This window comes from Platalea leucorodia (genome assembly GCF_965183815.1).
Source record: "Platalea leucorodia genome assembly, chromosome: 4".
Classification (NCBI taxonomy): domain Eukaryota; kingdom Metazoa; phylum Chordata; class Aves; order Pelecaniformes; family Threskiornithidae; genus Platalea; species Platalea leucorodia.
The window spans coordinates 28,365,195-28,509,373 of record NC_138826.1 but is presented as its reverse complement, the minus strand read 5'-3'; the positions used below and the strand labels follow the sequence as shown (position 1 = coordinate 28,509,373).

Below are 144,179 nucleotides of genomic sequence, written 5' to 3'. Positions count from 1 at the left end.
TAGCGTTTTAGTTTTATCTTTTGTCCATTGCTTAGTCACAGCGATTTTCACTGTGTCAGAGTAGCTCCACTAGCAGTTGTCAAGTCTGGTAATATGAAGTTACCAGAGACTGAGTACAGACACATCCTTTCTAACGAACCCAGAGGTATTCAGGCAGCAGTTCCTGAACCAGCTGTTAAAAACTGGCATCACTATTCCTTTTCCACAAACTGTTTCACCTATGCTCAGAACAGCAGGCTGCTCCTTCACCCCATACAATTTTCTGAAAGTTCTGAGTTATTCAGAGGTCAAACGTGTCCATTGATTTACCATAACTCTGTTTCTCTGCTATATTGCAGATAAAGTAGTGTTTTCAAAGGAACTAACATCTTCAAGAGTCTTCCATTAATATGTTGTATTTTAAAAGGATCTTTTTAAAAAGAAGGCAACACCAAAAGCATGGAAATTACAAAGAGAAGTCTAAAGGAAATGACTGTCGAGAAATACAGTTTGGTTTTTTTTTTTTAATCAGTTCAAGTGGAGTTACAATTTAGACATCCATCTAAAAGGCCTGATGGTGATCTATGAAACTGGTGCAGAGGACAGGGCTATAATTTTAAGATGTTTATATCAGCCAAGTATCACAGAAATTACACCTGAAGACTTGGCATAGGTCTCACTTTTTCTAGGACTGCTGGAATCGCAGTTCAAACAGGGATGATCCATCCCTCGTGCACATTTCTATTGCTGTCTGGCCACAGAGCATCTTTGGAGCATCTTAAAGATCACAAAGAAATTGTCTGAAATTGTCAAGTTTGTCCTGGTGTGGGACATGATTTTGAAATATAGCTGTTCTCTGGACATGAAACTGAATTATAAAGCAGGACTTTTGACTAATTGATAGAATCTGATAGTCCCCCAAATTGGGATCGTTATGCGTAATTAACAAAACTCTGTCCTATGAGAAAACTCTTGCACTACGTAGGACAGAACAGCAGGAGGGGATGAAGACAGCCGTCATCTGTGGGAGCTCAGCCCCTGCAGCCAGCAGGGCGTCCCAGCCGTACAGGGACTGGGGCAAAGGCTGCTTTTCTCCCTCCCGGTGCTTTTCTGCATTATTATCGCCCCAGAGGAAGCTCTGCGTTGGAGGCGCCTGGCTCGCCTGCTCCTGCAATTGGGAAAGGAGGACACAGACAAAGCTGAGCCAGAAACAGTGCATCATCCTGCAGGACATTGCTCTCTAAACTTAATATTTGGGAAATTGATTCAAAGCAAGAATTCAAGAAAATGTATAGAAACATCATCATTTCTTTCTGGCATTTCCAAGGATCCTGGCAACAGAGTATTTCATCAGTAAGCCACCAGCTTGTATGCAGCTTCAAAGATGGACCATCTCACTTCACACACAATGAAAAACAGCTACAGGGAACAACTTGATGCCTGCCTGAATCCCTCAGTGAGCTCTGTGCAGGCAGATCCATAAACAGGGTGAGGGGCTGCTTGCATGAAATTCAGTACAGGACTGAAGCTGAATTCTCTGTTCTGACAGCTGTTTGGTAGCGTGCGAGACCCTAGCTGGTGAGCTCAGATCAATCCTCAACAGGCACATGCTCACCTCTTAAAATAGTACGTTCTGGCAATAGATTGTAAAAAGACCACAGATACACATGCTATAAAACCTAATTACCATTGCAGCCCACATCATGGCCTGCCATTGCCTATGATGCATAGTAAAGGAAGGTTTTACTCTCCAGGACTCTGACAGCTCAGCATGGTGACTTTCCACCCCTGCAGTACATTGAGGAAATATAATCAGAGGAGAGATTTTTATCTATTTTTCTATAATGAAATATTTTTACAGGAGTGACATCATAAATGCTGGAAACGGGGAAGAAATATCATTGATTCATCTAGTTGCATTCCATGCCAAAACAAGACTGATCCCAACTGTACATTTAGTCGTGCTCCAGCCAAATTACTGTTGTATCTGAAAAAGTGGTTCCACTGCCTCCGTCTTTGCAGTCTAATAGAGTTCACCATCTGCAGAGTAGAAAAGTTTCCCTTTCCTGACTATAACCTGTTAGCCTCTATTATATCACCATTTAATTATTCACTTCACTCACCAATAGTTGTGTACATCACGTATTTGCTGGCATTTACCTTGAATTCTCTGCAGGGAGACTTCAACTCTTTGAGGGTTTGAAAAAACTAAATTCCCTAATCTTGGCTCTACTAATGTACTATATGAAGTGCTAATTGGGTGCTTAATCTTTTCTCTGCATATATTTTTCTAGTCTGTCCATATTATCCAAATATAATAACTGGGTACTGAATTCGATGACCAGTTTTGATCACTACCTTCTACACCTACAACCCCAAGCTTGCATCATATGTATTTCATTGCCAGAACACTGAATAAACATATCTAAGCTATGACATTATTGAGACCCTCCTGTATTTTTTAGTTTTTAACTATCCTCCCATAAAAGAATGGCAGCATATAAACCGCAATGATCCATGGCAAATCAAATTTGTTCATTTCTTACTCAAGCATCTTATTTCCATAGTTATTTTTCAGCCCATTCTAACATTTACAGTTTACTCTCAATCTGGTATTATCTGAATATTTTACTAATATTCTGCTCCTGTTTTCTTTTACAGCAGGCTCATGATGTACTTTCAATTCATGCTTTTAAAAATCAGTAGTTCATCTATGTACACAAGATTAAAAAACAGAATAAACATTTGTTCAGTGTTATCTCCCACTATAACTTACATTTGCAATCTATTGCTTCTAACCCCGAGTTCAACTCTAAATTTATTATACTCCAGGCTTTTAAAATTTGTTTGAAGCTTATCAATTGAAACTCTACAGTCCTAGTAGTGGAAGCTCAAGAAACCATTTACTTACCATCTGTGTCAAATTAGACTCTCGCTTCTACCTATATGATCAGAAATAGAAGAGTTGAGCAACTTTATTTTTAAAACATTTTTTCCAGGATCGTGGGCGGGGGGGGAGGGGGGAGGCGTTAGTAGTGCAGCCAGATTACTAGATACAAGTTATTAACAGGAATTACTTACCTTCTTTATTGATATATAAGGAGTAAGACACTTTTTATTTTTAAAGCAATCCAGTATTCATATTAGATACTAGTGTCTAATAGGTAATAATAGATTAACATGACCAAATCACACAAAAACCAAGCTGAGTTATGTGGGTAAGAGGACTTGCTTCAGAATATTCTGCAAAACAATTCCTGATGTTTTTGAAGAAAGTTTACATTCAAAATCCACTTGGATTTCTAGTCAGGAAGGGCCCAGTGAAGTAGGGAAGATCTCCCCTCAAGATAACCCTTTAACAGCTCTCCCTTGGAAACTGGATATGCAGAGGGATACGAATAGAGTAGCAGAGAATACGTGCTTAGAACAAGAGAAAATAGCAGCTGCTACTACAACTGCAATGCATTTCTGCTTGTAAGACAGCTTGAAAGTTGCAAGGGAGTAGTAAGCACTACTAACTTAAAAAAAAAAATAATAAAACCTCTAATTCAGTGCCTAATTCAGTGTGTGTAATTTTAACCTCTGCTGAATGACCAGCTGAACACAATGAAACAAGGACAAGCTAAAGAGAAGTCACAGGAGATTTAGGTGGGATTTTGAGCGAGGTTCTAACTCCACTCCCAAAGTCAAGTGAGCTCTTACTAATCCTATCCTTAATAAATTATGGTTTAAATTGACACGGCTACTGATCCTATTACTGGTTAGGTACAAAAGCCACTTTATATGTGTAATAATTCCACAAGCATTGAGGTTTCCATTCAACAGGCCATCTAATGTCTGCAGTTCAAGACTGGGGCACAGCACTTTTATCAGGGGGGGAAAAAAATCTCAGTCAGTGTAATTGCAATAAATTGATAATTAACTGCTTAATATGGTGTGAAATGAAAGGTCGAGGGTAAAGTGAAAGAGATGATGTTCACCTCTGCTACAGTTTGATAGCAGGAAGACTCCTTTGGATCCTACAGATTTACATAGGCTGTTGGTTGAAAAGAAAACATTGTGTGGATTTCTATGAGGCTTCTGTGAGAGGCAACAAAAGTTGTCCTTTCTGAGAAATGTACCCAGAATGAGAATGTCTCCTGCTGGACAGCTTGGACAAAGAACTGGAACTGCCAAGAGCTGAGGAAAGCTGCCAAAGGAGAAGGAAGAAAATTAAGCAACAGAAAAGCACTAACATTTTATCAACAAAATCTTTAGGGTAGGGAATGGCAAACTTACAAATACCGACAGTCACCGTACACAGAACACTCTGAAACAGGAAAGAGCCAGAAATTCCAGCTGGAGAGCATGGTAAAAGACTTTGAATAGGAAATGGGGAGATCGCATTACCATCATTCAAAATGTTGATTTTCAGAGAGGGCCCAGATAGACAATAAAACAAACAGTTACAATCCTATAACCCCTCTTAATACTATGAGTAGTAAAAAGTGTAACATATTTACTGGAGTTAAGATGCTCCACAGTCTAACCTGCAAGCACCCTTATGGATTACCACCTGTAAACTGCAGGAAATAGAGTCTCAAACTTCACTTGGTAAAGTGTGATGCACACATATCAGGCTACAGACACTTTCAGGTGAGGTTTTGCTGCCAGTCACCAGTATCTGGGCTTTGTCCAATTATTTCCTGGATTAAAATAAAATTTGTATCAATTATTGCATGAAAACAACAAGACTAAGCTATTAAAACACCTATGCAGAACTTCAACTCTACAGCCACTCAATTGTTATAACTATGACTTCAAAAGTAAAACCAATTTTTTTTCCTCCATATCTGAGATAGGTAGAAAATCCTCAGAAAACCAACACCAGCATATTCCAGAAAGTTTCCAGAAAATACAGCCAATGACATGGTACTGGTGAAGCAAGAGAATATTTAAGTTCTGTCCTCAAATAAACTGTCATTTTTCTTCAATCCAAGCAAGCATTCTCACATATGCTTTCATATGAGTTTGGTAAGGAATTTCAAAGAAATATCTTTAGGTTTCTTCTACTCTCATGTAATCAGGCCTGACTTTAACAAGAAGTTACACCTGACTGTGGAAACTGAGCTGTTGCGTTACTGCCACAGAGAGATTAGATACTACTAAAATTAAGAACAGGGAGCCGCATGCCATGCTTTGCAGCATAGTTACTTCTCTCATTACAATCTTCAGCTTATGCTTCTTCAGTAGCATGCTATTCGGTGTAGTTACACAGAGTATGTGTCTATGCATTTGTATATGCATATGCATTCTATATTCCAAATAAATGTGGCAGTTATCATATATACCTGCTATTGGAGTTTTTATTTTAGCCTTAACTGCACATGACTAATAGTATCCTGTTTTATTGGTTGGAGTGTGCATATAAGAGAATAAGAAAAAACGGCATCCATTTATTTGCATGATTAGTGAAAGCAGTCCTGTGTAAGGATCTCTTGATTACCATTGACTGTATAAATTATTATAAAAAACATACAGTAGCTGGCACTGAACTCTACGTGGCAGTAATGTGCCAGCTCAGTCTGTACAGCCAAGGCTTAAAATAGGTAGGGGATTACATGATACAGGTGTAAATTAGGAAGGTATTAGGACTGGGCCCCATGAACTTTGAGGAAAAGAAACAAACCCTGAAACAAATGTAAAGAATTTATGACTTACCACGATTTAGGGAAAGCATCTCCCCATCTCTCCTACACGACTAGCAAAATTTGCCCTTCATCTTTCTGAGAACATATTCATGCTTGGTACAGTCTTAAAAATCTACTTATATTTTTGAGGTCATCCTGTCTGGCTTTGTAGGATCTTCTGGAACAGAGCTCTGCAATTTTCCACCCTAAGACATCTGATAGCTACACTAAAAATAGCTCCGTGGCAGTTCCTCTGTTGAAGATACACCTACTGGTATGTGTCATGCTGATCATAGTTCAGAATCCTCTTGGACCCTCAAACTACTGCTGATGCCCTAGGGGCTGTAACAGAATGAGTCTCAGTGTGCTCTTTAAAGGATCATTAATAAGTTATGCCCATAACAACCCACATTAGAAGTGTATCTATTTTCTGCACATCAAGTATATACAACTTAACTGTGTTCTCTGACCACATGAGGGGAGGGGGGGATGCAAATCAATGAGGAGAGGGTATGAAGAACATCTTAGCATTGTTTGCACAGCTGTGGTGTCATTTTTTTCCCCTTGCATAACATTTTCCAGTATTCCTGTCCCAATCAGTTAAATACTCAACAACAATCAACAAATTACCTCTAAATAATACAATAAACAAATTACCTCTTAATAATTTATTAAGAGCCAATAGTTAGAAGAGCTTGACAAAGTCCTGCTTCTATGAATATCCACTCAGACAGCTTAGAGAAATTCAAACTAGTCTCTCACTAGGGTTTTCCCCAAAAACCACCTCACCAGTAGGGCTGCTAGTATGTGCAGTAGTAACTCACACCCTAGTGCCTCAGAAGAGACTTCCATACTTACCCTACAGCAATTAGCAGCAGTGAATGCTGTTGCAGCAGGAAAGTTTCCAGGCAGGTTTTGCTTCATATTTTTCTTCATATACATCAAATAGTTGCGTTCTGTGTGTAAGCAGTATCAAAGATTATATCAAAAAGAATAAAAATACTTGAAAAAGATTAAGTGCATCTTGATAACTTATCTTAACTTCTCCTTAAAGGAAGCTTTATAGTATCTAGCTTGCTATTCTGACCAAAACATCTTTTTTTTTTTTTTTACCAAAATCGAGAGAGTACAGTGCTAAAGGCCTAAATTTCTGCACTGCAATACAAGCCAGCACTTTCTAGTTTGTTTACTGTTCGAAAAGATGTTCCTGCTTTTTTCAGCCGATAAAATGGAATTTCTGGAGCAAGTAAACTGATTTAAAAAAAAAAAAAAAAAAATCAGTCTTCATTATTCTATCACCTTCTTGTAGCCTGAAGATATTAAGACACTATATCACTTGATATCTCCAGTCTTGCTTTTCTTTCCATTTATGGTTTTTAGCAGTATAATTATTGCATAGATGAACTTTCCAAATGGGAACCTACAGAACAACACAGTGAGGCTTGGAAAAGTCTAGCCCATTTCCTTCTTTCAAACATAAGTTTGTAAGAACTGTCTTATTGGAGAAGCATGGAAACCGAAGCCATCTCAAAATATGAGCAAGAACCAAGCTAATCATATTGATCATAACCTAAATCGTCATGAAACGTAATATGCAGCAAATGTGAAGAGAGGAATGGAGTAGGTAGGGTGAGGGGGAGGCATCTTGAAAAGTGAGAGCATGTTTGATAGCATCTTCCCATAAGGTGTAGAATATCACTCCTCTACCCTGTGAGCCTTTCGTTATCGCTTTCCAACTGCTAGGTTCAACCCAGAGTGGAGGAAGGTTACCCATGTAAGTGCTAATTTGGTCAATTTATTCTCTCAGGGTTGCCTTGATTCAACATAAACATAACGAAGTCAAAAGTTAACAACTGCACGTACTGAGGTACATCATTCATCTTTCTATCTTTCCATGCACTTCTTGGAGGTGTGGTATGCAACACATTACCTGGCTTTAAACTGGTAACATGGAGAAGGTCTGTCCTCAGCTTTGAGACTAAGGATACAGAGAGACAGGGAAGAGGAGTATATGGAAGTCATTAAAGGATTCAGATTCTAGAGACTTTAACTTCAAGTTTTACCTTAAGATGCTTTTTTGAGAAGGCAGATGATAAACACACCCATTTCCCCCAGTCTACTTAATTACCTGTAGGGAAAAAAAAATCATTCCTGCAAGTCCAAAAAGGTATACAAAGCTTTGATATCCAAAAGCAAGGAATGCAGTTGAACTGACAAATTCCTGTTAAAAGGAATTTGGAACCAGCATGATCCTTCCATGTGATCCAGGCAATGCAATTTCTTGGATACAAAAACAAGAGTAGATGTGCTGACTTTTAGCAGGAAAGTGATTTATCTCTATATATGGTATTGGTGAGGTGAACTAGAATACCGTGTACAGCTGGCATCCACATTTTAATGAGACCAGCTGAAGTTTGGAGAGCAGGGTAGCAGAAAGGAAACACTTAAGAAATTAAAATGAAGCTTTTGAATTAGTTTTTTTACTTAGTAATAAAAGGCCTCAAACTATTTAATCTAGCAAAATGAAAAGGCAATGTGATTACAGGACATAAGAACCTCCATGGTAAGAAAGCACTGTGTAATTAAAAAGACCTCTTTACCTGGGAGGGGGGAAGAAAAAAAGAAAAAAAAAAAAAATCAAACTAACTAACTAACTAGTGGCTGAGGCCACTTTTAATGCAGAGGGTGATCAGTCACTGGAGTTGATGTCCTACCTGTTGCAGGGGCATTCTTCAGATCAAGAAGATATTTTTAGCCAAAGATATTAGAAAGATTAGACAATTCTTGGCAAAATTCAATAGCTTGCATACTAGAGTTGGTCAGAATAAACATTTCCATAGTCTCTGCCAGCTTTAAATTCTGTGAAGAGTTAGACCTTCCTCACAGCATTTTGAGGTGAAGTTTTTGATTCACTTTTCTACATAAAATCCCATTACCCACTAAGGTATCCAGTAATATCAAGTGTATCTTTAATAAGGTTGCTACTTCACAGCAGTAGAAGAGAAGAAATATGAGCGCACACAATGAAACAGTTAAACCCAGTGCTAAAACGCAAGCCCGAGGGAACTGAACCGTATTCCAGCCATGTCTGCAGGGCTGAGTGGTCAACTAATTAGGTAAGTCTTTTTGTAGACAACTGACAGAGTCATATAACAAGGATATTTTTTTTTTTTTTTATATTCCTTCCCAAGAAAAATACTGAGTACATTGAAAGGGAATAAACCCACACATCAATAAAATACACCAGAAAACACTCATGAGAAAACACACTATCAAATCCTTGATCAACAGGTCTTCTGTGCCTGCACAAAGCTACATGCTACTGCAGACATTGCGGGGGGGGAAGTATTTGAGCTTGGAAATATCCAGGATCACATCATGAAACCTCTTTACATGTTTACAAGTTCTTCTCTAAGCAACTTAAGAGCCAAATGAGCTGCAAGAAAGAGGTATATGGGTGAAGGCAACCTCCTGAACACTTACATTTGACCACCAAAAGGCAAATAGTCTGCATTTTCTTGGTACAATACATAGCATTCCCTCTTTTGATCACCATATTTTTCCAGTTGGTTATTTCTGATTTTGATTCTTCTGTTTGTTTCAGAAAGATCAGCCGGGGTAAACCCTGGCATGTTCCAGGTCAGATGCAAACTTATACTCCATGCTCTTGATAATTTGAAATGGGATGAAGAACTGATCGGTTTAGGGCTTTTGATTGGTTGGGTTTTTTTGTTTGTTTGTTTGTTTGTTTTTTTGCAAGGAGCACCTTTTACTGTTTTGTGCTCTTTACCATAGACTGTGTTTTTCAAACACCATGAAAAGACTTCAGCAACATTTGTCAAGCCAAGGAATTAATCTGAAAACGTTTAAAAGAGCAATTCATTTTTCCCTCCTATTCCTCTGCACTACAACCAACATAACAGTGAAGGAAACCTATTACCATGCATGCCACATTTTTTCCTAATCATGCTCCTGCTAGGAAATACCTACTGCATGTACTACAGATGAGAAGACCCCACAGCTAAGCTGGCTCTTTTTTAAAAGAAGTATTTGCAATCCACATAGGATAGCTAGAGCTCCCTGACAACAATTCTGACCCGAAGGGGAATACTATAAAGCCACTCTATTTCACCCCAAACCTGTCCAGTCAGACTGTTATCGGTGTACCCAATAATGCACAACAGCATGTTGCATGAGACTTTTAGGCACAGTAGATATGAAGTTGATTTAAAACTGGAATGTTCTCAGTGGCAGGTTTTACGCTTAGTCTTCCCAAACATCTAATCTTATTTGAACCCCCTGTATCCAGCCTCAAGGTAGGGAGGAAAATTTAAACTATAAAGGCTCTTCATTGTAAAGCTCATTACTCTTTATTGTAAAGGAAAGTGCAAAAGAGTGAAATAGCTACAGTTCAAGGTAAGAAGGAGAATGGTGAACCTTATATATCCTATCAACACCAAACTACATGATATGATAATTTCTGATCTTAGAAACTGACCTATAGGACTACAGTAATGGACAGAGTAGATGGATCTACATGGATGCAACTGGACTATCCAGCCAGGCCTTGTGCTGAGCTTGGCAAAAGAGAGAACAAGGGATAAAAAGGCCTTAATAAAAAGGCCAAACAATCCAACTAAGAAAACGGACAAAGGAAGTGAAAAGAAAGAAGTGAAAGGATTTTCCTAAGGCCATAGAGTAGTTCAGTGGCTGAATGAGGAATAGGAATACAGCTCTTCCCAAGTCCCATCTATTGCCCTAACCACAAGATGTGCTGCTGCATACCAGCAATTATTCTTCAAAATCAAGACTTTACTGTGTATTGATTCACTATTTAGAAGCTGAAAACAGACAAACAGTTGAGAAGTGTAGTAAGAAATCAATGGATCACTGTTAATTTCCTTCCCAGTATCCATTGTTCGTTATGAGATGCTTCAACACAGCATTTATGGGAGCTCTCTAAGCAACAATGCAGCCCTTCTTAATCCAAGTAGTAACATACTTTTCAAAGTTTCATTTCCAAGAAGATACTTCAGCAGTTAAAAGGTTTAAAATTTCTTAGTTTATGAAGCTCTTTGGGGAGAAAAAGAAAAGATTGGCAGGCACAGCAGTGAAGACAAATTCCCCAAAGAAGGGGAGAAGTTTGGGCACTGAATAGAAAATGGAAAAATGGCCAAAACACGAGTTATGAAAACTCAGACTTCTAGAGAGTGTTCCTACAAGATCTCACATTTCTTTACAGCCAATAACACATCTAGAGTTATAACAGTCTTCTGAGATAGGTAAAAGTAGCCCTTTCCCTGCAGATTAGTTATCCAAGGTGCAAAGAAGATAACATTCCCAAAGCCTGACTTTTGCTGCAAAACTAACAAAGTCAGGTCAAATATTTTCTGGTGTTCATATGAAACTCATTTGAAATAGCAGGCTTTACTAACACACAATGCTTTAAACATCCTGCAGAGCAGCAAAGGGATTTTTTTTTTCTTTTAATGCAGCAGTATAGGAACACTGTCAATCATTTATCAGAGGCCCATTGTACATAGTACTGACACCAAAATTCAGTTCTCCACATCATATAACTACTGATCTATATTCACCCTCATTTTGCTTACAAACGTAAGTAATTTGTATTTCTACAGCAAAGTAAAAAGTAAGAAAGAAATTTCTTCTTTCTTAGAGAAGGAGCACATCAGCAAGCCCTAACAGGTAATTGCAAGAGGATTACACTGCATTAGCAAATATTTTACAGAGTGTGTTTAAGAGGTGTATGGAAATAGATGCAGTATTTTTGGCCAAACTATTTAAACATAGGTATTCGTTGACTATTTGCTACTGTAGCTAAGGTTAAGAGTTGATATTTTAAGAAAAGCAGGTGGTCAGAACTCCAAAACACAAGTGCTCATGCATTCATTTGGTACAGTCATACGGCTGTACAGACGCTGTGTACCAAACACTGTTAGAATTACATGGTTTTCTCTTCACACTGGAGAAGTGTGGTCCTATAAGAGTAAGACTAAAGCTTGTGGCTTACTGATTGGAAAAAATTGCTGTGTTGCTGTCTATATAAGCTGCATTGTGGCCAATCCTTGGCCAAAGGATAAGTATATATGGTTTACTATTCTACCAATACATAGCCTCCATCGACATGTACACTCAAGAGGCTAAACTAAACTAATCCCCTTCATCTCAACAGCTATGCAATTTAGCAATATTTCAAATCTATAGCTAAAATTTCAGTAGAGCTAGACAAGCAAAAAAAGAAAAAAAAATTTGGTCATGTATAGAGTCATCTGAATAATGAATTCCTTTATGTATCCCTAGAGATCCCCAAGTTAACAGCAAATGCAAGGAGTTTTGGACAAATTCTGCAATACTATCTAGCTTGACATAAATCTCAAAAATCTAATACAACATGTCAGATATTGGACAAGACAGTCAAAGAAGAAAAATTATATGAAAGAAATTTGTCCATGGTAAAATATTCTTTTTCTGTGAAAAATTAGAAACTGATATTTTTTTGCTGGTCATATTTGTACATCATTTTTCCACAGAATCTGACCTAATCGTAAGTTACTGAAAAGATAAAAAAAACCCTACAGCCCATTACACTTATACCATGTTTTGTGTTGGGTGAAAATTGGGAGGGGATAGCTGCATTAACTGCTGATAGATCATCAAAAGCTTTCCAGGAAACTAACTTGCTGGCCATGTAGAGCAAGCAACAGAATCACTGGGTCTGGGAGGCACCATTCCAATAGCCACTTTTTAACCCTGAAAACAAAGAAATTGGCAATTGCTAATTATAATAATTGCTGCTGGATAAAGTCGGAGTGATTCTTACTTTATCTTTAAGCCAGGTGTAGCCTGAAGTAGGAGGCGGCAAATTCAGGTCTTTCAAAATATACTGCTTCAAAGCAAAGGAAAATACTTGGTAAGTTTTTAGAGAAAGGAAATAGCAATTAAAAAAAAAAAATCTATCCTAATAATGCACATTAAAATTTAGCAGCTGTTTCAAATTTTTAATTTGTAAATTGTTTTATGAAGCATCATGAAATAAATGCTAGCATGCTATACTTTTGGGTTTGTTATTTTTAGAATAACCGAGACCAGTTTTTATCTAATGGTGATTAAAATATTTTCATTTTCATTTTTTTCCCCCAAGTCTTCTTTCTCAATGTTTCTTCTAAGGCTTTCTTAATTTGTGTTGTTTAAAAAAAAAAAAAAAAGTCAGATAGATGTAGGAAGATGTCTACTTGGAGAAAGTTTGTCAGAGTATATAGCTTCAGTCAATTCAAAGATTTATAGCGTACAATACTTGAAAAACTCTAGTTAACTGTAGTCTATAATAAATCATTCCTTTATAATAATCATAAACATTTTAGTGTGAAACTAGTGAAAAGTTATTAAGGACAGCATAGTCCAATATTGAGATAAAAAGCACCAACTGCTCAGTCAAAGCAGTGTGGTTTCTTTAAAGAAAATCTGTTCCCCCCTCAACAATTTGACTATGCTAATAAATTAACAGAATACGCAAAAATAGAGTTTATGTGCTTTTTCACAAGGCATTGTAAAGAGTTGTTTCACAAATATTAATAAGCAAAATAAATAGCTGTGATCACACATGCACGTAACCAGACACATGCATATTCCTGCTAGGGGAGAAATAATATAAAACCAAAATCTATTCTTCCATAGATGAAGAAAAATCAATACCGGAATAACCAAATCTATTTATGAATTATATTACTGATACATTTATTAAAGATTGGAAAACAGCACAAGAGGGTCATGAAATGAAGGTGTTCTGAAGGAAAGGATTTCCAAAGTAAAACTCGTTAATTTACTCCAATATTAATTTCTTGTTAAGTTTTGTCATAGTTTTTTGCAGATGTATTAATTTCTCAAAAATTATTTGCCAAGTCTTTCCTACAAATAATTTTTACACTGTAGATCATATGGGAGCAGTATATTACAAGGATTGGCTACTCATTATATACATCTGGCTTTGTTGGCAATGTAAATCACTGGGTGTTTTTCCGAGTACGCGGATGTATAGGAATTCATACAAACATGCAGACTACTGACAAAAAGTGCATTTCAGTTCCATTCTCTCCCTCTCAAGGCTTCTCAGCAGAAACTGTATGCAAGCAATGACATACATCCAAACGACAGAAAAATACCAGGCATCCTACATGGCCAGTGCAGGCAGACTGGTTCACACTGCACGATTGCCCTGCGTGATCAGGCCATCGGCTAGAGCGCGTACGCTACGCAGCCAAAAGTCTCCTACAGCGATGAAGATGCTGATGACAACATAGCAGGCAGCAGTTAAATGAAAAAGAGCAAATGTGAAAATTGAACAAATTCAATGTGAAACAGCATATAAGCAACGACTTACTAAGTTTTGTCTTTTGTTTTGGTCTGTACCATTTTAAAAAAAAACAAAGCAAAACACAACAACATTTAATGGGACCAATGCCTTTGAACTTATGAGCCAGGTTATTGGGTCACATCCAGCCTGCAACTGGTGGTAACAATATGTTATATTCTCAGAGTTACTCATTATCTTTCAGAGAAGGGAATTTTGAGACAAAGTGCCTGAAACCATTTCCGATGCTTGGATGTACAGCATTATCAGAAGTCCAGTGAGTTTACCAAAAGTAAGCAGGATAAGCAGAGATGAGATGGAGAAGAGAGCAGCCTGGTCAGCAGGGACCCCTCAGGACTGCAACCAGACACTGCTGTACCTTCTTCAGCCACACAGAAATATGCTGGTTGTGGAGCCAATAAATCTAATACCTTTTGTAACTTATACATTCACATTTTTCAAACTCCTGATTTCAGACAAAAGCTGGCAGTTTTTCTCTGCTGTAAAATTATAACAAGCTTTTCAACCACACAGCACTTTTTGCCTGAGATTTCAAGGTTGCTATTGTTCTTAAAAAAAACCAACACAAAACAAAAAAATTTCAAATGCAAATCCAGAAATACTTATACCAAATCTGTCAGGGTAAATAAATACACAAAGCAACTCTCACCTAAAGAGAAGTAGAAGAACAAGAGGGATCAAGAGGAAAAGTACATTGTGTTATCTTCTGTTGAAATACACTATAAATACTTAAAATGCTATTATGCAAAAAAGACAGAGCTTAGGGTTATTAAAGAAATGATTGTAAAATATAATTTCTTTATCAAAATGTTAATGGGCCTCAAGTGTAAAGTCAAAACCAAATAACTCTGCTTTATATGCCAGTAAGAACTGTTAAGTCTTGAACTCTTATACAGGTATATTTGAGAAAGTAAACCTTTAGTATTTTTAAAAACCAAAGCTATGCACTGTGGTTTGCAGAGCAGACACTGGACTCCTTCCAGGACATGGAAGAAGTCCAGGTAGAGCCAGGATGCTAGGAGCAATTATGGCAGACCCAGAGCCTTCCTCTTGTTAGAAGAATGGGTGGCTTATTAGTTCTGGGAATCTGTCACAACCAGCCAGTGGAAAAAAGGGAGCTGGAGATATTCCAGGTAAGATGTAGCAAAAAAGGTTTGCAAACAAAGCACTCACCGCAAGCTAGGTTTTTTTGTTGTTTTTTGTTTTGTTTTAATTCTAAACAATATCCTCCAGAAATACCAATATCCCAATTCAGCCTGTACCGACATTGCTGCACAAGCAGAAGTTGGCAGTAACATTAGAACTTTAGGTGAAAAAAATGTTTAAAGTGCAAAGCCTGTAATAAATTACTAGCTTACGTTTGAAGCTTCAGGGCCTGGGCAGACACTTAAAAGCCACAAACACACATATGGCCAAACAAAGCCAGATTACTGCGACATCCAAAGCCACCACTGAAAGCCTGGGTTTTCATTGCCTTTACTTGGTGATCAGTTTAGCTTGAAGGGGTATCAGCGTTAGATGACATTGTGCAGTGAGGTGACTGTGACAGACATAGCTGGTCCTGGCAAGAACAGGAAAAGCATTATTTTTGTTTTCCACAAGTATTCCACAGGCAGTGAGTGGTCTTAAGGTTTTAAGCCTATCCCAGCCCAAATGTCTAGGTGCCAAAAGGCAGCCAGGTTTTTTAAAGTCGCTGCTTTGCAGTGGGGTTGTTTCTCACTCTTAACAGTGGTGCAACTTTACAACACTTGTCTGAGCGGTGTGAAAAGAAAGGAATAAGTGAAATGAAGGCTTTTACAGTTCCGCAGTAGTGTCTGTCACTCAAAACACAGCCGCTTTTAATCCCAGTTCCAATAAACAGTGGAAACCATTCCCCTGAAATTCATGTTGCAAAGCAGGGTAAAGGGAAGGGTTCAGATGACCGCCTTGCTCTTGGGCCCCAGGGGATGCCAGCAGCTTTAGCAGCCAAGTCAGCTCATTAGAAAGGCAGAAACTAGCTCAAAGGCAAACAAGATGATGAAATAAAGGAGAAATACTCTTTATGTGTCCAGATTTTAGTCAGCCCTTTAAAAGAGGACGAAATTCAGTGGGAAAAATAAATTTCAGAAGCAGGCTAGCTGACTAGGATTTGTTTGGTTGGTTTTTTTTAAATTATTCTTGTTTCAGAGGAAAAGGCAGGATAGGACTTTGCATCCCAAATACAGAACATTTTTTCAAGAGAGGGGATGTATTTGCGGAGTACACACTGTTAAAGCACACGCATCAAGTCCCTGCTATGTGGGTTAGTGGTTGAAGTAAGAAATTCAAGGTCACAGCTGTGGCTGGCTCTGCCTGCTGGGGGTTCACGTTTATCCACAGTCAAGTCGTTTAGTTGGTCCAAGTTTATATACCTGCAGAGTTGGCTTTGATAACACCTATCAAATGGATGCACTCATCCTTATTTAATATCAATAAAGAACTTAGTAATTCTAGAGTACCATTCAGCTGAGGGTCATGAAAGAAAAACATTATTTTTAGAGCCTGAAGAGAATGATATAAGGACATTTTCTTTTTCCCTTGCTGGTTGAAACTTGGCCCACACCACGGACAAAAACCTGACTTGATGGCTGTTTAGTGTCCTGTATCAAATAATACATAGTTTCAATTCCATTCCAAGCAAATAAGTGATCATCAGAACTGCATTGGGCCACTATTCATAGCATCAGTCCTTCTGGAAGCCTCACAGAAAGGATAAATAGGCTACATAATGGAAGAAAAATAAAAGTATGAGTGAAGACAAACTATTCAGGGTGTCACAGCATGAAAATATGTTGCAATTACTGAAATGCCAATATGGCAAGCATTCACATGATATTCTGTGCCCTTTGAAAGCACAGGAGGGGCATCTTACCATTTTGAAACTCTCGCTAACAGCAATGCTCAGTTGAGAGCCTTCTTTCATACCTCCACAGAGCAGAAAGCATAAAAAGCGATGTAACTGGGGAGGGGGAGGGAGGCAGGGGGGATCAACATACACAAGAGGGAGAGCTGCTATAATGCATCCTAAATGGAAGGGAAAGGCAGGAATTTGTCTTCGGTCCCAGGACCAGCACAGAAGAAATAGAATCATAGACTAACCTGATCTCCTCATATGACAAGGTCACCCACTTAGTGAATGAGGGAAAGGCTGTGGATGTTGTCTACCTGGACTTTAGTAAGGCCTTTGACACTGTCTCCCACAGCATTCTCCTGGAGAAACTGGCTGCTCATGGCTCGGACAGGCATACTTTTTGCTGGGTAAAAAACTGGCTGGATGGCTGGGCCCAAAGAGTTGTGGTGAATGGAGTTAAACCCAGTTGGTAGCCAGTGACAAGTCCTGTTCCCCAGGGCTCAGTACTGGGGCCAGTTCTGTTCAATATCTTTACCAATGATCTGGACGAGGGGATCGAGTGCACCCTCAGTTAGTTTGCAGATGACACCAAGTTGGGCGGGAGTGTTGATCTGCTGGAGAGTAGGAAGGCCCTGCAGAGGGACCTGGACAGGCTGGATCGATGGGCTGAGGCCAACGGTATGAGATTCAACAAGGCTGAGTGCTGGGTCCTGCACTTGGGTCACAACAACCCCATGCAATGCTACAGGCTGGGGGAAGAGTGACTGGAGAGCTGCCCAGCGGAAAAGGACCTGGGGGTGTTGGTTGACAGCGGGCTGAATATGAGCCAGCAGTGGGCCCAGGTGGCCAAGAGGGCCAATGGCATCCTGGCTTGTATCAGGAATAGTGTGGCCAGCAGGACCAGGGAGGTGATAGTGCCCCTGTACTCGGCATTTCTGAGGCTGCACCTTGAGTACTGTGTTCAGTTTTGGGCCCCTCACTACAAGAAGGACATCGAGGTGCTGGAGTGTGTCCAAAGAAGGGCAGCGAGGCTGGTGAAGGGTCTAGAGCACAAGTCTTGTGAGGAGCAGCTGGGGTTGTTTAGTCTGGAGAAGAGGAGGCTGAGGGGAGACCTTATTGCTCTCTACAACTACCTGAAAGGAGGTTGTAGCGAGGTGGGGGTCGGTCTCTTCTCCCAAGTAACAAGCGATAAGACAAGAGGAAACAGCCTCAAGCTGTGCCAGGAGAGGTTTAGGTTGGATATTAGGAAAAACTTCACCAAAAGGGTTGTCAGGCACTGGAACAGGCTGCCCAGGGAAGTGGTTGAGTCCCCATCCCTGGAGGTATTTAAAAGACGGGTAGATGAGGTGCTTAAGGACACGGTTTAGCGGTGGACTTGGCAGTGCTAGGTTAACGGTTGGACTTGATGATCTTAAAGGTCTTTTCCAACCTAAACAGTTCTATGATTCTCCCTCACCATGGTTTTATTCACATCTCAGAGCACACACCACATGCTCTAAACACAAATCTGTGCTAAAATGTGCTGTGACTGCTGAAGGGCATTTGGTCTGGATGGCAAGACTAGATCTTGTCCCAAGGAGGAAAAAACATGGAATGAGTGGAGTGCAGATGCCAGGTCCATTGATCCTCCTTGTAAAAAAAACCAAACAAACCAAAAAAACCCAAACACTGCTATCAGGCCACGGTACTCACTAATGCAGACATAATCCTATATGCTATCCACAACTTGGGTTGGACTGTTACTTCCCCAAGTAGACTTTCAAAACAATAAGCACCCAAACTGTTACAGGCCAAGAAAGGGAACAAAGAGTTTACTGATAAGGAAGAATTCAGTAAGGGAAAGCAGATGATTAGAGAAGCAGGTTGAACAGAATGAGGCCTTTTCCCCAATCTCTGGGAATTACTACAAGCCAAAAGTGTAAGTTTAAGAAACCCAGGCAGGATATATGACTCTTTCAATTTTTACTGAGTTATAACTGAATGGTTTTCAAGCTTTCAATGGAATATGCAGGTACCACGGAGCCATAATAGTCCGATTAAAAATGCATTATAGATTCCAATGAGACTAAGCTATATCTCTGGGTAACTCAGTGGAATTTATTAGTCCTTGCAGGCTGGCTGCTATTATGATCAAAAGCAATTATTCATGTTAAAAGTGTGACTGTCAGTTTAAAAATGCCCCAATGTAACCCAAGCCTCCTGCTAACATACAGTCTTCAAGCTATCCAGAAAACAGATCTTTAGGGGGTATAGCATGAATTATTTATTTATTGGCCTTCTAGAGCCATTCTTTATGAACGAATTATAATCACATAACTACAATGGTGGAGAGAACAAGAGAATCTTTGAAGTGCAGGAAGACTACAAGATAAAGGTATTTTAAAATAGCGAATGGAACCAGATCTGAACCCAGTTCAAACTATCCAACTACAGCTGAAAATGAATTATTATTTTGGAAGTACTTCTGCAAATTGCACCTCCAGCTGACACCCCTGCCGCAGTTAACCACAAATCAAAGCCAAACAACAACATTTTGCTGCGGATATTAGTTGTCACTGTCAGTTCTTCTCAAAAGATTTTTAAGAGAATCATAATTTTGGCAATATTTGCAGCATAGTCATATTTTCAGTTCATCAAAGGGAAAAGTTTAAAAGAAGTTAAACAAAGGATATTATTTCTAACATATTGTTATATTCTTTACTAAATATAGGTAAGTTTAAGACAAGTGAAACTTTTTGGTAGCACTCAGTTTGCCAAGGGATGTCTGATATTCTTCTGCTGACACACAAAAAACACAATACAGATAAGTGTTTTTTTTTCTAGCTGCATGAATCCTCTTATCTCACCTCAAGACATCTGGCAAGATAGGAAAACAGATGCAGTATACTGACATCTTCATTCAAGTCACTCATGACCTAGAAAGGATCTGACTGAAAAGCATGATCCCTTCTTGTGCTATGCCTTAGTGTGAATATTGCGATTTGTCATCCCCACTTTGCTATATTTTGATATAAATATAGTCAAAATACACGTTTACACCACAGGCAAAATGACTAGCATGTGTAACATTACACCAGCAACAAAGCAGAATATGTACTTTTTTCTGCAGAACCTATGGTTGCTCCGGACCCCTCTGATTCTCACTAACAAAGGACAACACCCTGCACCCCTACTTTCAGACCAGAAAAAACAGAATTTGCTTCTGTTTCTTCAGAAGTAATCTATGCTTGACAGTGTTCTAATTCTTAAAACAGTAGATAATAACCTATTTCTAACATTTTAAGCTTTTTAAAAAAACAAAAAAAAAATTATGCTTCTTTTCTCTGAACCCAAGAAAGGGGAGATGAACGCAGACCATTTAACAGCAGTTGAACTCCCAGTCACCACTATGTCCTTCATTCAAAATACATTAGCAACTAAGTAAAAACAAGCTACAGATACAGAGAGAAGGTTCAATAATTTCATGTATAGTAATAAACAAATTGCATATTCCACACATGTAAAATAAATAAATAAAGACTAACTAAAACTTCAACTTTTTTGCTTTCTGAAAAATCTAGCTGGTTTTTGGGACCCAGAGACTAAACATATTTGATTTTAATTTGGGTTTTTCTGTGCAAATATTATCAATGAAGACAGAGTATTTTGTATGAGACTTTTCACCAATTCAAAAAGAATGTAACAAAAATAGTTCAGTTTGCTCAAGTACTATTGTATTTCTCCCCAGAACTAGATAAATTTTTGCTGAATAAAATTTCACTGTAGCTTTCATTTATTAAAATCTTTGCTCAGGGATGGGAAAAATATTTTTGGTTAACGCAATACATAACTGTGCCATTAGCAAAACTGGAATTTGGCAATGGCAGGAACATGCAGTACCTTTGACATCACCGGTATGGCATTTGTGCTGGTGAGCTGAAGCTACTTTCCTGAAAGATGTTCCACCTGGAGGTATAAAAGGCAACCAGTGTAGAGGGAAGCCATCACAAAAAGATTTAAACCATGATTTTCTATACTTATCCTTTATATTTTCCCAGTGTAAAAATGTGCAAGACCTTTTGCTATGGTTTGTAAGGTGAGCATTAGGATTATACTGGGATGTCCACCCATTTCTCGATGTCCTTATTTACCTAGCAATTCGGTTTTGACGTACTTTTAAGGAGTGTCTCTGACAGCGTTGATGGGAATGTGTTTTTCAGTCAGAGGTTTACAGTGACAGGGATATTGTGGCAGAAACAGCGAGGTGGACACATGTCAACTGGAGAACGTGTTTCTGTAGCTACACAGTCACGAACATGCTCTGTAGCTGGCCCTGGCCTACAGCTTGGGCTGAGACAAGTGAAAGAGAACAAGGTGCAATCAACAGTAAAAGTGGGGAAATAAACTCTGCACTTTTTTCACTAGTTTGTCAAAAAATACATCATCTGTTCATTGGCTTTTCACATTTCCTAGCAAATACAACATTCCATAAGGTAGAAACACTGGAAAGTTAATTTTGGAGCAATTACACCCTTGCAGACTTCCTCAGCTTTCATTTTTACTTTTCATTCAACAAGTTATTAGTGTTAATGATACCCTTGGCTAATCCCATCCTCACAGGACCAGGTGGTACATGTTAACACCTTCAAATTAACAGCTATGTTTAAGATAGAGACACTAGTAGGCTTGTTGAGCCCATTATATGAGAAGAAGCTGCTTGCCTCACTAAATGGGAAAGGGTCAGGTCAGTACTTGCGGGCTGGTACCAGTCAACTTAGGAGGTTCATTGTGAGGGTCTGCAGTAGTGTCTAGACCAACATGGAGAGTAAAAATAAAGTTTCAGGTTAGCAGGCAAGAAAAATTTCCAGAGGAATGATATGGCTCAAAATATTCCAGTTTTACACCAAAGAGTGGGGTATATTTTTCCCTAAAGCATGAGTACCTATACTATTCTCGTTCATTTATTTACTGTAATCTCCACTATAATTTCATCTTTCTTATATAGGATTGTATTGAAGAAACAAAGAAAACATGTCTTGCTAGAAGTTCACGTTTTGCCTTTGGTTGAATTAAACAGGGCTAATGTGAATATGAATTTGATCAGGGACAAGCAGCTCTATACCAAAACCTCTGTTTTTACACAGGCTTTGGAATAGTACTTTTTTTCCTTGTGAATCTTTTCTTTTTCTTGGTGAGTGATTGGACTATAGCACATACAGATTGGACTACAGTGCTTTTGCTAACAATATGTATATGTGAGAAAGAATGATGTTTGTCAATTGTGTTAATTGAGGTAAAAAAAAAAAAACAACTAGGAAACAAACTTTCCTGCGACAGGGCTAGTGCTCATTAAGAGAAATGCCTGCTCTAGAATCAACATGGCAGCTCGGAATGGATAAGATGCATATACTAGTGAACAAATGAAATAATAATTCTGTTATCCAACTCAACGGAAAGCAGGGATAAAACAGAACAAGCAAACCCACAGATACTTCTGGGTACGGAAAGAAGGCATTAAGAAGAAATCAGCGAGACTACAATGTTGAAGCAGGCAGTAATGATATTCTCTGTGACAACTGTAGTGCAAGCAGATTCCCATACCATGAATAAAATACTGCTTCCAGACCTGAGCTGACTTAAGGACAATCAGTACTTCCACAAAAAGCAGTCAAATAACCCATTAATCAAAAGCGAATTGCAGATACAAGCCCAGCTTCCAATCCCACTGCAGCCACTCTGTTCACAGGTCCCACCAGTCCCCTCTTGTCCTCTTCGTCTCCTATTAACCACTATGACCTGTGCCATCCACTAATCAGCATTTAATTTATCTTTATCTCTGTCATTCTCTTCTGTTTCCTGCAATTGCTCTAGCTCTTATTTTCTCAAAGCCTTGTTCTACCTCAGCAAACTCAGAGAGTTTATAGTTATTGGAAGAAAGAATGTGGTGGAGCTCCCAGGGAAGCACAGAGAAGAAGTGGCAAACCATTAGGCGCTGTATCTTGCTCCTGGAGCTTGCTGTACCATGGATTTAATAAGAGAAGCAGATGGGCAGAGTTACTATACGCAATAAAGGCATGCACAAAAAGGTACAAATGAAACCCTCCACGCATTTCAAAAAAGTCAAACAGAGAGTCATCCTTTCCCTCCTCAGGCAGTTGTCTGAGTATTTTTATTGCATGCTTTAACATCAAGGTCTTTAAGGGGCTCCACAGGCAGCACCTGTCTTCTTCAGTTGGTGGCCGGTTACAAAGCACTGAGGACATTTAAGAAATGCCATCATTAAAGGGTCTCCTACAGCATAAGGCAGGTTAGAGGGATTCCCAGGTGACAGTAACTCCCTGGGCCTGCCCACTTGCCTGCCACTTCTCTGGCTGGTGAAGCCAGCATCAGCAGCAGTTCCAAGGCAGACACACATCCAAGTGAGGCAGACGGGCTGCCCCTGCACCCACTTCTCTCCCTAACCGCTGCTGCCCTGCTCCTCTGCTCTGCCCTCTTCCTTGGACTCCCTCTCTCAGATTCCTGGGTCAAGCAAGAGAAAGGGGCTAGGGTGGGCTAAGTAAAAGGGATAAGATGCCTCAGCTACCGTTTTGGACAGGGATGATGAACTTTTAGGTCAGTACTAGAGACAAAGAGCTACTTCCTTTTAAAATTGAAATAACAGAACACTTCAGAAGCCTGTGCTGCAGCTGAAGAGTCTGCAGGAAGCTTTACGAAACAATGCAAAAATCAAACCAGTACTTCTCACACAGCTACTCATATCCAGGGCATCTTTCATGCGATTACTCAGCAATGCACTGACATCTTAACATAGAGCAAGTGAGGAGGCCCCAAGACCTGAAACCATAAACTGGCCAGGTGCAAAACCTGTGTGCTGCAAGAGGATCTGTTACACCAATTACCTACTTGGTGGCTGGAGAGAGTCTTGCAGGAATTGTGCTTCACACACTACCCACAGCAAATCATTACTGCATATGGTATATATTTACCAAAATTCTACATATGAATGAGCTATAAATTCATATTCATCCATTTCCAGAACTTTCTATGTCAAAGCTGTAAGAGGAAGAGTAGCTTAGAGGAAGAAAAAAAGGAATTTTGACTTTTGTACCTGAGCACCAGGTTGCAGCTGAGCCTTTAGATAGGTGCAAAAATATGTGGTGTAACATACACAACCATACACGTTTCCTAGACTCGCTTTCACAAACTTTGGTTTATGCTACGTTTCATTGCGGGCAGCAGAGCTGTTGTACCTACATAGCAAGCACAAGTGGCTGTAATGTCTGTAACTCAGAAATGCGACATGCAGATGTACTTTTACAGTTTACAACTCTGCTGAAATGCCTTCTCATAATTTGAAGAGCGCTTACACACTGTTTCCACCACATAGCTAAATTATTTCATAATAAGATAAGAATCTCTGTGCAGCATATGAAAAACATTTGCTTGGAATATTCCAGCTACGCTGCAGTTGAATGGCCCATTGCATTACATATATCCCGATTACAAAAACTGGAGAATACAGTGGTGGGTTCAAGTTACCTGTTTTCTCTAGTCTTATTGGCAGTTTTGGGTATTCATTCTATTTTCCTTTCAGACCCCCATCTAATCTAGAAGTAGACTAAGATGACAACAATTCAGACCAAGACACCTTTAAGAGCATGAGAATCCAAGATATTTGCTATTAGGGCACATTCATTTTTAAAATATGGAGTACCATAAAAAAAAATTTTAAAAAATCACATATGTAGTTTAAACGCTGACAGCATCTACAGGTATGAACACTGAAAGCAGGAATATAACTACATTAGATTATGAAACAACATGTCCTGGCCAGAAGTGGAAAATTATGTTCCTCACTCTTGCAAAGATGCCTTGGGAAGAGAGCAGCCGCAAGAGGTCCAGCTCACAGAGAGGACAGGCAGTGAGCAGTTATAAGGTCCTTTTGAATAAATTACGTGGTCACCCAGTACTTAGGGAATAGGACTGAAGATGCTGGTTCCTGTCGCTGTGTTTGCCTTTGACCTGTTTCAAGGCTTCTATTTTCCAAGTCACTTAAGCCATTCAGATAATTTAAAGTTTCATGTTACAGTTCCAGTTGTTTTTTTTACTTCATTAGCACCACTCATGAGTAAAACCAGGAGGATAAATGAATAAATAACTGTTTCAGCACTGTAAGGCTGATACATAATCCATATAGTTGATGTCATTTATACGCCACCCCAACATAATCAATAGGAACTGTGCACATGTCCTGAAGACATCTTGCAGCCCTTGGACTGTCTCATTGGACAGTTTTGTCTTGAATATTTCGGAGGACAACAGATGCAATTGACCTTGCCAACTTCTTTTCTCTACTGCAATGTATCTGCTAAATGGACCATTTGTACCAATCTTCTCCTCGCTAATCTATGACTCCCACAGCTGAAGAAGGAGGGGACTTACAATGAAAAAAATCACTATGTTGAACATAGCTGGAGTGTAGCAAATGCAATAGCAGCATTTTGCTAAGCTAAGAGCAGTATTAAGTCCAGAAAGGGAGGGGAACTGCCTAGAAATTCTTTTCCAGAAAAACTGCAGCAGAAGACCAGGATGACAACTGAATCTCAAAGTGTGGGTGCTCTTTAGTTAAGCTATTCATAGCGGAGGCATTTGCAACCTTTCCCTTTCTTGATATGCTAAATAAAGCATCTATTCAATTCACTCATTCCTCTGCATGGTTACTAGAACTCACCAGGGCTACTATCAAGGGGAAATTACAGCCAAAACCTTTCAATGTTCAAATGCCTCTGGTGGAACACGTGGTGTCCCTACCATCATAGGGGGTTGCTGCACCTCTGGATGCAGCTGCTGTAATAAATGCACTCCAGTTCTGCCTTCCCTTGCCCTGTTGCAATCTGCACTGTGTTGTCTAACTAAAGCAATCAAACCAACCAGCCAACTACAATGAGGGCTGTGTTCAGTTTGGAAAAAAAGTATCAAAACGTACCAAAACCACTTCATCCAAAACATTGTATCTCCTCAGCCACTCTATATTTTGACCTCTATTACTACAAGAACCCTGTTATGTTGTCTTTTCTGCTTGTTCAGAACTCCCATTTGCTTCACAGCACCTTGCTAAACAGAGTGAACAGTGCAGCTGTCAAATAAAGATACATGTATTTTGTTTTAATTTATCAAGTAAAAAGAGAGAAGTGATAAGAATAGAAATTGTCTTTAAGGAAGGAATTGGCATGCCTACAAAAAACTCCACAACAAAACAAGCAGATTCAGCCTAGTTCCCCCTTCTGAACTTTCTACCATATCCTGACTTTACTATCACCATCTGCCAGGAAGGCAAGTTCCTCAGCTGTGATCTGTATTTCTTGTTCTTTTTCCATTTACCAGCAAATCCTGGAAAATCCTCCCACAATTTATTAAGTCATTAAGCCTCATTCACCTTTTTGCTTCTTTAAAACACTATGCAACTGTTTGAGTTTGGGATGCAATTTGATTTAATTCTTCTGTTATTATGATCTATGCTGTGAACAGTTACAGAGTTACAGAGACCCTTTACACTGGCATAGTTTGTTCCTTCTCTTGCTGATAGGCATAGGTTTAGATGTGCTCCAAAGGGCTTGTAAATCAAGACAGCTTACAAATGAGCAAACTGCATTCATGCTGCAAGGACTTTGTCATTTCAAAAAAAAAAAAAAAAAAAAAAAATTAGCACCACTAAAGGAGTTCAGTTTGATTCAGCTGTTCCAAACTTTACCTTGCCTTGCAGTTCTGGAAAGTTACAGTCTTCACCTTCACTTAAATTTCTGCAAGCAGGTAGCTGTGCTGCCTTAACTGGCTGTTCTCAAAAGTAAAATGCATCCATCTTTGGTGTTTGCAGCTGACAATTTAATAGCGTTTTCTACTGTGCGTATGCTGACCTGCATTTTCTATTGCTTGTACCCATGCCTTTTCAGAACAGCGATTTTTCTTCGATCTTAGCAAAGACATATGGCTCATTACGGCAAACCTAGATGCCAACTTTGATGTTTCAAAGGTCAGATTTTTTCTGTTATCTAAGTAAGGCAAGCATTCTCTTTCCAAGACCACACTAGGAAGACACATTAATTTTTAGCCTCCTGTCACTCAGGAAAGAGCACAAGGAGCTTTACTCGAGTTTTTAAGTGACCTCCTGGGAGTTCCTTTGGTTTTAAAAAGAAAACTCCTAGTTTGATTGCTCCAGTGTTTGTACCAAGGTGAGAAATAGCTGCCCTGCTCTACTCCACTCATGGCAGGGAAGAGTTTATGAACTGTAATTACCAGCTTACCCACTCAGGCTCCTTCCTAAAAGGAGAATCATTCATCATCCTCTTTTGTGCTACCGACTCCTTAAAAGGCCTACTCAGCGTTAGCTCCAGTGTATCCCACCACAGCCAGGCTCCCCAAGAGCCTGCGCCAGGGCTACCTAGATGGATTTCAAAGGGAACATCGGGCCGCTTGCCTGCCTTATTTGGGAAACCCTAACTCTGCGAGGCTTGGCACAACCTCAGTGACCGAGCAAGCCTTCATAAACCTGGAGCTCTGACAGAGGTTTAATGAGAAGGAACCTCAGATTATGATGAGCTCCTAGCACCGGCAAGAAACAGAAATGAGAGCGAAAAGGGAGGGCGGGCTAGATGCCGAGCAAAACTTGCAAAGTTAAAAACAACACCGAAGCGTCCCGGCGAGCAGCCCGCGGAAGGGCTTTGCGCGTGTTTGGTGTAAAAATCTTCAGGAAGGAGGAAAAGGAAGGCCGGGGAGCGACCGAGCGAGCCGGCGCAAAGCAGGCGGGCAAGTCGCCAGCGGCGCGGGGACACCCCCGGCCAGCGGCCCGGGGACCTCCGCCGGTACGCGCACACAGACAGACAGACAGACACACACGCAGCCACGGGCAGGCAGCCGGGCAGGGCGGGGGGCGGAGCGGCGCCGGGCCGCCCGAGCATCCAGCGGCGCGGCCGCCCCCCGCACCCCCGCGGCGGGCGGGAGGCCTATGGGGGCGCGGCGCCGCTGCCGGAGCGCCGGCGGCCCCTCCCCGCCGCTGCCTGCGGGAGTGGGAATAAAGACAGATAGCGGGGCAGGCACCGGCCGGGCGGGGAGGGAGAGCGCCGAAAGTTTCCTGCGAAGCCCGCGGGCGGCGGCAGCGATGCCCGAGCGGCGCGGAGCGCTGGGGCTGGGCGGGCGCCGCCGGCCTTAGGGGAGCGAGAGCGAGCGGCCCGGCAGCGAGCCCCCGGCCCGGCCCGGCCTCCCCTCTCCTCCGGGCGGCGAGGAGGAAGCACCCCGGGCAGGGACGGGAAAGCGGCGCCGGCCGGAGCGCGGGGAGGGGGAGCGGCACCGCGGGGACAGCCGCCGCCGCCGCCGGCAGAGCCCGGGGGGAAAGATGAGCTTGTTGTCAGCCATCGACACCAGCGCCGCGTCCGTCTACCAGCCCGCCCAGCTCCTCAACTGGGTCTATCTCTCGCTGCAAGACACGCACCAGGCCAGCGCCTTCGATGCCTTCAGACCCGAGCCCTCCTCGTCCCAGCACCCCGACCTCGGCTACACCAAGAGCACCCCGGAGCTGGGCTCCTCGCTCAGCTCCAGCTATCTCAACAGCTTCTTCCAGCTCCAGCGGAGCGAGGTGAGTCCGCGCCGCCCCCGGCCCCCCCAGCCCGCAACCGCCATGATGCCTCGGCAGCCTCCCCCCCACGGGCCGGGACCGAGCCCGCCGGCGGGACGGGGCAGCCCCGCTCCCCTCCCCGCCCGGCGGCGGCTGGGGAGGCTCGGCCGGCCGCGCAGGCTCCTTCCCCGGCCCCGGCCCCGACCCCTTCCCTTCCCGCCCCGCTCCCCTCCCTCGCTGCCCCGGCCCCGCGGCGCTGGCGGCGGCGCCCGTCCCGCTAACGGGCCGGCGGCCGGGCCGGGGCGAGGCGAGGCGCCCCCGCGGCATTGGCGAAGCCGCCCGCCGCCTCCTCCCGCCGCCCGTGTTGACAGTCTGGTCAATGGTTACACCGGTTCCCCTCGCGCGGCCGGGACGGTGCCAGGGGTGCGAGGGGGGACGTACAAAAAGTGCCAAGACCGGCATAACGTGCAAAAATCCGCGCCCCCCCCCCCCCTTTTTTTTAAAGCGATACTTAAAGAGCTTGATATAAAGAATAAATGTAGCCTGAGATCAGAGGCTGGCATTATTTAAAAGGAAGAGATATAAACAGGAACGTGACAAAAATGGAGCGAAAAAAAGTTTTGCGCACGTTTCATAACGCAAGAACAAGGCTAAATGAAACCAAAGGGAAGGAAGCTAAAAAACCAGGGTAGGCAAAGACAATTCACTGTGGAACTCCCTGTCACAGGAAGTTGTTGAGGTCAAGCACTTCTGCATTGGAGGGACTTCACATGCGTGGAGGTACTGCAGGGTGGCACCTCGCACACCACAGCCACTCCAGAAAAGATCCAGCACCGTTGTTGCTCCCTACCGTGGAGCTCTTGCCACAGACGTTCAACGGTGGCTCTGTTTGACAAGGGCTGGATGGACTATGCAGCCGACTTGCTCCGGCGCTTCCCAGAGAATGACATTTCGGAGTCCTCCCAGCACCATTTACGTTAAAGCATAGGTTTAAAAAGTATTCTCAATCAAAATACACGTTTCTGTTCTGTCAGCAAAGGTATGGGGTTGTTAATTAAAAACAAATCAAATTTCCCCAGCTGCTCTGGCATTATAGCTGTTAACAGTTAAGAGCTGGAGTTATATATACACATTCTTTTTTCCTTAATTAGAAATTCTTTCTTCCTTAAGAATTTCACAGACCACATCCAGTCTCAAATCAGACGCTATTTTTGAAAGTATTTAGTTCAAAATCCATTCAGTCTGATGTACCCAGCCTTACTAAGCACAACATAACATACTCAGTTTAAAAATCCACGGACTTAACAAGCACATTGATTTTGCTAAAGGACCAACAGGCAGTGGAATTTAAACTTCCAGCTACCTACCTGTTGATTACAAATTGTAGATTTTGCCCCTCTCCGCTTGGCTTACAAGCTTCGTGGTGCGCAGGTAGTGATAAGCCTCCAGAGGTTTGGCCTACATGGACTCTCTCCAGACTGGGACTCCATTCAGGTCTGCGTTTGTTCAAGTCGGGATACCTTCTGCTTACAGTGGGTCCTTTTTCTTCTTGGGAGAAAAAGGAAAACACAAGTAAATGGAGGCTGCATCCAGGAAGCCTTTGAAACAGTCTCCGAGAAACAGTTTTCTTTTCCTTAAAGTTCCTCTCCGAGTTCATTTTCTGCTTCTACTATACTGTTTGCAAGCAGGGGCTAATCCTTTTGTCACACTTTCTCCCTTTCCACTTGGCTCACGTTTCTTTCCATTTTTTTTTTTTTTTTTTTTGCTCCTAAACTGTTTTCTCCTTTCTTCTGGAAAATCATTTCCCGGTATGCCAGGCCTTCCTCAGGCCCCAGCTTCAGCCCCAGCTCTGAGTGGTCAGGCCCTTCACAGCCTCCCCCGGCCGTGCTGCTTTCGGATCCCAGCAGTCACCTTAGCTGCATTTCTGCATGGACTCCTATCATCCATGAGCTGTATGGATGCAATTGTATTTTGTTCTTTTTAACCTCATTACAGTTTCCTGAGACACACAGGTGACAACAACTGGGAATGCCAGCTCTGTAGAAAGCATTCACCATTCAGGAAACAAGGACCATTTAATTCTATACAGATATTTTAATATTTTTATATGATCAAGCATGTTAGTTTGTTCCAGTTAATTTTCCAGCCTGTGACAACAACAGCATTGACTATGTGGTTGATAGAGATAGTGCTATGTTTCCAATCTTTACCTGAACTACGTGTTAATACAGGGTAACCTGAAAAGAGGGAAGGGGGCACAGCCATCTCATACGGCATGGGAATGTGTTTGCCCTGCTGGATGTACCCCGAAGAAAGCAGGGAACCCTTTAGTTCCCCAGGCTCATGCTGACTGCTTATACAGCAGCTTTCATTCAAAGGTTTAGAAGGTTTTAGAGACACTGTTGCTCAAAAAAAGTTCTGTCAATATGTTAGATGCTTCGTTCTTTCCCGAAACTGGAAACTAGACTGCTTTTTTGGCAGGAGTCACACAAGAGTTTCCTACAATGTCATGCTCTTAATTCTTGAGATTCTAACATCTGTTTGTTTGCAGATGCCATTGGGTATACACCACGTATTTCAACTGCATAAAATTATTTTGGGGAGCATTAGTATTGTATGCTGCTTTTGCATCAAGTGGGCTTATGCTATCTTTGGAACAACACATAGCTTTCCACAGTTAAACTGTTGACTGTTTTCTACACAGTGCTTGCTTTGGTTGGCATTTTTTTTTTTCCTCCCAGTTTTGTCCCGGGTTGGCTTAGCCTGGAGCCGAGCTGTGACAATGATTGACGCATAGCTGTACACAATATTTGGAAAGTGACCTAATGAGGGGCCAAAATAGCAACAGATTGAGAAACGATAGGATCATAGGGTGTAAAATAGTCACGCGCCCTGTATGTTGCCTTGCAATTGAAAATTTCTGGAGGAGAACGCTTGGAATAAGAGACAGCACTTGTGAAAAGTTGCTATTATACAGGCTTTGCAAGTCTGCATGGCAGTGCCTGTGTATGTGACTTGCATGCTGACCAAAGGAACTGGACAGAAAAAAAAAAAAGTGCCAGCACCCACAGAGTAGTCTTGCACTTCACCAAGATTTTTGTCCTCCAGACTTTTTCCACTACAATGGACGCCTTCTAAATAAACATGATGAACACAGCTGTTTGGTGCATAAAAGCCCATTGTACCAGGGAAAAAAAGCAATAATAAAGGTTTAAACAGTAAAGCGACAATGAGTGTTTTGTTCCATATGCAAGACTCATTTTGCAAAACAGACCTGCTTTAAATAAAACTTTACTGCAGCGTTTATTGTCCTAGATATGAAACGAAAGCATGTTAGAACATTAAGATGCATTAAATTGGCTATTGAACTGAGCTCCACCCTCATTATAACACCATCCATCAGAGCCAAGTATTTGAGGTTTTGTTGTGGGGCTGGTTACATGGGTTTTAATGCATTTGAGACACAGCCAGGTAACTGTGGCTTTGTGTCATTGAGTGGTATAATTGAGAAACCTAGAATAAGGGTGTAAGAGACTCATGGTATTTTTCTATACTCACAGTAGGCATCCTACCAGATCGGTGCTGACTTCAGTCAAGAAGCAACAGCAACCAGTAACTGGAAATTACCTTATTATAATAATCAAACTTGTTTCTTTGAACCAAGAGTGCTAATTCTGGTGCAAGCCAATATTTACACTTGAGAAGGAGCCTGTGTCCTAATGAATTCTTTGCCCATGTGCAATACTCTGCGTGTCTTTCAAGAGGGGAATTCCTTCTAGAAGCCTCTATGGCAGCCACTTTCTGGACCGAGATCAGAACATAATCACGGTTTTCAAAAAGTGGTTAATGCTTCTGAATCAGGGACTCCCAGATCCAGTCCTTATAGGCAAGAGGGGAAGTAATGGGGAATGAGAGAACATGAGCTAGTTCAGTTTGCTACAGTAAGGTGCAGATCACTCACTTGGACATGAAGATTTGGGGAATTAAAAAAAAAACCAAAACAAAACTTTGGAGTGTACTGTGGCAAATAACACTCAAATCCCCATGGAACAGAAGCAGGTCTGCAGCACTGGGATAGATACTGCTTAATAGGCAGTTTCCCAAAGAAATAAAGTTAATATGCCAGTGATGTTCGTATGTTAACAACAACAACAAAATCCCATGAAACTGGCAAGAACAGAAACATGTATGAAAGGAAGTTGGCACTTTTACAGAAAATACATTTTATGTCAGACAAACTTGTTTTCCATCTGTCCCTCATAGAATTTGAGGGATACACACTAGCCTGATACTTGATGAAGAAAGACCTGTTCTTCAGCCTAGATGAATTAATTTGGAGGATAATAAGATTAAATGAAAAGATTCACCATTCTCGTAGTATCAGAAGAATACAGGGATTGCCATACAAGATCAGGCAATTGACCCACTAAATTAAGTGTCATATCTCTGAGAACAGGCATTAATAAAAGATTTAAAGAGAGAACAAAACACCTTGTAAGAGGCTGCTCACAACCGGTATGGTCCTAAGGCAAATACAAGAGAGATGTGGATTAGCAGAACTTGCCATATGCTCCAAAATGTTTCTGATTCCCTTTGTTTTGTGGAATATTATTAGTTATTCTAATACAGAGCATATTTCTGATCCACAGAGTGCTTAATGTGCTCAGCACTGCGGTCAGGACTTCTTGCTTCTCACTTGCAGACTAAACAACCACAGTTTTATCTCCTTTTATTTAAGCGTAGTTATTGACAGTCACAGGAGTGCAGCATACAGGTTGCCTGCGGTACACGAAGGCATCCTTTAACAATAGTGATTATTATTTGGTTGATTTCCTCATCTTCATTTTTCTCACTATTCTTTGTGTAAGCACTAACATGTCAGTGCCCTTATCCTTCTACAAATTGTATTGAAAAGGCAATAGCTCAACAATTCCTGTGTTGGAGGAGCTTGTGCTCTCTGCCTCAGGATGATTGTACATTACAGATATTTTGTGGCTACTTAAAGTGCCAGTCAACTCCTTTCAAACTGCTTTTCAAGAAGTTAAATGTCAATTCTCGCATTGGTCCTTGTAAGAGATGCCAAGGAGCTGAATCTCTGTTAGTCAGGAGACAATATGTGTTTGGGGATTTTGGCAGCATCAGCCTCCTCCGTCCTCCCACACAGGCAGCTCTAGAGCCCTTTTGATGATATTGCCTCAGCACACGAAGTGAAGCTTTCATAGCCCACTCTCTATTCTGGACTCAAAGTCTCAGATCCTATTACAGGTATTGGAGCTAACAACTACTAACAACTACTCTATTTCCAATTCCGGTTGGACGTGTGCTTTAAAATGCAAAAATTCAGGTTTTTAAGTCTACAAGCATTCTTTTTTGCTCCCTGTTATTTCTGCAGCCGTGGCTTCCTGCTTTGCTACTTCTGTCTTTGGAAAACACCCTCTTTTGCCAGGGAAGAAAAAAAAAACCAAACCAAAACCATAAGTGAATGTACTATAGGAAGTGGAATCTGAAAATAAGATCTGTATTTTGTATAAGAAGTGGGAAACTCAAGTTATCATACAAATTACACTCTTCCATTTGTATCCCCTAGGTATGGCTTTAGCCTACTCTGCAGGATTAAATATATATATTTTTTTAAGTGCACTGTACTGCATATGGTAGATAGCCGCCTTATTATTCACTCTGAGGCTGAATTACCTAATAGCAATTTGATTGCAGAAGGGAATACACAAAAGTCAAATTTGGTTCTCTTAAACAAGTACTCTAAATACAGTTATGTTGCTTTTACTCAGGCTTCCTTACCTGAGTAAGGACAGCAGAAAGCTCCCAGAAATAAGAATAATAAGAAGTGAAGATGTGCTGAAGTTACTCCAACAGCCAGAGCCTCTTTTATTGCTTCCTTACCCTCCCCACACCTCAAGAAAATGGTGCTGTAGCTCTACAGCGCACCTGCACTACCTCTAGCTTTAACTAGTTTAAACACGATTTACAGCTGGGCTTTAGATCATGGCAACAAAAGTATTATCCACCATAGTCTTCTGCAGCTACTTAGTATCACATCAAAGGCTGAACCATGTTTGGAAAGCTGGCAAGAGCTAAAATATTAATTGCTGAACCTAAATAAAATCTTCCAGAAGAGGGATGTAGGCTTTCTGCTTTACCATTGATTTCTTTTTGATAGGTACAAAAAAAAAGCTAGCAATAGAAGATAGACCAATTATATGTATTCTTCTTGATTAGTTGAAAATTATTGCCAACTCTTTTAAATCAATTGGGATTTTGTATTTATGCAAATCCTCATTGAGAGGAGCATTGGCATTCACTTTCTGTCTCGCAAATACATCCATGTCTTGAAAAAAATTTACCAAGCATACATAGGAAAAAACCTCAACCCATAATTGGGGGCAAAAGCATGTAGAATTTTGTTACAATTCTATTTTACACACACAGCTTTCAGTTACAATTATTTTGTGCATTTACAGTGTCTTCCATCCCAAGGCACCCAAACAAAGGGGTGATGTAACTGTGTGCCGGGTAATGATTTTTCATCCCTTCCTCTTTTGCTCTGCAGACACAGACTCAGTTATTCAGAATAGAAAAGGAAGATCCTTCTTCAATGAACTGCACAAATGATCAGACAATCAAGTCTGACTTGAACCAATATATTCGTTTATGAAGTGTAAGGAATGAATAGATAACCAAAAGGTGTACAAAACTGTTTTTATCCAAAAGCCAACCCCCCCTCTCCTTTTATTTTTTTTTTTCTTTTTGTCGTTGTTTGTTTGGCAGATTTTGTGGAATTGTATGAAACGGATAACAAACGATCTTTAGCAATGGTCCTGTTACTTTGGTAATAAAAGATTAGAAGAAAAGATCACATTATTGACAGTCACTAAGTGAGGATTAATGCAAACAAAAATTTTCTAGTTCAGAGTTTAAGTGGACCATAAAATGACTCTGACACCTGATTTAAGCGATATTTAAATCTAAGACCAGAGGATCTTTTTCATGCTACTTTAAGAAGCATGAAAAACAGTGACACAGTGCAGTTTCAAAAAGGTCCAGGCACAGATATTACAAAACTAAATCATACAATACTGATAATATGTATTTGCATAGAAACAAAAGCAAATGTATTCTCTTGTCAAAACTAGATGTATACATATAAATGCGCCTAAAGAGTGATACTGGATATCACCTTAAGGCTTCTGAATGGCTTTGTGAAATATAACGGTTCGTATTCGTACCTCTCCTCGGTTTCTTTTCCCCAGGAAAATTGCCAGCAGCCTGATGCCCGTTTTGCCACTCTCCTGAATTGCCCTTCCTCTTTTAGAAAGCCACAATGAAATAATTAAATGAAATGGGAAGAATATAAGTCTGTGCTTCATGGCCATTTACTTCAGTTTCTGTCTGGGTTCCAGAGAAGTTATCATGGATCAAAGGAACCGATTAAGTTTTACAAAGCTATTCAAATCTTACAGTAATGCTGACATAATTTAGACAGACAGTATTTCGTAAGTGTCACAACTTTGATCGCTTCTTTTATCCTGCAGGTCAGTTTTTATTCTCAGAAACATTACAAACAATCTGCGATCTGCTAAAAGTAGAACCTAAAATTATAGACAGATTCACTTGAGGAAAGCAGAATAAAAACAGGGTTATGAGGCTTGGGCTCTGTCTATGTCCCTCATTGTCTAGCCAGGCCAGTGCAGCTGTTGGGGGTTTTGGTGGTTTTTAAGTTTTAACATATCACAAGCCTAGCCCATTACTTTCTGTCATGTGTTTTGGTGTAAGCAAATACTAACAAGTCCAATGCTTTGACTAAGAGGAATTTTAAGGAGCCTCTTGTAGGCCCTTTTTCTTAGGTCTGTCAACTGCTGCTGACAGGAGAGCTGCTACACGGTTTTCCAAAACCTGAATCTTAGGAAATATATTTTGTGTTTCTACAGATTTAGTTTGAAGATCAGCAAATGCCCTCATGATCTGGCGCTCTTGCTCTCATATCCAAAGCAGAAATATGTTCCTGCTGTATTAAACGACCACCCACACCTACTCCCTGCACATGGCAGGACTTGGTGTCTCTTTTGAATGAACACAAGTGCAATACCCTAGAAGGATCACAGGAATCTGGACATCTATATTTACACCTCATCCAGCTAACTGCCAACCAAGCAAACATTTTAAAGGGATCATTTTGCTCCCATAGGTTTCTCTTGCCAACCCAGGGGTTCCAGGTTTCTAAACTTGGTTGAGACTGTAGCAGGGGAGTCAGAGCCCATATTTCTTCTCACTAAGCCAGCCTGCTAGGCAGCTATTTGTGCTTATTCCTTAAGGCTGTGGGTACCTGTGGGTGAATGGAAAGCAAAGGAACTATTGTACAGTCATTGCATCCTGAAAATGAGGGATTAGTAAGAGTTCTTAAGAGGGTTTGAGCATCAGTGGTCCTTGAAATACAGAGGTGTTCTTATAACCATCTTTCACCAACATCCATGGCAATTGAAATTAATAGAAGAACAGATTTATTCCTCTAACAGACCCAACCTGGGACAAAAAAAAAAAAAAAAAAAGTCCTTAAGTCTACTTGGAAACCAGATTACTCAATTATTATTTTATAATTTATCTGAAGCAGATTGTGAAGTTTTAGGTTTAGTTGCTCAGATCACACTTCAAGCTGTGCTGTATTACAACCGATTAAGAGTGTGGCTATAAATGTAGATAAAACTATCTAAAAGCTGGAGTCACAAAATGAAATTCCAGCCTGTCATTTAGTACATGGAAATAATTTATTTTCCTCCCTATATTCAATTTAATAAAAGTTTTTGTCTTCCCATGAGTGCAGGAACTGAGGCCCTAAGCGCACTGTGAGGGGCCCGTTCTGGGCAGATGATGTATTGTTTCTACCTCTGACAGTGACCTTAGCTTTGCCTCTTTTAAACTTTGGCAGCCATTGCAGAGTTTTCTGTGCCAAGAAGGCATTACTGAATGTAAATGATATAAACAAAACTCTCTCAGACTTAGAGTTCTGTTTAACCCAAAATGGACATTTCTTAGTGAAACCTTTCATCACACAAGAGCTGCACAGGAGGTAAATGCTTTCCTAAGTGTGCCTTAAACAGGCACATATCTATTTCCGGGTGTTATTTTTCTTATGTTTGGAGTGTCAAAAGACCCACCAAATGAGAGGAAACCCGACTCTTGTTTTTCAAACTGCAGGTCAGATCGAGACAAGATTTCCTGCAGGAAACAGAGATGTTAACAGAAAGTGCAGGGGTCAAAACATGTCCATCCATTTCTCCCCTCACTTTATGCTATACAAGCCTTGATAATCTCACCCGAGAACCCTGTCTTGACGTCCGCAAAATAGGCTTGTTTTTCAACAACGCGAGGAGGCAGTGGGATTGAGGTATCTGGCGGAGGCCCTCCCCGCCGCCCTCTCTCAGAAAGGTCAGGGAGGATGGCGGTCTGCAGCCTGGGGGAGACTCAGCTGCAGGCAGTCGAGGGACAGGCCGAGGAATGAAAGCTCCTGTGGGGATGTGTTAAAGTAATTTGCAACGTGAATGGTCTCCGTTGTCCCTAATATAGTGCTCGTGTGTTAGAGCTTCTCTTTAACATAAGTGGGTAGTTGTTTAGCGCTCAGTGGATGAAAAGGATCCCTGCAGAGCTTCGTGCAAGGTTTAGAAAGTTCCTCTAAGACTATGCACCTCTGACTAGAGGAAATCTCTATCCTCTCCTTTCCCACCTTTCCACATCTGCCATTAAAGGCTTTTTGTGAGCTCCCCGTACAACGTGTAAAACAAGTGTCCTCACTGACATCCACAGCAAAACTTCCCCTGAGGCTGAAATAAGGAGGATTACAGTACCAGCAGAGAGCTAAGAGGCCTACCTGAGCTTCAGCAAGCCTGAAGATGGTGACTGAGCAACTTCTTAACTGTCAGTGCTTTGCTACTTCTATACCACCGGATAGTAGATGGAGAGCAGCATTTTTTTTTAAAGATCTAAAGATCCGTGAAACTCATTGAAAGCTTTGGATCAAAATGTTAAAGATCAGTGGACTTAAAGCAAGGTAAGATGGTGGCACGCGTTGCTCTTCAACCTTGCTGTGAATTGAAGGTATGCCAGTCATACACAGAGGAGCGTGTTGCACCCACTTGCTGTTCTGCAGAGTCTCAGCAGTGATAAGCAATTGCAACCCCAGAAGCCACAACCAGCCAAGCTGTCAGATTTGGAATAACTAGATTAGATATATCTACCCACTGGATTAAAGATTCATTGCCCTACCATTGACTTGCTTCACAATTACTGGCAAGTCATGCCACATTCATAGTTGTCTCCTTAAGATACTGTTTCTGTAAAAGGAAAGTCCTAGTACCATCTATCTGAAAATATTTAGAAGTAGGCATTAGTGTTAGCAGTTTAATATAAGCATGTATTTATCTAAAGCCCCTTATAGAAGAACGATGAATTAAGGTATACTTGTCTAATCTAACTAGCCAGGAATGTATTGATTAAGGTTTACTTGGCTAATCTACATTTATCTGTGTTTTTAGATAAAGAACTTGAGTAATTATATTTTACTAACGTCAGCCCAAAGATCAGATTTTTTGACAGGTAACTTAAAACATTGACTTCAGAAGGAAACAGAAGCCCGAGTCTTTTTTTTTTCTTCCTCCAGGCAAACATTTTCTTCAGAGTGATGAGCTTTGCTTGCAGTTGTCCAATGATAAAATGTTACTGAGTAAACTCTTAAACTGTTTTCTGTAAAAGTATCTATAATTTATCCGAGGAGCTAAAGCAGACATAAGCCATACGGGAGCAGTTTTTGAGGTTTTCCAGTTCAGCCTTGGTAATTAAACTTCTCTATTTCTTCTGGCTCAAATTAATACAACTAAATTTATGACAGTCTTTTCATTTAATCCCTCTATTTTCAGAAGGCTCTGGGGTTGGCCATAAACATTGATTCTGCATTGGATATTTTCTTTGGGGACAAAAACAGGGAACTGTTTTGACTGCTTATGAAGAGCTGAAGCACAGAAAAGTCACAGATGTGAAGTGCTCTTCTCCACACATGACCATCTTCAGGTGCAACTGTTGTGCTTTCACACATGTTGCATGGCCCCACAGGCAAATTGCATGTCAGAAGCAAGCCTTGGGGCACTAGCAGAGAAGACAGATATAGGCCCTCAGGTTAAGTTTTGTATATTAGCATGTACAAGCCACTGAATTACTGTTTGGGTAGCTTCAGATTTCCCTTTCCTCCAACACGAAAATAGCAACTGAGTGGGGGCAATGACTTGTGTATCCTACTGTTCTATCCATGACACAGCACGGGGATGTACTCAGTTCTTATCTTTCTGAAAATCCAAGCTGATAACTTAAGCACCTTTTGACATTTCAGTGCAGGGCTAATAATTAGCATGGCTAGTCTGGTTACCATCATACACACTTCACAGACTAGAGAATGTTTATAATTTACAGTATATGAAAATCTTACTTTTTCCACACTGATGATAGGGCAACCCAACTCCTTTTTCCAAAAAACTTCAAACAGGCATGGCGCCTGCTGACTTAAACTTAACTCTGGAAGTTAAGACTGCTTTATTTTTGATTGCTTTATTAGGTTGGCAACCTACTAAAGCAAAAATAAGTCATCAAAAATTCTTTGCTCATCGCTTTTCAATTACAGACTATTACAGACTAGTGGAAGAATTGATGACTGGACTACGTTACAGGAATACTGAAATGCTACAGGACCTCACTTCAGTATGTGCAATTAAAACAAACGTGGAGAGAACCACTAGCACAAATTGTACTAACTTATAGCTTAAGCAGGTTCTTTCACAAGTCCTTCAGAGATACTTTTAAACAGCTGTAAATAAGGAAGAATTTTTTAGTGTTAGACTGTTGTGGGGTTTTTTTTGTTTGGTTGGTTTTGCTTTTTTTAACATTAACCCACTGGATTTCAGGTGGAATAGTCACAATAATGATGCCACAACCAAAGGAAATTATCCTGCTAAGGTGGGGTAGTCACCTCTGCCAACTTCAATGTTAAATCCCTTAACTAGCAGGAGCAAAGAAGGACATCTATGACAAGAGGTGCTATGCACAGAATCCAATAGTTTGGGAACATTATATGGCTTCTCCTATCCAATTTTAGCTATTGCACTTGAACAGCAGATGACTTCAAAGAGGGCAAGAAGTTGCACTTTCTTCATACTCATCTGGCTAGTTTAAATATTGCTTTCTCTTCTGTGTTTTAACTGGTGAGATATTGTGTAGGGCTACCAGTGTAGGTTTGTTTTGTTTTGTTTTTTTTTTTGGGGGGGGGGTGGTAGGGGAGAAATGGTTTTTCAAAGTATAGTTTTTAAATTAAAAAAATCCCACACAACCCCAAGAGCATCAAACAAATGTACTGGCCAGATGCAGCCTATCAACCACTTCAACCAGCACAGGTCATTCTAGCTTCAGGTAACTGGTGGATCTGTACCCCTTTATCACTGCCTTAAGGGTCCATCAGCCACAAACTGAACTTAGGGCAGAAACTGAATTTTCCAGATACACCTTTACATTTCCAGTCTCATGCCTAAAGGCTTTGCTTCTTAACTACTGTAAATCCTAATAACAAGGTGCCATTCCCACATAAACAGGTTGCTATCGCTTATTAATATCAGCTGTTCTGGAACATAGGTGATCCTATCACCTTTAGGCAGAATTCAATCTTGTCATAATTGAGATACTATCATGCTATCTGTGCTTTCTGCTCCCCATTAAAAAATACCTTTACAGCTAAAGCGGTAGCCACACTAGCGGGAAATTTGGAAAGTAAGACTTGCCACCTACTTGTTCAAATGTTTCGTTGCACATTCCTAACAGCATCATTGTCTTTATTTTCAACATTATACCATTGCTAAAAAAGAAGCTGAAGAGATAAATTCTGTTTCAGTGTTTCCTTATTCATCTCTTGGCACATCAATCCCAAAAGCTGTCTCTGAAAGGCAGGGACCAGCCAAGGGAATCAAGAGCATTTGCCAGAACATTCACTTAACTAGGAATTTCTTAGAGGTGAGTTAGATACTGGAACTCTTGAGTCACTCACATATGTTACCCAACTGGAAATCAGAGCAACGAAGCTATAGAAGACAATAGCTGCCTCTTTCACAAAGGACCACACTGCAGCCTTACAGATTACGTGCCCTTTAACTGGAAACACTTAGCAAACAAATAACAAAGGAAGCCTTACTTCCCAATGCCACAAACAGATACAATTTAAAGATCGACTGAGCAGAGAGATTACCTTTGAAAAGTACAACACCAGATTTTCAGTTTGGTTCACGTTCAACTAAGTCAACAAGTTTCACAGGAAGAAGAAAAAACAAACAAACAAACAAACAAACAAACAAACAAACAAACTTACATTATCAGCTCAAACTTCCCACTAAGCCAGTTTCTAAGTTTTACCACCAGGTCCCCCATCCTCCCAGTACAGCAAGATAAGGAAATCCTGAATTCATTGCAGCTGGCCTGATGAGTCTTGTAATTAGGACATGCAGTGTGGTCTTTCGGCTTCTTGAGAGCACTAACCCTTTCACTGCCAAATCTTTTCTATCCTGTTATAGCTTAAAATGAGACTCCATTTGAGAGGTACTATTTGTTGTCTGCTTTTTACAGAAATAGGTTAGTTTTACTAGTGGCACACTGCGAACACAAAGCAGTCACTGCTTTTGGTGGAATTCATCAGAGGAGCAGTCCCCCTGCCACCTCCCAGATGCACACAATACACTCGAGACCAGAATGAGTCAGGATGCATTTTCCTCCTCTTCTCTGTTTTCCCTTCTACTGTCATCTGTCTGAGACCATCAACATTCTCCCTGTCACTCTGATCATTCCCTGGACATCTCCTTTGAGTATGAAGCTAATTCAAAGTTTTTGTTCAAAACTTTTCTTAAAAATCCCCTTTGCAGCAGTGCAAACACTCAGTAAGGGTTGAATTGCTGATTTGCTCAATTAAGTGCCCCAGACAAAAAAAAAAATATATTTTATGTATCTCAGCAATATTCATTCACCCCTTGTCTTCTACAAAGACAAAACTGACTAAGTCACCGTCTGCTTTCATTACATTCATTACATGTTCCTGGGCTTTCATTATTTGATTCCAGGGGCCTGGATGAACTTTCCCACCGCCACCCTTATTATATAACTTGGCTTTTTGGAATGGCTTTTTTCCTCATCTCCTTCTGAAGAACTGGAGATTTCCACAGCCAGCAACAGGATGTAGCGCTGTTTGTGCTGGTGCTCTTTATAGCATCTTTCAAGTGCCAGATTGATGTGTTTTTCACATTGACTCGGAGTTAAACAGATTTAAGACCATTTTTCCAGGTCAGATTGGCAGGAACTGCTGAAGCAGTTTGCCTGACTCTATACCGGGTTGGATGGGCTGCATCTTGGGATCGTCTAGGAATTTTTCTTAACGAATTCATTGTTCTTTGAAGCACCAGTGACATCAGCAATGTCCGTCTTCTTCTTTACTGTCATCTTCTGGGATGTTATATTTGTGTCTTTTCCTTTTTTAACACTGGGCCTCAAGATGATTATAGGGAAGTGTTTCATGGTGGTGTGTGTAGACTGGATGTTTTGGCGTGTCCAACTTTGGCACATATCGCACAAACGCCCTGCCAGCTGAACCAGGTGGCCACTTTCAGAGCCATGTGTCACGCTTCGGCCGCAGAGACGTTGGTGGCTGCTAAGATTATGATTTAGTGTCAGTACAGCCTGTAGTCTGATGGGACCCTGGCCTTTGACAAGGCTTCTGGCTGCCATGGTTGAAACAAATTAAAGTTTGTAAAGGTTTGCTGATAGAGTGGGCAAAACTGTGGTTATTGCAACCCTTACATTTCTGTATTGACCTGAAACGTGCCAAGAAGGGTTGCTGGAGGAGTGAATTACGTAATATCCATCGTGGTGCCAAATTGCTCCCTTATAATGGGGGTAATAGCTCAGCGTAAAGGATATGTAGAAAAGAAAATAGTCACTGCTGTGAGCCATATGTCCAATTCAAAGCCCACTGAAGGCAGCAGATAGGTATGTTTTGTTTTGTCACTGGGTTGGTCCTGGGGGCAGAAAGAGCAGCCTCCTGATGGGCAGGAGTTACATATTCTACATCCCCAGGGGATGTTCCAGATTTCAGCAATGGGTAAAGAATTTGGGATTTCACACATTCTGTGTTTCCATACACCTTCCTTTCTATAAAAATCAGATAATAGGGAATTTGCAAATTTACTGATGGGTGTAATGCATGTGAAGTACTTTAAGAGTCTCTTGGCAAGAGGGGCTCTTAAAAAGAAAGATTTTGTATTATTCCAAGTGTATGGAAGAGAAAGTGGCTCCTAGGGAGACAAGAACTTCTTGAAGACCCTTAATTAATACTATTTTGGCATCCATAGCACTTCCCTTTCCTTTTAACAATCTGATGCCAAGAATTTCTCATTCCAATACTGTCCAATAAATCTTAGAAAATGAATTCCAGTGACCATTGGAGGTATCTTTGGTTGCTTGATGGCTAAAGCAGCTAAAACCTTTTCATTAGTTTTTGAAATAGCTTTTTCCTTTAAAATGTATGAGTTTAACTCCTGAAACAAAGTGACTGATTCTCCTCTCAGCAGCCAGAACATCTTGCACCAGCACAGCACTATGCTGTGCTGGGGGTAAAACGATGGGCATTTCAGTGCCAGGACATGTGTGAAGTCCCCCATGAGATCAGACTCTACTCTGTGGCCCTTTGAGTTGATCCTGCTGCTGTGCACCAGCTTCAGCTTTGTAAGAGGTGTCAGTGGAGCTCAGCACATTGTGTTTGACTATAGTGAGGGTGGGTGAAGCGGATTATCTATATGGCGGTGGCCTGCCACTTAGGCTGAATTTTTATTTACAGTATACACCATCTTCAGTGGGATGGGATTCAGTGATAGTTGGGACTCATCCAGGTAACTGTGCCTAGAGCTTCAATATGATTCTTTCGGTATGTGACTGTTACCCAGAAAACGCACTTACTGTGCAGACATCCTGAATGACATCTCTGAGATAAATGTAATTCCATTCCAGATTTATTTCACAAAGTCTCTAAATCAATTTCAATGCATGTCTTCAATATGTATATAACATATATAAACATATGAAAACATATATAAAGATTCCATTGAAATATTTGGATTTAATAGCACCAAAAAACAAGATCTCCACAGAGGCACAGATTGGACTTTTTCTTACCTCAATTTCCCAAAAGCCAGCAGTAATTCTCTGATGCCAGGAGAATGACATGAGCATCGCATTATTGTGAGGTGTATCAGACCTAACATAGATACACCCTGTGAAACATGTCCCATCATTTCAGCGTGGAGAGGACTGTCAATAGTTGGTCCTGTTTCTACAGTAATTCATTACCGTGTTAATTTTTTTTTAAGTTATTATTTACTTTTTAAACTCCTACTACCCAGTTTCTTTTGAATCTTAACACATTAAAGTGAATGAATCCTTGTTATCTCCGTTAGGGAGATTAGCTATTTAGGTGACTGTGGGTTTCCTGCTGTTCTAAAACTACAGAATGGCAAATTAGGAGCTCCTGATTTTGACTTGCAGATTGAGAGAGTGAAGATCCTATTGAGGTGAAGTACAAAAACTAGGTATTTACTGTTTATCAGAAAATGTTTAAATCACAGTAGGTTTCCCCTTAGAAAATCCAAGACAGATATAGATCTGCATATTTCTTGTTATTGTTTGAACGTGGGGCTCTATGTTGACTGTCTCATTAACCAGATTGGAAACTAAGAATTACTTTACATTTTTCTTGGTGTTCTTTTCCTTTCCCTGACTTTAGTGTTGTTTGCCTAAGTAGTTCTGGACACGAAAACGTTCCCTTTTGTGGGTTGTTCTTCCAGCTTTTTGCCTGCATATTCTAACCGTACCATGACTGTGGTATGATCAAACACAAGAAAGCAATCATTGCTTAGTGGAAAGGTTGGACTAAGTGAACCATGGCAAGCTCAATAATTTCCCCAGCAGTGAGGTGACCAGCTCCATTGCACTGCCTCCAAGAAGCCTCTTTATTAATGACCTGTATATTGCTCTCCTCAAATATGCAGCCATGTTCTTAATGAAAAACAATTTCACGTTTTTTCTGCTATTTTTATCCTTCCCCTACTCAGATCAGTCTCAGAAGAATCATTAATACAGTACTATATTTCATGTGACTTTTTTCTTTTCTTTTGCAGGCTCTGAGCAGCAGTCTGTACAAGAGTGCATCGCCTTATGGCTCTCTTAATAACATTGTGGATGGGTTAAGCTCCCTCACCGAGCATTTCTCTGACCTATCCCTTTCTTCAGAAGCCAGAAAACCCAGCAAGAGGCCACCTCCTAACTACCTGTGCCACCTCTGCTTTAACAAGGGACACTACATCAAAGACTGCCCACAGGTAAGGAATATACAATATTCTGGAAAAATCTTCATGAAAATTTTCATCTTTCCTTAATTTAGTGACACAGAATTTGACTGAAATAGTTCTTTAGAGTGAATAGCACTGAAACAATATCTTGACAAAGTGCCAAGCTAGCCATGTGTTCTTATGGTATATTCTTTATCACAATACTGATAGAAAAATACGCTATTTCATTTGCCTAATAAGAATTACAAAAGATATTAATCTAGGCACATGATAAGTAGATTTTGGAAACTTTAAAAATGGCTACTATGTAATTTTCTGTTGCAGAGATTATGTAAAATACATTTTCAAGCAGCACACTGTATAGTCAGTATGGCAATAGGACTTAATAAAAATATAACAAGTTACATATGCTAAAGGAGAAGAAATTGTTAACACTGGATGAGGACTTTGAATCAATGTTGCAGTGACACAAGCTCCAAGTATATCTGGTGCAAAATGTCTTCCGTCTCAGAGAAGAGGTTTGCTATACTTGGCAAATGTGGTGGTCTTGGACTCCCAGAACTTTTTTGTAGTGGCAAAACTGGCAATATTTATTTCCTTAGAGAAGAGGTATAAACCAGTGTGCACTAAAACCACTCACCAATCTGCAATATTTTTTTCTGAGGCTTCAAGCCACAATGTGCGAGGTTTCTCCATCCTCTCAAGTTTCAGCTGGGTGCAGGCGTGTTGCTGGCTTAAACTTTCACAACTCCAACAATATTCTATGTAGAGTCTCAAGGAAATTAAAGCACTGCCAATATTTTAAGAAATACAGATGTCGACATTACTGGCATCCACTTCACTATGGCTTTAACCTCCTACCCTCTTAATGTGTGACTTTCAGCAGAATTAATCTGCATAGAATTAACTACAGTTAATTCACTGTTGAGGATGTCAGACATATATAAGCCAAAACACAGGCAGAAGAGCATCTGCCAGCTGAGCAGGGTCAGCATGAAATCAAGTCTAATGTCAGATGAGCTTTAGCTGAGTGTATTCCTCCTGCTGTTATGCATAGACTAAAGTGTTTCCTTCATGGACTTCAGCTATATATCTTTCATTAATTTTAAGGAAAACTGTGGAATTAAAGTACATTTGCAGTCTTCGGTGTAGCACTTGAAAATATTTTTACTTCATATTATTTCAATATATGTTGAGTAAGGCAGTTTTCTTTATGAAAAAAAGTATGAAATTTTCCTTGCTAGGAGATCAAAAATACTCTAGTTTGTATACTTCTGTGTTTAATGTACTTAGTTTAGCATGTTGCAGCAAAATGTAGAGATAGGACCATGTAAAAGCATACATTACTTAACAAGGGGATTAGAACTACAACTACTAAATATGCAGCAGAGAGAAGTATAGTGCTGAACTGTGGGAGATGGCTGTGCCGTGCTGTGTAAGAAACCAAATGAATGCAACAGGTCCCTTGATGATCAATACGTGCAAGATGCAGCTCGCACAGACGGTCCCAAGTGAATGTGTCAGAGTTGGAGCAGAAATGCGTTATTTATTTCATAGGTATTTTTACAGTTTGAGGCGCTAGAGATTAAAGAACAGTTAATGAAAACTGAAGACACACCCACAGAAATCCAGGAGATGCAAACAAATTAAGGTTTGGAAGTAGGAAGATTAATTTACTTAAATTGAACATCCTGTGCAATTTTTTTTAAGATTTCACTAGTGAAGTCTTCAATTTCTCTGTGAACCAGGAAAAAGACTTCCTACAGAGTGTACTCTGTGGCCAGCCTATGAGCTAGTAAGTAATGAGTGAAGGAACACAGGACAGGGAGGCATCTGCTTGCTCACCGCATGCGGTCTTCTACAGTTACAAGCAGCCATATCATACAGTCCCTTTCGTAAACTGATCAGGTTTTAGTTGGGAAATGTTTCAGTATTTTGCCCTTGTTACTGCTCATGTGGGAAGCTGCTCCAGAACCCTAGTCCTCTCATAATTAGAAATCTTCCAACTTCCAGGATAAGTGTAATTCATGGGCACTTTATAGTCATTTGTTCTCCTGCCAACATTGTCCTCCACTGAAATAGCTCTTCTCCCTCCCTGGTGTTTATCTCAGGGTGTATTAATAGACTGCAATCATATCCTCTCTCAGCATTCATTCTGTAGGACTAACTGAGCCAGGTTTTCTCAGTCTCCTCACAAAAACTAGATGGACTCCCTGTTCCCCAGTCCTTCTCATGGCTGTCCTCTTGTGCTTTTTATCTCCTTGCGCATACATGACTATATGTATATATGGCATCCCAGAAGAGATCTCATCAGTGCCTTTTGCTGTGCGTGCACATATCTATTTCTATAAATCAAAGTTTGTGTTACTTGAAGAACAGGTGATAGGAAATTAGTTCTGCTTTATTGGAGATTTCTAACACAAGCAAGTGTTTTATGGTCTAGTCAGCGTTTAAGTGCTTTCTTGAAAAAGAGCAGAGTTAAGTGTTCACAGAAACTTGAAGCACTTCCCTTATTTTATCTAAATTTGAGGACAGATCCACAGGGGATGACCCTGTGTGCATGAGTTGTGTTCAAAACGTTGAAAACACTGGGCACAAGAAGGGAGTACCAATGGCAGGATCAGGCTTTTGTTAGAAAGACCCATTTGTTACCACTGCTTTTCACAATAACTGATTTCTTAATTTGAACATTATATGCTCTACTTAATAGCTTAGATTTCGATGCTTAGTTTTTCTAGCACCGTCAAAAACGAAAGTTGTTTTGCAAATCCTACTGAAAAAGGGCTGTAGCTATGCATTTTTGAAGTACTTAAAGTTGGATAGAGAAAAGAGATAAACTAATCTGATTTGGACAAAATGCATATCGGTAAATCATATGGTATTTTTATTTTCTTTTTATGTAACTGTCTAATAAGAAACAGATTTTGAAATGGGGTGTTTTATGGAGTTTTTCCTGCATAATAAAGAAATTGTGTAACAACTTTGAGACTTTATATCCTCCCTTAATTCTGCTTGTTATAAACACTGTAAAGACACGTGTTCTTTTTCTGTTGCTGTAAAAGTTGATGGTATACCATACTGATGAAAATACATGTATCAGTTCAGATTTTTATCTTAAATGATGATCATATTCTAGGAGGTTAAATAATTATAAACAAAAAAGGCCAGCTTTAGTATTTGAATATCTCAAGTATCTGCAGTTTGTCCAATATCCTGTCAAAAATTATCTGTTTGGAAACTGAAATGGGATTTAGCAAACTTTTATTATTTTAGCACGTAGCTTGTGTGATCTATAGTGATAGAAAGTGTGTTTTCTGTTTTAGAAACTACCAGAAATGAGAGCAATGTTATGACTGCAATTCATCATTTCCAATTTGCCTACATTTGCAAAAACTGTTGCAATTATTATGTCTATAAAAAACACAGCACTTTTTATCTTTAGTGTCATCTTTATAGCATACCTACATTTTCTCTGAACTAATTTTTGAGTTTCAGTGCCTTAGACGATAACATCTTACTCATACCTCTCTGATGTTCTTTCACATACAGAACTCTCATTGACTTGAATGAACTGAAAAATGTCTAGAGAATAAAGGTTAAAAGCAGTGCTCTTAAACTTAATAAGGTGGCACTCTTAAATGATCACTGACAGTGCCATCAAATATACAAAATATTTTTCTAAACAGCAAGGAAGGTGAGGAATGAGAGTACTTTTCCTGTCTTGTTTACTAGTGGTTAGTTGCCTGATACATAAATATATACGTATATAGATTTGTCAAAACTTTGTTTACTTATTTGCATACTTGAAGGTACTGTACCAGTGTACATCTTACACATGCATGATAACTATAGGTTTTCTTCCCCTTGCCAGGACAAACAATGATGAGCTCTGAGCCAGTAATAGTTAAGATATATGATCCTTTATGACACTTATTTATCCAGCAGATGTAGAAACTCATAGAAGACCTTTTTAAAAACGTTACGTTGTCTCTTTTCACCCATTATCATTGTAGTCTATGTTTTTAAATCCTACAAAATATAAACAGTGGGTTTGTTTGTACTATACATGGCCTATACAAAATGCATCTTGCTCTTTTACAGTATAGGGACGTTATGAACATTACCACCCTTCCATGATGTCATCACCCTAAACAGAGACCTATCATATAGGTTTAATATGCAGAAAGTACAGAATAATGGGGTATGGCATTAGATACACTATATGTGGACATTTGTGAATAAAACACCTAGCTCAGGTTCTAAGAGGTTGCTGAGGAATTGAACCTTTGCCTTTTCCTCTTGTTAATTTGGGCAGTAATGGATTAACAGCAAAGGCAGCAACAAAGTTTGTACTTGTAGAGGTCCAAGCTCAGAGCTCCAGCAAAGCATCTCTGTATTCAGAGTTTCCAAACTGCTCTACCTTGTGTTTCTGCCAAGCACCAGTTCCATCTACTGGTCTCTCTGTCCTAACTTTATTCAAGTGCTGTCAAATCCTTTTGTGAAAATATGTGCAAGCCTAGTAACTCAAAAAATACATGGCTCCAGCCATGTTTTTCTGAATGCTGAACAAGCAGACTGCTCTGATCCCTGTGCCAGTGCCAGGCTCTCTGAAAAAATCTTCCTGACAATTCCTGTAAATTTCTACACAGGCAAGAAACTCCCCCATCATGGAGACCTGGTGGAAAAAAAAAAAAAATACGGGCAAATATCACCATTCTGCAGTCCAATCCCTGGTGCACTACAACTATTTAGTCCAGTCCCTGGGAGATACAGAACTGTTACACAGTGTGTTTCCCAATTTTACACTATACTCGTAGAGGAAAATGCATGTGAGTGCTCATAAAAGTACAGACATACTACCACAGACGTATACGTAATGGGAAACAATATTAGCTTCATTTTGCATTGCATTTTTAAATCTGTGAATGAAATGTATGGCATGATCCATAGTAACGAGGCCAACACTGGGAGTCTTTCCATTGCCAACAGTGATCTTTCAAGCAGATCCTGTAAAATTAAAGTACCTTGAGAACACATATTCAAGTCAATGGGAGTAGTAGGTAATTACTGTGGCTGCTTTAGTTTGCATAGATTTGCTTTTGTGGTTTCATGCAGGATGTGGAAGAAATCAGTGTCAAGCTGAGTTTAGCCCTTTCTTCTTAGTCCATAGCTTGGTCTGCCAGATCATGCTGCCCTGAAGCTGTCCCTCCCTGTGGTCAGATATAGTGGGTCTTTGGCAGTAGAGCTGGCTCAGCAGGCAGCTATTTGGCTACAAGATCGCAGTGACTCTCATGCCTGAAGCATTAATCTGATTTGTCTTGTGCCTTATGGTTGTGCAAGGACCTCAAATGTCTGCAAAATGCAAGTAGTCCACAGCTGGGCTTCCTCCAGGTACCAAAGGCTGGCTAAGATAGCAATGATGAGCAAGCTGCCATCTTTACAAAGATAGAAAGATTTTACCTTTCTGGGTTTTGGCTTAGAGGTCTTAATTTTTAAAAAAGCAAAACAAACACAAACCTCTTGAAATGTATTTTTCTTTTTAAGTGGAAGATGATGTTTCAGAGAGCTCTGGAATGAAAGGAGGTCACAGACTCTGAAAAATCTTAAAATTCACTCTGAAAATAATAATTTTTGACAGTTGCTATATTATACAATAGCCTTTTGGATATCGGGTGATGGCTTCCAAGTAAACACATCTTTTCTCTGTTGAACTGAGTGAAATATCAGTATTCTTATTCAGTTACAGGATGAGGGGTTAAGCGCTCCAGTCCTGCAAGAAACCGAAACCCTGTATGGCTCAATTTTGCAGGCTCCACCATAGTTTTTGATCGGAGTATGATTGCTGGCATTTGATATGGTGCTGTATGGGTGTCTCTTGTTTATGCTTCAATTCTGTTGGCTTAGAGAGTTATTAGAGGCCTGACTATGCAGTCCCTGATATGAATGAAGTGGTATTTGAATCACTAAAATTAGTATTCCTCTTACAGAGATAAAGATGAAAATATGGGACATATAATAAAAGAAAATGACACCTAAATTAATCTCTGGTGCAGTAGCACTGATTTTAATAAGACCAGTACTGACAGAGAACCTGTATGCCTATATTACAAGGAGGAAAAAGCTGTTAATCTCTGCTATGTGTAATTGTTTTCAAACTGCATGTGGCACTCCAGAAAACAAATCTGTATCTATCCAACCCCTCAGTTCTCCATCTCTGAAATACATTTTGATACATTAACCTGTTTTGTATAGTGCATACTTCTTCACCCAAATGTATCTCTGTAACGAATGGTAATTCTTAGGTGTTCATTCTGTAAATATCTACGCACACACTAAACTTCCACTTTCTGTCATACTGGAACAATTTGAGGCTCTCAAAAATCTTGTTTATACACAATATACTACTTTCATGTATTCATATTTTTCCACTCAGAACCTGCATAAAATTATTTTAGATGATTTGGACTTGGCTAAGATTTTGTAAATTACTTTTTTAGCACATGCAGCCACTTTGACAACTCCATAATATTAAATAAACTACAAAACTTATTGCAGGGTGGGTTGGTTGGTTGGTTGTTTTTTTCTCATATACTTGAACTTAGTCCTGCAAAGTTTTCTCAGAGTTTCTGAGTTTACCTGGATTGATTTTCTCAGATAATTTCTACTTTTATTATGAAGACTTGCAGAAATCTTGTAACAAAAGTATAGTGGGCTGCAATTTTGTCACATCCATTTTGTCACATCCATTTTATCTCTGGAAATGTAAGCTGTTTAAGAGTCTGAAATATCAGAAAATACTCTTTTCTGTCTGTTTTGAAAATTACGAATAAGCTGTGCGTGTCATGGCTTTAAACCATTTATCAGAGAGGTAAGTAACTTGGACAGCTGTATGTGAGTAGAGGGGATCCAAACAGCCCTGCTTGGACAGCATGCTCCCAAAGTACTAGTTTTAAAACTGTGGCTATAATATGTGGCATTTATGTCCAGTTGTTTGATAAACTGGGTGCTTGGAAAGAAGGTACTGAACCCTAACAAACCAGAATAAGAGCAGTTAGATAATGAAAAAGAAAACAGAAGTATCTAGTGACTTGTGGCTGTGCCCCTTTCCTGTCTAGCACACTAGTCGATATTACATTCCCAAAAGTCTGGAAGACCAGCCAAAACCAAACTCCTCCTTCAGCACCATCACTAAGCTGTTATTACTGTGGTTCTGTCTTTATTACTGATATGAGTTCAAACTTGTTTTGCTGTGGGAAATGCAATGTAAACAGACCTTATAAAGGCAAATACTGTAAGAGGGCACACTTGCTTGGTCTTTGCGGTGACCTTGGGGTGGAATCTCAGGTCCTGTGCGATGGTTACCAATGGACTGTGTGACAGGTGTTAGAGGATCACCCAGCACAGAATTTGAGGTTTCACTGAGGTTTTCCAGCTTTTTTTTTGTTTACCTTTGGATCTCATTTGCATATTCACTATCTAGAGAAATTCAAGTCGGTTGCCCACTGACAACAAGGGGGATATCAAGAAAAGAATGTTGTTTAAATGTAAACCCTTATGGATACCTGGCATTTCAACTGAATAAGGTTTCAGCATTGGTAAAGCCTCAACTGGGTCCAGGTTGAGCACGGTAATTCGGGGAAGACTGGAGAGGAGAGAAATTAATTTGGGATCTCTGAAACATGACTTCTGTTGAAAGACTGAAGAACCAATGCTGTTTGCTCCCATAAAAAGACATATTAATATAAGTTGCAAATATGTAGAATACCTTGCATGAAGGGCACAGTTTGTTTTCCAGATCCACAGCTAATGAGTCCAGAGTACTGGACTTCAAATAGGGTGCTCTTTCTGACTGTGAGGCATTGAAATAGAGTGCCTGGGAAGGCCCTTGATCATTGGAAGACTTTCAGAACAGCACAGATAAACATACATCACGATTTTCACAGGTGATCCTGTCCAGGGACAAGTGAGCAAACATCCCAAAGCATCTCCCAGCCTTATGTTTCTACTATTGTATGTCTGCATACTAATACAACTCATTATCTTAAATGTGCATTATTTATATTTAAAAATCATGCACAACAGACCAGATCCAAATCCTGCGAAAGTCTGAAAGTCACTGGAAGACTTTTATAAACTCCTTTGAAGTAGACTGAACATTGCATTGGTCTAAATCTGAACTCTATTTACCAGCAATTTGGTATTTGCTTAGTTTGCAGTAAAACTCCTGATAAACCATAATTAAGTGCTTAGCTTGCAAATTAATACTGCGAGCATTCCACTTGGGAGGGAAAGTAACGTCTGGTTTCCAGCCCTCCACAAGCTGATTTATAGATAAGGTAGAGAGAATTACCAGGTCAAAACCACACTAGTTTATCAATTCCTCATTTGCACTGATAAGAAAGGAGTAATGGAAGATTAAGTAAATCATGTTTTCTCACTTCGTAAGAGTATTTTGGTTTAGTGTGAAATATAGGTTGTGGAATTTTCATCCATGCTTGGAAGCGTTCAAGATCTGACTGGACAAAGCCCTAGGAAACCTGACCTGAACTCAGTGGTTGTCCTGGTTTGAGCAGGAGGTTGGACTTGGTGGTCTCCTGAGGTGCCTTCCAAACTTAATGATACTGTGATTCTATTCTATGATAATTAACTAAATATTCATGCTCTGCAATAAGAGATTACTGATTGTTCTTCAAGATCTCTGTATCTCCCAGCTCTAATGTCTACCACAACCCTTCCTCACTGTGCTTTTAAATAAAATGCTCTTGCAAAATACAGTACTGCTAAAACATAAAAGTTGAAGCAACAGACATTTATTACAACAACAAATACAGAAAACAAAAGACCCTAAACCTTGGAAATAACACCTGTCAAAATGTTCATTCACAAACACTTCCTGTAAAAATGTAGCTTCATTTAATCTATATTTAGAAAGTCAATCAAATAACTTTTTTTTCAAAAGGAATTTTCTCTAGGAAAATGTCTATTTCAACAAGGTGTTCAGCTGAAAAAGCAAAAGGTTGAAGCAGACATCTGAAGTGGAAGAAACATTTTTTGCTTGGCAATGTTTCATAAGTTTCATTTACTTAAATGAACATTTATATATTTTATATATCATTTCCCAGTTTCTCAAAAGCAAAAATGCATTTTCTGCTAATCCCCATGCCCAGTTAAAGGCCTACAAGGTCTGAGTAGAGGCTGAGATGGTGTCAGATAAATGGGGCACGCTCTGGCTGTTGAAGAGAAAGCGACTGTCAGGGGAGTGAACTGCCTTGTCTCTCCCTCCCTTTTCCTTTTAACTTACTGTACAGAGGAGGAAGCTGGCAAACAGATAGCAAGAGCAGTGAAGAACGAGCAAATCGCTAAAGGCAGAGCAGCAGTTTCTGCTGGCAACAGCTAGCAGCTGCAGCTCAGCTTCTCCTTGCTTCTCTGATTGTCCCAGAACAGTCTGTAGATTATGAGGGCACAATTCCAACCCAGAGGGCCCCTCTCATTTTCCTGCTGTCAAGATGTACTAGTCAGTCCCGCCTTTCCCTCATGTTATGTCACTTCCCTCAAGAAATTAAGATACTAAATGGAAATTAATTCCTCTTCCATTTCCCTGGTATAGCACAAGTATTAGTGCTATTCTGCTGTATCTAGCTTATGTCGATAAATGTAAAAGGAACCTTATATATTTCAATATGGCCCCTTTTATAGCTATAAAAAGGTCTACTATGAGATGCGAACTGAGTTTCCCAGGTAACTAATGCCCATCTATACCTTGTGGGATTTTATATATCCTTCAGACTGGCTGAGCAAGCTAGATCAGAAGCAGGAGAGAAGGCAGCACTGCATGGATCAGGAACACAAGTCTTTGTGCTATACTGATGTGTGGATGTCAGCCTCTCGGACATCAAGCTCAGGAGGCATCATGCAATCTGAACACTAGAAATTATCTGTCATGTTACTGACAGAAGACTGTTATTTAAGAAGACATTTCCCAGGTTTGTAGAAGGATTTTTCTTCCAAATTTCCTTCATGGGGCAGAAAAGCTAAAATGTTTGTATAGTAATTGGAGAAAACAAAGAATAAGCCTTTCATTTCAGAGCCCAATCAGTGCCAAATTATTAGCTAAGGCAATAAAGCCCGTAGACAGTCACTTAAGCTGAAACATTTGGGGATTTTAGCAGCAACAGCAGATTTGATTACTAGTTCTTCCTCAGATTTGTGTCTGATTTTCCACAAGATACTTGCTACTCTTTGTTTCTAACTCATTCTCTGACTGCAGAAATGTGCATAGGAGTACAGCAACACCTTTTGAGATCTTCTGTATTACTAAGCCCTGTAAACAACTCCTTTTTCATTCTGCAAAGAAAGAACACATTTCAACTACACTTAGACATGGTCTCAAGCTGTAATTTTGGACCTGAGTTCAGAGTAACACTGAACATTTCCCAGGTTCAAGGGTTTCATATGCAAAATACTGGTTTCAAGTCCATTTCTAATTTTAACCCACGTTGCAGGTGTGCGGCTATAGATAAAACTCTGCAACAGCACAGACAAATCAATACTTCCACCTGAGCCAGCGCGTACCCACACCACCTGGCAGTCAAGAACACCCAGCCCAAGCGCACACTGCTCAGCCCTCTTAAACACTGCCCTGTGGGTGAGGAAAGGAGGCCCTCAGGAGACTTCATGAGAGCAGAGAGAACCTCTGAGATGGTTTTATATAGCAGTCATGTTACTCTTACTTCTAAGTGCCTGATTACACAGTTGAGGAAATTAGAAGAGCAAAAAGTAGGGGAGAAGAAAGGCTCCTGTCAAAGAAATGGCACAAGGCTTTCCTGGAAGATCGAAGGAGATTCATCATTAAGGTAGAAAGGCAGCTTTAGCTTTAAACCCCAAAACTTAATAGTAGTCATTCCAGACTTGCATTTTGTATTTCTCAATGCAAGTTAGAGCTCTGCTATTTAAAATAGATTTCTGTAAATCCTGGTTAAGAATTTGAATAGTTTAGAGCTAAATGACAAAACTGCACTGCTTTCTTCATCATTTTTATCATGAATCATGAAAAATTCCTCCTGTAATGTTAGGTGTCCCCGGGCCTGATTCTCTGTACCCTTTACATGAGGACAAACCACCACCAAAATGGTCACACTGGCTTCTGTGTTGCGCTTGCCACTTGCCACTTGTTTACACAAAACACAGGAAAGTAGAGAATCAAGCCCAGGAACGTTCACGTTTCCTTGAAAATAGTTACTTATGTAAATTTAGGGGTTCATTCCTATCCTGAGATTGTTATATGGCTATGACAGGTGAAATATGTATCCACCTGCATTTCACCTGTCAGAGGCATATAACTTTCTCAAGGATAGGTGATATCCATATCTCCTGAGATAGCATAGGGTGCTGTTACACATGTAAAACTAACCATACTCCGATTTTAGAGCATGCTAGTCAATTTTGCATTAGTGACCAAAGGTTTCTATCAGTTTTCTGCTAATCTAAGTATATTACACAGTTGTATCCTACGTGATGTAATGTGGACATCAAATGTGTAGGCTGAAGCTCTGAAGAGAGGACAGAGGCCTGTTTCGAAGTTTTCTTGAGGTGGCTTACAGGGGAGTGTGAAGGCCTGACTTCCACATTCAGCTTTTCTCTGGTATCTGTCATCACTCTGCCCTCTCAGCTTTTCACCATTTTTAAATTTTGTTTGATTCCTTATCCTAGACCCATCTGATCTTCTAAAACACAACAAAAAGCTTCTTGTCAATCCCTCTTCCTCTGTGTGACCCAGTCACAAATGATACTTTGAGTCTCCTCATCTCTGCTTAGTGCCCTTAGAAGACAGGAATCTCTGACTGGATAGCATGGCACCCATGGTCTGAGAGCCAGAGGTCTTTGTGAGCTGGAGAGGGAGAGGGAGGATAAGGTGGGCTGTAAAGATGGATGTTGTATGCCTGCAACCATCAGCCTTAGCAAATAAGATGCGATCTAACAGTCATTCAGAGGTTGTTAGCATAGCACCACGTACAGGACTGACAGATGGTTACTGCTTGTATTACTATTTCTGTTGTTGAGTAATGAAAGCTATAGTAATTAATAACAGTCTGACTTTTAGGCCACTGCTAACACTCCTTTTAAACTTTTAAAAAATTGTCTCTCTTGCTGGTATCACTTACAGCAGTCTCCTGAGCAGCAAGTCTTAACTGTAATTTTATGGTTGGTTTGTGATTTCCTTGCATACTATCCTGAATCTATTTAAATAGAGGATAGGAGACACTTACTATAAACCTGAAAAGCGGAGGTATTAATGTGAAACCATTGGAAAGTTTTTTGGTTTTTTTTTTAAATAATGTTGACATATATAAGTAAATAATACAATGTTCTCCTCTATAGCTTCTTGAGGTACAATCTATCCAATATGAGTGTAAGTGGGTACAGCTAATAACGGCTGTACTGTTTATGCTGAGCTCATGACGTGACTCACGTTTTGTGTTGTTTGCAAAGTTAGAGAGGAGAACGGGGCATTTTTTTTTAGCATTAACATAATTTTAACTCTCATCTGCTTTCTTCTGAGCTCCCATTCCTGATTCAGCACGCATGAGTCTGCTAATGAAATCCAGATGTCAGACGAAAAAACAATAAGCTCTCCCACCCATCTGGTGGATCACGTTTCTCAGAGATTGGAAAAAAAAGAATCAGGAAAGATTCCTAGAATGTCTGAAACTTTAGATTTCAGTGTGTTTTCAGAGAGAAGAGGGCAGCAGGGGGATGGTTTGGAGATAAAATTGATAGCAAGTCAAGATTCTTGGTGGAAAAGTGGGAAGAAATTGAGTGGTTATGTTACCAGTTACTCTGAGCCCTAAACAGACGTAGTATATCCCAAATTCAGTGCTGCTACTGAAAAATTACACTGAGCATCACAAATAGCAGTTCTCAGTCAGAAACAAAAAAAGTAATGATGTGATGTAAATTATTAAATTGTTTTATTCCTTGGCTTTGCTGTTTCAGGGTCCCAGTCCCTCCAGAGACCCAATAAATTTGGGAGGAGAAATTATAACATCAGCCCGCAGTTTACTTTGGAGGATTATTTGCAGAATCTCACAGCTGTGACTCTGGGCTTCCTCTCTTTCAACCCTCACCTTAATGCCTAACCCTAGTCCTAGGTTGAGCTGTACGCAAGGTGCCAAGGCCCTTTCCAAGACCAAGACTTGTCCTCAGGGGACAAGTTTTTCACAGCCCTCAGCTTCTTTGGCAGCCTCTTTCCAGCCCAAATCCAACTGTAGCTTTAAGCTTTCTCCCTCTCTCGACCCCAACCCTTACCATAAGCCTAAGCTTTAGACAGAGCAGTCCAGTCCTTCCTACAACTGAAGCTTTGCATTTTTTCTTTCTCTCTACTGTTTTTCATTTCTGGAATGTATCATAATCCTTGCAATTTATTACACCTTAGGCTTGAGAAGAAGGGGTCAGAAAATTCTGTACCAAAAGACCTGGGGCAATTAGCCAATTGGAAAAAGAAATTTGTTTCATTTTTAGAGGAAATACTTAATAAAAATCAATTTTACTCAAGCTTTTTATGCGACTAATTCAAAGGAATGCTCCCAGTAATTTTCAGACAAGTGAATAATTGAAATAAAAGTAGTGTCTTCTGTACTTCCAATAACATTAGGATACTTCAGGGTTTGCTTTGACTCTGAGAGGCATGTTTCCGTAGGCACAGATTGTGAAGCATTGCGAGTTTCCCCTCATTTCAACTGTATTTGACTTAAGCCACAAAGTTGCTTTTATGCTACTTTTGCATCTCTGTTTCCACAGCCACGCTCCTCTAGATTGGCAAGATAGAGAGAAAAGCTTTATAGGTTGCTCTGCCAATGCTGTTGCGACAGCAGACTTCTCTTCTACACAGGCACTTCCCTGATCTGTGGATGGTGGGTTGATGGCCTCACCGTGAAGGAAAGCTTCCTCTCAGTCACTGTGGTCTGTTCTTGTTCCCCTTTCATACGATTTAGCATCTGAGCGTTCTCAAGACATACGCTTGTCGCTTGCTCTCCCAGTCTCTTCCCAGGGTCAGTCTTGCACGTGTAATGTAGTGTTTCTGTTTAGTAACTGTTTTCCTTAAACATCAGAAAAATGAGGTCAGATATATGTACCTTGCACTTGCAATAGGAGAAGGTTCCTGGTGAGCTTTGCTGTGAGAGCATGTAACGTTGTCTCAGCTCAGCTTGTAACCCAGGAAAGCTCCCCTTTGCCTACTGAGTGCTGCTCTGATGGAAGATGTTTCCATCGTGCTAGAAAGCAGAGCGGTCGACAGAAGTAGCCTTCTCTCAGTGGCTGCACCTCTCCCAGACATGTCTGACCGCAGTGCCTGCAGACCTGGGCAAGTTCTGCCTCTGCTCCAGGCCAGCTGGCCCAGGCTACTTCTGATGCAAAAGTCCTGTAACCATACTTGTTGAGATGTAACACAGTGTTCTGCAGATTTGAGGCTTTCAAATGCTACAGCTTCACATCTGTGAATGTTGTACTGTTTTCCATGGAGGACTGTGGTTATACCTATTATGATGGAGATAAATCTTTCGACCAGCAGGAAATGGCAGAATTACTCATGGGTGCTGCTTAGTGGTAGTTTAGCATCTGCACAGACTCCAGAGCTCTCTGCTGTCAGACTGAACAGAGCTATTGAACGTTTGTGCCTCCTACGAAGGGAACTGCTCTGTAGCTACAGGCACTTCAAAGTATTTTTTCACTACTGTGTATTTGGCCCAGGTTATCAAGCTGTTCATTATTCATGAGCTGGTCTTATCTGAACCCTGGTTCACATTGGTGATTACTTGTGATGATGGATGGTTAGAGCTGGCTGCAGCCTGCAGACTTTGCATTAGAGCCAGTGTTGTTTTAACTGGTTCATCTAGTGGTTGTACACAGAGATTCAACAGGATCCGTGTGCACAGAAACCACAGTGGGGACCAGTGGCAGAGCTGTAATTGGTTATTGCTCTTGGGGAGGGCAACCTGAGTGATCCTTTCCATAAAGGATGCAAACCACCTCAGTGCAATCCCTTGGACCTTGCCCATCTTTCTCAAGAGGAAGAGCAGTCTCTTATGAAAGCATCACTCTTCATGAACATTTCTTATCATGTCTTTTCTCTCTACCCCATAGTCTTCTCTCTTACAAGCCCCTAATACGTTTGATGGCTGATAAGTGCCAAAAGCAGAAGCTAGTAGAGATAAGAGCCAGGAAAGTGTGAGAAGTGAGAAGACAGCTGTTGCCTGAAGACTGCCAGCTGTTGAAAAATAATCAGAGAAGGCAGTGTACAGCATCACCCTAAGGTTAGTTAACTAAGGATTTAGTCTAACTCCCATCTATGTCTGTGGAAAAGACCTACTTGTTTCAGTAGGAGCTGGAGACAGACAAAAGCAACTTTGGATGGTTAGCCCTCAGAGACAGGCTGTTGTCTTGCTCCAGCAGAATTATTGGAGCACGTACAGAGGGTCTGACCCTGCTGACCCTACGTTCTGCATCTGTCGCGCCTTCTCTTTATCTCACCTCCATTCTTGAGATTCTTTCCCAATCAATTCCCCTCCTTATCCAGCTGCTACAGTTAAATTCCTCATTCCTTTTCCAGAGTATCTAAGATCAATGTTTTGAGCCATTCAGTCTCCTTTCCGAGGTGCCTTCCATTGATGTTGGAGAATTAAGGCTGAAACATGGATATTTGCCACACCGAAACAGACGTAATGGGGAACAGAAAGCACAGCTCTTGTATTCCTTGCATAGAGTTCCCAGAAACACAAGCCTTATCTAGCTTCTCCAAACTCAACTTTTTTTTCTGATATTTTTCTCTTTTAATCTCCAGTGGCTGTCATTTCATTCATCACTGTCATTTTATTAATCACTCTAGAAAACATGTTGTTTATCTGCTTAGCACATCCTGCAAGTTAAGACACAGTGGTTTCATCTCTGGATATTTTTAGCATACCTTGGGTGGTTGTGTTACAACAAGGAACAAAGCCAAAGTGCAGTGAGCTCCAAGAGTTAAATCTATAGATTTACATCTATGGAAAAGCAACTTGAAGTTCTTGAAAAAGCCCATAATAGGTTTTAGTAGGACTCCATAAGTCAGACTGTCAGCCAGCAGCTGAATATCCAGCAGTGAATATTCACTGTCTCCTTGTAAAATTGATGTATTCCATACTGCTTCTTAAAAAACCTGATTGCTGATTCCTGATTCCTTCTCACTTAAGGCAGTTCTAGCCAGGATGAATAATTGAATTTGGACACTGTGAGAAGTACCATACTGTACATCTCCAGAAGACAAATCTTCTTGGAGCCGATTTTTCTTTTAAGCCTTCCCTGACTTTTCTGTTGGAGTAAATTACATGGACTGGTGAGATAAACGTCCCACAGAATACAGAACTGGTGTTCCGCCACATGTAGCTGAGCCTTCTCTGCTAGTGTAGCCTCATTTCGTACAGATAGAACTAGACTACTATCCTACAGAACACAATATAGGACATCAGTCTATTTTCATTTCATTTATGATCAATTTGGGGGAAAGGGGTTTGTTTTTAGTTGAATTTGAACAATCTGACATAGTTTTAACATGCAGCTAGATTACCAGTATTCTAATATTTCACATCTGTTGTTTAACTATGGTTGGTTACTAAACTCACAGGATATTGTTCCTTACAACAAAAATAGCAATATTGGTTTTCCAGAAATATTGTACCCAGAAATGTTTGCTCAGATTTTTGTAAAAAGTAAAGATGGTTGAAGACAATTTGCTAAAGATCAGTAGATATTTAAAGAATAACTTGTCATGCACTCAGTCCTCTTGAAAATCTAGCCTCATGTACTTTTGCAGTCATAAATAAATCAAGAAATGGGGTTTTCAGCACATCCATATGAAACTTTTATAGTTGAAAAAAACCCTGCTGTTTGCAAACTTCCCCACTATTCATACTAAATATGACTTTTATTCTCTCCTTTACTCTTCAGAATGCAGGTACTTTACAGGAAACCTTCCACGTAACTCTGGAATATTAAATCACAGAATCAACAAAATTGCTGAGGCTGGCAGGGATCTGGGGAGATTGGCTAGTCCAACCCCCTGCTCAGCACCACTCAGGTGTTGAATATCTCCAAGGATGGAGACACCACAACCTCTCTGGGCAACCTGCGCCGGTGCTCAGTCACCATCACAGTAAAACAGCTTTTCTTGTATTTCAAGGGAATTTCTCATATTTCAGTTTGTGCCCATTACCTTTTGGGTTGCATCTCCTCTGCCACTGGATACCAGTGAGAAGAGTCTAGCTCTGTTGTCTTTAATCTCTCCCATGCTACATAGCAGCTACACAAAGCAGAATCTGGAGAGCCTTTTGAATTAAGTATTAGTCATGCTGAACAGGTTTTCAGTGTGTGGGAAGCCAGGATGGCCATGTGGCACCTTTTTTGCCACCTGTGATTCAAAGTCTAACAGGGTTGATGCTAAAATATCTGATTCGTAGGATGTTAGAAGTCACTTGGACCTGAACTCTGGCTGGGCTCAAAACAGTTATACCTTACACAACCCAGTGCACTGCCACGTAGAGAACTGGGGTTGCATGCGTTGCAGCATGCGATTTCCAGTTCTAGAAGTAGCTACTTCAGAACTACCATGATACAAATAGACTCTACAAGTCCCATAAGATAGAAAATAAGAGGTATAGTCGTGACAGATTACCAAGTGGAAGACAGCTTTTTCTCTCAAATACTGAGTACACTCTCTGGGAAAAGAGCCCACCAGTCAAGTCAATGAATTAATAGAATTTTGCCTATCTAAATAGTTGATATGGAAACTTCTCTTGAGGCAGGAAGTACACTTCAGATGCTGGGGTGATGAAGCTCTGAATACATTGGATTAAAACAAGTGAAAGTAATGATCTAGAGTGAAATAATGACCCAACTAACATTTTGACCACCTCAAATTCCACTTTTTCTGTCCCCATTGAATGGCAGCGGGGCGAAAGAAAGAGAAAGTAAAACCAGAATTCCATTTTAAGTCAGAATATCTGCACTGGCTTTAGTATTTTCATCAAGTTCTTGACAGAGAATATTCTTTGCACTGCAGATTTTGTGTTGCAGGTGGACAGTTTGCAATTAGTTCTCCATTTTAAACAGAATTACAGAACTAGGATTTTCAAAATCTTTACTCCTTCTTCCCTGTCCTTGTTGGGTTTTACCTCACAACCTCTCCTAAATTTTCAGCTGTGTTTTGAGTGTTAGGCCTTAAGGCTGAAGGCAGGCAAGCCTAACAGGGACAAATGAGTGTGATTCTGTTCAAGTCTGTGGGGATACATCTGTTTGTAATATTGGATGATCTGGCCCACAATAACAAACAAAAAAAGCCAGGTAATACTGTTAGCTGAGAATTTCAGCTGGCGTGGCATTCTGACTTTATTTAGCTGTCATGTTTATGTGGTGGAAAGAACTCAAATTGTGCAATGGATATGTGAATCCTGAGTCAGAACTGGCAGGGCAACTCCCTCGACCATTTATTGTACCTTGTACTTTTCTACACGTTTCCACGTAAACCAAACATTTCTCATTCCGTACAGTGCCCCTCGTTAGAAAGCTATCTGCTTCTTTCTGATCCAAGGCTGGAGATACAAGTTTTCAGTACCTGCATCATAACTGACACCAAGACCCTCGGGTCAGACGTGCCTGCAGCGGATGTGCACTCTGTTCCCAGCATTTTACTGCCCACTTAGGTCCTTGGAAGTAGTAAACTTTCTGCTTCTTTCTGCACAGCTGGCCTAATTGCTCAGAGAATTGGAGTACTTTTTTTTGGTTTTTAATGACTAGTCTTGATTAAAAACCAAACCAAACGACGCTGTTGTAGTGCACAAGACCATCAGCGATGAAGAAAAAGTTCAATTTTTTTCATAGCGTCACATTGGAAACTCAAGTTTAGCTAATTAACAGCAGTGGTACGAGGTCAGTTTCAGAATCACTCTCATGAGAAGAAACCTGTACTTATGGTAACAAGTTGTACCCCTCTAATTGTACATTTGGCCATGCTAAAACATGGTCGTGTGCAACTTACTCAATGATTGAGATCACTGTATCAGTTACCTGACCTCTTCATTATTTACCACACCCCAAACACTCTGTCCTCTGCAGACTTTATTAGTCCTTATTTTACATTTGTTCCTCTTTTTAGCTACAACTCAATGTAATATTATCAAACTGAAACAAAAGAAAGGTGTTGCTTCAGCATCCACGTGTTAAAAATGATGAGTGTTTATTTTCAGATTCAGCTCACTCCTAAACTGCTTTTGACAGTGTGAAAAGCACCTAATTACAACCAATTCAACTATGGGGATGATTCAGGGAATGGTGCATTTGAGACAGAATTACTAGTCATCACTATGAGTAAGAGTCAAAGCTGTTCTAGTATTTTTCCAAAATATAAAAGCCTTTCTAATTTTAAATATTTGTATTGTTTGTATTAGTGTAGTTAAAATTCTGCTTATGGTCCCTCATCCTACAGGAATATTGTATAATCACAAGCAGGTAATATAATGTTTTAAATGTTTAAATATGAAGACTATTAAAAGTCCTAGAAAACCTCTGCAAAAAAGGTTTTAGATGAAAAGCACTTTGAAGTTGCATGCGATGAAAAATCATGGGATTTTTATGCTTTGATGAAAATAGCAAAACTAAAAAAAGTAACTTAGAGTTGAAACAACATAATTTCTATTTTATCAAACTAATGAAACATTTCGAAATAAACTCAAATATTATTTTCTGAACAGTTTTTTCATTCAAATAATTTTGGGAGAAAAGTTATTTCACTGGCTTTTATGATCACCCAATGATGTTTAAATTTGTGATGCTAGTCATTTTGCTATTCTGGTACAGAATTTTCTCTGAAATCTTTTTTCTCCCTCCCCATTTGCTTCTTACACTTTCAATCAAACTTTGTGGGCTTACGCTAAGGCCAAGATCTCATTTTTAAGTCCTACAAATCAATCCTGAACACCTTTTACACCCATAAGTATATATCATCACTCAAACTAATAGTTTCTAAATGCCAATAAAAGTTGTTGTCACTGTTCTAATTTCTCTCTCACTATTAAATCAACCCAACTGTGATTTCCCTTTCAACTTTGTATTTTCAAGAGCTGTGGCTTAAGCTAGTCAAGACCTACAGGAACTAAGGACCAGGGAGGAATAAGAAGCAGTTACACTAAACATCCGTATTTTTGACACTTACCATTTTGGTAAGAGACTTGTATCAATGGTGGTGATTCCTTCTAGAGCCGTTTACGAGAGTATTTTTATCTTTATCTTATCTTGATCTTTAACTAATACTGTTTCACTCTGAAGAAGGCTACCTCAGAAAGAGAAGTAGTTAAACATATAGCAAATACATTAATCTTCTGCCAAAGTTCGAGGGAAAGCAAGTAACTTGACGGACTGCAGGACTGGAACAAACTTATTACAGGCTACAGATGCAGGTGCATTTGAAGAGTAGTCTGAATAAATGCTGCTTTCTTGTGCCTTTTTGGTCCTGGAACTTTTACTTACTTCTCATTCAAGCTAACCTCACAACCTTGCTTTAGTCCACGGGAAAAATGTTGCCTTAGAGTTTTCATATATTTTACCATGAGTCCGATTCTAACAATCTTTCCTCTTTAGAAGATGCTCTCCACCACCATAATCATCAACAGTGAGAGAATACCTTCAACAGAAAAGTTCAGCATGCACTTGCACTTGTGGATTATTGTTCTCTGGAGTGTCACTAAAGATACCCGTCTCAAGATGGAAGTCCACTTATGAAAAATTCCAGCCTAGTCAGTGTCAAAGTACGTTTCCCCCATCCACTTCTTGCAGATAGTCGTTCACCTTGTGGATATCATATTACAAGATCATATCCTTTCTATGTGTCAACAAAAGAACAGACATTGATGTGCTTCTTCCCAGGACTTTGGGCAAGTTCCTTCCATCTTTCTGGAAAGTGAGTAGGGTATTTTAACATTTGATGAAGCCCATGATAATCCATTTTTCTATACTGCATCTTAGTTATACAGGACGATCTTAGCAACGCCATGCAGAGAATGCTGGCTGAAGAATGAACAAAGAGGACATTGTTACAAAGCAGCAGTATTCTTATTTGCTTTAAAACTCCGTTTCTCATCAAAACCTTGATCTCCTCCATTTTACCACACTATAATAGCATTTGCCAGATACATCATGCAAAGTTGGGTACAACAAACACCTTCCTCTTGTACAATTTTCTGTTCCTACTCAATTCCTCCTGTCCACAAGGAGATGTCATGAAAGTAGTATTTTTTAATTAGATCTTTTCCTGAGACCAAATTGATCAGGGCGTGCATGCTCTGTTTGTGTGGAGCACTGACTGCAGTATGACCTCATGCAAACATGAGCAATTAACCGATCTTGTGCTTCCTGGAAGGAGGAGCCAAGGTAATGCTTCTCAATGAACATGAAGATGGAGGAGGGAAGACAACAGCAAGAAAAATCAAAAGTAAGTACCTTGCCTGCATGGAGAAAATAACGATATATCTCTAGTGAAACATGATCTGAAATACCTCAATAGCTCGCTATAGAGGAGGAGGTGGAAGCAGGTTCTGTTGTACTCCCCTTCTAGGGTTGCTTTGAAAAGCTGTATTGACAACTTTCATTTCTGGAGCTAAATGGCTTTATCAGCCATCTTTCTGAAACATCTCTCTGCGTTCCTCCTGGCAAACAATCCTCTGTGTATGATATGCCTCGCTTCTTATTCTGATTCACTGTTAGTAGAAGTAGAGCTATAAGTCTTTTAGAGTTACCAATGAATCGGTGGAGTTTAAAAATAGACACTTGTCCTCTTATATCATTGAAGAGATCCCTGCATGCCCTGTTCTCAGACTTTGTCCTCATGAATTCCCCTGTAACTCTGATACATGAAACAAGGAACTGGCACTGGAAGCAAGAATTTCAGCATTAGTTTTACCAACTGCATTAGTCATGTTTTCCACCTTTTAATCTTTGGTACGCTGCATAATGTAGCAGTTCACAGCATTTGGCAAACCTGGAGCTCAAATCCAACTATAATTTCTACTATGTATTATCAGTATTATGCTTATATTGTCATAAGAAAGCAAAATAAAAAGGAAGATCATTGCTCTGATTACCTGCCACAAATTACTTATTACGTGTTGTTACTTGAAAACAGTGAACAGTGTGCTCTTCCCTTAAAGTACATAACCCCAGGAAAATGTGATTGTCTCTCTAGCACAAATTATGATAAATCTTGCATGATTCTGACCGGTAGGATCAGGATCTGTCATGGTTTAAGTAAACACAAACTTTAGTGGCTGCATGACATCCAACTTCAACTTCCAAATACACTGACTTAGAGCCCAGCTCTGTTCATACTTGTACTGACAGGCCAAAGCAGTTAAAATCTAATTAAGAAAACAGACGACACCCAAAGAAAGACTGTATGCGTACGTGTACACACGCATACGTGCGTGGCTGGCTGTAAGGGGACAGGGCGTGCTAAAGGAAGGCGGGCTCAGAGAGACAGCACGCTCACTCAGCTTCCCCAAGAAGGAAATCAGAACTAAAGAGCTGGAGAGGGGCTTCCTGCCAGCTGCACGGAGCCATGCAGAGGGATGCTGTCTTCCTTCTCACTTGCTGATCTAACAGAGAACTTCCCTTTACTGTCACTCGCCAGCCAAAAATGAACTCCTATGAATGCCTGTCTTACCAGAAAATACTAAAACACAACACTGAAAATCTTAGTGGACGTGAAAGAGCTATGAAGTTATTGTTTGGGTTTGGAAGAGGGTCACTAGCATTCAAGCACTTTCTCTGATAGCCTTTGGTGTGTATATATATATATATATATGGATGCTATCAGTCCATTTATTTGTGGACAGGCATCCATAACATAAAGGCTGTTGTAATGGCTGTGGCACCATTATTCAGTAGAAGGGCCAAGAATGGAAACACTGCCCCTACCAGCTCTTCTAAAGATGCCCTGTGCACAAAATGGGGTGTGATATGCCTACTGGTATAGTCTCTCAAAATAACTCTAGCTCAACCAAGATGTGGCTTTCAGAGTTGTTGCCTTTCCTTGTGCTGTAGCAAGAGCGATGCAGAAAGCCTTGTCTGAAGCAAACAGTACCATTCATGTCATTAAAGACAGGGGTTTGAAACCTAAAAGGTTTACATTGCAAAAGCTATCTGCAAGATACAGTCTATTGTATGTATCCAAACAGAAGAGTTTTGCAAGATGCTTGTCAATTTTTTGTGATTTAATCAATCTCAGCCAGCTAAGCACTTTAACATCATTCCCATGTGTGCCTGTCCCTTTGATAGCATGATTGGCTTTTACATGGCATAGTTGCAGGCTGAAATGTGAGATGAATGCTGTCCCATCCTTCTAAGAGGTCTGGTCCGAAGCTCCCCATCTCACATTGAGACGCAGTGACATTGAAACAAGTGGCAGTCCTGCCCATTAAGGAATTAATTACATCCTGTGGAATAGTAATAAGTGTTCAAATAGTAATTTGTTTTGGTACTGGTCATGTAGTTAATGGTGTATTTCTGGAAAGAAAACCGGCACAGGTCGTGGATAACTATGGTGGGTCTATAGAAAATATTCTTCAATCAAAACCCTACTAGTTCAGAGAATATATGTTTAAGCACTTGGGGGTGGGTAACCAACAGAGAAGAGAGATTCTGGAAGGCAATGGTTTGCTATTTTGCCATCAAAGTTCAATTTTATTCTTACTTCTTTGGAGGAAAGTTGTAATTCTCGGGAAGAGCACAGTGGTACCCTGAGGAATGCATTGGTCAGCTAACAAAAGCTAATATCACCCTTTTTTTTAACAAGTTGCAGCCACTGTCCTCTTTTATCTAGAAGTGGAGCAAGAGCAAGACTATTAGTAATTTATACTGTGGTCACTTGTCTTGGATTCACTCTGCTAGGCATTATCCTTCTATATAGTCACAAAGGTCCCTAGTCCCACAGGGATGGGAAATGTCAACAGCGGAAGAGACGACTACTTTATACAAAAGAAATAAGGAAAATAAAAGTTAGAAACCTTCCTAAAATATCTCAGGTTTTCTATGACATATTCTGGTCTTTCTCATGGCATCCTGTGTACAAGATTCACTAGTAATGCTTTGCCTTTGTACTGCATCACAACATCTGTAGGCCAAATTATGGACTACTTTTAAATATTTTTGGTCCAGAAGCTGCTCTTTGAAACTGCTTCATGTATTAGAGCCTAGACAGTTCAATTCTGCTCAGTAAGTTATGAAAATATTATAAGCCTAAAGAAAGATAATCCCATTCACTGGTCAGTGAGGACTGTCCCATCTGCTATTGTCTTTTGCAGTACCACATATTCACCACGGAAATACAACAGAGAGATTGTGTGCGGACCTCCCCAGTTTAGCTGCAGTGTGCAGTATGCTCAGGAATTTTGGTCACAAAGAAGATCCTTTTTACAAGAAGGCGGTAATGTGCCCTTAGAATCCATTCGCATCACGTAAAACAGAGCTGTGTTTGTTCTGCCTAATGGACTTTGCATGGGGCATCTTTCTAGCACAGTCAGAAATATATTCCTTGGCTCTACCAGTTTGCCCTGAGGCACTGCATTACCCCACACGTTCTCCCCAGGGAATTCATGCTTTTCAAAATCATAGCCGGGTCCTCCTCGGTAAATGCATGTGTCCCTGGAACTTCAGTCTAGCATGTTGCTACTGGCTACGTGTCATAACTGTAAAATATAGGTTGGAAACAGCATGGGGGTTTTGTGTTATTTCTTCAATATAAAGAGTGACTGGACTATGTGTCTGTAGTTCATCGAAGTTAATCGTTATTGCTTATTGCATTGAGGAAGGGGGTTGTTTAATGGGAATCACGTTACTACTTTGGTTACATTATAGCAACCTCTAAAGTGAGCAAAATAACATGGCTTTCCATAACTGACACCAAAGTCATGGAGAAATTCCTGGAGAACTTGACTTCCACAGAGGCTGGCTGAGTCAGCAAGCTCTTCCAACTGTCTTCCCTTTCTCTGGTAGTTCCAGCACTCAACTTTACAGTCATGTATTCTCAAAAATATATCTTTTTCTTCTGCAGGTCATCATTAGTTTTACTAGTTGCAGAACCTGGGAGTTAGATTTTTTTTTCTTTCTTTTAATAAGCACAGACATTGTGTATATTGACTTTAAAATCAGTTCTGCTTACTGTCTACCACAGGCACAACAATAGAACATACAAACTTATGTGGTTGGAGTGAGTTAGGCTGACTGTGAACTCACTGAGGCAACAGACTGAATCCCAGCCAGTTTCCTGCACAACAGGCTTTTCAGATATTTTTGTTTGCTTTTAGACTTCTTGTAATGTGTAGCACATTCATTTGGATGTGAGAGAATGGTCTTGTGGTTTAAGCTCTGGACTGGGATTCAAAAAAATCTAGGTTGAATGCTGACTAGTTGTATGCGCTTGGGTTAGTGACACTGTCTATCCATATTTTATAGATGAGGAACTGCAGCAAAATCCCATTTTACCTATTAGAGTCTAAGCTCTTGTGGCCAAAGTATTTTTCTATCATTTTGTACAGCTCCTACTGCAATAGACTCGGGATCTATGCTTAGTAGTAAATGATAAATAATTTTTACACAAGGGTTGAAAAACACTTCTTCACTGCTGGTCTGCACAGGTCTGGGGATAAGTGTATCAAGTTACCACAGCTGACATGCCACAGGTTTACAGAGTACTATTTACAAAAGGCATGGGAAACCAAAGAAGAATTAAAATATGGTTCAAAACTTCCAAGTGGAACCTGGTTTAGCCTCCTGGACGTGCCAAGCAGGGCTGGAAAGCAGACGACAGTCTTTCATGAGATTTTCCTACTTCTGGTCAGGCCAGAAATTTTGCAAGAGCAGCCTTTCTCATGATATTTTGGCACTTTTGCTTCTGGTCTTGCCTGAAGCCTGGAGGCAGAGCCATGTGAAAACACTAATGGAAAAAGCAACTTCTCTCAATGTGTTTGATCTTCAGCTACAGCCTGTAAGATTCATGTTCTTTCTCATGCTTTATCTATGCCCAGATGTTATTTGCAGGTCTAAATGTTTTTTAGCTCATGCCTCCTTCCTTTGCTGCTATAAATGTGCAGCCTCACATGCAGCTTAATACTTCTTTATCAAAATCACAGGTAGAAACTGAAAGCACAAAATGAAGTCTCAATCTTAAAAGAGACAAATTTGAATTAAGGAGAAAAATGTGCTGTCCATAAAGCCAACCCTGAAACTACCTTAACACCACTGTCTACTTTACCCCAGAACTTCCCCACTTGATGCCAGAACAGTGTGGCTGATTTGAGCGTGGACTTGATGTAGCCACTGTAGGCAGTAACAAGACTACAACAGCTGATACCATGTACTCCACAGACCCTCAAAACAAAAGTAATCCTACGTGGTTTTCCAATCCTCAGTCTATGTCATTGTCTAAAGGATAAACTCATTGGGGCAGGGACTGCCTCCATCCATGAGTTTCTACCAGGTCTAGCGTGATAGGCAGTTTCTCACAAATAGTGAAGAATAATGTTAATACCAGACCTTTCTCCTTTGGAGCTTTTAAACTCTATATAATGTAGCAAATCATGGAACACACAAGGGTTAATAGGAAAGGATCTCTGGCCCTCTTACCAGAAGCTTTGCTTCTGCCCAGATGAACAGAGAATCTCTGCATTTTCCCTTTGACAAAGGAGATGATCTTGACTACGACTAGCAATCAGAAAAAAAAAGTTAAGAGCACACTTCCCCTCCCCCAATTTTTCTGATGACACTCTTCCCATGAACTTCTTATCTAACCTGCTTATGGCTATTTGCAGCATTACTCTAAATATGTTTGTGCCAGCATGCCTGCCTGATTTCTCTCTCACCCTGTTTATCTGCAAACACTTGTTCAGTGCAATGATCTGCCAAAACCAAAAGTTGAAGTTTGGGGGATTTATAGTAAAAAACCTTGTGTTTTTTTCTGGAGTGGGGAGTAGGAGGGAATAGGAGATGAGTGGACTGAGCCTTTCAGTGTTTCTTCAGAGTAGCACAGAGCATTGTCCTCACCTAATCATTCTCACCCCAGAACACATATATACATATTAGGACCTATCACATATGTTCTCGGACTGCATTCTGGAGACAGGTGATAACCATACTCTGGACCACTGAAATTTCATTTAGTCTGCAATTTATTTCTTGCTTTAACTACAGCTGTTTCTCAGATGATAAAAATAGGTTCCTGTGCTGGTGCTATCTCTGCCTATTTTGATTAAAACAAGATGCCCGACTAGATACTGTTCTGATCCATATGATCCAGAATAAGGGAAGGGTGAAACAAAGTTTTCTTTCTAGCAAAATTATGGGGAAATGGAGGAGAAAACGAACAAGCAAGAAACAGACAGTTAATTCCCAAACCTTCAAGTCTTTTTAGAGCTTTTCCTAGAGTGTGCGAATTGCAGTCTGTAGGAAACTACACTGCACTTGTCTCAGTACCTCAATTTGTTAAGTATGTATTAATAGAAGAAAGGTAGGTGCCATGTCAAAACCATTAGCCCAACGGGAAGTTAATGGCTGATCCTTGCTTGTCCCTGTGACAAGCACAAAATAGCACTGCATCATTCTACATCACTGTCAATACGCCAAAGGAGGAGTTAAGGACTGGAATCAGGTCTGGCATCAACCTGGGCAGCAGTTACCACAAAACCGTGATCACTGTGTCAGGCTTCAGATGGACTCACCAAAGCAGTCACTTTCACTGCACTGTTCTGTTACAAGTGGTGATATTCTCAAGGTCCGTGCTTCTCTCAAATTATTGTACCAAGCAAGAGCAAAAGAATGTCCGCGCATTCAGAGCCAGGTTCATAATGGGCAGAACTAGAAAGGAGTAGGATGGAGAGAAGTTCCATAGTTTGGTACTGGCAAACTTTGTACTGTAACAAGAGTGGTAAGCCTGGGCAGAGGGTGATGAACCCAGTCTGAAGAACGCATACGTCATCTACCCTCAGAGCAGACAGAGGCAAATACTCTGCACAGTGCCCTGTTAGTTCCAGTACCAATGAATTTCCTTTCTACAGAAGTCATCCTTATAAGACTTTTTGTACTGTTTTAGAAACCCTGCAGTAATACCTTCAGAAGAAGATGCTGAAACTAAGATTTCAGGTGACTTTTAGTTTCAGTGGCAATACTGTACTAGGTCTCAAATATCTGTAGCTAGCGTACATGTTACTCTCTTTAGAGGTCATTGGAGTGGTGCAGGACAACAGCAGCAATCAGAATTTAGGAAAGAACACGAGGCCAGCTGGGGCGGCTCAAGTGATCTTGAGTTACATGCCTCAAACTTGACTAGCGACCTAATCAACAGCTTGTGCTGTTTTCGTGCATTGTTAGGTGCTGACTGTGGAAGCAGGACAAGAAGTTACTGTTTCCAGTCACAGGAGTGAGAATACTCATCAAGAATTAGAAACAGTTGATTTAATTGAATCAGATAAAATATTACTATTTGCAAAAGCCTGTACTGAACCAGATCCCAGCTAACTTTTTATGGAGCTCTGAAAGACTATGGATGTTTGGCTTTGCCTCATCCTGTTGTATGTTTGTAGGCCTTTGCTAAGCTGAATTGCAGAGGGACAGGAAACAGGCATGCCGAGCAGTACAGGAAAAGTTATTATCAATTTATTCCATAGAACCAGGGTACAGGTGATACTAAAAGTCTTTCATCTAGATACATCCAATTCACTTTAGCAGGCCTAGAAAGTTTTTGGTAGGAATCTAAACCTGGAAATATTTTTCTGAACCTCTGCAAATTCTGCCATTATCAAATAGGATTAGAAAACAGAAATAATGTAGCCCAGATCAAAATGAAGAATATCAGGTTAACTACTAGCCCTGGATGGGCTTAAACAAAAGTTTCTTGAATCCTTACTCTACAAAAGCACGTGACTTGGATTGTGTGGAAAGGAGTTATACTAAATGCCCAGAGCCTCTTGATAGGATACACAAGGAAAAAGAAAAACAAGGAACAAAAACCCACAACTCCCACCCCCCCCCAGAGTGTTGCTTCTATATCCTACACATCTTTGTAACTGGAGATCTTTGATCATGAAGCACCTGTTGTCCTTTAGTATTGAATGTGCAATATTGAAAAGAATGGAATACTTTATTAAATTATTTACTTATAGTCTTTGTGAAAGCATTTCATAGTTCAGCTGCCTGGATTGCTTTCTGCCTTAATCTGGCACAGCTTTATCTCATAGCAAGAGGTGCTAAATCATCAAGTGTGTTCAGGCACATCTGTGATGTCATACCATATGCAGTAACGATATATTTATTATGTGATGTGGTGTGCATCTGTCCTAGTAGGTCATTCCTATCGTTGTCTTGATCAGCGACACGCTTTTTTTTTTTTGCTTTACATGTGCAATGTTTTGTTTTACTTGAAGAGCACAGACAGCTTTGGCAAGGACTCAGCTTTAAAAGTTAGCAGTTGCATGGACCTAACTGGACAAGTGAGCTGATCAAAACCAGGAGATAACAGTGTATATTTATAGGGAGATACGTTTATGGAAACCTATGCGAAAGGCCAGCTTCTTTTTCAGAGAAGACAGAGGTTGCGCATGCTCATTACAGCTTTGGAAAGTTTTCCTGTTATCATTTTTCTTTATATTCTGAGTGAAAGTTAATTGCAAATAAATTCCTGTTACTCCTGTCAGCTCTAATGCTCTATTAGGCTTCATTTTAATACTTTGTTGTTGTTCCAAAGTCTTTGGGACAAATTCTCTCCTGGCTTAACTCCACCAACTGCGATGAAGCTACATTAGAATGGATTTGGCCCTACGGTGTATCCTTGTTTTTTTTACAGTGCTGCTTTTGCTTGGCTCCGTACGTGACCAGAATATAAAGACAGCAAGCTTACATTAGAAACAAGTCACTAGAGAAACCAAGAAATCTTTCTAAGCTATCAAATGTCTTTTCATGGGGTGTAAATGACAGCACAGTTCATTTCCTTTCTTTTCAATATCTTCTGGCAGGAGGACAGTGCTAACTGTCATGTAAACATCGAGTTTTACAAAAGATTTCTCAAAAGTGAGTAAAATACTAGTTCATGTTGCTTAGTTCACTTTTCCCATTGTTTATACAAAAACCTGAAATTCCCATTGCAGAATTACAAACATAAACAATTGCAACCCCCAAAAAGCTCTTTTCAGAGGACATAATCTCTTTCAACATAGTCATGGTCCGCATTAATGTTTCAGCTGGTACAGCAGCCTCCTGGGTTTATTGCTGATCTGCTGTGCAGCAGACCCCTAGAAATCCTGCCAGAGAATGCCTGCTCAGTCATCTAGGTTAGCGCAGTCTTCCCCTAACACAGCATTTTCCCCCTCTCACTGTCCCATTTTAAATGACTCAGTGATGAAGCTTCCATGCTTCACACTGAAGTCAATTTCACATTCTAATTAATTGTTTGCTTTTTTATTATTATTTCTTTTCAGGGTTGAAAGAGAACTGCTTTTGTAGCCTTAAGGCACATGGCAGGAAGAGATGGAAACATTTCTTTCATAACCTCTTTTTGATTATAGAGCCTTTTGATCCTAGAAGATTTACATTCAAGTGAAAAACAAAAACTGAAACAAAACAACCATGTGTAATCACTGGTCACTAGTACAACTTGGAGTATCTTATCAGGCAGGCTAGTAACAAATTGGCATAACCTCACAGAGACACATACAGGAATATCTGTCTGCCAAATTATTTAAGAAACACAGCAAAGGAGAAGAAACATTTCCAAGGTTTTGGCTGCATCGTGTATTTGAAAGAGAGTGTTATTCTATTAGTGCAGAAGAATCTGAAAATGATGGAGATCGGAGCACCAGGAGAGCAGCGCTCTTTCTTGTGTGGTGCGTCATACCAGCAAGCTCTTTGCTTGTGATGACACAGTGACAAAGTGGTGGCTTAAAGTTAGACATTTTCTAAACTGAGAGCTGTTGGAGACCTGCATAGGCACCTAAGACTACATGAATATAGGTATCTTAAATGCTATTGGTAGCGTTAAAGTAATGGTTCCTTTTACGTTGTCACATAGACCTCAATCTCACCGAACCTGCACATATATGTCCATACCAAGATGGTTTGCTCCTCTCTGATGCTGAACCTACTGACTTGGAAACTGAAGCATAACTGTACATCTTGTCCATCCTAAGGGCATGAGAAGGAGTGTCATCTCATCTTTGGCAAGCCTCTGTCTCTTCTGACTAGAAAGTGAGGAAATCAGAAAGTAGACACACACGTGAAATTTCACATTATTTAACTATAGTAGATACTTACACAGTTCTATCTGCAAGTGAAAGTCTGAGCAGGATGGAGAGGAAGGACACTGTTGGAGGCTTGGAGGAAGCAACTTACAACCCAAAATGGAACAGCCCATTGAGCTAGCCTTGCCATTTCCTTGAGTGATGCTGCTGTGTTTCAGGCAGTATACTCTGAAGTGCTCTATGCAGTCTGACTCCAAATAGCTGAAAGAGTGGCATGTCTGCCATTTCCTACCCTGACAGCTATACCTTAATTGTTAAGAATTTTCTTCTTAGACATTTAAACTGCAGTCTCACATATAATAGTAGTAAGAACACCACCAACAACAACCACCACTTACTTTATAGTAGCGTGACACTCTTCACTTACAACTGCCCACAATAATTCTTTACTCCCTTGGAACTTGTGTTTGATATATCTACAGAAGTATCAGTCTACTTCTGAAATCTACAGATTATTTACTTATTTATTAGCAAAACATCATCTAGACTGGGATTTTGCCACCAAATCCTACTGCTGTTCTGTGAAGTCGAGTACTTGATATGTTAAGGCTCCCTTAAAAAACCTGATGACTTTGTTTTTTCCTTATGGATCATTTTCCCAAGTTTTCTTTGTTACTTTATAAAAATCCCTTTTTGCTTATCTCTTAATCTATGCTAACATAGAAAGAAAAGAAATTCTGAGCAACAACAGATCTCGCCATATGTCGCCTCATCAAACTAGGATTCCCATGGTCTGAAATCCTAATCACCAGCATTTTGGAAACTCAGTGCAGCACTCCAAAGCCACCTCATCCAGTCAGCCATTCTGCTTTGATGACCTTGGGGAGCTACTGTTTGTTTTAAATGTCAGCTACCATATTCCCAAATCAGTCACCAATAATTTATATTCCTAGCTGCAAAACCACCTTTTTCCCACAACACTTGATTGCCAAAGCACTTTTTATCATTTGCTAGATTCTTAGCTTGAAAGAAGAAAACAAAGCCTAGTATTTTACTGACACTTGTGGAGCTTTCCCACCCTGCTGGGGAAACCTAAATACAAGCAGATTGGAGCAGAACAGGAACAAAGAAGCCATGCTGGAAGAACTTGCTCTAAAAACACAGCTGAGCATGCCGAGTTCCCAACGCACCGGAGACACAAACAATAATATAAAGTGAGGATGGAAGTTCTTGTTGTGAAACTTCTTGTCCCCATGCATCTCTAAGAATATATCCAGCCCAGAAGTATTTACACAAAGGCCAGTGCGAGGCTGCGTGGCTCAGAGATACAGCCGCATAAAGCCTTTTGTGTTTACGAGGGCCAGTCTTTTGCTCAGGGAGCCATGTCTTATTGTTTACCCACTGGAGTGCTGCCTGCTGTTCCTTATTAGGGCCCCTGCCTCTACAGGCATTTCTTGGTACAGTCAGTGCAAGCATTTTTTAACTATTACTTACAAAATGGCAGTGGCTTCCCCAAGGCCATATCTTTGTTTCTTTGTACAATGCTGTGATTGTGTAAATTGTCTTGCGTAAGCACATCAGCCCACTCTGGAATTCATTTTTTTCCCCCCTTATGGCCTTTCATTGTTGTTCTTTTATGGTGGGATTTGTTCTCTTGCCATCTTGTCACAAATCCATTCCTGTGGCTATGTCACTTTTAAGGAACAGCATGGCTAAGTCTGGACTTTCAATTTGCCAGAGGTCTGGGGAGTGGCTACTTCTGCTGAGAGAGCTGTTGCCAGCAAACTGGACCGGCTCTCTTGTACTGTCACACAAAACTGCAGAGCTCCCAAAACCATAAAGCCCAAAGCAGCCACTTGTAGTTCTTACATCGTAGTCCTTTCCTGCATATAGCTCAACAAATTATCTTCTGAATCTAGTGATGTGACTCATGACATCAAAGCATCCTCTCCTAGCACGATCAGGCAAAGCAAGTCCTTGAATCATGAATGCAGACACTGCAAGCCTCAACATTGCAGTACAGATATTTCTTCTTTCATTTGTATACAGAACGAACGACAAGTGAAAACCAAAGTCTGTGAGGAACTTGCAATTTCAATTTTTGATGATTAGACAGTGGCACAGTTCTTTGGAGCATCTTTATTTCCACCCCTGTCTCCACCTTAGCTGTAATTCCACTTCAAGGACAGTGTTAATAGTGTATGGGATCTGTCTCTGGATCACAGATCTGAACCCTATTTCCTCAGTTGCTGATACTTATCTGGCAAGTTATAAAAGGGTGACCTGAAAGCACACGTAGAGGCTTCCCCATTTTCTTTTGCTACATACAGAAGGGGGTTGGCTGGCCACTGGGCTTTGCTGGCTCAGCACAGGTGAGAGCCCATCAGGAGATATCTATATGGGGGAAGGCTGCTATAAGACAGACCCTCAGGGTTTGTTACAGGCCATGTCTGCAGAAACCCAGAAACCATCCTGGTCAGCACTCACAGAATTACACAGGCTGCCAGATATGCCTGCAGTAGCCCCAGCTGGGCCTCTGGAATACAATAGTACACAACCAAGGTTGGGCAGGAAAGAGTTAGCTATCAGGCTTTCTTGGAAGAAAGGAAAATTGCACTTAGTTACCATGTGCCACCTAGAAAGATTGAGAATATTTATGTTTTTAGCCAAAGACCCACTCCAAGGGAACATATAAATCAGGATCAGTATTGTTTTGCCAGCAAGGACGTAATCCAGATCCCTGTATCCTAAGCGTGTTGGTTCATCATTAAAACACAAGACCCATGGAGGTTACTTCTTACCACTCGTACAAAGGTAGCCACATACTTCACTGAATGACCGGTAAGGAATAATCTAAAGCCTGACTGAGGGCAATGGAAAGTCCATTGGCTTCCAGCAAGCTTTGAAATGAGCGTGGATGGATCAGACATACTGAATAGATATACTTTTTACATATGTGCTCATTTTAATACAATCATACTTTAAGGGACAGTGTTGCAAGAATCAAAATATTATGTTCAAATACTTTAAGCTACGTACATAAAATAAGTTTCTTTTATTAATGATGTTTGCACTTGCAAATCTATTGTTTTAGCCACATTAAAAAGGAATCAATATCCTTAAACCTTGAATGCTATAAGTGTTCAGATCAGATATCACAGACAGCCCACAAAGCTTACTAAAAGATGGGAGAACTAACCTTCCTATAAGTGCATCGTCTTCAATGCTTAATAATTTAGAAAGTGTTTACCTCTCAATGTTAAGATATACAATATAATTTAACAACTATACTATCTGAATGATGCTAGATGAATATAGGGTTATGCTGTCATTGTAAAGAGGAATTAAGGAGCTTGATGAGGGTTAGAAGTATTTTTCTTTGCTTTGAATAGCATGACCTCGTTGACCCTGAGTCTCACATTAGTTTTTATTCAAATAAAATCAATTAGCATAAAGTATAAACGCTTCAGGTAAAGTGGAAGCTGCCTTTGTAAGAGTGATTCTCCAGGTCTGCCTAGCTCCCTGTTTCTTCCCCTATATGTACACAAAACTGCTTGCGTGCATTTCTGATAAGCTGAAAGAGCCACAATCCACATTTCCTAAAAGCACTTATGGAAGGCTGCAAGTTTCGGGGATCCAGAATGAAATACCTTTTTACCAACATAGTGAAGAACAATGGTACCAGCTCTTTCTCTTGACATGTGTCAGCCTCATTGCTCATGTATAAATATCAGAGCTAAATATTTTCAATTCAGAATTGGATAGAATCATAGGATCGTTTAGGCTGGAAAAGACCTCTAAGATCATCAAGTCCAACTGTTAACCTAGCACGGCCAAGTCCACCACTAAACCATGTACCTAAGCACAATATCTACACATCTTTTAAATACCGCCAGGGATGGGGACTCAACCACTTCCCTGGGCAGGCTGTTCCAATGCTTGACAACCCTTTTGGTGAAGAAGTTTTGCCTAATATCCAACCTAAACCTCTCCTGGCACAACTTGAGGCTGTTTTCTCTTGGCCTATTGCTTGTTACTTGGCAGAAGAGACCGACCCCCACCTCGCTACAACCTCCCTTCAAAGGTAGTTGTAGAGAGTGATAAGGTCTCCCCTCAGCCTCCTCTTCTCCAGGCTAAACAACCCCAGCTGCTCCTCACAAGACTTGTGCTCTAGACCCTTCACCATCTTCGTTGGCCTTCTTTGGACACGCCTCAGCATCTCAACGTCTGTCTTGTAGTGAGGGGCCCAAAACTGAACACAGTACTCGAGGTGTGGCCTCACCGGAGCTGAGTGCAGGGGGACAATCACTTCCCTAGTCCAGCTGGCCACACTATTCCTGATACAAGCCAGGATGCCATTGGCCTTCTTGGCCACCTGGGCCCACTGCCAGCTCATATTCATCCCGCTGTCAACCAACACCCCCAGGACTTTTTCTGCCGGGCAGCTCTCCAGTCACTCTTCCCCAAGCCTGTAGCATTGTATGGGGTTGTTGTGACCCAAGTGCAGGACCCGGCACTCAGCCTTGTTGAATCTCATACCGTTGGCCTCAGCCCATCGATCCAGCCTGTCCAGGTCCCTCTGCAGGGCCTTCCTACTCTCCAGCAGATCAACACTCCCGCCCAACTTGGTGTCATCTGCAAACTAACTGAGGGTGCACTCAATCCCCTCGTCCAGATCATTGATAAAGATATTGAACAGAACTGGCCCCAGTACTGAGCCCTGGGGAACAGGACTTGTCACTGGCTACCAACTGGGTTTAACTCCATTCACCACAACTCTTTGGGCCCAGCCATCCAGCCAGTTTTTTACCCAGCAAAAAGTATGCCTGTCCGAGCCATGAGCAGCCAGTTTCTCCAGGAGAATGCCGTGGGAGACAGTGTCAAAGGCCTTACTAAAGTCCAGGTAGACAACATCCACAGCCTTTCCCTCATCCACTAAACGGGTGACCTTCTCACAGAAGGAGATCAGGTTAGTCAAGCAGGACCTGCCTTTCATAAACCCATGCTGACTGGGCCTGATCCCCTGGTTGTCCCGTACGTGCCATGTGATGGCGCTCAGGATGATCTGCTCCATAACCTTCCCTGGCACCGAGGTCAGGCTGACAGGCCTGTAGTTCCCCGGATCCTCCTTCTGGCCCTTCTTGTAAATGGGTGTCACATTTGCTAACCTCCAGTCAACTGGGACCTCCCCGGTTAACCAGGACTGCTGATAGATGATGGAAAGTGGCTTGGTGAGCACCTCCGCCAGGTCCCTCAGTACACTTGGGTAAATCCCATCTGGCCTCATAGACCTGTGTGTGTCTAAGTGGTGTAGCAGGTCGCTAACCATTTCCCCTTGGATTATGGGAACTTCATTCTGCTCCCCATCCCTCTCTTCCAGCTCAGAGGGCTGGGTACCCAGAGAACAACTGGTCTGACTATTGAAGACTGAGGCAAAGAAGGCATTAAGTACCTCAGCCTTCTCCTCATCCTTTGTCACTGTATTTCCCTCCGTATCCAACAAAGGATGGAGATTCTCCTTGGCCCTCCTTTTGTTGCTAATATATTTATAGAAACATTTTTTATTGTCTGTATCTGAAGCCTCAGCTGAGTGAAGCGATGTTATACAGGCTAAGACATTATTCCTGAACCATGGCTTACACTTCTGAGGCTATGTTTAGCATGTGAAACTTTGAGTTCGGTCCTTGGCTAAAATGCCTCATGTTTACTGCTGTTAGTATTATTCATGTTTATACTGTTTGTGTGTCCCAACACACCCGATCACTGAATTTCAAAGGAAATTTAACAGAGAACTATGGTGTTGGTTGCTAGCTAAAGCTGACAAGCACCTGCCTTTATACTCTGATGTTGTGGTCCCCCTGCTAGCACCGGGGCACAGTCTCTTCATCACAGCTGGACTTTCTGCTAACAATAACGAGAGAGGAGTGTTGGGTTAAAAACATTTAGGTTACTTTTTATCTCTCTGTATTTGTTTGAAGCTTGGCCTGGCAAACAAGAGCAAGATTTCTGTTGTGTTAGGGAAGGAAAATACTGAAAAGCAATAAAAAAGGGAAATAGCCCATTTGGAAATTACCTGATTGGTCATGTTGTTTATCCCATAATCTTAGGAAGCTTGGAAATACTCATTCTGCCTATACTTTGGTTTCAGCTACAGCAAAAAGTATTGGCTGTACTGTTTGTCTTGGTCTAAGCAACTAATGGTGGGAGCAAGTTTAGCTGCAGAACTAAAATACATAGAGGAAGCAGAAGATAGTCCCCGCTTCGTTTTTTGTTTTTTTGTTTTTTTGTTTTTTTCTTTGAGAAAACCCTGAAATACACAGTTAGCATAAAGAGGTCTCAAGAGAAGATATGCAGATGATCTGACTGCAGAGATCAAGTATATGTCAAGAGACAGAAAGCAAAGATCACCAGAAAGGTACAAGTTCACTGCTATATGCAGATCATAGGAAAAGGGAGAATTAAACCCTTATTAGTTCTAACTTTCAATGTACTAAAAAACAATGAAAAAAAAAGATATACAGCTTTATCCTCCAGTAGGACTTTCCTCCCTGCCTGCCCAGGTCGATGCCACACCAAGCTGACACGGCCAGTGACCAATGGTGCTCTGCACCATTTGATGTATAGAGCAGGCAGAGAGCCAGCAGGCTGGCCAGCAGATGGACGCAAAAGGGAAAGTATGCATTAATCCAGGGGATGATGCTTTTGGGATGAATCTAGCACATATTTTATATTACTGATCAGAGGGGTTCAAATAGCTTGTGTTACATCCAAGGGGATGAGTAGTAAGGAATTTTCTAGAAAGGTGAGGAACTAGACTTTTGTTTTCCTCTTGGCAAACAGGCAAAACAGATTTGCATGTTTCTTGCCAGGAAAACTAAAAGGGAATTAAGCTGTAAAATAAGTCCTCATTTTCCAGGGTGCTCAGTGAGGATATTATGCTTGAAATTCCCATTAAGTAAAATTTTTAAATTTTCAAATGGTGTTCTGGTAGTGCATAGTTAGAAATGGGAATCAAACATGGCTTGAAAAAGGCCCAAGTACGGAAAGCCTTCAGATATTCACAACTCTTTTCTAGTTCTTTTCATTTCTGTTTTTGATGAGGCTGTCCTATAAACTTCTCTCTGGAATCATATCATAGAATCATAGAATGGTTTGGGTTGGAAGGGACCTTAAAGATCATCTACTTCCAACCCCGCTGCCATGGGCACAGACACCTTCCCCTAGACCAGGTTGCTCAAAGCCCCATCCAACCTGGCCTTGAACACTTCCCAGGATGGGGCATCCACAGCTTCCCTGGGCAACCTGTTCCAGTGCCTCACCACCCTCATAGTGAAGAACAAGAAACAGACATTTCTATCATCTTCAAGCTGAATGTTAAGGAGTCCAAAGTTAGGAGGAAAAGATAATCACCATACAGACCAGTGTAACAAAACTGCTGTTGAGGGTCATTGAACTAGACCAAGAACAATTTCTGTGGCCGGGCTTATGTGCTGCTAAGCCTGTTTAGAAATAGCATCTCAAAACTGTTTACTTATACACCTTGTAGCTTAAATTTTCAATAGTTAGTTAGGTGCTTAGCTCATTGAAATAACTATTAAGCAACTGTTGATATATATTCCCTTCCTAAAATACAAAACCTGGAAATTGGTGTTCTACTAGGAAATCCAGATGCATCCAAAGAACTGATTCAAAAGCCAGCAAGCCAATCGCCTATCACACAGAAGATGCCCGCAAAGAATTTCTGCTTTCTGTTTATTGTGGATTTGCCTGGCTTTGGAAGGATGGTGAAGGCCAAGAAGTCATGATGTGGATGCATGCAGAGACAGACCTAAGTTCCCACAAGGTGTTTTTTATTTTGGAAAACAAAGCCCAGACACATCCTTCCAAGTCTTCTTAGGCACTAAGTTGTTTGAGGTACCAGCCAGAAGAGACAGGAGTTCAGTACACTTGTACAAAAAGGAACTGATTAGCCCATCCTTTGGGTTGCAATCCTGAAAATAACTAGTGCAGGGTGGATTTTAAGTTTTCAAAAACTGATATGATGCAAACGTGAGCTGTTTGGAGGCAGAGGGATGGTTTTTCTGCCCCCCATGTCCCAGTTATTCCCCATCTGAACAGGGAAATGCGTAGATGGGGTATGTAGATGCCTGCAGACAACTCAGGGCTGTGCACAGCTTTGCAGGCTCTGCTACAAGCATCCTATCCCTTTTGCTAGAGAGCAGCTAAGAGGGCAGGGTGCCAGCAGGGAGTGACAAAACAGAATAATATGTAGACATGGTAAATTCTTTTCAAAACTGTTATGGTTCTTAAACACTGATAGGGACCAGTCACCAGGTATGCATCACCCATGAGAAAAAAGGAATTTCAGTTCCTTGAAGTGGTTGAGAGTGAAATCAACCTGTACCTGTGCATATAGGTGAGAAATATGAATACATAAAGCTCTCTCTTTTCTTTATGTCCTCAGTATAAGTGTGGGCAAAGGAGCTACAACTTCTGCTCATACACAGATGAAGATTGCTCAGTGTCCCCCACTCCTTTCACAAGTTTCATTCAGTAACCTTCACGCCAGCTTTTCTCCAGTATATGCGTCAGCAAAACTAACAGAGCAAAGAGGAGCTCAGAGCTGGACTAAAGGAGACTCCAATGGTCCTGAGAACTTTTCCCAAACACAAATCTTGGCCTGGCCAGAGTGCAAAGAAGGCTATGGGAAAAATATATACAGCACGCAGGAGGCCAGGAAGGCCTGACACATAGTAGCGTCCTACGGTCTATCACTGCCATGACTTGGAGAGCTGCTCACTTAGAGGGGCTAATGAGGTCACTTTGAAATTGTGGTCTAAAAGCTTTTTTTCCCTCTTTCTCCTTCTGAGCCCAGACTTCCTTCCAATAACATTTCATCTTCCAAAAGAAACAGTCAAAACCTCCAGGTTTAAAGGAATATATCATACACGAAGGTCTATAGCCCAATTGGAAAATGAATAATGATTTTTTTTTTTTTAGAGATTAACTTGATACCAACAAATCTTTAATTATAAGCCTAGGGTCACAAAGCCCAAAACACATGCGAGGGTCCCACTAACTCCAGCCAAACTGACGCACAGGGCTTTTCATCTGCATTAACCTTCATCACAGCCCCTGCCTGAGGTAGGCAGCTCATCGTCCCTGCCACAGACTACTAAGTGGCACGCAGAGGAGTAAGGTGTGAACTGAGAAACCAGGTTCAGTCCCAGGCATCTCCCAGGAAGGCAGCCCTTCCCATACCCATCCTCAACCACAAAGTTTTTGCCCCAGAATGATCTCCCCTATGCACACACTTCAGTACAAAAACAGCATGTGAAATTAATATCACAGAAGCTTCTGTTCTTTGAAAATTACATCTGATATCAGCCTACTGGCAAAACGCATCAAGTGCAGGCAGGGGAGACGGGGAATACAAAGTGAAGGATGTGAACTTCCACGGAGCTCAATAGGAGAACTGTTGTTATCATTGGCCTGGGTATTGTGGCTTTAAATTACAAATTGCTTTAAATTGTAAAAACATCGATAGCAAGCCCTGGAGAGGAATCCCCAGAATGGCAGTAAATAAAGAGCATCCTGTCCCTCTTTATGCCACAGTTAACGTGGGAGGTGATATAAAATACTAGCTTGGCAAGTGCTGCATGTCAGAGTTGAGGAGTTGAAAGGATGTGCATGTACACAGACCCAAACAAAGAACTTCTAGCACACAGAAGAATTACTGCAGTAATTACCTCAGATGTTGAGCAGCGCAACAACATTTGCTCTTATACTTTGGACTAGTTCTCCTGCATTTTTATACAGGCTCCTATTACCCTGATGTGGCAGGTGGTTTTGCAGGGATCCTGGGGGCTGGCACCATGGGGGAAAGTTAAGCTCACAAAGTACTTCCTTGTCAGACCCCTCACCACCCTGGGAAGAGGACAGATTTCTCTTTCTGTTTTGTCCCGGGTCTGGAGTCCTTGCCTGGGAGTCCCACCTGCTCCTGCAGCTCACATCCCCTGAAACCAGAGCCCATCCAGCAGCTGCATAAATCATTACGAACAGAGCTGCAGCGGGGTGTCGAGCAGTTGGCAGCACATGGTGGAGTGACTCCCTTCTCCCTTGCACGCCTCCATCTTCCCCTAAAGTAAACAACAGCAGTCCCCACTGTGAACCCAGTTGCGAAACCGCACGGCACTGAACTTTATCTCTGCGCCGAACGGGCCTCGCAGGGGCTGCGCGGCCGAGAGCGGCTCTTCTGTGTTTTCCTGCCGCCTTCCAGGCTGCTGCCAGCCAGGGAATTCTTTCCATAGCTCATGCGGCCACCCTGGGAAAGGAAGCCTGCTTGCAAACATGCAGATGAATTTGGTGGTGCCGGCAGCTTAATGCCTCCTTTTTCTGGGGCCGAGTCAGAAAATGCATTTAAATAAATTGCTAATACCCATTTGGATGCAGTTAGCTCCATCAACCTTTATCCCATGTCAGGTAGCTTTTATTTTCCCCTAGAAGCTCTTAGCATAAAAAAGCAATGCAAAAAAGCAGGCCAGTCAAGTTGCAAAGTTCAGTCACAGATCAGAGTAGGAACTTCCCTTTGACTAGATAATGCAAATGATTTTTGGTTCAGACATAATTATAACAACGTGTTGTAGATGCTGATGCATTTTTTTTTCAAGCTGGAATTTCCAAAACTGGCAAAAGCTGCCACATCACAAATGAGGAAACCACTCCCTTGGTGAACAGAGGATGGTACAACATTAGATCAGGGGAAAAGAAAACCCTCAAAAAGCCAATACATTCACTGAAGCTATCCATACGCAGAAGTGGTGGTCCAGGGATCTGAGCAGTAATGCTCTGCAGATGCCTCACGATCCAAGTCATGTTTAAAGGAATTCTTAAAGTCTCACCCACACAAGAGATTCTGGTTTAAATCCAGCTCCAGGAAACAGCACTCCGCAATGTTTCTTTCATATAACGAGGACTTTTTTGGGTTCTCTTTTTCATCATAATGATTCTAGAAGCCAGATAAAGAATCAGGACCCAGCTCTGCATGCTGAGAGCAAGTTTATCCCTCTCTCTCTAAAGATTGCTCTCCTACCAATATTTTTGTTAGACTTATTTACCTTTTGTGCCATAACCTGAAGGAAGGATACTGTCCTGAAATTTTTTAAAACTATCTGCAGGCATGAAACCTCCACTCGAGTTATTTATATGAGTTCTTATAAAATAGGAACAACGTCTCTCATCTTGATTTAAATTTTCTAACTTAAGGGTCTCATTATAAAAGGCTAAATCACTGTTTTGGTTGAAATTGAGCTTTCAAGCTGGATTTGAGCTTTATTACTTGGACCTTTTCTTTCCCATCTGTCTAGAGATATAGATATGCCTGTGTATTCCCAGGCTTTAAGAAGTAAAACTAATCTGTGTGTGTCAAGGGGGAGAACCTGACAGGAAGAAAGAGAGGGCTCTAATTGTGATTAGAACAGAAAATGTATTAAAACCAGGAGAGGAAGAATCAGCTTCAGGAGAGCAGGTCGTTCTACCAGAGCTAAGCCATGTTCAGCGCACAGGCTCTAAATCTCGCTGTAGCTTACCAAGTCTCAGGTTTCGGAGCCCTGGAAGATTAGCAGGCTAAGCAGTGGTGAGATGTACTGTTCACAGTGTGTTCGTTGGGCCCTCGGGAGAGAAATCTCAGTTTAGTTCTGTTTTTGCAGTAGACTTTCAGCCTTTTTCCATCACTTTGGATGTGAAAGTATGTAAATTTATTACTAAGGTAAATTGAACTGGGCTCTGTTTTTGTAGCAGAGGGGGAAATGGGAGATGGCAAACAACCTGCCATGGGTGCACATAGACACGTAAAATGTCCAAGTGAAATTTGAGGTGACTCACCATTTTAGTGTATTTTGTAGGCCATGTTCCAAAATGCCAGCTGTTATAATGTGTGTAACCCTCCTGTAACTGCAATCAAGCCAGTTCCTGCTCACTATTTGAAATTACTATTACTGCCATCACGTCAGTGTTGTTCTACCAGCACACAGCTTTGCTCAATCTCTTATTTCCTCTTCTATTGGCCATTTCACTAGTAGGGAGGGGGATGCATTAGATGCCTCAGGTCTTTCCATTTCCCTAAAACCCAGGAACTTCCCAGGAACATCTGCTCCTGCCTGTGCTTTCCTACTGGTTCCAGAGAGAACTGTTTCATCCCCCACACATCATCTAGAGAGAGAAGAAAAAAGGAAAAGAGATTTCCTCTCTTTCTTCCTTTCTTTCCACAGCATGAAAAACACACTAACTGGGATGAATAACTTTTCAGGTCTCCCTTGTGCAAAGATACCTACGCAAACCCTCCTTAGCAGCATAAGTCAGTAGTCCTGACGTGTCAGCAGGGTGGCTGGCATCTTTGGCTAAAATGCATCTTCACAGGAGTATTTTTTTTATGCCTCCATTATGCATCTTCTTGCAGTTAGATATACTCCAAATGAGTACAGATATGTTGGATATATTCCAACAAAAGAACACTAGATATACTCCAAATGAGTACAGATATGTTGGATATATTCCAACAAAAGAACACTCTCCTCCTGCAGTCGAGCTGAAAACCTGGTTAGCACAGGACTATGTACTTTCAATGTATGGCTTTCCCCAGTTTCTAATATATCATTTATAAAAAAAAAAAAATCAGCTCTTTTTGGAACATAATCTGGTGCCAGAGGTTATAGCAAATTCTAGCAAGTGGACAGAAATTTTCCTCCCTAATTTTGTTTTCCTCAGGGAGTTGTGGTTTCCACGTAAACACTTCTATGAGCAGGCCCTTTGAGACATGCCTGGAAGAATATATATTCTGCCTAACACACATCCACCATAGCAGCTAAGAAAAATACTTCTGTGGTCTTACTACACTTCACCACTATCACCTCAGCCTGGCTGAGCTAATAATTAGAATAAAGAACAAAGTGTAGGTATGTTGAGAGAAAGCGATGGCTGATAACTTCACTGTTGTTTCTGGATTTTGTCCTGTCTTTTATGCTAGATTTCCAGCTTCAGGAAATAGTGTTTGAAACCCATAAAATATGGTAAATAAGGATAGGGATAACATAGCCCAATATTCATTCACTCACTTATTGCAGCGTCGAGCAGCAAGCAGCACCAGCCTGGGACACCCAGAGAATTCACTCTAAATTTTAGATCATCATTTCAAAACCTACAAAGGACTTTTTTCTTCTCTGTTTTTGTGTAGCGTCTGATACACATTGTCTTACTATAGAAGATCCCCTTTGATGTCCATGCATCTTCCATAAGCCAAGAGCAATATAGTTAGGCCCTTGGAGGACAAGGGGAAAAATGTAAATGTAAGTTATTGTTGGAAATAATTTGGATCCCCAGCTCCAGACCAGAGAATCTTTGAACCTGCCTGAGCCAACTGCTCAGTGTCTGAGCCCAGCCCAACTCTGGATTTGCAGTTATAAAAAGGACAGAATCCAAACCATAGACCTGGATGATCATAAGCTCCTGGGCATTCAATATTTTTGGATTAATTTTTTTTTTTATCCTGAGCCCACTCCTAATTATTTATACAAGACATCTCTGAATCTTTCGGTTTGCGTTATTCCTCATGTGCTCACTTATAAAGTCAGGACGCTATTAAATATTTGCAGTGTTTACTAAGCAAAGCCCTAAGCAGTGAGTCTGGATCAGAGCACCCAGAGATTTCTTCCACAAATTCCAAGCACAGGCTCAAGAAAAAAAGGCAGTTCTGGGATTTACAATTACAGGATGTTTATCTTTAAGGTGTGCACCTCCAGTAAGCAGGTTCTGAATACATCTTGCACATAATCATTGACATTCTTCCCTCTCAGCAAAATAATAATTCTTTATCCCAGTGGAACAAAGAGGGAGGCAAACAGAGCAGAAGAGTATGTGAGTATGTGTGGAAGAACTTGCAGTCTGGTCACTTGGTGACTCAAGGACTGCAAAACAGAAACTGAAGCTTAGCATGACAGGACGGGAACAGAAGAGCTTCGTGTCCAAGGAGTGAAATTCCAGATGAGTTGGGGGGTTTTTTGTTGTTGGCTTTTTTTTTTTTTTTCCCCAAAGAAATGCTTTTTTTGAAGGAAGTCCACTTCCCTAGTGGAAACCCAAGCCCTAAAGTAGCTAAAATAGCTTTTTCTCTTTCCGGTTGGTTTCTGCTTCATGGCTTCTTGGAAAGAAGGAGTTTTTGAGCAGGAAGTCATGTTGGTTAATGGCACAGGGCAGAGCTTCCAGAGGAAAATTCACCTACAGCCATTTTTAAGGTCAGTAATGAGGTGGTTTGTGGCCCTTTCTTTTTTCCCTAGAGAAGACGACTGAAAACCAGATCCTGATCCAAATCCTGTAGCTCTTAGTTTTCAGACAGCTGAGCACTCCTTATTCCTCACAAAGCCTCCAAGAGATGCTGGGTCTCAGAATGATGCTACATGCAATAAACTTCCCATACTTCGCTAAAATTTCCAAAGGAACCTTAGGGAACTGGACACTCGAGTCCCACTGTTTCCCACAACTGTTGTCTTGCTTTCAGCTTGCAGTTATTTTGGTTTATGGGCACACCACATCTGTGTCTTATTCTTTGTGTTCAAACAATACATCTCCGTTTTTTTGTACTGCCCTACTACTTACTAGTAAGCAAAACCGTACGTGTGTTTTTGCAGTTGCTGCTGATTTTATATCTGAACCTTGTAGTTCCAGAGAGTATTACAACAATCTGCAGAGCTTTAAAGAAGTAGGGTAGATTGGGATGTTAACATACCAATTGGCCCCTTATCTATAATCTAGGTCTTTTCTCTAGATGCATATCAGTGAAGACCCAGCTCAACAGCCATAAACTTCTACTTTCAAGCAGTGCATGTATCCTGCTGTGTAACAACCCTTTTGATACTAAAGATATCTCCTGTCATGTTTTCTCCACTGCCAAGCATTGATTGTTGACATAAGTGTTTCATTTAATAAATATTACCAGTGTGTATGAGTGTGAGGGGATGATTCAGCAGTGTCAGGGGCCACGTGGCAGCAGTCCTAACAGGAAGACAAAAGTGATTGCTTCACAGCAAATAAATCAGGCCCCAAATCTAGACGACTTAGAGAAACATTGTTTTTGCACTAAATTGTCCTGCCTTGGGGTTGCATTAATAATGACAACATATGCATAAGAAGCAATTTGTCAGGACAGGCATTTGCATGTCTGTCTGTTAAGGAAACATGCAATGCCTGAAATCAGGAACTGAGCCCAGAGCCAGGACACCTGGGTTCTCCTCCCAGCCCTGCTCCTGCCCTGCACATCTTTTCTGTCCATCCATGCCTCAGTTTCTCCTCTGTAAAATGGAGATCATGACATTCACCTCTGTAAAGCATCCTCTGGGTCTGTGCAAGCTCATTATAATAAGACTAATCAAAAAACCTTTTCCATGCCCTATCCTATCGGCCATACCTTTTTAAAGCCTTTCTTTAAAATCAAAATTATTGAAACCTACCAATTGTGCCACCTACAGCTGACTTTCCTTGGCAACCAGTTAAACACATTAAGCATGCCACCAAATATTCATAGCCAGATTTGGGGAACTCACTGTGATCCTATTCTTTTTTTTTTTTTTTTAATGTAGAAAATTGATAACAGTCTTCCACAGTTAAATTCATAAAATCTGCTCATCCTTGAACTGCTATGCCAAAGATGATCAGTGTTTTATAGCAAAAATGCTGCATGTGTAAATACCAAATTACACAAATAGAAGTGGGTGCTACCGTTCCTTACTTTGGTACCCGAGGACTTTAATTCAGCTGTTAGCTGTCATAGCATTTTATCTAACACACAGAGGTTCTGTGAGGTATAAAAAAATAATGCAGAGACCACAGTTTTATTGGTGCCTGCAGATGAAGATAAACGATGCAACATTTATTCATTCAGGAGGACCACATGCTCAAAAAAATAATTGCATTTGCGTCCTTGTGGTTATTCATGAACGAAAAAGCATTCAGTGAGAGGAATGAACGTTCACAAAACTTCCCTAAAGAAATCCAAATGTTTAAAAGTTTGTTTGTCAGCAACAGATTGATTTGTGATAAGAGTCTCTTTCAAATTCATGAAAGGCAAGTTTGCCACATTACTACTGGATGAATTCCAGGGAATCTTAATTTGAGGTTGGTTGATGAATTAAATTGTATTTTAATTATTAAACATCTGTGTAAATCTAGTGTAAACCATAAATCCTGTCTGTTCCATGTAATTTCTCTAATAGACTTGGGTTATACTTACTATTAGTTTCCATAATGTGTGTTGAATAGGTGTTGTACTGTTAAGTACTGTGAAAAGTGCCCTTTCTGTTAGCTGAGGCAGACAGGACTGACCCCACTGCAGACCCCAAGTCTTTGAACATTAAAATTTGTCCAGCCAGGAATGTGGCATGAGCAAATAGCAGAGCCAAGTTAGACCTGCAGGATTACTGTGTGCTCTTGCTGGATGAAAATTCTGTTTTTAAATTGACTCTGAAATAAATATTTAGCTATAGGCCTTTGAGAGTCCTGGCTTGTTTGGGTTTATGTTCTACACCAGCACGTCACAGTATTTGGTAATTCACATCCCTTGGGGTGGCTTCCTACTTAGACCATTACACAAAGAATGCATTTTCAAGCTAGATTTCCAGTAAATAACCCTGCAGTTCCAGGAGATGGACTAAAATAACAGCATGCTTGCAGCTCAATGCCACTTTAGTTAAGTTCAGATCTCTCTCTATTATTCTAATTACATCCTCTTCTGTCCCTCCTCCAACACTAGCATCTTTGTCAGTGTCCTCTTCCTACAAGCATCTTGGTTTTCACTAAGTTCTCCACAACCCCATCTTTGCTTGCAGCTATACTCTCATGGCATCCTGCACTCTGTGTTGCTTGGTTCATACTTCCAACCCTTTCCATAGAGTCATTATCTTCCACCATCAGGTTCACACTGTGGTGTAAGTTCTGCCAACGCTGTCAAAAGCCTGGAAATACCCAGCACCTTTCCTCAGACTATTAGACAGGAGCAGCCTCAAAAGAAAGATCACTTGTAGTAAAGAACAATGACTGAACAGATACTTCAAGAAGTTTTAAAAAATCCTCTGGCGAATACAAAATCTTAAAATAATGTGACAAAGATACACTTTATGAGTTGTAGTTGCCACATGTCCTGCAGAATAATGGTTTTTATTAATTGCAGAGGAGTTTTTACCATGCCTAACTCATTGTTCTCACTCTTTATAAATCCCTGATTCTGGTTTTGAATCCAATTTGGTTCTCGGTCTCAGTGAGTGCCAAAGATTGGAACTATGCATTGTATAATGCATGTTTCCTTTAAACTTTTCAGTGTGTTTCTAATTCAGTTTAACGTCTTCCTCTGCAAAAGAGCTAGGAGAACTTCCAGTTTATCCACTCTGCACTTTTGTCACATACTCATTCACTTGCTGTGTCAAAACAGTCCCAGTGTTTATTTGGCCTTCATAACAGTCTTCTGAATCTCTACACGTTATTGCTACCTGTCTGCAGATCGCTTCAAGTCACTGACAGCCACTGCTCTCTCCTCATTCACAAATCCAATTATTTTATCACAGAAGGCAATCAGGTATGATTTACCCTCAGTAAATCCATGCTGACTGTTCCCGGCGACCTCCTTTGTGTACCCAGAGGTGGCTTCCAAGAGGACATGCCCCATGGTTTTGCCAGGGACCGAAAGGAGGCTGACCAGCCTTTATTTTCCCAGACCATCCTTTTGGCCTCATCACAGCCCAAATGAAAAGAGGTAGCAGGGTTCCTACAGACCTAACCTACAACAAGCAGAATAACCAATGCAGATTTTAGCCTTCTCAGGAGGAACTGGCCAGAAATATATTGCCAACTTAGAGGGAAATCTGTGCTGGACAACTCAAACAGTCATAACTCTGAAGAAATACTAGTTACATTTGTTTAACTTGTAGACTAAATGAGCTCTTTAGAGGTAGCCTTTAGAGGTAGTTCTGCATACAGATACCGTGCTCGGTTCAGCCATTCCTAAATTGCATCATTCTCCTCCTTTTTGTCAGCTAGCTTACTGCAGGAGAGGGTGCTAACTGACTGGCTGACATATTAGGGTGAGTTAGCAATGTGTTATAAGTGAGAAAGGTAAGAAAAAAACCTGAATGCTGAAGAAACACTATTTTTGGTCTTGTTTTCATAGTGTTTTCTGCAGTCCCTCACTTATCACTTGATTTTCTTCTCTCTCATCCTTATTTTCCTTTCATCCCAGAGTGTTTCTTCTCCTCTCTTCCACTGGCCTACACTGGCAGTAAGTATCACTGAGCAGAAGAGAAGCCTCTCTCTCACGTCTGTATAGTTTTACTACTACTTGCTTTTCCAGGGCAGTACTTTCACTTACCCCGTATTTCACTCTGCAGAGACAGCTTGGCCAGAATGTAGCACATTTTCCAGGCACAGATGTCTCTATCGGATTCATGCCTGGTTCTTGGAGATGTGGTAGAAGGGATTTTTTTTGTTGTAATTCAACTAATACAAATGATCCCAAGCCACTATAAAGCAAATTTCTTTATCCTCTTTGCCTCATACTGGAAGATCAGGTCTTTCTGACCACATGTGTTTGCCTCAGTACTTAAATGAGGAAAGGCTGATGCTTAATTCCAAATAAACAACTATTAGATATTCCATTAAAGGAAAATGACCAAATCTTTAATACATTCCCTTTCAAATAACAAGACATGTGGCTACAGCTCTGGTCTTATAGTAAGTAACAAAACATATGTTTTCAAGGTCATGAATTTACAGTCAGATCCCTGCGTCTATGAAGATTTTCCCTAAACTTCAGGGGAATTTCCAACTGTACTACAGGTCATCCTGCATGAATCCAGTTGCAAGACTGGAACTTAAGATTATTTTTTTTTCCGCCACAAAAAACTCTAACTGACTGGTTTTAACTTCTGAAAGAGATAGTGCACTTCCATTGCATAATCTGCGTACTCTTTAACAACAATATGTACGTTTTCAGAAGTCAGAACGCTGCAGATCTATTGCCAAGAAAACAACAAAAAAAAAACAACTATGAAGACAAGCACAAGATATTAATAAGGTGATAGTTAAAACACTATTTTCTCTGATCAGAACTGGTTGCTGAACTCGTCCCTGCTAGCAATGGAGTATTCTCATGCAGAAATACCAGCAGCAGGTCACAACAGTGTAGCTCAGTTTACAACAATGCAGCCAGCAAGCACGTTTGCAGACCTACACTTTCAAAATTTTTTAATGCATGGATTTTAAATACAATGGGAAAAAGTAGCCACTGAGTTGATCACATCAACTTCCTTGATCTTTTATTTTCATTCCTTTCTGTCACTTTCCTTCTTTCCACCATTGCCGTACAATGGAAAAAGGTGCAGGGGAAGGAGGGAGAGAAAGAAAGAGAAAGGAGCAATGGATTTCCTTGGCTAGTCCAATTCAGGTGCATTCAAAGAGTTCTTCTGGTCAGTCTTGCATATAAGGTTTTATCTCTAGTCAGGATCCAGAGAGCAATGTCCTAGTGCTCCACAGTAAAAGGGGAAACGTCAGTTTGAAACAAGCTTTCTGTACTTGCTGTTATCTTCTCACGGCTTAAGAGCTAAGATAAAATGGAAGAGTAAATTAGTCAGTTTGTGCACAGGCACTGTTTCTGGAGAGCAACACTCCCAAGGAGAAGCAGCGGCTGCAGCAGAGGACAACCCACAGTCAGCATCAGGGTGCTGCGCAGGCAAAAAATGGGATGCCTGCCAGTTCTCAAACCAAATGAGAGCAGAGCCATAGGTATACAGTCCCTGACTTCCACAGCTGCTGGGAAAGTCTGTGTTACATCAGTAACATTATAGGTCTCCTATGACTGTTCATCCCAGTCAGTATCACAGCTCTGATTTTAACTGCATCTGAAGTGAACTCAGCAAAAACCATCTTTGTCCTGAGTGACAGACAACTGTTTACTTCCAGTTTTATGTGATTCTATAGGCGCACCACAAGAAGAAAAAGACAACACCCTCTCTCACCAATCAGTCATTTCTCATGGTGTTTCTGGTGCATGTGAGCAAGTGTTATAAAGCACTACAGCAAAACTTTCACAAAATCCCAGTCCCAGTGAAAGAGTTGTAGAGCCTAGGAATTAGCTATTATCATTTTTGTTTACCCCGGCATCCATTTGACTTCAATGGATAACCTAACAGGGAATTTTAAAAAAATATATTTTTATGTATAAATAAAAGGCAGGATTATCCATTCCTAGCACAGTTTGTCTCAGAAACAATTACGGACTCTGTGGCACCTTGCAATCTTGGCAGCTGTACTGTCGTCTTATATGGGAATATAGATGCATGTTTGTCTTGAGAGCTCCCAAATCCTCCCATTCTCCATAGGAAAGAATGGGACAGGAAATTTCTGGGTTACTGGGCTCTTTGGCGCAGCTGTCTCTTTTGCTTTCACATGTATTTCTTCAGCAAGATGAGAGCCATCTTAAGTAATGGAAACAGAGTCTCATTCAGCAATGGGTCTTTTCTCTTTTGTCTGCTCTAAAATAGTCTGAGTGTTAGGAAGAGTAACAAGCCCTGAACTTTTCCCCACATACACAACTCACACAGTGGAATGAAACTGGATTAAGAATTTTTTTTTTTCCTCTATAAGAAAAAAACAGTTTAAGTTCAGGTTCCTTCAGATTAAGTTTACTATTGGAGTTTTAAGACCACAATCCAGGAAAATTTACCTAATCTCAGTATAATTTTTCATGTGCTTTCGAAGTTAAATATGTATTTAATGACTTGCTTGCTTGGGTTATTAGGCTTGTGACAGAAGATACACACAAACACCTAGATCTCAGCTCTCATGCCTACAGCTTTAGGTACCAAGTGCCAAAGACACAGCCTCTACATTCTCAAGTATTTTGCCATATTCTGCAGTCCTTCAGTTCAAAGGGAGCTTTCCTTGTTCAGTAACAGAATTTAATCCATTTTCCCTCTTATTTGTATTCTTACACTCTTTTTATTCTGTTTGACCCACATTGCTATAATAAGAAGTCTAAAATTATTAACTTTGCCTTACCACATTCCTATTAAGCCAAAAGTAACTAGTAATCCATGGGGAAGCGTGAGGAATAAAGCAGGCAACGACATGTCCTAAGTGCCATAGTGGAATGAAACCATCTTCCCTTCAGGACCTGTTCTAGGTCTGGAAAGGTTTTTTCCCTTAATGCAGGTTCTCCTTCAGCCATATTTTGTGCTTTATATCCAAAAAATATAGGTAGGCAGAGGCCTACTGTGAGAAGCAGAAAATTATGTCTGCTCAGTATTTTGCATGAATAGTTTCTGAGTAGAAGTTTTGGCTTTTGTTTTGTGATATAACCTGAGAAACAATAGTGGCTTGCTAGCAAAGATAAAGAATACATATAAAAGAGAGAGGCAGTCAAAGTGCTAAAGATGTAACAAGACCACAGGCATGACTTTTCTGGAGGGGCTACAAAGCTTGAACCCCTCCTCGCACTGGTACCACCCAAGCAGCTGCAGCACAGCTCTGCGCGACGAAGGAGCTGCATCCTCTCCCTCATGGGAGCATCTGCTGTCTTAAAAATGTACAGGGACCAAGATTTCCCAGTGATTATCCCTTCTCTCTGAAGCGACCTGTTTTATACATATTTAAGACGGCCTGGGAGAAGATGCTCAGTGACTTCCAAAAAAAAAAAAAAAATCAGTCTTTTTGGAGTGGCTGACAACACGGTGCCTAGGAGGTAAGGCGCTGCCATGCAGGCTTAGTCCAGAGTGCGCAGGAGAACTGGGAATTCAAAGTGATAATTTCACAGTGCTTCAAGGAAAGCACAATAACAACAAATGCAAAATATTACTGGTAGTTGTAAGTTCTGCATCAGTTATGAGGCTCTCACTAGAAGAGGTTTTAAAACTCCTAATCTCTTAAGTACCTTATATTCAATCCTCCTCAAACCAGATACCACTTGCAAGTGAGAAAATGTTACTGCACCTCTATTTAAGTTCACCCCTATGGGAGCTGCATTTTATTCCCACTGACTTCCACAGCACAACTGCTGCTGCCATTGGTGAAGCGCAGTTTGAAACCACACGGGTCATTCGGTGCTCTGCTATCTGATTTCCCCGTGGATTACTAGCAGCATGGTTTGCCTGTACCATAATCTGTTTACCCATTCTGACAAGAAAATGCACAGCTCCATAGGCATATAACATAAACCACTATTTTAGGCCCGAAGCTCAAAAAAAAAAAAAAAAAAAAGAAAGGGCAGTAAACAGTTGCAGCAGAAATAGCCAACGTCTATGTTTTGGATGGGAACAAGATAGTATCTTAATGTAGAATATTTTAGAGCAAAGTAACCAGCTTAAAACTGCTCACATTTTAACTGATGACATTTTGACCACAGCATACAATCCCCAGACATGCAATTTACTGAGTATAAACATGACAAAAGAAGAGGGGAGAAAACTCCTTGGAGTCTGCTACACGTGATAGACACAAGCGCTGCAGAAATCTGCTGATAATCCCCTTTTCGGTTTGTGTTCGCAGCTAAATCTACTTCACTTCCTATGATACTGAACATTATGCAGTCCTTTGAGGTCCACCACTAGCCATAAATCCCAGGCAGGAAACAGTTTTCAAGCCTAGGAGGAAAGACAGCATTTCATTTTCTAAAGCCAGCCCAGAATAACCGGGTCAAACAAAGTTTGGAATTGAAGCTCTTGAAATCCAGGATATAATTGTGTATGTTTTTCTGTTTGTTTTGTTACCGGTTAACCGGATGCAACAAATAAAACCATTTTCCTTTCTTATTTTCTCTCTCTGACTGTCTCTTTGGGAGCTCCTCTTTGGGAGCCAACCTCTCCATAAGCCAGTGCTTGAGGTCATAGCTCCCTAACTTTAAGACATCTGCTAGGTCAGATGTACTTGAAGAGAATCAGCTGCTTGCAGCAAGCACATTATTAGCACACTGGAGTCACAGACAAATGTTGAAGGTATCTCTCTCTTTTTTCATCTCCCTAACAAGTACATATATCTATATATCCCATTTAAAATTTCTTGTCTTGATCAGAGCTCTATCTCCAATGCCAATGCAGAGCATTAGACTAAGAGTTCACACTCTTAAATGTTTGAATGGTAAGAAAAAACAAAATACTACCTTCACTTTTGGCAGTAGGTACTGAATTTGCTCTGTACTGTATTCCTTCTAATTTTCTGAAAAATCATAGAAGTAAATATACAAAAAAATAAATATTAATTTAGTGTGTTGAACACCTGAAAAACAGATTGATGAGCTGTACTTTGTGAAAACAAAACCCCTCCTTGATGTCTGAAACTGAACATCCAAATCCAGAGATGCTCCAAAGCACTAGCTGCTTATGAAGCACTTGATGTCCCTTCTTATATTCATTATTTAAAATATTTCAATTGTTTCAATAGCACATGTAAGAAAAAGGTAAATAAATACCCAGGATTCATGCTCATCTCTCCAATAACAAAAATGTGTATACAGATGAAGAGGAAAAACGTATTTAGCAAGAAATTATTTCTTCTTTTTAAGCAACCAAAGGCTTGTCCTACAGCTCCTTCAAGCCACCTTTTACATACCATAAATGAAATGTTATTCTGAAATAGAGCAGTCAGTTTTTACAGTAAGGAAAAAATCTGCCTGGAAAAAAATACACCAGGCTTGATTCAAGACTTGCACACTGGAGTGCCAGGTTGGCAGCGGTTGAAAGTGCAATGGAATTGAAAGGTTTCCATCTTGCCTCTAAGCTTTAGCACAGCATGTTAGATATTCATACTGCTTTGGCAAAGACCTGCAGCCCCAAGTGTACTAATTTCTGTCAAGCTTTTGAAACTCTCATTCAGGTGCCTGAAAAAGCAGAAGATACAAAGGAATTGGAGGGGTTCATACCCCTCAGGGAGTACCTAAAAGCCAGTCAAAATTGCAGTACCTGTATTTGGGGGATCACGGTAAATATCCTTCCATACAGTTCATCTCTATAATAGAGTTTAAAAAGGAAATGCTAGGAGCTAGATTCACAGCCACTCTAAAGCCATCAATCCGCATCTACCCATTTATGTCTGTTTAGACTAGCTAAGGATCAGTCCTCAGCTATCTTCACCAAATCTAGTGTTATGAAAATAAATAGGAAAAATCATCATATATTAAATGCCCTTTTAAGCTCTGTCCACTTTATCCTCTGTCATCCAATACACTTGATTCTTTCCACGTATACTAAGAACTAATTTCAGTTATGCACCTCTTCATTTCAAGTCTGCTAAGAAAGAAAATATTAAGGAGGCAAGGTGCGCTCAGAAACTGATGCAGTCTCTACAGGGCTGTAAGTCTGTCTATGCTTTTGCAGTAAACAAAGTCTTAAAAGAACAGTAAGAATAAGGGGATAAACAAACAGATCTAGTGCATTAATTTAAGCAAGAGTTATGTTTTCTATTTCAAAGCATTTTCCCTGTATTTTATGCTGTTTACATCATAGTAACAAGATCAAAAATTGGTTGAGGTTTAAGTTTTCGTTTGACAGCCCCTAGGGAAAGCAGTGCTGCTTGTCTGCAGAGGCTGTACAACCTCTGTGGCAGTACCACAGCTGTACTTCTTCCCCCCCGGCTGAGCCCGGGTCCAGGGGGAGCCAGTGCAAGCTGCCCAGCCTTGCCTGCAGTCCTCTCTCTGCCCTTGGAAGATCAGTGCACAGGCAGAGAGCAAGCTCTGGGAGCGCCTTTTGTCTGTAGGAGTTTGGCTTTCAGGAACTGGATTGAAAAGCGTGTCTTGATAAGTCACCAACGCAAGCAGTATGTTTAAACCAAGACACCTCAACAGAGAAAATGGAGCGTTTTATAAAAACATTCTTGCTAATCTACTTGATACCACTTGAGCCTCCAAAAAGTGCAAGTCTGAAAACAAAAATATCTTTTCTATGCTAAGTCATTTTGATTCTATCTGCATCTTTTAAGTCAGAAGGCAAAGCGTGGGGAACGTAAGGATTTTCACCTAGCATTTGAAAGTCGCGTTGTTCATTATCTCCACCCGAAATAAGAAATATAGAGTGTTCAGTCACTTGTGATTTTTTCAGTGGAAGTGAATTATGACCTAACAGTGCCACTTGGTTAGCACATTCACAACACCATTGTTCATTCGTTCTTTTGTCAGCTGTGCTCTATCAGATACAGCACTCTCAGATTATATTTCTGACAAGCAAGGTCAGAATGGAGTTTGGAAAAAGATACCACCCCTGGCTCAGGGCATCCCTGAATTACAAATGGGTGGAGGTTGGGAGAGCACACTGGGGTAAATACTGTTTTATGCTTAGCTTGGATTTGTACTCTCCTCTGGCATCCACTGCTGGCCCTGCCAGGGACTGGACTAGCACCTTTGTCTGGCCCAGTATTGCAATTCTGACATGTACGTGCCTGTACAAAATGAAGCTATTTAATGAAGGAAATAACTGGCTTTAGTTACAATAAAAATAAAAAAGGTCCGGCTCCAGAGAAGGCGATATGGTTACCATAGCTACCACTAGATCTACATTAACAAAAAATTAAGGTATTAGGCATGCTACACTGTAAAACAACCACCTGACTGGTTGCTGATAACAGGCACCACTCAAGATGTAATTCAAATGCTAGGTAATAACAACCTTCAAAATTCTTTACAATTTGTGGAGAGGGAAATAGGCTTGCAGCTCATTTATTTCTTTGTTCCCAAATAATATGTAAGAGGTTAATTAGAAAATCACAGGGAGCCTTTTATTTTCAAATACAGTTTAGATGTTATTGTTTTTTAAAAAGGGGGGAAAATGAAGGTTAAAACTGTACTTCATTGCATTGGGGGCAATAAAGAGGCTTCATTGTTTTAGCATTCAGCATCGTCTGATCTGGTTTTAGAGTTGGAAAGCAGCAAAATTCTTTGACAAAATAAGACAGTTGATGTTTTTAGCATGTTGTCAAACAGATATGTGAACTTATTCATCATACGCTTCTCAATTAATTTCTGAATGGATTTACCAAGTGTGTGCAGTGAGATGTGTGTCAGTGTGATCTTCTACTTGTCTGACACACAGAACGATTGGGCATGTACAGATCAATGCACAAACACACCCTGCTCTCGGTTTCTGAAGTATCGGCTCACATTAAAAGTCCTGTTTACAGCACCTGCTGAGAAGTCGATTTCTTAAACTCTTTTTGATTTCAGTGCTGTCAGAATTCAGCTCCTCCGCGTTAATGTTAACACATACAGTAAGAAAAAGAAAGGAGTATATTTAACATCAAAAATCTGTGAAATGTACACTAGAAACAAACGAATACTCCTCTCCGAATGATGCATTTTTATCAGCCCTACATGCAAGGACTACCAAATCACAAAGGGAAGAGATGCAAGGGCCCTTTCAGCCTGTCCAGGAGACAGGAAGGAGAAAAAGAAAAGGCGCTTGTGCCCTTTTGTCATACCTTAGGCCCTGGACATCAGGTTTCAGCATCGTTGGGGTTTGTAAGAGGTTCTTTGGAACAGACTGAATAAGCAGAGGATGGTGGTATCAGGGGGTCTGAAATCTGGCCAGCAGTTTGCCTAAGGTTTTGAGTATAGATGAGGTTTGAACAATGATACGAGTGGATTTTTATACTTACTAGTAAATCCAGAATCAAGCTTGTAGATTGTTTCTTTTTGAATGGTGGGTTTTGCTGGTTTTATTTTAGCAAATTAAACTCTCTACAAAGACTACTTTAGAGAAGTTTTTTTTCTGCAAAACACCCATTCCCATGCACTTACCACCCCTTTCAGGAGATGTGAAGACTGCAGCAAAGACATGACTATAGCAGATACCCCTCATTAAAACAAAAGGAAAGGCACAACCTGATATTTCTAACATGTGAACAGGAGAGCTGTCTCATCTACCACCTTTTGAAGGCAACAACAGGAACTCTTTCGTGGATTTCCACAGTCTCTGCCCAACCCCAAGTACATACATACACGTAGGTGCAATGTAGAAACTTGCTCTGACTCAGAGAGTTGGCAGCCAAACTTGACTAGAATACAGGTCTCCAAACACTCAAGTCCTGCTCTTAGATCTCATCTTTCTGGAAGTTGGGAATTAATTACCAGGAGGGTTTGGGTTTCTTGGGTTGGTTTTTTGTTGTTGTTTTGGGTATTTTTCATTATTTTACATTCCCCTGCTCTTCTCTGCTTTCTGGCTTTGCCAGCAAAAAGTGCCTACTGCTCTCCTGTCCTTGCTCCCCTTCCCTGATTTCCGTGGTTCAGCTGTTTGGAAATGCTTTGTAGAATTCTGCAAACTTCTTCCAGCCGTGCCAAAGCAAACTTGAACTCACAGCCTTCTGAGGCTTTCCCATCACTGCTGACACTCTCTTGGTGATCTGCCTGCTATGAAGTTTTTGCTGGGGTTTTCTGACCATTTTTGCACATCCACTGTGTTACAGCTAAATGAGCTATGGATGCCAAGGGGGGAGGGGGAACCCTACATTGCTTTCCCTTGGTTGGTTGCATTACTGAGCTGTTTAAATACAAAAAGACAGAGAAGCAGAGAGGAGAAGAAAGGACAGAAAGAGAGAGAAGCAGTGTGCGCATGTGTATTTGAGAGAGCAGGGGAACTGTAAATGAAGATGATCTTAGTGAAAAGAAGTACTGTCTCTTTAAAATTAAAATGAAAAAATACCCTCAGTGTTTTCTTTAGTCTTTTTCATTCTTTGGCAGCTTCCCAAAGATTTCACTGTCCTTGTCTCCAGCATCTGGAAACCATCAGGGTAAACAATAGAGTGCTAGGAACTGGAACCCCTGCCTCAGCTCCCGTGGGACCTCGCTCTGGAGAACATGAGAACACAAACCATTGGACACCATGTGGTCAATTACTTCAAACTAACAAATCTGTGTGCCTTCCTATTTTCTGTTTTCCTTGGCACCACATGACCCTTTCACAATGGAACCCAGCTGTTGAAAAAGCCAGACGTTTTCTTTTTTAACCTCTTGCTTACTTTTGTGCTTGCTTTCTGTAGCAAGCTTAGGGTTGGCATGTGCTCTAGGTAAAAGTGTCCTGCTTATTAAAATCCTGGCTGGCTGTAATGTTTGCCTGTATTAGTCAGCAGAGAGGCTCAAGAGTATTAACTTAACAGGATCATACCGCAATGAGGACTCCACAGGTGGTCCTGTGTTTTCTGGGTTTCCTGACATTGCGTGCCAGCACTTAAAGCAGATACACCAGGACACTTTTATAGCCTGCCTGTTTTGTGCAATCAATAATTGCATGTGCAGTTGTGACCTACTTTTTAAAATTTGTTCCTAGTGCAGGTGCTGTATTGGCAATTGCAAAGAGCTAAAGTCATCTCAAAACTAAAGAGTCTTGAGGGGGGCTGGCCCTTTCAGTCCTGTTCAATAAATTTTGCTCTGGATTAACCATGCTAGCTCCAGGACTGAAGCTGGTGGTCGCGGGTGGGGGCTGACGGGTCCTTGTTTTTTCCGGGCTTCTGTTTCAAAAGACAGTCTTTGAACTGTGTGAAACAGTCCAGTGTTCCTGACCACACACAAGCCAAGACTTCTATACTACATTTAGATGCATCATCTTATTCTGTGTGCTTTACTTTCATTAACTTCCTCCAACAAGTGGGGATGCTGGACAGAATGGAATTGTGCAAGAGATTTAGGGCTTCATCTTTAAGTCACCTTTGAAGTTGCTGAACATTCCTAGCACACACTGAAGAACAGTAACTGACATTTATGTATAAATAATCATACATGCTCCTAGATTCACAATTTTATTTCTGGGAGAAAGATAGGCATGGATGTAACGCTACAGCTAGAAGACAGGAATAAAACAGGGACATGCCATGCAGTTGGATCCTTGCAGCTAGCGGTGCACCCAGAGATGTGGTGTTACATGCGTTTTGACACCCAACTTCACCAGCTTTGACCTCAAACAGGTGATTGCTTATCTGCTGAGCAAAGACAGTCAGTTATTTCAGTTTGTAAAGGTTAGGGAGTTGGCTAGTATGGTCAGGAGACTTGTTCAGGGCAACTAGATTTACAGTGCTAGCTGTTTTGATTCAATCTGTATCCCAGTGTGAAAGGGCTATCACACTGAATTGGCCCAACCTATCTCCACAGGTTGACTGGCTAGGCTGGCCTTGCCTCTGACTACAGGAGGGTCTTTTAGGTGTTAGCTGTTCAAGCCCTGACATCTTGACTAAGCACACTTATTCATTTCCAGAGTGCTATACTGAACTATACCACCTTATTTCTATTAAGATTACAGAAATTCATAAAAACTTAGGACCCTGCCAATTTATTCCCACTTCCAGCAAGTAGTGGAGACTTTTTTTTTTTTCTTTCACCCTCTTTGGATTTATACGTAAAACGTTTTCACTGTAATGACCTCACATTAAAACACAACCCAACTAATATAAAAAACAAACAAAATAATAATATACACATATCTGCCGTGAGCTACAGACACCAACCCTAATCACGAAAGTTGACAGGTTTAAACTTAAAAGGCAAACAAACCAGGAGACCGCTTGGATAAGCTGAATAAGCAGGGAATGCTTTAAAATGTTACCTGCCAGCTTGTTAAAGAAATGCTGCTGAGCCTAAGACTAATGAGATGGATGCCTGGAATTGGTGGAATCTTGTTCCTCCCCTTTCAGTGAAGTGCAATGTGTATTTTGCGTACAATTTTATAGTTATATTTCTTTTAAGAGAGATGAAGATGAATCATTAAATGGGTTTGCCGGAGGAACTCCTGCTGCAGGATCTAGGCATTAAGCCATTTTGTGGCCAGTAGTATAAATATATTTTCTAAAAAAATCCCAGATCCAGCCTATAGCTCAGCAGTAATAGTAGGGAAGATTTTTCCTCCTTTTCTGCCAGTGTTTTTTGATCCTAAATGTCTACAGAATTGATTAGTGTGATACTGAAAGGACAGAAGCAGGTAGTGGGAAGGGGAAAGTTAAGACAATGCAGTAGCAACTTAAACAGCACAGTGCATACTTGATCTTTTAATATTTATGAAATGGTTGGTTAATTGTATGGCATAAGTTCAAATCAATCCACTACTTCCCTATGTGAACATCTTGGACAGCTTCTTGTCTGGCTGACAGATATTCACAGAAGTATAGATAAAAATACAGTTCTTTGAAGGAATGCTCTGCCTGTGGCAAGAAATATATGTCTTACAAGAGTTAAGGGAGTCTGTCTTAGCTAACTGAAGCAGTCCCAGCACAGCTTGGATGCAAGCCAGGACGCAAATGAAACCACTATAATGGCACTGATGGATGACCTTGTTCTGGCAAATAAGAGAGCACACATACATTCTCTTCATCCTGCACCTCTTTATTGTTTGACACTACAGGCCATGAGATACAGCTGTTGTACCAAGAAGAGGTGGCAAACAACCAGAGCACTCTGTTGAGATGGCTTCACTCTTTTTCAACAGGAACAGCACTTCCAATAGTTGTCCCCCTTCCTTGGCTCAGTTTTGTGGCATCCCACAAGAATCAGTTTTCCCTTACAGTTTTCTCTTACAGTATCTGTGTGGTTGCATTTGCTCGGTAAGATGGTTGCATTTAACTGCCAGTAACATGTATATATGTGACACACACAATATTAGCTAGCTTTCACTGCCTGTAACCATATTACTTCTACGTAGTGAGCCCATGTTCAGTGGGGCGAATTGAATTCGTGGATGAAGAACAGCTGCTTGAAGCTGAACAAGAACAAGAACTGACACTGGCAGTCAGAGGAGAGAGCTTTTGGAAATGTTTTAGGACTAGACCAATCTCAAGATTGGTCAAATTTAATCACTCTTTTAGGACTATTATAGTATTACTCCCCAAAACTAACATATCATAACTATCAAGCAACATTTTTCTTTCCCTCTCCAAACACTGCAGTTTAGCCTCTCTTTGCAGGAAATGACCCAGTCTGCTTTACTCGCATCTTCCTCACCTCTCTGCCCAAGTGCAATACTGTGTACCTGAATATGATGCCTACACCTCTTAGGAAGCTAAGGGTATTCAAGAATAGCGCAACATATGTCCCTCACAATTCAAGAGTCAGCTTGTCTTCTACAGCTTTCCACAAAACAGAAGTATAGGCTGTATCATATGCTGAGACCCTACAGACACTTTCACTGAGTTCACTGGGAGAGATTGCCAAATGATGTTATGACATAACGTACTGCGTGGAAGTGCTTTGGTCTTAACACTGATTATCCTGGGATAACAAACTTCCTAGGATATTTTCTTCCATCTTTCTATGCATCTAAAGGATGCACATCTTCTTGCTGGTTTTGAATCAGCATGGCATGCAGAACACTTCAGCTCCTCTGATCTCTTTACATGTATGAGCAATGTGTTCAATATGAGTTTATGTTTGTCTGCGATTGCTCCTGTTTGAGAGAACCTCTTTTTCCATTAGTGAGGAGCATTTTTTTTTTCCAGTCAAGTCTGGGAAAGCGATTGCAATTCTGATGTTGCAAGAAGGGCAAAAAGGCAAATTTTCAACTTCCCAGCAAGTTGTTAGTATTATAAACAAAACCATTACCTACACTCATTTTTTGTTTGAAATTCAGAAAAACCCAAAGACAATGTGCAATATTTTCCCATCTACTACATTTTCTACACTCAGCTAGGATCGCCTGCTCAATTGTAAATGGAACTGGTAAATCGTTAATTAAAAACACTTTACTGATGCAATTTTGTGTTTAAAAATAATTTTCAAGTTGTATACAGTCAGATTTCTGTGACTTTTTTCATTAATTGCTACAGTTTGTGTGTCTGTTTCTACTATAGGTTTTAATAAATAGGTCCAATAAGCTGCATTTCCTGCAACTACTTACAATACAGTTCTACATATCACCACTTCTGACAGATCACATAGACTATAAAGTTATACTTCTGCCTCATGGGGCTGAGTTATTACTAACCACCGAGCCCCACAGAGAGACGTCTGTTTATCATAATGTGACTAAAAGGAGCAACTAGTCAGGGTGAAGGACAGTGCTGAGGGGGGAGAGGTGTAACTGGAAAGAAAGCTTCATTTGTGGATATGACAGAGCACTACTTTTCTGCAGAAAAGAATGACTTAAAGAAGATTTTACACATACTGTTTTTTTCCTCCACTGTTGAAGTTTTTAAGTATTAAGAACTCTGATCCTGAAAAGAGAAGGAAAAAAGAAAAGAAGAGGGAAGAGCAGGAAAGTCATAGCAGGAAAGAAAAAAAACATAAGAGAGCAGAGAACTCTATTAATTAACTACTAGTAAGCACAGAGTATCTGATGGTCATTTCACCTCGTTTACTCTTCCGTTTTCTGGAAAAGAACTGATTTCAGGCAGCTGATCATCAAGAAGGATGCGCAGGTAGGCGAGGCTGAAAGAACCAATTGTATTGCTCACACTGTTTCTACTGACGGGAGACAGGGGCACCAAAGTCATACCTGCCTTTAACGCCAGTCAGCATTTTGGACAGCTCTGTTTCTCCCTCAGATGTAATACACAAACTTTTTTATTTCTGCTTAACTGACCAAATTTCCCACTATCTACAAGTGTATATTTTGTGTCTGTTTTGTGATATTTGGTCTGCAACACAAGGTTTCAGAATATTGCCTTCAAAATCCGATACTGCACACTGCAATTTCTGCTAAGAAAGGACTGAAGAAACAAAGGGGGAATAACACACCACATACAATGTGGGAGAAAACAGTGTTGAGTTTGCTGCTTCTGTAGTCAGGTACCAAAATGTACTGGGTTTTAAGGCCTTGGTTTAGACAGTGCCACCTGAACGACCTTTGGGCCCCTCACTACAAGAAGGACATTGAGATGCTGGAGCATGTCCAAAGAAGGGCAACAAAGCTGGTGAAGCGTCTAGAGCACAACTCTTAGGAGGAGAGGCTGAAGGAGCTGGGGTTGTTCAGCCTGGAGAAAAGGAGGCTGAGGGGAGACCTTATTGCTCTCTACAGCTACCTGAAAGGAGGTTGTAGTGAGGTGGGGGTCGGTCTCTTCTCCCAGGTGACAAGTGATAGGATGAGAGGAAACAGCCTCAAGTTGCGCCAGGGCAGGTTTAGGTTGGATATTAGGAGAAACTTCTTCACTGAAAGGGTGGTCAAGCATTGGAACAGGCTGCCCAGGGAAGTGGTTGAGTCTCCATCCCTGGAGGTATTTAAAAGACGAGTAGATGAGCTGCTTAGGGCCATGATTTAGTGGTGGACTTGGCAGTGATAGGTTAATGGTTGGACTTGATGATATTAAAGGTTTTTTCCAACCTGAATGATTCTATGATTCTATGACCTTCGTTTAACTCTGGTTCAGCTAGCATCTGGGCTTGTTTGTTTTCGGAAACATGTTTACATGACTAAGCGCTTGGCTTAAGGAAATTAAATGTGCAAACAGTGCAGATGCTGCAAAGGGAAGTTCATCTTCATACTGGCCAAAATGGTCACAGGCCCTTTCCTCCTATTATATACCTTGCCATGGTAGTACATCATTAGCCCAGGAATTTCAAGGCAGCTGTAGGAAGTCAGTGTGCCTTGGGCACTCAATTCCTTCTGCAAACTCTATCTTGTCCTCAGTGTAAGGTAGCTGTTTGGCTCTTTCCATTTAAGGGAATGACTATATCCTTTGCTTGTGGGGATATTAATCTCTATCTGAATGGCCTAAAGCTAATTACCGTATTCAAATGAGTGCAAAACTCTGTGCTCTAAGGCTTTTATTTATTGATTGATTTATTGTAGTAAACAGGTTTGTGAATAGTTAGTCTCTGTTTCCTGGACAGAAGAAAAATTCTCCATCCTTTATTTACATGCCCTTTTACTGGCAAGGTCCAACTCTTTCCTTTTGTCCTTCCTATTCACCAGTGCAAATACTAAAATGACCTACTCCCAGCTGCTGGAAGCCCCGCGCTGTCCCCATCCTCCTGCCAGTCCTGTTCCCAGCCAGGAACCGGCAGCTGTTACTGCGCACAACACAGGCACTGCAGGCTCAAATCCAGGCAATCTCGATCACCGCTTTTCTAGGGAGAAGTTCTGAACTGTAGTTTGAAAAGCTCTCACTGCCAGGCAGGAGCTTCATGTACAATTTTACTTCTGTCCTTCATTAATCCATAACGCTGGTTAGCAGAAGAGACATTACTTTTTTCTCTTGGTTAAACACTTGTAGTATAACCTACTTTTAGCTGAGCTAATTGTTTGAGAGACAGGGGAATGCAAATCCTAAATTGGCCCCACACGCTTCAACAGACTATTGCTAAGTTGCGGTTGAAAGCAATTTCTTCTGCAAGTTTACAAAACTGACTTTGCTGTAACAGGGCTGCCTTAAATTTTCGGCACAGTTCTCCTTATACAGTGTTGAATGTGTCCTTCAACAAAGTCCCAAAACAGTTTCCAGTGAATATGGACAGAGAGAGAATGTTTTCCAAAGAAGCATCCTATGCAAAAAGCTGCAAAGTTGCGTACATGTTAGCTGGGACAGACCACCCAGCTTTTATGACAACACTTGAGGGCTGCCACGGCCCACCCCAGTCACCTGAGCAAAAGCTGCAGACATCTGCATCACAAGCAGCCTGCCTCCTGCTGTGTGCACGCCTGGTCTGGCTGCAGGATAACAGCACCAAAGCAGGGGTGCCTGTCTGCGCCCCCATGTGTGACGGGTGCTTATCCAGTGATGTGACATGACCTGCAGTCTAGGCAGACAGATATCTGCAAGTTATCCCAGTGACAGATGTGCACGGACACCAAACAGCAGCACTCCTAATCTTGCATCCTCCACGCCAGCTTACACACCAAGCAGAATGACACCCAGCCCTGGTGAGCCCCTCTGCACCCCTCCTGCAGAATGGTGCTGCCCACCAACAGTGGCTGTGCAGCCTGCAGAGGTCACAACTGTGAAATCTGAACTAATCATTTTAAATACCCCTCTTCCTTGGTTAACAAAGTCCTATTAAATGCAGATCCATCTACACATCGAGATGGCTGCAAATAGCTCCAGCTTTTCTACAAACAGGTATGAATAGTGGCATTAGAAGTGCTCCGGTTGTTTGCAGGCACTGTGAAACAAAGCAGTTCAGTTTAAAATCAGAGATCAAACAAAGTCAGAAAAGATTTTTGCAGCTGTTCTCCTGCCCTGGAATTTGTTGTGCATATCTCCTTTTTTGGAACACTTCTTTGTTTCACGGTGCCTTCAAAAATATACTGTCATCACAACCTTCTTGCCAAGTACCACTCCAAGCTGGTTATTCACTGCTGCCCCTTTCCCAAGTCAAACTGTGCATTTCTAAAACACTTCTCACAGTCATCGACTGCAAGCAACACGCTCGCTCTTTCAGGCCAACCTGTGAGGTAATCAGCTGATCTCTGTTTCCTCTATATGAAGCAATGAAACATCTGTTTCATAAGAGAACTGAAAGATAGTCCTTGTGTGGTTACAGTCTTCTGGCATCAAAAGTTGGTTGGTTTTTTGCCTTTTTTTTTTTTTTTTTAAAAAAACACCTCTGGTTTGACAAATTTAGTCATAATAGATCACTCAAACTGGCACTAACCACAGGGTGTCATAGATATTAAACTAATTGGGGGACAATCCCAACTTAATTAGAGACTCAATTTTTTATTAAAAGGTTGGGTAAGTTCTTTTGTATTCCCCTACTTACCCTTACTTATAGAAAATATTTATATGTTTTAAGCTTTACAGGTTTTATATAAAAGAACGATGTGTTAAATAACCTGGATAAAGCCTCAGAAAAACAGCAAAGACAAGCATAGTAAGAAATGAGCTCCATCCCAGTTCATATGCATCTACCCTAATATGCTGAATAATCTATTAGATCATAAACCTAAACAGAGTAACAAGGATTCACGGTGTTTAATGGCCCTGAGATGTTTTCAAACATCTACAGGAAGGAAAAACTGATGGCTATGTTATCAATGATGGCAAATGAAGTAAATTCTGGAGGCTGCTCTTAAAGCTTTTCTGAAGTTTTAATGCATTTAAGATTGCTAATATCATGTGATATAGAACAGTGAATTTTTTGCCATTTCACAAATCAAACTGAAGCACAGAAAAAGCAAAGAATTAAAACCACATACATAGACATTGCAACTACTGTTTTCACTTTAAAGCACTGGACAGTTGTCATCCCACCCCCCCTTCTAGAGAAGAGCACTATTTTAATACGAAATATTTTAAGAATAGAGCCCACTGAAAAAAAATCAGTGAGGAGCAGGAAAGACTGCTGAACTGTTGGAGAAGCTGCTGAGAGAGCATGGATATGCACTTCTGGCTGATGGGCACATCTATCTTTGTGCAAATTTGTTTTGTGTTAACATTCCACTTTCTTGCTACGCTGCAAATTACAATGAATATGTGATTCCACACTTTTTTCTTACATCTCTCTCCTTTATAATACATTGTTATGTTTCTATTTGAATCCACTCTATTGACTTCACTACAGATAACGTTTATAGTCCTTAAATACCGCGTCCCTGCACTCTGAAGAGTTCTCCTTACTCATTCTTCATATATTTCTAAGCAGAAAAAGAAAATATCTACTCCACTGTTTTGTATCCAGTGGGGAATACAGGACAGGCAAGGGAAGGGATCTTCAAGTACTTCTTTGCCTGACATTGAGGATGTGACTTCAGTTCATGCTGTTTAAACCCAAGTCCTAAGTGATGGATTCCCCTTCTACTGCATATGCAGATAACAAGATGAAGGAGGAGGCCTTTCCTGTTTATATCCCCATTTCATGTGCAGAACCATGCCCTTAAAAAGAAGTGGGTGATGGACAGTCTCTAAAATGATTTCTTGCACGTTTCCCTGAACGCATCCTGGCAACACAGAGTGCGCTGCCCACAGGCCAGTCTGACAGCTGTAGCATCTTGTTGCACAACCAAACCACTCCCCACAACCATCAGAAGAGATTAACAGTGACACGCTTGACACATATTTCTTCTTTTTATCTTCAAGAAGGAACTGGAATGGCTTAGAACACAATTCCTCCTCCTGAGCCAGCTTGGCTACGCCAGCCTTTAGGAAGGGGTTGCCACCTGGTACACCATCCTGCCATTCCAGAGCCTTCTCTGTCAACTCTCGTCAGCTCTCAAAATTTAGTATGGAGCTATGTAACTACAACTTCACTGATGATCCATCTAGCCATAACGTTATATCAAATTGAACTGTAACATTCACCATTTTAAGGAAAATTCCCTACAGTTGCTGAGTAAACTGTATACCTCAAGCTAAACGTACATAACACATACTCTTCTTTTCTTTCCATTTATGCATGGAAGTTAAATGCCTAATGAATACATTCTTATCTTTGTCTATCCTTTTCTTATTGTTAATGATCTTACATCTAGAGTAATTATGTATTATGAAAAAATTGTTTCAGCTTCTCAAAACTGATTCAAATCCCACTATCATTAACACAGCCTTGCATTTGATAGCTATTAGAAAGAGCTGCTCTTCCCGAAGACCATACATACTGAGCATACCCCAGTACTTTTAGACAAAAGATTTATTACTGTGAAGAGTTAGCAAAATACAAAGCACAGACTGGTATTGCTCTTCACCACAAAGGTAGCTGCATTTCCATACCAGCAGATATACTCTCTATAATTTGGTGAGTGCTCTGGAATGGGAGCAAGTGGGAAATAGCCCAGGGTATGTCATTAATGGCCCACAAAATTAATTTAACTTTTCAGTAAAACACAGCGACCTCTGCAGCGAGGTATGATAATGCTTTAACACAGCCTCATTAGAGGATAAATTAAAATAGAAAAATAAGATTGTCTGAAATTATTAAACCTTCCCAGATCTCCATTGCAGCAGTCTTCATAACACAAATACCCCAGGGTTAACCACCTCTGCGCATCGCTCCGAATAGAGGGATTTCTAAGTGAGCTCAGTGCTTGTGCTCAGCTAGTAGGTAATGCGATATTTAGAAAACCACTGGATCTGTTTTCAATAAAGTGGAATATTCTTGGTTACACAGTGCTATCCTGAGCCATCTACTTTAATTCAACAGCAAGGGCAAGAGGAGGCAATACTGTTTGTGAGGAGGAGTCTGCTGACTCATTGAGCAAACTGTCAAAAGGGCTCAATCTCTTCCACAGGTTGTTGACATATTTGTCTCCAGTGGAAATGTCTACTGTCCCTCAGCATCCTGCAGGGCTTGCTAGGATGTCCAAGGAAGAGCAGGCTTTCCCTGCTTCCTCTTGCTGCCTCTCACTGGTACTTTTGGCAGAGCTCAAGCTGTCCCTTGCTGCTGGCAAGGACCTTGTATTGCTAAGTGTTGGACAGGACATACAAGTCTCTGATATTAGAATAAACTGCATCTGCATATAAAGTAAGTGTGGAGATAAATCCATTTCTTATAGATTTAATTTTGCCAAGCAAGAGCAAACCCAGCTGAGCAGAAGAGCTCTGCAAGATGTGGCTGCCCTGGAAGAAAGGCCATTTTTTGCTAGTCAGCTGTCCTAAAAAATAAACCTGAATTTGCCCTGCGACCCCAGCTGAAGACGTGGTCAACGCAAGGCAGCCCTCCGTCTCCAGTCCGGTCAGACCTGAAGACAAACGGCACCTACGGTGGAGTTCACAGTTTGACAGAAGAATGTTTTCTGTCCCCTCAAGGGGCTTTTCCTGAGGCCCTCCGCCTGTCTCCCGCTCAATGAATGCTCTCTTTGTTCCCACCAAGTTGACAAATGCCAGTGTTACAGAATAAGGATGACATTTCTGCTGTGGTATTAGGGCTGAGAAAGGGGATTATTCTGGTCAGCACCGGCCGCGAGGCAGCACACAAGGGAGGCTGCACGACGCCGTTGTTTGTGCCGCGACAAGGAGGCTCTTGAAGGCCGTGGCCAGGGCCGAACACAAGACCTGTGTGTGGGGAGACGTGCGCACGCACTCGAGGCAGCGTCCCCGGCCAAGTCCCTGGCCCCGTGGCACACCTGTGTCAGCTTCCTCCCGAGTCCTCCTCATTATGCCCGAGTGCACAAAGAGGCAGCTGCACCGGGGCCGGGGACAAGGAGCCTGCCGCGCTGGCTCGGCTGGGGAGACCGGAAACCGGGACCGGCCGCCTCTTTTGTCGTCTTTTAAAAATCAAGGGTTTGTGTTGAGCCTGTGGAGGATAATGAGCCTCTCACCAGGCACACAATGAACCGCACATCCCCCTGTAATGCAGAGCGGATAAAGTTAGCTGGTCCTTGGAAAGACTGAAAAAAAAAAAAAATAAAAATCAAGGGGCTAGAAGACGTTTGCTGCTGTGCCAACCTCCGCACAAGAGTCTGAATCGATGGCTTACCAGAACAGCACAGCCTTGGTGGTACTCCTTGATTAGGGAAAACAACACCCTTAGACTCAGAAACCTTGTAGTAAGTCAGGTGGGATACACTTGTTTCTGTTCATCTTTTATTTTATCATTCCATATTGATTTTTTTTTTTTTTTTTCTTCTTCCCCTCCTTAAATCGGTAACGCTGCTGAAGTACTCCCATGCAAAGAGAGGAGTACCTTAATATGAAAAACAAAATCAAGGACTCCTGCTAAGGTTTTCTCAATGGCTTGGAATTTTTTCTTCCCCTTGAAGATCAAGGCAAATTCACTCCTACTGCATCTCTGCAAGCAGAGCTGGCGTGAATCTATCTTTAGACAAGCATCTCTCAATGTAAAGAGTATCAGGGTGAAAGAGGAAAGGAGAAACAGTAGCAAAAGGGATGAAGAACTGCACGCCTCCCTTCCCCAAATCTTCATCCCACCTCTCCAATCATCTTCTGCAGCAAACTCTATGGCAAGCATTTTATATTAGATGCTTCTTGCACAATACCCTTTCAAAAGAGAGTAGTTTCTTAGCCTTGAGCAAACAACAGAGAGAGACAGCATATAGTAAAGACATTTTGCAGTGGCCTGTTCACTGTCTGTGTCAGGAAGACTGCCTTAGACTTTAGAAAAGTTGAAGATGGCCTTGGTCACAAACATGTTCCCATGAAAAGTACTGAACAGAGCGCAAAGCCTTATCATGCCTTCTGTGCCCTACAGCCCCTTGGTGGATCTGCTGCTCTCATGAGGTTTCTGTTAGAATATGTATTCATCCTTTCTATTGTTTGATAATGAACTTTTCACTTTACTTGCCTGTGGGTATTAAAACCGTCTGCTAGGACAAAGCGGAATCAGATATTCTGAAAAGGGCAATGTGGATAATCTTTAAAATAGAACTAGCACCTTAGGAAAAAAAATGCTCCTGAACATGTGCAGTAGCTGAACAGCTGTCCTTCACACGTGCTTTCTGGTGCAGTATGTGCTTCACTAGTAAGAGATCCCTAACTTGGTGGTGGGTTTTGGTGTTGGTTTGGCTTTTTTCTTGAAAAAATTTCTGCCTTTGGGGAGAAAGATCATTTACTCTGTAAGGCCTCTTCATCTCCCAGTCCATCTCCTGATGTTGCTTAGGGTCAGTATATGTCAAATAATATGGAACTACCAGTTGGCCTCAGGCTACGCCCCCATTTTGGGTCAGCAGCTAGCAACAGATCTGGGGTACTGCCAACATCACATGCTCAGAGCAGTCCAGTGTGAGACTCGTATGGTGACAGCTACTTCTCTGTACGCAGGCAGGTAAGACTTTCAGGAAGTGAGATTTTAGGTATCCATGATAAGGAAATGCTGCATGTGAGTGTCTTTGACAATAAAATGCTTAAATATAGGAAATGCTGTCTGGGGCACATTGTGAAGGTTGCAAATGGTTGAATGGGTTTGCTTTTTAAAGAATGAATAGGCAAAGAGGTAATGAAAAAAAACTGGAATAGAAATGTCATCTACTTGCATTAAAGGAAATGGTGATTACAACTCACTTGTTTAGACAGTTACCATTTTGTTTCATTTTTCTGACTAGATTCTGATCAAAACAGAGTTTCCGCTCAAAATTTTTAACAGCAATGATTATCGTAATCTCAAAGTTCCTGCTACACAGCTGGACAGAACAAGCCTAAAACATAGGTGTCCAAAAGACTTAATTTCTTACAGTACAGCCAGGCAGCCTGATGAGTCAGACGTGAGTTTCCTGTTTCAACACATAAGAGATTTTATTTATCTCAAAACCCACAGTTATGGATACATACATGGACATAAAACATCCATGGCCTGATTCAACCTATGGCCTTTCTGTTTCCGAAAACGTTTCAGGTAACAGTCCTTCTCCTGGCTCGTTTTGTGACAGATTAGAAGAACAAAATAATTAGTAGTGAAGAGATAAAGTCAGTTAACTAACTTTTTGGCAGTATCTGAATCACTGAAAAGACTATAAGTTTTATTCTGTATCTTTTCTGTGATCAGTCATCTCCGAGATGCCACTTCTCTCCCTTCAGTTTAACCAGAACTCTGATGTGAGAAGTCCTCTTCACCCAATGCTTTGACTATGTTGTGCTCTCACCCTTCAGATACCTATTAGCATTCTCACTCTGTACGTATTGATTGCAGTCTATCCTTCCTCACCTTCAAGGCACTGCATATTTCTGCATGTGATCAAGAAAGATATTATGGAGGGAACTAGTTTGCCTCAGTTCCTTTTTGTAAGAGTTTCGATAAAATGCTCAAAGTTCTTGTAACACAAACATCAACCATGAAGGTCACAGAATGGTTAAGAAAGTTTGGCAGCTGCTGATGCCGTTACGGTAGCATGACAAGTGATTCTTTAGATGATTCAAGCTAGCTTTGCACATAGTGGAAAAAAAACAGTGAAGGAACACAGTGGAAAATGCAAATACAACTGCAGGAACAGGATTGACTGGGAAGCAAAGTCACTCCAAAGCAAGCAAGCGAGGAGCTCTCAAGTGATGAGAGGCACATGAACTAAATCAGGTAGCTGGGTTTTCAGGGCTCTTGAGGTGAACAGACTTACACATGGCTGCTGTGGGCAGAAAGGGTGAGTTTCTAAGACTTTCTTCTACACATCACGCTCATGTGTAATCTGGCAGAATTATTTCTAGAGGAAAGAATACTGGGACCAGAAAAAAAGCCTCTTTCACATTATTAAACATAATAAACATTTATGCAGTTTAGGTATCAGCAGCTGAAGTCATGTTTCATTTTTGGGCTATGCATAGCATGTCTTTTTCCAGGCTCAGAAAGAATGCTGTAATTTAAAGCAGGCTGACTGACTCAATTGGTGTTTTTTGCATGTCATCTTGGAGACAACGTGGGGCGGGGGGAAGGTGGAGGGAAGGAGGCTGAGGTGGAGAAAGGGAGGGTGGTTGCTCATCTGGTCTTTATTTCCTTTCCCTGTTTCTTAATAGTTCAAGCAAAGGGCCCATTCCAGCTAGAAGCAATGACACTCTTGCTGTGGTATTTCATCTTGGTGGAGGACAGGCCACAGCCTGCTCTGTGTGCTAGCGTCCTGGGAGCCTCCACCACTACGCTGCTTTGGGGTGGGGAGGTTAGAGGGGGTGCGGGCAGTCCTCATGTTGTTTTTGTTACAGTGAGAAGATTTCTAAAGAGGGCTCATGCTTTATCTTTTGCACGAAGAATTTCCTAGCTAGAAATCCTTATAACAACTGTATATGTACTTGCCTTACCTTCTGCCATGTGGTTTTTGTTTACTTTTTTTTTAATGATGTATCAGTGGAGATGTCACAAGCAGTTAATGAAAAATGACATTTCTGACTACTTTCACCAACCAGGTTGTAGGGAAAACATAAAATGTATGAAAGAAAACATCTGTTAAGCAGAGCCTTTTAAAAAATTGGCTCAAGAGCCGAGGTCAGGTTCACTGGTGACAGGCCTATAGCAGTCCTTGTTCAAAACCTTATCTGAGACTTGTATAACTCAAGATTCATGCATACTGCTCACTTTGTAGTAACAAACATTAATTACACTGCCAGAACATGAAGTACACTAGTACTGCCCGTACTCCAGATGAAAAATTGAAGCACAGAGAGATCAAGTAACTTGTCCACAAACCCACAGAGAGAGGTTGTAGTCAAACCAGAAATGAAGTCCAGGCTTGCAGAGGCCCAGTCCAGTGCCATAACCACAAGACCACATTCTTTTCCTCATGACGTGCACTCTCCTGTTGGATCTTTCTTACTGTAGTTATACCTATTCTTATGCACTGCGTAGGATATGCCATGAACCAGGTCTTGAATCCTTAAGGATTTAGTGGGTAGTTGAAAGAGATCCTGTCCCTTTCAGAGCAGAAGGAAGGAAGAAGGCTGAGTTCTTCTAGAAACATCCTTTCCCCTGAAACTCGTCCTTATCGTCTTAACAATATTTCCTTTGCTTTCCAAGAGCTGTTTTGAAGAGATAAAACCTTTACAAGAGCAAAAGCATTTCTGATTCAGCCTAAAAGAAATTCATCATTATTATGATTCATACAAATGTGAAGGGAACAAGAAAAGAGTGTGGCAGTCCAGAGGGTGCAACAAGCAGCGTAAAGTCAAATCAGAACAAAACAAGCTGTTTCCTGAGTGGTAACACTGCTAAAGTCGCATTTCATATTGCGTTGTGCAACCGCATTGAATCAAGATATTCTCTGCTTTGCCTCCTCCTCCTCCTCCCTACTCCATGTATTCTCAACCTCCCAGTGCAATACCTTCCCCTGCACACTCCCTTGCCAGCCTGCAGAGAGCAAAGTGCTCATCTTTTGGCCACTGTCAGAGCTCAGGACAGACACTATTCAGGAAACTGCATAGGAACTTGATATGTTTCTTAAAAATTTTTTTCTTCATTAAGGATATTAAAATATCTGTTATATCAGGTTGATCTTGCTGTGGGCTACAAATTGTTAGGATAGAAGAAAAACATAATGTTTTGGGATGGCGCAGTTTCATTTGGAAACTGGGCAAATAAATTAATGTTATTTTTAGATACATGTCAAAGTTTCTAATTGAAATAAAATAATTATTTATTGTAATTGCCTCATTAATGTCATCTGAGTCCTACAAACAACTCTGCCTCAGAGGAAGAAGTACCTTAGCATAAAGCAGTGGTCTCTCCTGACATCCCTGGAGATCAACAGGCTTTGTTTCTAATGAAAGTGCAAAAAATAGCAGATTCCCAAGTTGAGGTTTCTTCTTAAGACCACTGTGGTATTAAAGTCCCTCCCAAAGTACTTTCAGCAAGCATAGCCCAGCAAATACATAGCATGGAGGAAAGCCACAACAGGTCCAGATTCACAAAAGGATAAAGGCACCAAAAGATACAGATAGTCATACAGCAGGATTTTACAAAGCCACTCGAGCAGCAGAGGAAGCTATCTCCCATCAGTGCCTACAGTCCTCTTTATATTTAATATCAGCCCTTTCTCTATTCCCCTCTGTAAATTCACACCAAAGTTATATCAAGCTGCACCCAGTGTAAGATTAAGCTACAGTAGTTCATGAAGAGTAAGTACTAAATGTTTTGCAAGTTGCCATGTCTGCAATTAAAGCTCCTATGCAGCTTTTACAAACAGTTCAAATAGTAAAGACAACATTATTATTCTGCACGTAGTTTGATGCGAAAAAAGTCTCAGATTCTCAGCTGAAGCACAAAACAGAAGGCAACACAAACTCTCTGGTCACAGCATAAATTGGAAAATTCCCTGATCCAAATCCTGTTTTGAAAATCTGCTTTGACCAAATAGTGGCACACCCAATCTAGTCTGGACAGAGCCTTCTCTATCTTTACCTGGACACTTAATAAAGAAAGAAATACCATCACATGATCTATTGGAGATCTGCAGCTGCATCTCAACATCATTACTGAGTCCAAATCTTCTCTTCAGGTGGAGACTTTGCATAAGCACATCTCAGAACAGCAATGAAGCAGAAGGCAACATCCCACATTTTGAATGGGTCTTCAAAAGCACCTGCCACTCACTTAGATTTGGAATAAAATAACCTCCAGCGACATCTGTCTGGCTTCATATCTGTTTTGCCTCTGGAAGGGTCCCATGACCTATGGGGAGGCAAGGGGGCTACCAGAGCTACTCCACTGCTTTTAAAAAGACAGAAGATCATAATCTTTAGACTTGTCAGCTCATCACTAGAGCAGTGCCCCAGCTGTGCCACATTAGCCCTAGGAGAAATCTGAAACCCACATGAAGCCATCTGAGGTGGACCAAATAAACAGGTCCAAAAATACTAGTCTTGACCTCAGCTTGGAAGAGGTAACGCCTGATTATAGCAAGGGTGTGACCCTCACTGCTCCAAAACTCTGATTCCAACTACTGAAAAAAAAATGCCAACATATTTAATCTGGTGTGCTACCAGAGGAGAAGAGGGAGGGAGAGAGGAGGAGGGTATTGCCATTGTATGTTTTCAAGCAACAGATGAAGAGAGACAAAAGAGTCCACACATCAGGAAACTATTAAAACGAATACATTCCTAGTTTCTTCATAATTAATTCAGCATGGTCAATTTTGTATCAGAGAAGGGGAAAGAGATTTCAACCACTTCCTTTTATCTCAAGCTGTTTGGAAGAATATGATCTTGTAACACTGAAAAGAAGTGCCTCACTGCATCCCAGCAGGCGAGTGTAATTTTAACTCTTCCACATGCCTAATTTGATATGCAAATCCCTATTTTATATATGACATACAATACTTAAATTATACAGCAAAGATCCAGGTTCATTTAGGCACTACCCATCCCCACTTTCTAGCCCCACCCCCCTTTTTACTTCATATTGCGTTAAATAATACATTGGAAACAGTTTTTGCTGCACAATTCCCTAAGAGAATTTTTTTCAGTATGTTTGCTTCGTTGCGAGAGTTAACATTTGGTTCACATTTTAATGGTTGTCTTCACATGCATAAGGACCAGAGACCTATTCTTTCACCATTCTTGAAATTTTAGGTTCTGGGTTAGCCTGAGTTATGCAATGCTTTCAAAAGAAGATTCATTAGGCTGCTATTTATATGCTCAAGTAATTCCATTGTTTTCAAAGTCCTATGGGAACAAATATTAAAGCTGTGATTGGCTGCAAGTATAGATAGTCAGTTTGGGAGCTCTTTCACAGTCATTCAGCAAGCAAAGAGTAGCATGCACAGGTAAAATAAGTCCTTGAAGTACAGTTAACCAAGATAATTATTTGCAGCCTTCCTTAATAGAAAATTGAGGTAGGGTTAGTTGTGCTCTGCAGCTCTGAAAGTCTACCAAACACATTAAACACTTGATCATTGCCTGTTGCCCTGTATATAACACGTGGTATAACTGAATATACAAGCACACTGTTTGAAATTCTAAAACCTGGAAAATGCATGTGAACATTCAGAAAGAAAAAAAAAAAAAAAAAAAATCTGAGGTTAGAATTGTGAATGCAAGGGGAGTTTCACCTTCTATTAAGACTCCACTGACAAGCTTCATCTAAAGAGAACATATTTCTGTCCAATACACTCTGCACCCAAATTTTCTTCTATGAAAAGGATTGACTGAAAGTTTTGCGAGTGTTATTTGTATGTTATAATAGTGCTTAGATGGCCCAGATGAAGTTCAAGGTTCCATTCTGCTACACAAGCTACACCACCATACGTAGCCCAACGTGATTATACAATGCCATAAGAACCACTGAAATGGCGGGGAGCAGAAAAAGGACTTCTCCCCCCTCCCAAATGAAGACCTGAGGTACAGTCTGATTACATGACCTGACCAAGATCAGACAGGAAAACTGTTAGGGCTACATACACGATCCAGGTGTTGGAATTCCAGCGCCAGTCCTGTCACCACATTACCATTCTTCCCAAATATTTTTCTGTTACACTGCTTCCTTGTATCAATACCTCCAAGTCTTTTTTTATTAAGACAGAGGCCTATGAAAACAGCATGCTATTATTTAATCAATACAGTTGTTTTCTCAGACTGTATGGTACTGAGCTTTTACATATTTTCTATTTCTATACTAGCTGTGGAGCGATGACTAGGGTTTGCAAAGAAGGAAACCCGCATTATCAACTTCTCAGACCATTCAGTGTTTAGTAATTGACACATCAGAAGTAACTAATATTTGGCAATTCTGCAAATATTATGCTTCAAACTGACTTAGCACAGAAATGAGCATTACATATCTTTGGCCCAAGGATGGTTCTAATGATCACTTCAACTAGGCGTTTTGTAGCAGAAAAGCCTTTGTTCCAAAAAGCATGGCTAGGATTCTGAAAAATCTGCAAAACCAGATTTTGATTTAAATGTTAGAATGTTTGCCAAGCCAGCTTCTTGGTTTTCTAGACTTTGATCAGCATGACCATGACAACCATGCCTATTGCTTTAATCATCGTCAGAAACCATGTGCGTGTTATTAGTAACAAATACTGCCAAATCTTGGTTTACCATTGTGGAAATGAGATCAAAATCACAGTTAACATACAATACGTTGACAACACTGATTTTTCAAAGCAACCAGGAGATACATACTCATATATTGAAATGACAAACATAAAATTGGTCTTCTGCCATTTCAAAATTTACCTATGAAAGTTCATTGACACAGCTTAATCAATATACTTTTAAATGTTTCCCAAAGAGTAAGACTAGGGGGATGAAAATGTTTGGAACAGCAGAAATAGGGTATTTGTTCAAGCAAACTAAAAAGACTAATGTTATTTTGGATTGTGCACTACACGTACTTGCATCTTTTGTTTAATGCTCTCTCCTGGAGAATTGTGTTCCATTCTGAACACCACCCTGCTAGAAAGACACTGACTGCAGGGCCAAGAAAGTAGAGGACTATATTTACGCTCAGTAGAGGTGCATGTATGAAGATGAAATAAAGAAAGGAGATATGTGTGTGGGAGCAAACTTCTATATACACTTGACTGTGAAATTATTGTCCACGTAAGGTGACAGAGTATACTACTAGCAAGAGCACGGTATATTGTGACCCCTGGAGCAGCAAGCAGGCACACAGAGAACCTAAGCGGTCTTACCTGCTTTAATTTTACATTTCTTTGGGAGGCCAGGCATCAGCTCCAGCAACTCATTGTTTGCTTTTCCCCAGCCCAACACACTGACGGTGAGCAGGAAGGCTACAATACACATACTGCCCTAGAGAAGAGATGCTGAGAAACCCTACCAACTTTATCAGACTGTAATAGTTTCATTATTTGAGATCTCAGTACAAAGCCACCTCCTACCTTGATCAGAATTTAAAAGCAGAAGTGCTACAAGTGTGATAGAAGGTTTCAGATCAGCAATAACCACGGATGAGCTTCAACTGCCGTGAAGAACGAGTCTGTTTCTATGAATGCAGTGGTGCAAATTCCTGATGCTTCCAGTGATGATAAAAGCCATACAGCAGTCTCCCCAGTCAGAGGCTGAAGTAGCCCTAAGCCTTGTGACAGACAAGACCCTTAAGAAAATCCCAGTCAAATAAAACACGTATTGGCCTCCTCTGTTAGCTACACAAACAAGTTTTCTTTATTTTTCAGCCGTGTCTTGCTCAGATATAATTTTATTTGTCATAAATCCTTAGTCTGGAATGTCCCACACATCTAGAAGTTCCATAATATCTATTGTTCAGTAAATCAAATAGAAGTTTTTATTTAAATAGTAATGCTGTAATGAAGAGTCTGCTTTCTGACAGTTATCCCCCTTTTCCTTTAACTGACCCATATCAAGTAAGAGTTCTCATCATATCACTAACACACAAATTATACTAGATACAAAAAGGCTGAAACAAAGCATTAATTTGGTTTCTGTATCCCCTAGATGCTCTTCCTATATTGCATGTACTAATTAAAGATGTAGCGACAGTTCATTTAAATACCTCAGAAGTCTCCAGCATCACACACCACCAACGTGGACTACAGTCAGCAAGGAAAAATAGACCAGCTATGTTAGAATTCATTTTCTAAACATATCACCTCTGTATCTGTCTACGTATTCTGTTGATACTCAGATTTAAATGAATACAAAAGTCAGGAAGGACAAAGAAAAAAAGTTGACCAATCTAAGGATTCCCTTTTATGTGCCATTTTGGCATAAGCATGCAGATGTGTCCTCATTGTCTACACATTGCTGAGAAAGGTTAGAGGACTTCAGTGAATTTCCCAACACTCTACAACTTGCTGCAGAGTCAGGACTAGAATGCCAGGACACCCAGTATAACAAATCAGTCCTAATACTTTCTTTTTCCTTTTTTCATTGAACATTTTGGGTATGCTTTATCATCATCATTTCATCTTTCTCAAAACTATGCACGTAGAGTAGCGCAAAACAAAAGCGCTAGGTTTTTTAACGCCATCTCCTAGTTGTGCTGACTTACAATTTAGAGTGTCAGAGGGTTCACATTTCAAAATTAAACTTCAGCCCTCCCACTCCAGCAAACCACTTGGGAGCCGGTCAGTGCATCCAGCTATTTTTTGTTATTATTGCTTTTCTGCTTTATTTGATGAAGTATCCTTATAAGCAGACCCTCACAGAGTTCTTTTAGGAAGGGGACCCACCTACCAGTGTCATGCTGACTACATCTTCCCCCTGTGCTGTACACCTTTCAGCTGTGTAACACAAACTTGAGGGAAGAAGAGTTAAATACATTCTTCCTCTACATTTCACTTTGAGGGAACTCTGCCCATTGTTGTTTATAATGAATCTAGTTTTAAGCAGGGCATGGGGGGGGGAGGGTGTTGGGTATTTTGTTTTTGCTGACTCTGCAAACTGATACTTCGAGAGAATTGTCTAGGGAAAGCAAAGAGTCCTTGATTATGTCTGTCACTGCCAAGTGATTTGGCAGATTCCTCCATGAGGTGCACAATCCGATAGGTTGTGAGAGAGCTTGGCTGGCCAGTTACCAGCAGAAAAGCTCAACTTAAACACTTTTAAAATCTTATTATGGCCAATTTGTGGTTTTGGCTGAAGAAAGGAAGAGGATGAAAAATAGAGGCAGCTGGGTGTCAGTGAAGGATGGAATATCAATGTCATTTTTGTTGCTGTGCCACACAAAAAAATAGTGGCTTTGTACATACATTGGATCTAGCTAAGGCAAACACGTGCACCGGCTAGGTAAACCTGCAAAGATGATTTCCTTTCTCTTAGCATTTGTCTGGAAGACCGAGGTGATGCATCACCATCTCATGAATCAGAGGACAAGGGCCTTTCATTTGGCTAACTGCTAGCAGACAGAGGGCCCGGCGAGGGCTGTTACAGAATCCATGCTGCTTCCCGAATTCAAGGCCAGAGGGAGTCCCCCTCAGCCTCAGCACTAACACCACCAGTCCAAGACTGGATTCAGTTTGTGCCTGAGGGCCCCGAGGAAGGAAGGGGCTCTGGGCCGCCACAGCTCCCACCCCAGGGGTACCTTGGGGAAGGAAGGCTCTCCCTTCTGCAAATCCCCAGCTGATTTCCAAAGGCAAAGCAGCACAAAGAATCCGTTATGTAGGCCTAGATCTGGACATTGAGACATACTTACTAGCAAATAATAGCTAGTTTCTGGTCCTTCTCGAAAAATCCGTTTGGTTTTGATCATCCCCAAAGGCCTACCTGTCCTGGCTGCATTAAATAATCTTTGAAATGTCTGAATGAAGATACATATAGCTGTTGGAGAACCATACAGTCACATAGCAGGAGAAATGCTGGGTGCTTTGGTTTTACGGATAAGCCTGTCAAATCAGCGTTTAAAGCATAAAATTGTCAACTCCCCAGACAAAAAGAATGCTGAAAACCTAAAAACCTTGTTCACGTTATGGTTTGTAACCTAGTTTGAATATTATTTCAAACATAGTAAGACAGAGGTTCCACCAAGCTTTTGCAGCCAAGGGTAGAAACCAGGCCAAAGACTACCTGGGCCTAAAGGCAATGGGACAACATATGTTAACATGGTAACAACAAAATATTTTGCTATTATGAATAGGGGTGTAACTTTGCCAGGTTAACTCTGAACATAAATGAATCCCTATCTGCAGAAAGAGTAAGAAAAGATAATGCTCAGTGAGGGAGTTGCAGGACCTAAACACCAACCAAGGTTTACTATTAAACACCATTCAAATCAAGCCAGGGTGGGGAAGGAATAGGAGGTTAATGGTTTAAACAAGGTAAATCCCAAATTTTGTAAAATAGGAGTATTTAGGTTAATACCAAAAGACAAAATGTGTCTTCTTGCTCTTTTTTGGCACTTAGTTAAGAAAAACCTTTAGTGAAAACAGCTCTTGCTCTCCAGCTGGATGAGCACTGAGACACCTCTGTCGCAGAGCTACCGGGTGCTCAAGCACCCTGCCGGGCAGGGCTGGCTGCTTCTGTGCCAAGGAGCAGGCTGTTTCTTGGAAATGTTTATGCAATTCAACTCTGCTGCTGCTGAAGCCACAGACGCACACACACACACACACAAAACCCCAAAAAGAAAAAACGCCGCCACCCAGCCTCAAGCCTCAGACCTCTCAGGCCGTTAGTGTATCTCATTCAGGTTTTGCCTCCCACCAAATACTGACAGATTTCTGTTTTGTTTAGACCTGAAGGGTGGAGGGAGTTGGAGAGTTGCCTTCGCTGCTGTCAGTGCTTCCTAATGATGTTTCTCACGAGAGAAAATGAGCTTGTTTGTTTGAGAATCCAAATTCCCTGTGGGGCACAGTTTGGGAAACTGAAGATATGGGAAGGAAAATAATATCTGTTAGGGCAAAGTATAAACATCCATAAAGCAGAATAGCAAAACACCTACAGAGAACGTTGTAGCTTTGCCAGCAAATTAATTAAAGTCACTGACTGAGGAGGGAGCTGTGACAGCTGAAAAGTTAAAATAAAAATAAATCAGAAGTTTAGTCTAGCAATTACAACAGGAAATTACCGCCAGAGTCAGGGCTCCTGTGTTCTTTTCCTGGTTCTGCTTCCGATTTACTGAGCGAGTTGGAGAAGCCAAATTTTAAAAGTAGCTTCTAATTTGGAAAGCCTCCATTTCTGATGCCGAGCTGTACACACAGAGGACTTCACCAACTAGCATCTTCAGTGCCCTCCTGTGCATTTGTGAGGGCAGAGCATTTCAGGGCATTGGCATCTCTGAAGTCAGCTACCTGACCTGGAGAAACCTACAGTTATCGGCCTGCTCAGAGTGGCCATCTCTAGACATTTCCCCTGTCTGTGAATTGTGGCAATTGTGGCTAGCGCAACATATTGCTGTGGGAGTCTGATGTTTAAATGCTCTTTATGGCTGGCACAACATATTGCAGTGGGAGTGTTACATTTAAATACTGTTTGTAAACATTTACAAGACTTCTCAGACACGCTCTGTCTCCAAAGTCGGTGCTATTACTTTTGGAAACAATGCACTTTGTGATCTGCATGTTTTCTGAAAGGACTGCTTCTTAGTAGGGGTAATGAAGGTGCATTTCCAGGTCTGACTGCAGGAAGAGTTTATAAGTAGAGTGTCACTGAAACTGAGAATCAGAAATAACTCTAGTCTTCTGTTCAATAACATAGCCCCAGTTGAAACTACAAATAAGCAACCTGTGATGCCTCAGGAGGAAGGTGAATGTCTCACAATCATGGGAGCTCTCTGTACCCAGAGTTCCTGTTCAATTCCATGAGAATTTCTAAATGAAGAAAGCATATGGCTCCTTCTTACGCTGACTTGTGCTACAAATTCCTCAGAGGCAGAGTCAAATTAAGTGTCCAGAATAAGGATGTCTCCATAAATTGACATTTTCCTGCCCTACATTCAGTTACAATCTCCCATCCTTATCAAGGGACACCATGGATCAGAAGATACACACTGGGTGCCTGCCAGCACTCATTTAGTCATGGAAGTCCAAATGTTTCTTATTATACCAATGAACACTTTTTTTTTCTTCTGTGCAATACTTCTGTAAATATGCGTGTCCTAGCGTCAGCTTCGTCTTTGCTGTGAGCCAGAATATTCACAGTGGCTTGTCAGATTGACTAATTATTATAGGTGTTTGCCTGTTTGTAATGGAGGTTGCTACTGCATCTGATCTTTTAAAGAAGAATATTGCTATGCTGAGGAACAAGCATGAAAAATAGAGAATGTTGTTTACTGACACTACAGATTAAAAAAAAAAAAAGAGATGCTAGAGTAGGTTTGAGGTCCTCCTGCTCCTCTTCCACCTGCCAGTGTGCAGGGTGGAGCGCACTCAGTGTTCCTTTCCCACTTGGTCCCACGTGCAACCCTAGAGGTAACGCAGCATACACCATCTCCATCAGCCACAGGAGCTCACGTCTCAGAGCTCCTGCCAACCACCTGCTTTTTCAACCCATGTTTTCATGTAGGAAGCAATTTGGACCTACATACTGAGAAATCGTACAAGCTCCCGAAACAAAAACAATCCCTTTCCCAGCATGATGGGTCATTTAACTTCTGTAAACTTCATCTGGAAACCTTAAAAAAAAAAAAAGCCGCAGAGGCGTGACATGTAAATAAATGACAAAGAATCCTTTGATAGGTGATCATACCATTCTGCCACTGTACAGGCAAAGTACCTCCCTCTAGGCAACAATAAACAAAATACAGTGAATACATGGGCAGTATTTCAACACCTGCTAGAGACTCTGGGAAAACGGCTTCATCTTTACAACTATCTTCAGGACAGCTGTATGCAGTACTCTCATCTTCATCTTAACATATTAGTATATTATGTACCTTACTATACTTTTGTTAAGTACAACACACAGTTTCAGTGAGTGTATTTAGAAAAAATAAAAACAGTGTTTGTATAAGATCATTGTCTACTCTACTAGCTTCCCTAGATAAAAAGGCTTTCTGTAGGGGATGTTTAACATTTAGACATCACAACAGTCCATTTGAGAATCCCTTCCTATTTCTTTCAAAATGTAGAAATCAGTGAAACTGTTTACCAAGAGCAAGAAACCAAATGAAGTTCATTAAATTAATGATTTCCACTAATCAAAAACATGTCTTTCCTTCATACTCAATGCTAGTTTGTGCACTCCCATATAATAATGCATATTCACAAAATAATGAATTGCCAATATTTCATTGTTTAGAAGCTGTGCAAAGCTGAATTATAAAAAAGTTTTCTTAATTATAGGTTCTAACAGGGAATAGACAAGGATCTAGTTAAGAAATACAGTCCTTTACTAGTGAACTACTTCTCCAGATGGTATATCTAATACTAGCAATATAGAATCATAGAATCGTTAAGGCTGGAAAAGACCCTTAAGATCGAGTCCAACTGTTAACGTATCACTGCCAAGTACCCAATAGAGATGATCTTATCATAATGAAATGGATATTAAAACTATTCATTGCAAAAAGTGCACGGGCATATTACTAAATACTATGTTCAGTGTCACAAGTGTTACAAGTCTTCTTGAACTTTTGAATGCTTCTTACAGAAGTAACTCTCAGAACTGTTAAACTCTAGCTTCAACATATGAACTCTTCATTAAGGAGGTATGACCCTCATGTGTGCTTCCAGCATCTTTTGCCCAAAGTCTCCTAATTAAAAAAAAACAAAAACAAAAACAAACAAACTTACTTTTCTACTACTCCCCCACACCCCTTTTTGGTCATTCATTGCTACTTCTCTTTTTTTTTTTTTTTTGTAGGCTCGTCCGAAAGGAGAAGGCCTGACTCCATACCAGGGCAAGAAACGCTGCTTCGGTGAATATAAGTGCCCCAAATGCAAGAGAAAATGGATGAGTGGAAACTCCTGGGCTAACATGGGACAAGAATGTATCAAGTGCCACATTAATGTTTATCCTCACAAACAGGTAGGAGAAGTGCAGACCTGCAGGTGTACAGGCTTGGAACTAGGAATGCTCTTGATTTGTAAAGCATGGGTAAGACTTAAACAGGACTTGATGTGGACTACAACACACTACAAAAAATTGTTCCCCAGATGAGCTGCTGTTCTCAGTCCTGGAGTTGCAAAATTCAAATATCCTATCTTTCAGAAAAAAATACCTCCAAAACAAAATCTTTACCCGCCTTTATTACAGAAACAGACTGTGAAGCCTTATAACCTGAGATGGAGTAAAACAAGTTCAGCAGTAGCAATGGACCTCCTAGTTCTTCTGATTCTCTTCGTATTTACACCAATTTAATGTTTCATTCCACTGGTGTCAGTGGAGTTATTTCATGTGTACTACTTTTTTCACCTGTTGAAATAAGATTGGATCTGGTGAAGGAGCTATGTCTATCTATAAAGATTAGTGATTAAAGAGAACAATACTAAGCATGGCTCCTACCTACAGAATTCCTTGGTTAATGATACTAAAGCAAGACAGCCTGGTTAAAGAGAGGTTTCTTGGTTTCCATAATACCAAGTAATGCCTAAGCAAAGAACTTCAAGAGAAAGCCTTTTATTAGGCTGAAAGAGCCAAGTCTAAGAAGTAGCTGTGCTAGGAAAGCTGTATCTACCATCCTGTCAGCCATAGCTCACATGGTACACACAGCCTTCCTTCCTGCTCCCTGGAGACTGCAGTTGCATCTGTCCCTTGAGGTCATTTCCTGCATTTCCAGCTCACGATGGGAAAACTGACTGTCAGTTCCTGCTTGTATCCCACCAGAATTGGTCACAAGCAGTCAAGCAGTTCAGTGGTCTTTAGTGGAAGACAGACCGACCAACTGCATGAGCTCATACCCCTTGTTTCCCTGACAAACCAGGCTACAGACTGGCTGTCAAAGCTGACTTTTCATGCAGAAAGTCACTTTTGACAACCCCATGAAAAATAAACTTGTCCATCATGGAAAAATTTGAGGGGGATTTTGCTGTATTGCAGAAAACTGTTGTGGATGGAAAAGGTGAGAATTCTTTTAAAGGAGTTTGGGAGGTGTGATTTGCCTCAGGTATAATTCATCCTAGCTGAATCTTAGTAATAAACAGAGCTCTGCATGGGTCAAGTTACCTGCTGCCCACTCAGAGAGACTGCTCAAACCATAGACAGATCATTTGGATGTACTTGGAATAGGTGCAAAGGAAATTCCATCAGGAGCCTTAGGTGTCTCATTAGTTACCTAAGTACTTGCAAAATTCCTATAAAAAACTCTTTTCATGGGCTCATAAGGAACACTTCATACCATTTCATGAGATTTTGGGGGGAGGGTGTCAGAAAAAAAAAAATCCTAAAGGAGGATACTGTGACTTCATTATGATGAAAAGACAGAAGAATATTGAAAATCATTGCAACAAGCAGGAAGAAGAGATACAAATAAGTTTATTAAGCTTTATCCCAACCAGGAATATCAAATCAACTATATTTCCTCCTCTTGTACACATATGCATATTCATCTGATTCTAAGGGCAAGATTTGGCTCAGTCTCTATGGCAACATTGCATTCCAATATGCAGCCAAAATATTGATTTAGAATTGCTAGTACCTTGAAGCAATATGAATAGCAGTTAAAATGTAACGTTTTAAGCTTGCCATGCTTGTGGCAGAAGCCTTCATTTAAACTTGACGTACTTCATTATGAGATGATCATCCCTTCTTTCTATCATGGGGGGAGTTCTACTTTACAGTGAACTGGTACAATTCCCTGGCTGAGCCAGTGAATATCTTTGTTGCTTTGGCCAGCTGAGATGATGTGATCCATTCCCTTTTCTCTGGGCTAATGCCACTCTGATTCCAAACCTGAAAACAAGAGGTCATCTTTAGAAACTGCAGTCTAATTTCCCTGACAAAACTGTGACTAGAAACTATATTGCAAGTGAGAAAGAGCAAGGACCTCTTCTTTTGCGGAAGCATATATGTGGAAGGAAAGCTAAGCAATTTTCTTTCACTAACTTATATAAGACAATCTCAAAGCCTCCAAGGTCTCCGATTCCTTGCCTCTGTTTAGACAGCTTGTGTAGGCAACTACACCAAAATCCAGGCTGAGCAATGAAGTCATTTATCACATGCATGGAAGTACAGTTTTGAGGGTGAGAGAAATTACAAGACCATTGATTTATAACACAAGTTTATAAATATTTACCGTGTTCTTCTAAATTCTTTCCATCATTTATGTTACTGTTCAAAGGGTCACATGAAATCTCTCAAGAGGTATCCCATCCAAACTATACAAGAGGTATTATAGACTTGGGAATATGCATATTTTGTAGTAAAGAAGGTTTGAAGGTAGCCCCTTGGGCAGAGTTGCCCTTTGTGGCAGGGCTGGAGGAGTCTAATCTGCATAGCAGTGCTGAAGTCAAAGATACACTGTGGAAAGGCAGCAGGTGCTTCCATAAGCTGTGCTTGCCTTGGAGCCATATACATGGTGTTTCCCAGGGAATAATCACAGCATGTACAGTGCAGGTTTCTACAGCTGACCCCCATCACTATGTTTCCACATCGTTTCCTAAGGACACCATAACTCAGGATGTGGAAGAGCTTTGCTCTTCTTAGCTATCCGTGTGTTTTTGTCCCACCAGTAGGTATTGCAGCTATTTGAGATCTTCAAGACAAGAGTGCATTTCAACTAGGCTTCCAGATCTAAATAACTTGCAGCCAGTCACTAGTGCTCTTTGCCAAAATTTGAACTTACAGCTTTGAGTTGAAAGATTTTACGTCCTATTGTCTCTGCCTCACCTCCTTCAGCTTCTATTTCTCAGTGTTACCATCATCATTCTTTCTATTCTTTTTCATTCTTCCAGAGATGCCTTGTGCTGCTTCTGATTAAACATACCAGCAATAGCCAGACAGTAAAGAAAACAGCATCAGTTCATGCACAGAGCCAGCAGCAAAGGAGAGCTAACTTAGGCTGCCTGAGGTCAGCGCTGCTTCTTGACAGAGCCTAGTGTTTGCTAACCCATACATGTTTTTTGCCCAAGCATCCAGCTCCACACCAGACTCTCTCTAAACATTTGTCAGCGTGGTGTTGTTCTGCACCATTCTGGAAAATATTCTCTACCCAGTCACCAGTACTTTTACACTAATGACTATATTTTGTAAAAGCACAGTGAAAGATATTTCATAAAAGTCCAATATTTCTAGTTTGAGAGTTAAAGCACAAAAAAATGTTATTGTGCAGGTGAGTGTTTTAGTAGGGTTTTTTTTTTAATTAGCACTGCTACACCACCTTGACATTTTCTGTATATATTTCCTATTTATTCTTTAGATTTTGAATACTTTGTTGGCACCTACCATAGGAGAGTCCTCATTCATGTTTGAGTTCCTATGCACTTCTAGAAGTTTTTATTAATCACTTTTTTTCCCCTCTCAGTGCATTAGTGTATGTCCTCAGCTAATTATGTGCTTCTATTGCCTTCATTATATGGGATCAGAGTATTTTCACTCTGATCTGAATCTTCCATTAGACGGTTTGTCCAACTTAAAAAATTCATCTAAGAAAAGATGCTGCCTCTCTCTAGAAGCCATTTCTTCTCTTGTACCATTTTAACTCTATTCAAGAAAGAAATCAATATTGCTTTGTAGTGTCTATTCTTTCACTGCAAAGTCATCACACTATGTGATATGATCATAGTACAAGTAATCTGCAAGTAGTTGTTTGGGTTTTTTTTTTTAATTTAACAAAACCCAGATGAACTAGCCAGACAGACATTCAAGCTCAGACACTATTTACCTCTAGTGAAATAAATTCTTTCTACTTCAAAACAATTTTGTCAATATTTCTTCTCTGCAATATGTTGGAAATTCATTATCTCCTTTTCTTACTCCTTGCCCTACCGTTTGGTAAACATATCATTACAGCCTAACAGATGAAAAAGTTATCTTGAACATTATTAAAAAAATTATTGGTCATTTTATCAGCAGATGCAAATCACTGTTGGTTCCTCAACATCAACTAGCCTTATGTCAAGTTACAAGAGCCTCCAAAACTACAAAAATTACTTAACTGCAAACAACTCAGACGATGTCTAAAACCTGTCAAGTGCCACATTTCCCAGGTGAGGGCATATTATAAAAGTCTCCATTCACAACAGTATATACAGAATGAAAACTCATACCAGATCACATGAAACTCCCCTATGCCACATCTGATCCTGGGCATTAGAAGGCACTTACAGGAAAGTGTGGATATAGGACAAGACACAGCAACCACCTCCGAGGATACTTACTTGGCAATACCAGAGGATGGAAAAGTATCTTTGCATTCCCCCAGTTTCTCACCAAATAGATCAACCTCTGTAGAGTCTATTCAATAGCTGAAATATAACCACATGGGCCACCAAGCTTTGCTACATCATCCTGAATATTGGGGACTGGGATGCTTTGTCCAATTTAGGAGGAAAAAAAAAAAAAAAAAAAAGAAATCCTTATATTCAGGATTGCTTGACATTCATTGGAGTGAATTAGGAGCTTATTCTCAATTCCCAGACTCCCCCTTTTCTCCGGTCCTCATCTCCATCTCTCTTTCATCTTCCCTAGTTACTTTCCTCAATCTATGAACTTTTCATTCCTGTAGGGCTTACCCACAATGTCTCACAAGTGATGGTTTATGCCTGAGTACTCCCATGTAACTGGCTCAGGCAACAATACCGGAGTACTGAAGATAATCATCTCCACTCTGGACAGCTCTGGGGTAGCCATTCAAGCACATATGCTGGGTCTGTGAATGGCTTGTGCAGCTATGCTCAAATCTTGATTTCCTATGCATACCTTTCGTTAGTGGGTCCCTGGAGAGGAGAGCAGCCACACTTCCCTGCCACCTGCTCTTTGTTCCTGGAGGCTCATTTCACTCCAGGAAATGATCCCATGCCAATTCCCCACAAGGAATGTCTCAATTCAGCCCTGCACTCTTAGTCCACATACCCTATCTGTGAGAATGAGCTTTTAATCTCTCTGGGGCAGGAAAAGTCTTCTCAGCAATTTTACAGCTGTGTATATACTTCAGAGTGCTCTATAAATACAGCTCTAAATCTCTGCATTTAAGAGAGATGGTGCAGCATGTATTACAGGAAGTATCACAAGAGCCTGATAGCAGGGCTGCTGCCATTCATTCCCCAACTAATCCACCGAGTGGGGAATCAGGTGGCTCTCACACCTGAGCTGCAAAACTGCTCCTTGTCCCAAGGAAGCTCTGCATGCATTTTTGTTTTCATGACTAAATTGTACCACTGTGTTCCTCCTTTTACATTTCCACCACATACCTCAAGCAGTAAACCTCACCATGGGAGTGCTTACAGGAATTCACAGGACATGGGGCAAAAATTGGAGGCCAGTTGAGCTCAAGTCTTATTGAGGAATGGAAGACCAAAGAACTACCCTGACAAAGCTGCTCTATGGCTATTCCAAAAGCCATTTCCTGGGTAGTTGCTTTAGCTACTCTAAACATAACCAGAAGTCTCAGATGGGACTTAAACCTACCTCCTATTCTTCCAAGAAATTTGGATTTTGTAGTTGTTTATGCTCCTTCTTACCCTGCTCCAGCAATGGAGCCAGTCCTTACAGCCATTCACTAGCATTCTTGGCACTGTAACAGCCCAGATGCCAAGCTTTGAATTCTCATTTTCTTCCCCTGCCCACTATAGCGGCAACATCTGCGCCTGTGGTTGCTTCCTGGCTGGCCTCTTATCAAGGCTTCTTCTCTGACTTTGTGGCGAACTCCAGTGCTGTTTGTGATGACAGCTGTTGCACTGGTGCAGAACCAGCCATCTGGTGACCGACTTGTCCTCTTGGACACTATTTTCTTCCAGCTGTCAGGAATTTACTGTTGGACTGGAAATAATTTGGTATGTAAATACATTCTTCATGATATCCAAGCTATTACTTCCAGGGGCAATGTGATGGTCCCATCACAATTCCCATACCCAGATGCATCCACAGACACCTCTCTTCTCTCAGTATGGGGAGAGATGGGTCTGATCACTCAAGCCCAATAAACTTTTTAACAGCCTCAGGCCTACAAGTGTGATCTTTTGACTCTTAAGATTTAATAAACCCTCCCCATCATGCCCACACTTGTGTGCTCCGCAGCGAGAATGCAGATCACCCCAGACTGCTGCTTCTGAACTCTAAAAAGAGGTTTTCACCATTTAGCTCTTGCTGTTATCATTCATTTCTAGCTTGCCTGTCCCAAAGGCATGCTGCTGACAGAGGCTGCTTGCTCTCTCTGAGCATCATGCCTCTCATCTGCAGCCTTCTTATCACTGCCTCTCGGATCCACAGTGACAACAGAGGGCCTCGTTAACTTCCCTGTTCCCCCCAGGCAGACAGAAAAGCAGAGGATCTGCTGCTCAAGAAGGCACACTGCATTTCACCCTTTTTCCCCAGTGCATAATTTTTTATTGGACTAAAAATTTACACATTCATGGTAGCATGTATGTCTTGAGGGAAGCATAGCTAGCTATGACTCCTTACGACTGTTAACCTAACAATTAGCCTGCCAACTATAGTTGTAGAATCCATTTCTATTCACATATCTAATCCGTCATTTAATCATCTCATTTGCTCCATTAAGACTTGAGGCAATGAGTCCAGAAAATTATTTTTAAGTGTTTTCTTACATTTCAATTTTGGTGCGATCCTTTATGCATCAGTGGTGCAATCAAATTGATCCATTCTACAGTGAAAAAAAAAAAAAAAGTCAATCTTCTAAATACAGACATAAGCAGCCACATTATTACATTCTGCTTCTTAGTGGAAGCGATTTTCCTCAAGGATGTCCTAGTGACGTTTTCTCTGACACCTAACACTTCATGAGAGCGAGCTTTTTGTTTTGAGTATTTTGGCTTTTTAACTGACTTGTGGGGAATGCAGAGTTCATTCAGTTCATGTAGACTGGGACAGCAATAGTTCACAATCAAAAGTTAATTTGCAGGACAGGAATTGCTATATAAATTCAAATTTATTTCAGCTTCGTTCCCCTGAGGCAACAGCTTTAGTCACTACCACCAAATGCTTTCCTGGTAGAGATGCACAAGATTATTTCCACCTGGCAACTACCAGGAGAAAATTAAAGAAAGACGCACAAAAATGAAGAATGTAACATTGCCCATCCCCGTAGTTTTTACTGAAAATATGAACTGCCAAATCCTGGATGCTTGCATTTAAAAAAAGACAATGAAAATTGAAGTATTATATTTAAGCTCTCTATTTAATGGAAAAGAAGTATACCTTTCCCAGAGAAACATAGGAGGATTTTCTGTTGTTTCACAAGCTCCATTTCACCTCTTTCTAAGGAAAGGAATTATTTTTTCAGCCAAATAGCCTGTCCCGTTCTCCACACTCTCTCCAAATGCATGGCTGAGTTTTCATGCTACCAGGCTCTCAACAGCAGCACCGAACTCTTGCAGCCTCCTCAGCTATTCAGATTTTCTGCATAATTCAGGCAATCCCCAAAATGAATACACAGTGTGCAGCAGCCCGACCCTGCCGCACCCCTCTTGTGCCTGCGTCTTCTCCTTCCCTCTGCTTCCATCATGTCAAAGCTGGAGAGAATTGTCCAAGGTCATCCTGTGCCAAGGAAGTCCAACCTTGATGGACACACAGCTCCTTTGGCTGTCTAACATCCTACCCTTTCAGCATAGTGTAAGAAAGGTTGCAAGGGTGTAAGGTTATTACTTTAAACTCCTCCACAATTAGTAACAGGCAAATAGCAGCAGGACAAGAACAGTTGCTTCTCGGGGTGTTTGAAGGGGTTTTTTTGTCTTGCAAGAAACCCATGAAGAGAAAACATCAAACAGAGATAAGCTGGGACTTCATTTTATGCAAAAGTTGGATTGAAGTGTTTTTGGGACACTAACCATGCAAGCACATTACCAGTTCCGAAGCCTGAGCCCTGCACCGCCTCACCAGAAACGTAGCCCGGGCTCCGCTCAGCTCCGCTTCTTCCAGCTGGCCCTTGGCAACCTGCTTTCCTGCATTTGTAACCCCTCTCTCTCCAGCCTCTGTGTCATAACACGCTGGTAACAATAACATTTCTGAAATCGAAATGCTTTGCAGGCCAAAAAGCTGAGCTCAATCAACGCAGGGGGAAAGCAAACCACGGAGAGCTATTGTTTCTGAAAACCGTCCAAAAACTCTTGGCGCTTCAAGGCATTCCCAATGTCCTTTGCACTATTTCCAGGAAAAATGATTCCCAAGGCCTTGCATATTAAAAAAAAATCTGGCTTATATCAATAAACATGATAACTGCTGTATTTTTTCTCTTTAATCAGAGCACAGCTAGCATGTAGAAGCAATCAGAGCTGAGTCGAATAGCCTGTTTTAAGTGCAGCATTTCAAAACCCAGATTCTCCACTGAGGAGCATAAATTAACTCCTGGGACTCCTGAACCTGAGCATCATCTTTGACTACATTTATGTAATGCAAATTCTTGAAGAAAATTTGTGGGCAGCTGTTGGTGGAATAAGTGGTAGAAAAGGCAGAAGGACAGTTTTTCTGACCAAATGAACTTATTCAACTTGTCTGCGTTGTAGCAGAAGCGCTGCCTGCACCAGTGGTTGGGTTGCAAGCCTAGAAACAGGATTGCTGCTTCTGATCTCAAATCCTAAACATACTGACTTCCAACAAGTCATTCAAACTCAGTGGGGTTGCAAGGGGAGGTTAAAGGATTTAGAGGAGATGAGGGGTCCATCTACCTTCCTTATCCCCTACCTGATACAGGAAATCCCATTTGCAATTAAATTGTAAATGAAGTTAAACTCAAAGACATATAATATGTGGCCCAGGACAGACAAAACTTTAGGCAATATCATGGTTAAGAACATTGAATCAGTAACAAACCATTGGCAATCACCACTGAATTACTCCAATATATTGTTTTTACTAGCTGTGCAATATAATAAGAGTGTTGCACTTATAATCCAATACAACCAAGCAAGAATTTGCAGACATCCCTTGTTCAGGATAATAGAACATATTTTGTCTTATTTATTTTAGCTATTCAGAGAGCTGAGAAACCCTTCTATTCTCTGGATTATGAGCTGTTTTTGCGGTGTTACATAGCCCCCCAAAAAAGCTTTGAATATCTCTCTTCTTCCTGTCCACAGGGTGTCAGGTGGGTGGCTTTGGAATGAAGAACTTCTTATAAATGAAAACTTAGATGATCAGGTGTACTTTAAGATTTTACAGCCAAAGGAAAGTCTTTAGGACTTAGGAAAGGTGTGAAAAGATAAATTACAAAATTATGGCCATTTATATTTATCCACCCCCTGCTCCAAGAATCAGATTTTGAAGAGATAAGGAAGAGTCTAGTATCCCTGTGAGAACAGAGGGAAGCTTATGGCTTGTTTTCAGACCTCACACCACATGCTGTCTCTACCACAATTCCCACACAACAACTGTTGTCATCATGGGAAGGCACTGTGCAATGAAATAGTCTTTCAGGTACATTTCACAAAAACAGAGAAATTATGAGTTAGGGAATTTTGTTTGTTTTGTCAAACAAATAGTGCACTTCAGAGATGTGAGGTCGAACATCATATCACCTCTCTACCTATTAGACTTTCCAAACACTTAACCTTACTGCAATATTTAACATGGGTATATTATTTTCAGAATGATTGTGAAACCCTTTACATGTCATGGAAAATTAAAGAACAAAGATCTACTAAAAATAAAGCAGTTTCATTCCTTGTTTTGCCAAATATACCTCCAACCCTGTGATTTCACAAATATTATTAAAAATACATAGTCAATTTATTACTCAGGTTCAGGGCAAAGGGTTGTGTTGTGAGGTTAGGGGTTTTTTGGGGGAGGGTTGGGTTGTTTGGGGTTTTTTTATTAATAGCCTTGCAGCTGCTCTACTTCAAAAATTTCAGCCTCAGATATATGGGACTGAGTATTGGGAAAACCTCGTTTAGCTATGTAATATCTGTGCACGGGTAAAACAGTTTTCTTCTTGTCGTAGCAGCTAATCCTAACACTGGTAAGCCCTGCTGGCATTGCTGGGTAATGGGATTCCCATGCTTGAGGTGTTAATGCCTTTGGGACATCTCAGTTACTGGAGCCAAGAGAATAAACTCTTCTGTGCTACTGCTTTTATAAATATAGTCCCCAGTTGAATCTTTTAGTAATTTGTCTGTAACAAAGTTACCACCACCTTTATGAAGAAGAATGACATTAAGTTGTGAGGCAACTCTGAACCAATGCAGAGCTGAAAAAATATTTCATCCCTTCAGGAAAGAAATACAGTGCCTTTATAATTACTAGGAGAAAGCTCAGTTAAGCATAAAAGTAGGCTTCACATGCCTAATAAAGAGTAACAGTGACAAAACCTTGGATCTAATCTGATTTCCTTCCCTTCGCTACAGAGACCCCTGGAAAAGCCGGATGGCCTGGATGTTTCGGATCAGAGCAAAGAACATCCCCAGCATCTGTGTGAGAAGTGCAAAGTTTTGGGCTACTACTGCCGCCGTGTGCAATAAACCTTCGAAGTGGCCTCTTCCCGTCCCCATCATCCTTAAAGATCCTCTGGCAGCATGCGATCAACAGCAACACAACAAATCAAGATAAAAGCTAAAATAATTGCCAATATTGCCTATCTAATAATATGCCTTACCATTAATAGAATGTAACATTTCTTCTGTGCATGCACACGCATGCAACAGGTATTTACAGGACTACGATTTCTATACATACATATATATGTAAATTTATATATATATGTACACACACATATATAAAGCATTACTGATAGTGTTCACAACAGAACTGCGGTTGCAGGTTCTGCTGATTGTTTACACAGACCCTATATCACGGCCAGGTGAAATGAAGTACTATTCAATAGGCAAGGTATAATAGTCACAAGGAATATATGTTATATGTATGGCTTTTGCAGAGGTTAAAAAACTGTGGGGCCACTAATTGCAAGTACTCACCCACAACGTGAGCATTATTCATATTATATGACAAGACAAAGGAAGATGAAACAAGCCACAGCATAAAAGAAGGAAAATCATTGTTTTCCCAGTTTTAGAAAGTCTGAGAATTTTGTGCTGCTGCTTTCTTGGACTTTTTCTATTTGTTACCATTGCTTGGGCAGGGCTTAGGCAAAATCATTTTTGCAGGATGTGGCAAAAAAAAGTGAATAATTGTTTGAGGGTGTGGGTTGGGTAGAAAGGGAATGCCATAATGGGACCCAGAGCATCAGGAAGGATTCCAAGAGGTTTTTGGAGGAGACAAAATTGGCTTGCTTGTGTGACTAACAGATCCTTCTCTTGTCATATAATCCCGCTGAAATGGTCCCTGTATGTGTATGGGCTGTTCATTAGGCCACAAGCACACTAAATTTACTGTGAATAAGGGGGGATAAGAATACTTAAAACTGCCCCCAAAATCCTTAATTGAAAGATTAGCCAAACTTACTATTTATAATAGTTTTAAAGCCACTTTCCAGAAATATTTTTATGTCCTGTTTTCTACTGTACAAATTTGTTATAACGTAAAACTTGTTAGCCATAGGGGTGTTTTGACGCATGGAGAACACTCTACATAACCTTCCCTCTTTATGTCTTCCTGAAACACCTACATACCTGAGGAGAAATGTAGGAGTTATATTTTGTTGTCCCATTTCAGGTAGAACTTTGTGCAGGGGCATCCTGCTGCAAAGAAGTATCTCATCAGGGACTGGGAAATATCATGAACTGAAAGTACCTCGAGACAGTATCCTGTTTGTATGTCAACATAAGAGTACATTGGCAAAAGGACACAACACACAATTCACTTGCATTATTCACTAAAAAAATTACAGGGATAATGTTTGTTTGTTTTTTTAATCAACAACTTCTACTTTTATGAAGTTTCCTTTAGAGAGATCGATTTGTGTGAATGATACTTAATTGAAATACTTTACATTCTAAATAACTTGATGTGAATTAAATTTGTTTTGAGGATTAATTCCATAATGCTAAGACAGAGGGGGTTTTATGCCAAGTTATAGCAGGATGTTACCAATGTGTACAGTCAAGCTCTTGTAAAGCTAATTGAAAACTTACAGTGAGTATTCATATAGGAAATGTGAAGCTCTACAAATTTACTCTGGGGTGAAACTTTTGCCATTTCCCTGCTTTGCTCTAAGCGGGGCAAAATTGTTTCTGCTTATTCTGGTGGTAGTGTCATGTATGTATCTCGCCAACTTCATTATTTATGGATAGCCCAAGTGCCCAGCCTACTGGTTG

The 144,179-nt window shown here is 40.8% G+C and overlaps 1 protein-coding gene across 1 annotated transcript; it reads left to right on the top strand.

Annotated features, from left to right (window-relative positions):
* The first annotated feature begins 28,009 nt into the window (after window positions 1-28,009).
* Window positions 28,010-142,996, top strand: ZCCHC24 (zinc finger CCHC-type containing 24). The gene is made up of 4 exons (XM_082308972.1): window positions 28,010-28,514; window positions 45,749-45,949; window positions 131,722-131,886; window positions 142,314-142,996. Exons 1-4 carry the CDS (start codon window positions 28,275-28,277, stop codon window positions 142,425-142,427), a joined length of 720 nt encoding a protein of 239 aa, XP_082165098.1. The 5' UTR covers window positions 28,010-28,274; the 3' UTR covers window positions 142,428-142,996.
* The last annotated feature ends 1,183 nt before the right edge of the window (window positions 142,997-144,179 follow it).

What these genes read in the sequence shown, in the direction of transcription:
- ZCCHC24 (XM_082308972.1), top strand. Translation starts at nt 28,275, where the DNA reads ATGAGCTTGTTGTCAGCCATCGACACCAGCGCCGCGTCCGTCTACCAG. An exon ending in TCCAGCTCCAGCGGAGCGAG is followed by an intron (nt 28,515 to 45,748) that starts GTGAGTCCGCGC and finishes TTTCTTTTGCAG; the next exon opens with GCTCTGAGCAGCAGTCTGTA. An exon ending in ACATCAAAGACTGCCCACAG is followed by an intron (nt 45,950 to 131,721) that starts GTAAGGAATATA and finishes TTTTTTTTGTAG; the next exon opens with GCTCGTCCGAAAGGAGAAGG.